Source organism: Periplaneta americana, chromosome 8 (genome assembly GCF_040183065.1).
Source record: "Periplaneta americana isolate PAMFEO1 chromosome 8, P.americana_PAMFEO1_priV1, whole genome shotgun sequence".
NCBI classification, from domain to species: domain Eukaryota; kingdom Metazoa; phylum Arthropoda; class Insecta; order Blattodea; family Blattidae; genus Periplaneta; species Periplaneta americana.
Window position 1 is genome coordinate 90845792 of NC_091124.1, and position 144179 is coordinate 90989970.

The following is a 144179-nucleotide window of genomic DNA, read 5'->3' on the forward strand; positions in this document are numbered from 1 at the left end:
ACACGGTTATATACGTGAAGAAGAAAACAAAATTGTTACCTTATTTTACAGTTAAAACGGACGCTATCACAAAAAATAGGGGCTGTACGAACAAGAATGTTATATACTGTATAGGACGTTTCGCTGCACAGTAAGACGGGCGAGAGAGACAATCATATGCTACTCTCCCCTCCACTAACTCGCACTCTCCTCAATCGCGCTGAACCGGTATCAGGTCTAAAATACAGGCTAGTACAGATACGGAATTAAAATTTGGAGCAAGTCTTAATGGGAGTCCACCTGTATGTAGTCAACAATTTTACACGACTGTCCACAAGTAGCATAGGCTATATACAGGGAAATTTTATTTCTGTATCTGTACATTATTTAATGGCATGTTCAGGCCATGCTCTTCCTAATGTGGCTAATTATACTGAATACTGTGTCAAGTTTTATCAGAACAGACTGTAGCTAGCATCGTCTCACGATGGAATATTGAGTACTTGGAGGAAGAGACAGATGCACATAGAGGACTATAAAGTTCTGAATGCAGCACTTCCGACGGCCGTCCAGACCAGAGCGTTGTGAAATGTCATCCACGTCTCACGACTAAATTGTCGTTCAGAGTTGCACAACACTCAATTTAGTAGATTCCCTTCACATGCAAACACGAAACTGAATAATATAAACAACAATTTCATTAACAAGTTTAGCTCACTTTCTGCAGGGGAATGAAAATACCAAATACGTTCCGCGCACCGTACTCTCTGGAGTCGCTACATATATTATGAAGCGCCTCTTACAGGCTAGTCTCTAGTTTTGAATTGAATTAAATTCATTGGAGAGAGCCACTACGACCCATCGCTGCGCATTTCCAAACCCACACCGGCTGACTACACTAAGGTTCGCTGCGAACCCAAGTTTCGAGCAGGCAACCGGCAACCCCAGTCGTCCCTAGGCCAGTCCCCTCCGTGTGTCGTTATTGTTGATTAGAGCTAAAGAGAATAAAGCTACAAAACCTTATTGATCATTCCATGTAATAGTCGTGTTTGTGCATTAAATTATTTTAAAATGGTTTATATCCTTCAAGAAGAACATAAATCATCCTTATTGATCACATTTAGGAAATTACACAAAATAAGCTATGTTTTCATCCTACAATAAACTGATAAAAAATGGTTGCCAGGCGACAAAACTAAAACTAAAGATGAGAAAACAAATGAACGAGGTGTATAAACAATTGAATGCTCTTTTATATTTAAGCATAAAAATATAGGGGTGCCGCTTGAAATTTCAAAGTGGAGGAGGCTAGGGTGAAATCTAAAATGCAATTAAGCCTGTTTCAGACTTCTCCATCAATATCTAAATTAACGTATTTTTTGTTTAAAACGAATTCAATTTAAATAATTAATTATTTAGACTGGGAAGTCTTGAAATGAAAGCCCTGTATACAGGGTGATTCAAACCACCCGTAACAGTAATTTATTTCGGCAATTAGTGCATTAAAATTTTCGAGACAAAAATATTTATACTAAAGCACATGTGAACTTTCAATTGAGCTTGATTTCATCAATCAGCCTTAACAGGAAGTAGGGTCAGTGACGTATTACTTTAAAATTTCAAATGGGGTCGTGGTCAAATATGGTACCATTTGATAGAGCTCTTCAAAACAAACAACTTCCATAGGAAACGTTTTTTATTAATTCCTACTCTTTCAATGAGAAAATGTACGAAAATACAATGGGCGATACAGACCACCCGTAAGTCATTTCGGAAACTAGTGCATTAAAATTTTCCAGCCAAAAATATTTGTAACTAAAACACATGTGAAATTTCACTTGAGCTTGATTTCATTAATCAGCCTTAATAAGAAATAGGGTCAGTGACGTATTACTTTAAAATTTCAAGTGGGAGTCGGAGTCAAATAGAGTACCATTTGATAGAGCTCTTCAAAACAAACAACTTTCATAGGAAACGTTTTTATCAATTCCTACCCTTTCAATGAAAAAACGTACGAAAAGATAATGTCATTAATAGCCTACTTAGAAATGTTACAGCTCTCCCAGTGATCACATCAATTTCTACTAATCAATACTATAAATCCAAGGCATTTTCAAGTTCCTATAGTGGCTGGGACATACGTAATATTTACCTGTTATATAAATATATATATATATATATATATATATATATATATATATATATAATATTGTAATTAAATTGCTCGGTGAACAGTAGCTGTGTATTTAAATCATTGTTATTGACTACTCGTGCTATTGTTCAGCTATTCGCTCGTTCTCTGGCTGTTTTGTCCCTTTTTTGGTTGCTTCATTGACTGCGTTGCTTTTGCTCATTCATTTGTTCGTCCACCGACTGTTTCGTCCCTTCTTGGTTGCTTCATTGAATACTCGTGCTATTGTTCAGCTATTCGCTCGTTCACTGGCTGTTTTGTCTCTTTTTTATTGCTTTATTGACTGCGTTGCTTTTACTCATTTATTCGTTCGTCCCTTCTTTCGTTGCTTCACTGATTGCTCGTGCTCTTGTTCATCTATTCGCTCGCCCACTCACTAGTTAGTCCCTTCTTTGGTTGCTTCATTCACTGCTGATTCTCTTGTTCGTCTATCCATTCGTCCACTCAATCTTTCCCCCCTTTTAGGTTGGTTCAGTGCCTCTTATTTGCTGATCCATTCGCTCATTGTTTGCCGTATAGTCCAGATTTCTCATCCGCGCATAGACTATGGTATAGTCCAAAGTTCATTTAATACCCAGGCGGTGTCAAAGAGGGTACTTGCTTGTTTATTGATTAGGCCTTCTCAGATGCCGCTCCAGTCACAAGAAGCGTTAACATATATCTACCAATGATGCTCTAGCAATTGTAATTTACGTTTTCATATCTGACTTGCTCCACGTGGATAAAAACTAATATTGTCGTATCTGAAATTGATTGATAACAAAAAAAAAAAAAAGATTACCAATTTTCATTTCAATTTTAATTATAAGTACGCTTATAGCTTAAAATTTATTTACTGTGGATGGTGGTCGTATAAATTAATGTATAGAAATAACTGTCACCAGGAATAATCGTTGCAAAAAAATATGACAACACCGCTCGGCATTACAAATACAGTAGAACTTGGTTATAGCGACCTCGTTTTGTGCGACACCTCACCTATAACGTCAAATATTCTGTGGTCCCAACTAATTCCCCATAAGACATATGCTTTTCTACCTTGCTTAATACGACAAACGTATATGCGTCTACCTCGCATATAAGATCATTTTCAACCTCAGTTTGGAATACAATTTTCTAAGAACCAAAGTATTTTGCTGAAACCTGGCAAATCCTTTACTGTTCCCTTCTATAATAGACATCTGGAATACAGGCAGATTCCCTGCCCGAATTCATGCGGTATTAATGGTACCTGCATGCGGTCAGTTTCGATAGGAAGTTTTCACTAAGTGCACGCATTTTAACGCAGTATGGCCACTAAAAGAAGTGACACTTTAGAAGCCATTAGAATTGTGAACATTTCTATGAAGCTAGAGGAGGGAGTATGAAACTAGGAGAAGGAGCAGTGAAATTGAAACTGAAATAATGAACATAGAATTTAATTTAGAAAGTGTACATTGGGCAAGTAGGAGATAACAGAGTAAAATGACTGATTATTTCACTCCTCAGTAAATAAGTTTGGTGAGTAATGAACAAACTGTTTTAATACAGAATACTGTATTTATAATTGTACATGTATTTTATTGTGTTCATGGTATGCTTAAAAGTTAATACATAAATCTAAAATAAGCCTAATTATGTTTATTATTTTTCATTTTGTACCTCACTAGATTGATAATATGAATCTCGGTTAGTACGACACTCGTTTATAACAACATAATTTTCAAGGTCCCTAGGATGTCGTTATAACCAAGTTCTACTGTATTGATGTGTGAAAAAGAAGATATCCAACACAAAGCCTTTCGCCTGGGCATTTTTAAATAGGTTATTTTACGACTCTTTATCAATTGCTAAGTTTATGTCGTGTCTGAATGAGGTAATGTCGGTGAAATGAGTCCAGGATCCAGCGTCGAAAGTTACCCAGCATTTGGTCTTAACGGGGTGAGGGGGAAAACCCCGGAATAAACCTCAACCAGGTAAATTGTGCCAACACTAGGATTTTAATAAGGGCCCGCTCGCTTCACGGTCAGGCATGATAACAGTTACTCCACAGCGTTGGATGCCTGTGTATTAATTGGACGCTCGGACTATATAGTTTGTGCCATGTTTAAAAAGCCTTCGCCTATAATCAACAACTCTAGATACTAATTACATAGGATGTGTTTAACATAACGAAACCATTACAACCTCCAATTTCATCTTTTGAAAGTGTAAGAAAGGCATATAGGCCTACTGTAATTGACTGTGAGTTTATTATGTCATCTAAATAAAACGAGGTTGCCACTTATGAATGGCTGTCGCGTCAACAGTGTACTGGTTTGCAAATGATAAGACAAGACAGAAGGAAGTGGCAATTTCGTGAGAGCAAGATCACTGTACGTGTCCACCCTACTCCCGTTGTCAAGCATACACCGATGTATATTATAGTGAAGATAAAGTTGTTTATTGTATGCGAGAATTTTTTGAACATGACACACGCCACCGGCATAGCTCAGTCGGCTGAGGCGCTTGTTTGGGGATCCGGAATTACGATCGGGCGTGAATTCGATTCCCGCCTGCGCTGATTACCTAGTTGGGGTTTTCAGAGGTTTTTCCCAACCGTAAGGCAAATGTCAGGTAATCTATAGCGAATCCTCGGTCTCATCTCGCCAAATACCATCTCGCTATCACCAATCCAACCGACGCTAAATAACAAGTAAAATTGACACAATTACACTATTTTTTTTACTGATCGACCCTTTTGATCTCAAACATTGTAGTTCCTTGCTTTATATCTTGAAATTGTTATACTGGCACTTGCTTGGGACTGGATTATTTTTACTTAAATTTACATATTTGCAATTTAACTATATAATATTTAATCCTAAATAATTACAGCTTTTAACATGCTAAATGAAACATTAGGCTTCAATACAATATATTTACCCCAAAAGTTCGTATCCTTCGCCATTATGAAATATATTTCACAACTAAATCTTAATAATGTGCACTGTGAGGATCTGTAATTAATATTTTGTTTACGTTAATACAGTATATTAATAATTGATCATTGTAAAATAGCTCTCAATCAGTCTCAGTTTCTTTGTTTAGCCCGATTGAAAATCCACTGTTCTCAATTCGGAAGTTAAAAACTTTTACAGGAACAAACATTTCTGATGTAAAAACTTAGCACTTAGGGTTGAAATAGTAAACTGAAAGATAAATGAAGACGGCAATAAAAACACTTCAAGTATGAGGAAGCGAAAAGCAAGAAATACAAGGCAAATAAAAGCAACGACAAAACAGGACGCTGCAAAGCGACTTCCTGCAGTGATCGTGCAACCAGATCGTCGAGGTGGAACCGACGTCGATAACGACCGCGTTATTTAATTGCGACCTATTTCCAAATCTCAACGATTACAATGAAGTACTGTGGTGAGAGGATCACGTCTTACACAAGGAGTGTGCACGCCTCCTAAAAAATCGACCTCATTTTTATCAACAGTAATCTCACTAGAGGTTTTGATTTACCTAGAGAAAATCAAAACTCTAGTGGAATTTAATTGACTATTACACGATTAGAAGAAAGTATATAAAGATTAGAAGTAACGAAGTAAGTACTCTAATACAATAAAATATTCATTGACTTACGAAAATACTGAACTGTCTTCAAATGTATTATTGTACCATATCAACATTACAAATATTCCGCTAGATGGTAGTAGCGTGCTATGATTAGGTGTTTTCTTGTTATCAGTTGTACCAACTATAGAATCTTCATTGAACTCTATGGACGGTTACCAGTCAAGAAGGCTTTGTTGATTCAGTTTCATTTTTATTAAAACAGTTGCATTCCACTTCAATTATCCGGATCCCAGTAATCAACATCACTTGACAGATGATTTTCAATAAATCTTAGTATTAAACATTCTCTGATACATGACTATCCATAATATCGTACAGCAGAAGCTATAACATAATCTAAATAATAGTGTTAGAAAATTTTAATTAGGGATGATGAAATAAGCAAGAAAAGTTTTAATTAAGGACGATGAAATAAAAAATAAACATTAATAATTTTAAAAGGAACAATTATTGGAAGTACATTTTCAAATTTGAATATTTTAGTGGTTGGTGGTTCAGTTGATGTTATATTGGACGTGTGCGTAAAAGAAGTGGAACTCGTTGATGTACATGGTGTATTACGACTCCAGAAAGGTTAAACGCAACTGCACGCAATGTCTGTGTGACTACTCCTAAGAGTAAAAAATCAGAGAGTAAAAGAAAACGTAGCGGATTGCGTTTCAGAAAGCGTAACTTTGACAAAACAGCTCTGCTGTCAACATGTTCGTCTGAATCACATCCATGCGGCCCGGTGCATTATTTTTCGTGGCTGAATTCAATGCATTTCCAAAAAGTACGTGCACATGCAGTAACAAAATGCCGCTCTAACCTTACATAATAACACTAAACAAACTTTAGTAATGTGGCGTGAGGTCGAAAATATCACAACATTACACAGGATTCCAAGCCGTGACAGTGGCTTCCTCACAATGCTTAGCCGTCAAGTGCATCATAATGATTATGTCTCGGAAGGAAGTTCATACATTTGCCTACATGCTTATACATTATCTTTACGATTTTTTTAGTTTAAACATGATTTTATGTTGCATATAAGTGTATATTTTCGCCATTTTAATAAATATATAATATTTTTAGTAGACTTTTTAAGATCTATACGGCATATTTATGAGATTTACAATATATTTTCCTTGTGAACGCAACAAGCATGGAGCTGCAAGGTAGATAAAATGTGTAAATCACTGTGATGAAACACGAGCACTCAAACATCACGCGCTAGGCCGCTGACTTGCATGCCTCTATGAAAAAAATTTATGTTAAATGTCCATCGAAGAGTTCAGTTATTTAGACCAATAGCACCTATATAGAACATATTCCATTTCCACGTGCGTCATTGTTAACCCGATGGGGAACGTGGCTCAATGTGGCCTTGTATTTTGCTCAGCACCTCTGCAAGTAGTAAAAAAAAAGGTTGTTAATTCGTTCAACTCGAAAAACGTTGCATCTATTGAGACATCTAAAATATACTGGAATACACTAAGTTGGAATGGAATCTTGTCCTTATATCTGCTCATTTTTCCGGTTTACCAAAAGTTATCACATCACTGGAAACTGTTGGCATTCCCTTAAATGTGTCACTAGCCAGTTTTCAAGAAACGAAATCTAATCTGAATTCTGTTCTTGTCAGGAAAAGGCAAAAACTAGAGAAAAAAAAGAGATCACATTATTTTAAAAAGTCCTGGATATCAGCAGTTGTGCGATATTCCAGACAGTATCGAAGGAAAATCCTCCATCGCACCAAAAGATTAATCTGTCTGAGAAAGAATTTACATAATGTACATACGCCGTAATAACCTCGTGTGACATGGAAACAAGTATTCACGACACAGAAGCATCTTCAGGGACAACATACTCGGTTTCTCAATTGAAAACCTCAGCAACGCGATGGTTGTGAACTCTTCGCGGATTTTAGACAACGGAACCGCCTCTGCTTCAACCTCTAAGGAATAATGTAAATTCACATTTATCATTATTAGCACTGTTACTGTTGATGGATTCCATGCATTACGAACCGACATTCTGAATACTTTTGTCTATCAAAAATCTTGTTTAAAATATATTACATATTTAATGAATTAAATTTGACCACATGATTTTAAAAAAGGAACTATTGGAGGATATGTTAATTTAGAAAATGGATTTCTGAAACAAAATTTGTATCCTACATTGAATGTAGTATTTTTCGTTAAGAACTGACTAAATGTTTTACAGTTGACCATGTTCTTTTCTCAATTTCTCTAAAAGTTCAGCCCGAAGATGATTTTCAAACAATCCAGCTGCAGAAGAAGGTTTTAGCTTTCATGTACAAAAATAATTCACTTATACTTAGAAGAGAAGGTGGAAATATGGACTACCATTTTGTTTTCCTCATAATAATGGAAAATGATGTGGCAAATTGCTTGGAAATCTTTATTGACATACAGAGTAATTATTCATATACAATTTTTCCAGTCTTACAGGTTGCAATAGATATTTGCATATAATTACTTTTTGAAAGAAAGATGAGCTGGTCCTCTATACGTAGTAGGGTCTAAATATGGGCTACCACAAATATTTGAAAATAAAATTGAAAAAAAAACATAAGTAGAAACCTGTGTCACATGAATGGCAGTATTCTGTAACAAATAACGCAAATCACGGTAGTTAAAATACGGGACATGTTAACGTGCTGGTAATATGGGCTGCCTATCCCATATTTGACACATAGCGGTAGCAGCATCGACTCATGAAGTTTTCTAAGATTATGTATGACAATTGTTGTCCTAAATAAATATTACTCTTATGCCATGTGATAGAGCTATTCTTAATCAGTGCAACATATCAAGCGTGATTTCTAAACACGAAATATATTTCTTTCAATAAAATTGAAACTACATACTGATTAGAAACACAAAGAATCCACCACATTCACACCACAAAGGCAACTGGTTTGTCTCTTTGTGCACGCAGACTGATGGGCACGAGATGTACTTTTAGAGCTTCTTCGCTAGGTAAGAGCATCATATACAGAGTGGAACATAAGGTATTACATTAATTGTAGGATGTGATTCCTTAAAATATAACGAACAAAAAAGTTTAATATCATTTTGCTCGTTTTTGCGAGGTTTTTGAAGAAATAATACTTTTATGCCGACATTTCGATCGCGAATTTTAAGAATACTGTTTAAAATACGCTGTACGTCCAACTGCACACTAATGCAATGTAAACATCATAACAGCTCATCAGTTGCGAGTACTACGCAATCGTCTGCCGTCTCGACAGCGATGCCAGATTTTTAGACCTTCTGTGCGTGACTCGACAATAAAAGTTTCCAATGTTTCTTCAATCGATTAATTCGTTATCTGTGAATTTTCTAATTAAAATACTGCTGCAATATGAACATAAACGTTCTCTTCGTTGTTATACAAGAAATTAAACCGTATTTTAAACAGTATTCGTAAAATTCGCGATCGAAATGCCGGCATAAAAGTATTATTTCTTCAGAAACCTCGCAAAAACGAGCAAAATGGTATTAGACTTTTTTGTTCGTTATATTTTAAGGAATCACATCCTACAATTAATGTACTACCTTATGTTCTACCCAGTATAGTAAAAAATGATGTAGCCCATATTTCCACTTTCAAAGGTATAGTAGTAGTACTTAGTAGTTTTTACAGCATGAACTTCCGGGCCCTAATAGTGATAATTCAGCGACAAAGAACTGCAAGTAGCATAGATTATAGGTAAACAAACAATCGCTTCTGTGGTTCGGCGCTAGCAGTTCGCTCTTCCAACCAGTCCGCTGGGTTCGGTCCTAATTATTATGGAATTTATGGACTAGGCAGAGGATCATTCCACCTCACTTTTATTTTATCTATCATCTGTAGGTACTCGTCTGGCTCTGTTAGGGCTCAGGCAGGATGGTCTACCTATCGGCATCGGATTCATGAATGCCACCTATCAAAATGGAACGACCATCGTACGCACAATGGGCGAATGTAGGCCTAAGCAGGGATCCGGAAGTCAGCCATTGACAACTAATCAGTAGGCTCTTTACATAAATGGGGTTATGGAAATTGTCCAAGACATAGATCGTACATGCAGACGCCATCAGATTACCGAGTTACGGCTGCGGCCTTGCACTGCACATGACTCAGTGCACAGGGAGCAGATGGACTGTGACCGAACTGCATATGAGGCGTCTTTCCGCCTTATTTATTCGTCTAGGTCAGAGAGAGAAAGAGGAGGAGTTTGTAACCTTTCTCAGAATCTTTTCAATAAGAAGTGGGGAATTCCTAACAAGTATTTTGTATTGCTTTATTCAATAACTAGAATACCAAGAGAGATTTTATCTTTACGAATATAAAAAGGTAGGTCTAAACCATTTCGAGAAATTTTAAATTGAGTGGATAGGAAATAGAAATGTTTGTTACTGGAAAGGGAAGAAAAATTTTCAGTATCTTGACCGTAATGGAAGTAACTGTTTAAATGCAGCGCAGATGCTGACAAATGAAGGTCAGGATCTGTAAGCGCGATGTTTTAATGTATTCTATAGTGATGATCACGTAAGTGTAGTTCCTAAAAGTTTAATTTGACCGTGTCTTCAATGTTGCCAACTAATACCAGATATCACCAAAGAGGGAAAAATCACAATGATACGTACTTAACTAATAATAATAATAATAATAATAATAACAGTAATTACATGTCTTACTACGTATTTACCACATCTCATCTTTATGTTGCGAGGTGTTTTCTACATGATTCAATAATTTATGAAATAGTATATTTTCCTTCTGAAATTCTCGCATATTTTGTTGGTAATTAGGATTAGTATGATCTAATATTAAAGTTTATTTTGTCTGGCAACATGATATTCATTGCTTTAATTAAACCTAAAAATGTAGTTTGAACAGGTGAAATGATTAGTACGAATTCCGAATACAGAATACCACTTTAAAATGTATAGCTTACTTATATAAAATACTTTCAAGCACTTTCTTTCTTGGACATGCTATTCTCTCTCTCGGACATTTTAATAAAAATCTAAACACGAAATTTCATTAAAATGTCATTATATTTACATGCATGTTTCATACGAAGCAGGTCTGTAAGTTATTTCTTATTTAATTAGACTTACCTGAATATAGTGTTGAATTGGGATCACAACGAAACGGAACTGAATTGTATATTGATATTAATATTAATACCAGTATTACTAATTGATTAATAATTCACAAGCCTAGGTATTAGCATTTTCATCAGTTTACTTTACTGCAAACCGAAGTTATTGATGCCAACATAACAGTTAGAAAATAACTGCCAGTTGTAGTATTTGTCAGTACCCGAAATTCGAAATGAGGTTGATAAAAGAAAATTCAACCTGAGAGCTAGAAAATCACTATAATCCACTAGCATATGTAGTAATATGGAAAAAATGGTTAGGTTTCATCCTTAGGGTATTAAGTAAGCTGACCCGGACTATATAGTGACTCACAGCAATTGACATGATAGTGCAGCGCTAGTCAAATGGACTTATAAGCCAGTGTTCAAATCCCGATCGATCCACTCTGAATTTATAACTTTGAGGGGGCGATCCCGTAGTCCAGGCAACACATGGGTTTCTCCGAGTACTGTACGAAACATTAGAAGGAACATTTTATGTTGCAGTACGGAACAGAATATCTTCAAAATCGATCCAGATAATTGGCGATCCGGATATTTGATGTTCGGATAACTGCAGTTCTTTTCTTAAATTTATATTAAAAACTCACATAAGTTTAAATACATTTATCACTTAAGCCAAATTATGAATCTCTCATTTTGGTATTTCTAATTAATTTTATAATAAATCGGTGACAATCTACTGAAAAGAAACTGTGGCACCACCTGGAAGGTCCAGTTTTCCTGTTCACTGCCGAACATATTAAGTGCTTGTATCTTAATCGTCAATCATAAGCCGTTTTATTTAATAAAAACCGAACAAATACCAGTTAATTCTTTTCCTACATAAAATGCGCATACCATATTTTTTTTTTTATTATAGCACTTCCTATAATGCTGTAGTTTCCTTCAACCAAACAAATTAAAATACAAAAAATTATCATGCTGTTCATTTAATTTTTTCCCTCCATTGTTTCCTATCTAATGTAGTTTTGTAATCCTCTCCCAAGCAAACATTCCAATTGGTGCTGATAAAAAAGTTATTTATTTTTCTTTCACCATGTCAATAATGACAAAAGAAGTGCTTATACAAATATTGACCATTCGACCGCAATTACGAGGGCCGTAAAAAATTAGTTCATCAGAGGCCGTTAACAGTAAGAAAACACAATTTCATCGGAAAAATTTATTGGAACAGACACAGCAATTGTTGAGCTATTTTTCAACATATTCCCCACCTGAATTGAGACATTTTTTGTATCATGGGATCGACAGAGAGATACAGACGTCTGTCAAACGCTGGTTCCGATCCCAGGCGGCTGACTTCTACGACACAAGGATACAAAAATTGATCCCATGATACGATAAATGTCTCAGTTCCAGTGGAGGATATGTTGACAAACAGCGTAATAATTGCTGTATGTTTCAATAAATCTTTCCATGTAATTGTGTTTCTTTCTGTAAACGGCCGCAGGGAAAATCACTTTCTGGATGGCGTCGTAATTGCGGTCGAGTGGTCAAAATTCAAAATTTGTGAAGCACTTCTTTTGGCATTATTAACAAGGTGGAAGGAAAAAAATTATCTGCTCCCATCAGAATATTTGCTTGTCAGTTTCATATTTCTCCTCGCTCCGTTTATCACATTTTCATAAGATCTTACTTCCCTGTTCCTTCCTTCTGGTTCCCATCGCATGATACTACAAAAAAGGCATTTTATATTCCCCTAGAAAATTTATCTTACACGTACACAGGAAATTAGTTTAAACAAAAGTGAAATTTGAAAAATGATGACGTCATACTAACCACACGTCACGGGTTCCCTTATTTTTCCTTCTTTTTATCCACACTAGACTATTCTTGTGTGTGTGTCAGAATTAAAGAACCTCCATTATACATTATTACAATACATAGCTTTCAATTGCGGTATTTCTTTTTAAGACAAAGTCTAGTATCATTCTCTTCACGGGGTGTAAGGAAAGCACATACTGATGTTTTTTTTATTAATGTCGTCACTTCTGTTACTGCTGTCCTTAACGCTCTTTAATTTGTACTTCTTTCTTTCATTAAATAAAAATTCTGCCACATAAAAAGTGTGACAACACAGTTAGTGTAAAACTTGATACGCGGCTACATTATTCTTGTTGACATTAATAACTAAACACTTATGTCTTTATAACAGATGTAGATTTGTTGATTGTAAGCAGGTTTATTTACTTCTGGCACAGAAAATACTGTTAGTTGGGCACTTATAGTCGTAATACTGTATTTTACAATCTAGTTTTATCTTGGTTTTGTGGGTAGTTATTTCAAAAGCACTACTTTGAATTTCATAAAAAAACAACTTTAAACATTTCCTTTTGTTTTTACTTGCCCAATGTGTTCCATTTCATTCCTCGTATTGTACTACATATGCGATGCATGACTTGCCAGTGTTTTTACTTGATATTTTGATTTTCGTAACAGAGGCCTTGCATGGCTGAACCGCACGAGCCTCTATGTTCACTACATAGGTACTGTATATTTACTATGTGGCACGCATGTGCTACTACTCACCAACCTCACGTCTCATTTCCTCGGGTCAGAACACAGCAGACACTTACCTGTAACAAAACAAAACCAAAGATAACATTTTCGTGCACTCATATGTTCTACGTATGAAAATTTCGTATCTTTCCTCCTACAGTATATTTCCATGACTTCATTTATCCAAAGCAATTTTTCTTCAAATTCATATTATATCTTGTTACGAAGGTTGTGAATACTTGTACATAACTGAAAAAATTGCGGAAGATATACACACTGGTGCGTTAGGTCTTGAAGACCTGCACGGAAAAGAGACCGTCATAACAATGCCAAAATATTTCAATATTGCGATGAAACTCCTAAAGAATTGCAAAAAGAATCATAAAAAAAAGCTTACCATAACTTTTGCTCCAGCCCTACTATAACGCGAAAATATACAAAGTACAAATATGTAAAGTGCAATGTCAATTGGAACATTTTACGCGCTTAGACATCTGCTGGAGCAAAATGAAGCTTGATAGAAACCTAGAGCAGCTGTGGCGAAAATGTGATCGTGCGCCGAGCCACTGTGTAACCTGCAACGTGCATAGCACCTATGGAGTGAGGCGGACACCCGAAGGGGAAGTGAAGCAACTGTCTGACTTATTAACGGATTTTCATTTTCCTTACGTCAAGCACTTAAATATAATTTTATACAGTATAATGTTACAAACTAATGTTTAGTATGTGTAACGAAGAAAAAAATGAATAAGAAAACATAGGACACATTATCACATCCTAAAGTTAACTGTCTTCAGAATGTCCCTGCGACAGAGTTTCAAAATCAGGAATTATGTCACTTACTGCCAGTCGTAGTTGAAGACTAAGGTATTTGTCTATCAGTCGTAATCTAAATTTGGTTTTTACTATTTTCATTGTTGAAAATAATTTTTTAGAAACGTAAGTTGTAGCGAACATGACTTCAATAGAGCAAGGGAAAGAACGAAGCTTCGGATATTTATTTTTTGGTAAAACTTTGAAAAGTTCAACATTTGTCAAGTCTTTACATCTAGCTTTCATTTAACATCACATTGTAAATCTGTGAGTTTAAATTGAAGATCTAACCGCATTATTCGTACATCTGCTGAAAAAGGATCGACGTACAGAGATGATGATGATGATGATGATGATGATGATGATGATGATGATGATGATGATGATGATGATAACACAACCTTTTAATGTTTCATGAGTAACATGTAGTATAATGCCGTTTTATGTTATACAACTGTTTTCCTCGTAATATTTGTGAACAAATCATACATTTAATATTCTCATCATATTGGCAGCAAAAAATGCGTCCTTCCATTCTACTTGGAACTTTAGTTTTTGTATAGGTACATGGTTTCGAGAGAGACATTGCGACGATACGCCACTCGCAGGTCAGAGACAAATGCGAATGGAAAGGAGTGTGACTCCAGTGAGTGACAGGGTGGGAGTTGTGGGAGGTAGGAAGCAATAGAAGTGCATAGCTATCATTATGAGCCACAATGTGCTCGTGAGTCACATTTTCGCCACGGCTGGCCTATAGTATCAGCTATAGTCAATGACATAGCACGGTCAGGGGTCCTGCTAGTTTTACTTTCCTTCCATAAAAAAAACTGTTTCCTTTTTTTAAAAACCCACTCCTTTCGGCGATTTTGAGTTCGCGTTACTTGGGTCCAGAGACGAACATGACAAGCACTAGAACACAATTGCTATGTCCTATCTAAACTCGATTGCTAACTCTTCTTCCTGATATGGATTATGCTTCATGAACTGCTTCGATCTCGTTCCATCTCTGTTTTCGACATCCTCTTCTGCTCTTAGGTTTGTATGACATCACAATCTTACGAATTCCGGTTTGGTGCATCATTTCTAAATGATCTCTAGAGTCTTATGTTATCATTTATTGAAAATATGTTTAATTTGTTTATTTCTTGATTTTATATTTTACTTATTTTTTTTTTATATCCTAACAGAGATCTGAATAATTTCATTTCTGTAACTTGTAGGCTATATGGATGTAGGTTTTTTTTTTTTTTCGTAGTCCTGAATTCACTGCCACATCAGTAGAACCCGTGTCGCCCTAGTTTTATACAATTTTAATTTCGTAAATGTAAGTGTCGTCATTATTTGTCGGATGATTTCGCAAATCATTTTCTATTATCTGTATCCCAATTATAAGAAATATTACAACTCGGACAATTTGAAATTTTGAACTAGTTCTAAACATTTATTCTCTAAAATTATTATTCCTCTTACTAGGTATGTATTTTCCCTGGAATGCCATGATTAGTTTTTCATGAAGAAATTTTCAAATTATATTCTTTCGCAATCTGAACAAGTATATGAATTGCCTTCTTAAGTTTATCTTCTGCACTTTGTACAATAAACAGGACGTTTGCGTAAGCTAAAATGTTTATATCTATCCCTCCAATTCTATTCCCAGATGGTGCTTCTATCCATTTGTGCAGGATTTCATCATGTAAACGATAACAGAGTAGGCGATAATACACATCCTTATCTTATACCCTGACATTATTATTATTATTATTATTATTATTATTATTATTATTATTATTATTATTATTATTATTATTATTATTTACTAGTGTGATTAGTTAAGTTGAAACATCTGCCATTGTTTTTATTTTTATCATTATTTTTATCAAATACTTTCCCTAAACAGGGATTGCTTAGAAGACAAAGTATACCATTTACAAAAACAAAATCTTGAATAGTACATATTACTTGGATGATTTGTTATGAATATAAAAACCAATGCAAGAAAGAGAAAAAAAAATAAATTACAGTGCAATGTCTTATCTGAGATGATTTCTTAGCAATGCAATCGAACCTTTCAACGCAAGTAACCAAACATTGGTAATTACAGATGATGGTAAATGAAAAGCGTTGCAGAAATCAACAAACTACTTCGGGATGGATCCTCTTCCTCCGACCATCAAGCCTATTACTTCTATCTGTTGTAGTTGGTATTTCTCTTGATAATATGGGATTGTTGGTTCATAGAAGAATTGTTTCTCCTTATGGACATCTTGCGGTTGGCTCTTGCAAGTCTCGAAACGAACTGTAGGATCAATATTACAAAACCTCTACGATGGTCCTGGAAAGGATCATATCTATCCTACGAGTGCCGCCGGTGGTTGATAGACCATGAACCTCTTCGAAAACGGTAAACCCCGTATTACGTAGTAAACGTCTTATATATTGTATTAAACAAGTCGGATAGTCATGTTTTTCCACTATTTTCCATAATTTTTTCAATTTATTATATCAAAGGCATTCTCAAAATCACTGTTTCTCAACCGCCCGGCCATGACATCAATTATACCGGGCAACGAGATATTCTCCTGGAATTTGTCATTTTACTTTTGTAAGCATTTTCCACGAATTTATAGTAGAAAATAAATATTCTTAAAAGAATAATTTTTCGTGGTTGTGTCAAAAAGCGCAGATCCAGATCGTTTTATAAACTCTAAATTTTAAAATCTAACTAAATAACTTCTGTATAGCATAATAGTGATTAAGCCACATATTTTTTAATGATCAGGGTTTCTTCAGATATCTTACAACGTTCGGGGAAGGGAATACCACTGTTCAAGACCGGCCATTAACCCTTAAATTCGCAAAGTATCCTATACGATTAAACAGGTTAATAGGCTATATGCTATAATTTTAACAGAATAGAAAAAAAATTGGTAGAAAAATTAAAATTTCACAATACTGTACGTATAACATATAAAATATGGACATTGCGACAGTTGTTTTCTTTACAGTCCGACACGGTTTAATAAACTAGTGTGAGAAATGAAGTTTCGCCAATTTAAGAGTTAAAATCATTTATAGAAACAGTATATAGAAGATACAGTAGAGACAACTCTTGTCGGCACCTTTGATGTTGTTGGTACTAAAATCAAGCTCAGGGAGGTCTAGTTCTCAATGAATCCAACCATGTCGCTAGTATCGGCAGAGCTAACAGTTGATTTTAGAGATCAACTGTTCAGACATGCTAAACTTTCAGAATGAAACTTTGTATTAATTGTTGTAATTACTCCTTTGTTCTGTAGTAATATGTCTGTATTTATGTCTTATTATGTAGGTCTAATGAAAATTCACTTTTTCTTTTCCAAATACATATAAAAATGCAGCGTTCATGATTGAAGTAAAACATAATATTAGCGAAGTGCTTACCGTTTTATTCTGTTTCTTCATATCCATTGCATTTCATCTTGGATCACAATTTGTTGTAAAAAAACATACATCAGGGGAACATTTAATAAATAAACAAAAATTCGAGGTAACCTGTTATAATTAAAAATGTGTTCAGTATATATCCGATGTAGGCTACTAATTGTGGGCCTAACTACCAGGTGTAAAAAGAGGGCCTAATAATTATATATTGCAACTTTTATCACATAACTACGTAATTCATTATGGAGTGCTGCAGTTGGAGGACAATGCTTAACTGGCAACAGTTAAATCCCGGTAACTTCTTTCACTTTTCCTTTGCTGTAATAGGCTACGTTTGAATTACAATATTATTACCTTCCATTTTCGTAAAAGATTATATTGCAGTAACACATTTGAATTAACAAATTCTTACCTTCTTCCAATCTCGTAAAGGATTTTTTGTAGTCAGTAATACAAATTCTTAACTCCATAGCTAGACACAAGAGCCTACACCAAACCCTAATTACGTCTTATAATTTTGTAAGAGTCGAACTCAGAAAATAATTCCCTTACAAAGTTGGCTTATTACTATGGGCAAAAATCATTAGGCTATGTATGTAAATTTTGACATTTTTTAACTTCTTCATACGCATACTAATTACTTATCTCTATACAAGCCTCGAACCCAGGAAATAATGCACTCACGGAGTTCAAACTACGGCATGTTACTACACGGGCAAGAGTCATTGCTCAATCACTCTTTTATAGCTAGAGCCAAGAGCTAGCTATACACCAATGTAATCGGGTAATTATTATGTAGCCGAGGTTATGTTTTCTTTCACTTACAGTAGCCTCTTTAGAGACATTCTATTCAACCGATACAGTTAGAAATTTTAATATGTATGTTAATTCCAATTTGGAAACCACAATCAATACCAATATACAAAATATTACTGTCAATAATAGGAATAATCATGTAGGCCTAAGTATAACGTTACTGGTATGAAATTATATCCATCACTAATATAATGTTATTAGCTAGTCAACAAAATTTTGTTATATCCATTGTTGACGTCGTAACTTCATCGAAACGAATGTCGTGATCTATGTAGCTAATGGTTCAATATTACGTTACCAACATAAGCATCTACCAGTGACTTTAAAATTAGCGTCAATTAGTGAATATTTTCATGATGTTTACATACGGATGTAATTATTATTATTATTATTATTATTATTATTATTATTATTATTATTATTATTATTATTATTATTATTATTATGTTGCCATTCCTTTGCCTCATGTCTTTCAAATTGTTAAAATATGAGTAATAAATATTTTCAATTAATGTTAAATTATGCCAGTCTTGTCGTAGATGGAGAACCATTGGTGGAGGTTTCAGATAATACACCCGGTTTCGTGACATGCGCACTCAGAATTTGTTCCCACGAAATGGCCTAGTTGTCTTTAGTGTATCTTCTTTATACTGTGTTCTAGCTAAACGATTCCAACAAGGGGCGACGAATTCTCTGTTCTTAAAACCGAACATAATAGCTGTGCTGCAGATGTCAGTGACATATTACCTGGAAAGTATAAACTTTTTTTTTTTTTTACTTAAATTGAAGATTAAGGCAGTCTGTATCCAGTTCTCGATACTCGACAGTTACACTGAAAACTGTCTCTTCGCAAGTTCGCGTTGCAGTGTGTAAGTGCTTGTTTCAAAGCCCGAGTATCGTAATTGAAAAGGTATTTACGAGTTGTTGTTCGTATTATAGAAAAAGAATTTACCGGGCCGTGGTCTCTCACAGGTTGAGAACCACTGCTCTCAATCTATAAATTTTCTAATAATAAATATTCTATTACTCTTTTCTTTCCTCAATAAATTGTCTAATAATAAATAATATTAAATGTACATGATCTTCCGGGTATAAATCCACTTTGTTGTCAATCCTTAATGTCTGTCGTACCGTATAGATTTTAATTGATTATTTGCAATTCCTGCATAAAGCTTCTATGTTGAATTTAACACGCTTATTCACCAGTAATTACGAAGTTTGTTTCCTTCTCATTTTTAAGTTAGATGTACTTATTATTAACCAATATTAAATTATTAATTTCTAGAATTTGTGCAGGCTGCTCTAATTTTCGAAGCATTTGTAGGAGGTACGTATTGATCTAAGTTCTATGCACCACAATAAATAAGTCCAAGGAATTAGACTTGGCGTCTAGAAAATCATTTCAGCTCCACGGAACCACCAGCGATAGTAATCAGATAAGAGGGTGTGGTTACGAAGATAAACCACCCCCGTCCATGGCGGGGGTCGATGTGGCGAACGCCCAGCTAAGTTTCGAACTCTCGAATCCGGAGTATCTAGTCCCTGGCAAGGGTACAATCCAGCATCTCACGCGATAACCGGAAGGCCCTCGGGCGGGGAGACATACGAGAGGCGCATCCACGAACAGGCATTCGAAGTCTACACATTATTTCATTTCTACTCTAATTCCAAGATGTTGTTTTACTATTTGTTTCCCGTAAGCTTAAATCAGATGTTATCTCTACAAAGTTATAAACAAGGAAATTAATCGTTCTAGTGCCTGTAACTTTAATACCAACAAACTTACGGGACCAACTTCATCACAAGTTTTGTCATTTTCACTGCTGCAAATATATTTGTTAAGTGAAAGTAATGCTGTATAGTTTGCTTACACGTAGCTTTAGTTTGAAAACTACGGCCGGTGTCCGCAGCCAGTCAGCGGCATAAGTCTTCGTCAGTTGTCAATACGCATATAATGCCTTCGTTGTCTTCTCAAGTGAAAATTAATATTGGAGGAGAAAAATTCGCTCCGGTGCCGGGGATCGAACCCGGGTCCTTGGTTCTACGTACCAAGCGCTCTCACCATTGAGCGACGCCGAAGTTCAATTCACAGTACCAGATCGAACTCCACTCCTCCAGTGTTTTTCCCTTTGTGGCCTGACTCCAAGTTGGGCAAGTACGCATTAATAGCCAATATACATGATCATGAAATTAGAAATAGTGAACAAATTAATATTCCATACTGTAGATTACATAAAACTAGTACAAATTTTTCTGTCATGGGGATGAAATTATATAATAAGCTACCCAGTCAATATTATAAGTTACCAACCAATAGTTTCAAAGCTAGATTTTATAACTGGCTTTTAATTAATCCTTTCTACTCTGTAGATGAGTTTCTTCACATAAATTCACACGAAATTGTTTTTTTTTTAATAAATAAAGTTATTTAGATTAGTTACAATTATTTCTCTGTTGCTGAGTTTTTCAACACAAATTTGTATGAAATTGTATTTTAATAAATAAGTTTAATTGCAATTTAGTTAGTTTTCTTCAATTTAAAAGTTTGAAATTAGTTCATGTTTTCATTGTATTACTTAAATTTTACTGTTTCTATTATTAGTGTTTTTAAAAATGTATTTATATGTTTTTTCAATGTATTCTGACGAAGCCTAAAATTGTATGTCTAATGGCCAAATAAATTGAACTGAATTGAATTGAGTTGACATTTTATTAAGTCAACTGCCATTATACAAGGAGCGCACTCGGTTGAGTGACTTGATGGCCGAGATTCCACAGTAATTAGGTAGTGAAATTTACTTTGAAATTGTGATTAAAATATAATCTGCAAATCAAGATTTCAGATATAACTCCCTGTAAAGTTGATTTGAATAATTTCGAGGGAAAAATTGTTCCGGGGCCGGGCATCGAACCCGGGGCCTTTGGTTTAACGTACCAACGCTCTACCAATTGAGCTACCCGGGAACTCTACCCGACACCGATCCAATTTTTCCCTCTATATCCACAGATCTACCCGACACCGATCCAATTTTTCCCTCTATATCCCTCTATATTCCCTCGAAATTATTCAAATCAACTTTACAGAGAGTTATACCTGAAATCTTGATTTGCATAATACACGTTACTGTTCGTTAACAGAAAACCACAATTTAAGTCACACGGAGTTAGTGTGCACTTGAAGTTGATTGCTTGACGGTTGTCAGCCCACTTTGAGGTCTGTGGATATAGAGGGAAAAATTGGATCGGTGTCGGGTAGAGTTCCCGGGTAGAGCGTTGGTACGTTAAACCAAAGGCCCCGGGTTCGATGCCCGGCCCCGGAATAATTTTTCCCTTGAAATTATTCAAAATATAATCTTCTGTTTTGTATTGATATTTATGTACAAAATTTGAAATTTTAATATTTAAGCCCTAAATTAATTACAGGATTTCTAATATTCAAACCGTATTTCGAGTAACTTTATTTTTAAATATAAAATAAAATGTTTATATTATTCACCAACAATATGGGAGACTGCTACACAAATTTCTCTACGCAATAGGTAAGTGCCGATATAAAACTGTTATTTTTTTACAATGTACAAAGATCCTTAATCAAATCCCTTGATTATACAGATATCTAGTCAGTGTAGTTATATTAGTAATATATGTTGCACGAGTGTCAAAAGTTATATTTTTTAAATATTAAATAACATTGAATTGTTATTTTTTTGTGCGAAATGACACGGAATTCAACCAAAATTTTATAACGAAATTTAAGATTTTTATTCACCATAAAATAGGACACCTAAATATAGATGTCCCATGTGAAAACCGTAACTTTGTGTTATTATGAATTTCTGTAACATGTGTATAATTGCAACTTCTCAAAACGGTAGGCTTTTTATGTATGCGTATGTATGTAGGTATTTATTCACACTGCAAATGGGTAAATATCCGGTGGCAGTGGTAATTAATTACACTCAATAATGACAATTAATAATAAACACAATTAATAATAATAATTAATACTAATAAATAATAATAATAATAATAATAATAATAATAATAATAATAATAATAATAATAATAATAATAATCCCAAATTAAATGAAGCACGATCACTTAAAATAACATTTAAAGTAAATCTAATTTGTATCTTAACTCTGAGTTCGAACTAAAACCCACGAGTATGATGTGTTCATACATGCACACGTACCTTCAGCATTACACTCATTTCAATTCACTGCACTGGAACTGCGACACATTTCACTGATACTATCCTGATTTCACTAACACTTCAAAAACATTCTTTGCACTACCACCATAAACTATGAAACTTCACTGACACAAACCTACTTCACTTACACACCACACTTCACTTACACAACACACTTCACACTTCACTGACACAACACACTTCTTCACTGATACAACACTTCAAATAACAAAACATCAATTACACCCTTTAAATAGTGTGTATAATATATTACCGTCTATTATTAAAGTCCTTAAGCCTATTTTAAATACATTTTGGTTATTGGTAAAGTCTTTAGTAAGTTTGTAGGTAAAGCATTCCAGTCCCTGATGTATGATTGACAAAAGAAAACTTTCCAGTGTCCGTCCTCTGTCTCCTTTCCCTCAATTTTGGCCAATTCTATAACGTAGTTACGTAACTGTTTTAGATACACTAAAATACACTAGTTATGGTAGTGTCTCAAAGGTTATGGGACAGAGTATTATATATATATACATATACATACATACATAAATATTGATAATGTATGTATCAATTTCGTGATATCAGATTAATTTTTCTCGTGTTACATGATATGATTACCTTCGAAGCCCTACTGTGTAAGTCCTAGTAGAGTTTGAAAGCACATATACCGCTTCTACTAGTTCCTGAACGTACTTTCTCTTTGGAATCCAAGACATAAGTTTTACGATATATTATTAAATTCCTTGTCTGTGTTAAACAGTGACGTGAGAACGCAATGTCATATCTCCCGCTATGTTCCACCTCCATACTATCAATCTTTAACTTACTACAGTAGGTACCATCAAAGAAAGAATTCTTCTCTTTCTCATTTTTGCTACGCATATAGTGTGAATAAAGTGTTCGATGATCTTTATTTGCATGTCGAATATTGTTTGAACTTCTGCAGAAGCGATCGCTTACTCGTGCTCCCCATCGCTGCAGCAACAGTGATAGAATTTATGTTACATATACATATACAGTTACTGGCATATAAGATGAGATTTACGTATCTGTCTATTAGGGCAGAAACTTCAAACTGATGTAGATCCTAAATTAAATTTAAAAAAAACTTTGAATAAAAGAAGTAAACATTCCCGGTAACTCACAGTCCACTGATCAGAACTAACTGATGCTAATACGTATTTTCCCCACAGAAAAATGTATGTCAAATTTCTAGTAAAAAAAAAATAAATTACCTAATTTCATTTACATTCCTGTCGTTGAAATATTTTATGTAATATAATTCACTCGTAACTGTATTTTTTCCGAGAATATTTCGCTCAACTGACAAATGAAGTGTAAGAAGGATGTATCAAATTTCTAACAAAAAATAGAATATATTTCTTTTATTTCAACCAATCATAACCGTCTATCATTACAATATCATTGATTTCATTTTGCAAATTTTATCTTGTGGCTGATGATTCACAATTGAACCGACTTTTGCAAAAAGGACATATGTTACATTTTTGTAAAAATCTGTTTTTTTCATGGAAACTGTAACTTAATGGATGGCCAATGGAATAATAATATGAGTAAATTATAACATATATCAGTAGCATTTGTAGCTAACTTCATGTAACAAGAATATCAAGTTCTAATTTTAAGTTTCCTACCTGCTATTATGTTTTTCTTGAATTTAAGTTTCCTACCTGCTATTATGTTTTTCCTGACTATCTCAAAACATTAAATTTGTAACATGTGTCCTTTTTGCAAAACTCGATTCAATTGTTTCTAGAATCATTGAGGAACACTATAACCCTAATCTAAATATCAATAAACCCAAAACTAATCTATCTACATAAATTCTTTCAGAATCAAGCGAACACTCAATAACTTTCCTTCTATGGAATACCAATTTTTTTTTATAAGAATTGATATTTATTATAGTTCACAGGAAAACGTACATACATATAATCATTAGAACCTTACATTACGGTCTATGGAATACCATTTCTGTAATTGTACATTTAATTAAAGTTTCATCTTTTAAAATTGTACTATGCTTACAATAAACATAGTCAGAGTAGCTAACACTAGGTGGCTCTTGTATTTGTAAATAAATACGTTTATCACTTTTTTTGCGAATTCGAATGAAATACGATAGATGAAAGTAAATAACATTTATTTTTATCTTAATTCAATTATATTTTATCTGTCTGTCTGTCTGTCTGTCTGTCTGTCTGTCTGTCTGTCTGTCTGTCTGTCTGTCTGTCTGTCTGTCTGTCTGTCTATCTATCTATTCCATTCGCAAAATAGTCTTATTGAAAATCATGCGAAATTCCAATTTCCTTCGGATAAATTTACGAACGCCATAACTACAAACTATAGGGCGTAGCCGCAGAAGCATACGTTAACACTACAGGGCCTAGTACTTGTTTTCATTATTCAATCTGCAATTTATTCAGACTTATTTTCTCTCAATTAGCTACTAAAGAATCTCAGCATGAAGGAATAACTGAGAAATTAAAAAGCGTCTTTTGGAGTAGCAATATTGCGGAAAATGGCTCGCTGTGCAAATGAGTTTGAAAAGCCTGTTGTGAGTCTTCTTTTATCGCAAGTCTCGTTGCTCGTGAGTGAACTTGCTTTATAATCCTTACATAAAAGAGACAAAATTAATTATATTTTTTACAAAGTTACAGAAAATTTTATGGCTTCTTTCAATGCCATTACCACTGATACTTGTTCAACAAAAAATTGTTGGTTTTTCTATGTAACTATACAGCAGCTACAAGTTAGTAGATACGGTAACTTAACTCTTTGAGCATGTAAAGAAGAGAAAAGAGTCTTGTTGGGAGTGAAACTTTCGTTGATATTGTGTTGGAACGTATCAAATCAGAGAACTTTTGCAATTAAAATGTTGTGACTTTTGAAAATGAAAGGATATAAAAGAATGTGACCACAAATAATTTCAAAACCTGTAATAACCTCTTGGACCACCCAAGGAGTGAATACACGCCCATAAATTCAACACTGCAAATATACGAGAAATAACAGAAAAATCTACATTTAATTGGTAATGAACACTTATTAGGCATGGAGCTGCAGCGATTTTCACTTCGACTCTATAGCTATATACCAACAGGATGGCCGAATGTGGGTAGAGCCCAACCGCAAACTCGTGGCACCAACATGCGCGAACTTCTTTCTGAGGCTTCGGAATGGGGGGAGGGGGGGTCTGTGTGTGTGCGGGAGACTGCTTACTCTTAAGCTACGGTTTGTCTACGGCGATCTTCACCGACGATCATCGCTAGCGATCTTTGCTGGGATTCTATCCCGTTGATTTGAATGTGCATGGCTTCTTTACGGCGATGAATGTCAACGAACGTCGCTGGGCTCGACGAATATCGTCAGCGTTTTCCTTGGAGGCAAAAACCTAGCGATCATCGCCGGGAAACCAATTGTAAAATGACAGTAGGTGATTAATTAAATCATTTAATAACATGTGATTTATACATCATACATACCATAATGGCGGTAAAACAGAAATCTTTCTGCAATTTCTTCACTAATGAAGACGAGATATTAATTGATTAAACACAAATCCCTGTTCGACATGAGCCAAAAAGAAGAACCAACGTAAACAATAACAAATCTATATTTTGAAACAACCAGAACTGTTAATACAATTGAGTGAAGTGATTCATAATTGAAGGACACACACGATGCGGCAGATTTAGCTACTGAAGCAAAAGTTTCAGTGTGAAATAGTAAGCGAAGTGGAGTTCCGAGCAAAGGAGAGAAGTGCAACAACCTTCTTCTCACATTATTTTTTTATTTGTAACATTATTTCCTAAATAAATGCTCCTAAATGAAAAAAAAAAAATAACATTGTAAAAAGTACAAATAAAGTGTTTATATAACTGGTTTTTACTTTAAAGTTATGCTTATCATTCGGCTGGACTTATTGGTTTGTGAATAAATTTTGTGGGTAATTTGACAATATCATTTTCAACTGAACTTAAAACAAAATGAAATTGTTCGGGAGAAAGTCTGAAATACTCCTTAAAATTGGTGGGTTCATTTTCAAGATGTCTTAATATCAATGAATTAAAAGACTCCTCTGTATATCTATTTCTAAACATGACATTAACTGCTTTAAAGATCCGTACTTGTTTTTCAAGACAAAACTTATATTATAACGTTATCATATTATCATCCACTTATCAGCTGATCAGATATGGTCAACTATATAAAACAATTTACTATCCACCTAGGAAGTTCACCGGTAAAGAAACCACTCTCTGACGATGACCGCTGGCGATTTCAATCGTCAGCGATGTTCGTTCGGCGAAGATCGTCGTAGCCAAAGCGTAGCTATAGAGCGTACTGTTCAAACACCAGCAAGACTCTTGGGCGAGTCCATTCAAATGGATGCCAATTCGTCTTTCGCGCAGGTGCCACGAGTTTGCGATCGCGCTCTAACTGTAAGGTAAGAGTGTAGGGATAAACTGAAAAGTATTTGAATTTTGTAAAGACATGCCATTAGGCGTAACAGCAGAATTTATGATTATTATTGTAGTTATGGTGATTACTAATGTATTATGAGACAGTGTGTGTCAATTATATTTGAGTGCCTATAAAAAGTGAATTCCTTGCGCGACAGCCCATGGAGGGCTGAAGCCTACCAGCCGACTGCTAGTCTCACGTCCACATTCCTTAACTAGTACGAGGGTAACATGTGGTTAGCACAATGATCCCCCAGCCATTATAGCAGGCTTGCGAAACCGAATTTCGCTACTCACTATTTCATTTGTGTGTATAGATCGATTATTTAGTCCTGACATCTCAGCGACACGAAAAATAGGAAGTAACAGGAGTAGTGGGGAGAGTTTTGGAGTAGAGAAAGGAGCGAGACATCAGTAAAGAAATACAGTACAGCTTAAGAAATAACGCTTTACCGCATGCGTGACATCCGATCGCTTTGAATACAAGCGACTAAATTAAACACCCCTTGGCGTAATTTAATGGACTCGCCTGACCCAGACGCACAATGTCGGCGACTGTTAGGACTAAATAATCGTACTGTACTACTAGTTGGACAAGTTTGTCTGATCAAGAACTTAGAAGTGATTCTCATATCAGCAATGACATTCACTAAAGAAGTCGACAATAGACAGTAATATCAAGCAGGAACTAACAACAAATGTAGAAAATGTTCAAATTCGCTTCAGATGGCCATGAATGCGATTGTACATATATAAACTTGTGAACATGACATCAAAGAGGATATATTAGGCGTATAATGCTGCTAGAAGTTTCTATATAGCTAAAATTGTTGCATGTTTTCGAAAAGACCCTGTAGTTCGATTAACATTTCAATTTCTCATATACGTTTTTTTTATTTTGATCATAAAATTGCAACGGAATTCAAACGGGAAATCACACAAAATAGTAACTGAACCCAATTAGTCAATTCCAAACATATTTGCAGATAGTAACTAGGGCACAGTCCAATCGAGTGAATTTGATTGAAACCTCTCTGGTAATTAAACACAATTACTGATGTTATCTCTGTGACTTGCTATAAAGTGCTTGGTCCGAATGTTGTTCGACGTAAGGGATTTTGTTAAGGTAGATAAGGAGGGGAAAATATTTAAAATGAATAATTACCTACTCTTTTTTTACACACTGGGAATTCGTAAATCCGAACGTGGTAACTGCAGTGGTTAAAGCTGACAGCTTTGATCCTGCGGAAAAGCTATAGTCATGGGTTTGAATACCCCTTCGGGTAGCCTATAGATACTTGTCCGTTATTAATGTGATGTCCCAAATTGTCTTAGGCAGGGGCCCAGCGTCGTACTCACCTCACTTAATGGGAGTCACGACGTGTGTATATTTCTAATGTTAGATTAAAATAAAACATAATTAACTTCTGCATCTCGTGGTAGAATAAAGTTCGGAAAGAAAGAATGAAATCTTTAGATATAACTTTGCAAAAACGCTTCTAGTGGTAAACCATCTCATTTCATTAAAACATGATTGTAATATAAAATCCAAACTTTGCCTTGCCATATATGTCATATTATAGTAACTTAGAAAGATATACAGACTAGGGGTAATATTCTCAATTGATATTTATAACGGATAAAAACTGCAGGTATGGTTGGAGTACTCCAGTTTTCCTTAACATCATTCCATCAATTCAATACACAGTCGCCAGCTATGACGAAAATCAAAATGTTCGGCTTCTGCTTCGGATCTACGCAAAGATTAATTTTTGGTCTTACAGAATACGTCTATTACGGGTTCGATCCCCGGAGCCGGAGCGAATTTTTCTTTTTCTAATATTAACTGTTACTGTAACAGACGTATTCTACAGTACCAAAAAAATTAATCTTTAAGTAGATTCTTCGAGCAACAGTGCATATTACTGTGGAATCCCGGCTACCAAGTCACTCAACTGAGTGCGATCCTTGTATAATGGCAGTTGACTTAATATAAAAAAGTCAACATACATGTCGAACTTGGAGTCGGGCCACAAAGGGAAAAACACTGGAGGAGAGGAGTTCGATCCGGTATTGTGGATTGAACTTCGGCGTAGCTCAATGGTTAGAGCGCTTGATAAGTAGAACCAAGGACCCGGGTTCGATCCCCGGCGCCAGAGCGAATTTTTCTCTTCTAATATTAATTCTGCTTCGAAAGTAAGATTGCATATATTTTATTTGCTGTTACTCTTGTTTAGTCAACTGTCCGAAGACAGGTCTGAATCTCACAAGTGATACCAACAAGGCACTACTTATGGGGCAATTAGACCAGGAGATAATGGGGTAGGATGACCAGTTCCTTTCACCCTTCCATTGATACATCGCCGACTAGTTTTTATATGTGAAAACGAATTTTGACTATGCCAGGTAAACATCTGAGCATTTTTAATAATATCCTATAAGTTTTCGTTCTCTTCACCATATGACGTAACTGTACCAATGAATAAAAATAGAGAATGCCAATGACGATATTTTTTATGCAATGACAGGGCCCGTAACTTGTTGTTACTCACCCCGACCCTACCAGCATGGCTCATAGATATCGCTAATACAGAGGAGCGTAGACTACTTAGTTCGACAGAGACTATCCTGAGTGCACCACATACGTAATGAATAATGATAATGGTGGTAAGACAGTTGGAATGTCACAGGGAAACCGTAGTACTCCAAGAAAACTCTTACGTTGCCTGGACCACGAGATTCCCCAACACAAGTCATAAATTCAAAGTAGATCGCCGGGATTTGAATCCAGGATCTCTGCTTATAAATCCAGCGCACTAGCAATCAGCCACCGTGGCGGTTGGCGACTGACTTGGATTGACACAATTTTAACGACCCCAAGACAAAGGTAAACCTAATCTTCGGAATTTGAGACTCTTACATTCATCACCAGTAATGAAAGAGTCCAAGCCACACATCCTCCTAACCAAACAGCATTTCCACGATGTAAAATGTGGTCAGATTCTGACGTGAGGCGGATACTAGTCAAAGGGATCTCTGCAATTTATGCGATGTTGTGTATTTCTGTGCTAAGCTCTCAGTTAAGTGCATTTCCAACGCACACCAGCAGATTAAGCTGAGGTTCGCTGTGAATTTAGGTTTCGAAGAAGGCAATCCCGCTCGTCTCTAGAACAGCCCCAGACTGCGATCGAGGAATGTTATGGAATGGAGCTCCAACAAAATGACTTGATGTCTAGAATAGGGAAATGGTATAACTCCGAAAAAAGCCACAACTGCCTTTCCGAAAAAAAACCACAACTGCCAGTTTGCCCGCCACAATTGTCATTTATGAATTCAATGAGAACATCAAGATCTAGGACTTGAATGGGGACCGCATGGTCACAAACTGACGATCTAGACCACACAGTCACAACACGTGGCCAGATAGTTGACTCTTTGAGTTGAAGTAGCTTACCAAAGGAGAAAATTCTAGCTCTGTCTGCAAATACCTTAAACCTTTGTTCTTTATGGATTTTTGGGTTTTATATATGTATGTATGTATTTTTTATTTTATTTTTAGTAGATTATTTTACGACGCTTTATCAATATTTTAGGATATTTAGCGTCTGAATAAGCTGAAGTGATAATGCTGGTGAAATGAGTCCGGGGTCCAGCACCGAAAGTTAGCCAGCATTTGCTCATATTGGGTTGAGGGAAAACCCCGGAAAAAACCTCAGGTAAGTTGTTCCGACCGGGAATCGAACCCGGGCCACTTGGTTTCCCGGTCAGACGCGCTAACCGTTACTCCACAGGTGTGGATTGTATGTATGTATGTATGTACAAGAAGCAATCAATATATTTAAGAACTGCACTTGCATTTATTGTACCGTTGAACATACACGCGCGTCACTGAAGATTATTACTTCCATGGCCATTGAGTCAGTCTACCATACATCGTCAGATTGTCTTTAAGAACTGAACTTTTACGGGTGACTTTATACAAACATGTCAAAGCTATATTACGATTTTTCCTGGAATCCCTCCATGTACACCTTATGACTAGCCTTTTTCTCTGCCATTTAAGTGATATATTTCGTATAGATTCCAGGCGTTTCCCTGGGTCTACATAACTCCTCCGTTTCCAATGTCCTGTGTGTTGCCTACATTCAGGACAGTCCGAAACTGTGTGTTTCTGTGTGTGTATTTATTTATTTAACAAATAGTATAGTCCAACGAAGTTGTGGTCTGAAACAATGTGACACACTGATTTTTCGTTATACGGACTACCAGGTGATTCGTAAATAATATCATTAATTTTCGTGGACGATTTCTTCAATAAATAGCAACAAAATTAGTACCATTTTGCTGCATTTCGGATAGTTTTCCACATAAATGTGAAAGGAGTTACGTAACTAACTAGTGGGATAAGCATTATTATCGGTTTTGTGTAATTAAAGAACTCGGCTCACGCCTCGTTCAAAAATACACTCGGACGATAATAATGCACTTATGCCACTAGTTACATAAATATTGTGACTATTAACAGTCTCTGATAAGTCATTCTTCGCAGTAACTGCAATTACGTGTCGCATTTCTCACAAATTCATTTTTTTCACTGTTATTCAATAAGTACTGTAACTATTCGTATACAAAACAAGGCGTAATTCACCTTCGTCAGTGATTTTTAAAGGTAACAACGGCTGAACTTTCCATCTAAACTAGAGGTTAATTTTTTGGACCTTTAGAATATATGTTATGGTAACAATAGTTATTAGAGGAGAAGAATTCGCTCCGGCGCCGGGGATTGAACCCGAGTCCTTGGTTCTACGTACCAAGCTACATCGAAGTTCAATCCACAGCACCGGATCGAATCCCTCTTCTCTGTTACCATAACAGATATATTCTGTAGGACCAAAAAAAAAAAAATCTTTAGTTAGATTCTTTGCCCAACAGTGCATAATACTGTGGAATCCCGGCCATCAAGTCACTCAATTGAGTGCACTTCTTGTACAATAGCAGTTGATTTAATAGGCTATATGTCAACATATATGTCGAACATGGAGTAAGGCCATAAAGAGAAAAACTCTAGAGGAGAGAGATTCGATCCGGTGCTGTGGACTGAACTTCGGCGTAGTTCAGTAGGTTAGAGGGCTTGGTACATAGAACCAAGGACCCGGGTTCGATCCCAAGCGCCGGAGCGAGTTTTTCTCCTCTAATAACCACTGTTTCACCGATGAAATTGCCGGTGGAGTTCATTACTACGTAGTCAACTATCCATGAAACATCCGTTACATACGCAACTCCTGTAAGTTCTATCTCTGTATATACCTTACAATAAATTACTGTATGCTAGAACAGCGCGTCTGTAGTTAAAAGCAGTATCCATCATACGGCGTAAATGATTTAACAAGCATAAATACCGACGCAATTCCTGGACGAACTAATTACGTTTCGCAGCGTAGAGTTACTCTGCTTGTAATGCTTGTTCTTCAACGGCCAATAAACACCGCTAGCGGAACATTTTCTAGCGAAATCGTTTGTTTACATCTCCTCTCTCACAGTTGAGAGGACGCAAATGATCCCAGCAACCTAATATTATAAAGAGGAAATCCTCAGATTTATGGTTACATAACGCGTGAGATTAAATCACAATTGTAAGAAAATGAGTATGAATAAATATATCAGGTAAGGAAACAAGACTAGTAGTGTAGTTCAGTGCGCCAGCATTTACTTTCAAATTCCATTAATTAGGAACGGAAAGAAAGAATGAAGGAGAAGAACGGATGAAAAAAACAGAAATGAAAAACAACGAAAATGGAAAGGGGGAGTTCTGATATGACGTCTTAAGATTTTCACGGTGGTTGGCATATGACAAATAACTTGGATTTTTTTTAACAGTGTTTAGTTATTGGGATTGACACTACCAAGATACGACTCTGGCTATGAAGTCGTGGACAAAAGAAACGTAGAAGAGATTAAATCTGAACACAAGTTGGACGTACTGAATTATTTTTCAAAAGAAAAAAATGTAGACCTAGTTGATCAATTCTATGCTTTACTGATTTTCCTAAGAAATTTACTCAGAGATAAGCCTACTGGATATGGTCATTTCGAGTTTATTTTTTGCACTCATTTGCAAAATTTCGAAATATTGGAATTAAAATGGCAGTAGAAATTGAAATACTTGAAGAAAACTTGCCACGCAACAGCTTTGTCTTCCGAAACCTTCACAGATAGGTCCGGAATCGTACTGTCATCTTTGGGTTTGAAGTCGCCAACTGACGTTAGTTACGGCTGTATCAGCACAAGCACCTTCATTAACAACATTAAGAAGGACAAGGTGTGCTTCTGAAGTTACCCGTCTCAGTGACACTGTTCCAAATGGAATTTAAGGATATAAAACACCATACAGTAATGTATAACAACGCCGAAATATACAGGGTGTTTCAAAAATACGGGGCATGATTTCAGATATTTCCCACATGTAGACAATCAAAATAATTCATTACAACATGTGTCCGGAAATGCTTTATTTCCGAGTTATGGCATTCACAACATTGAAATTCACCGGAACCATACCTCATGTTTTAGAAGACACTCCACTGATCAATCGTCAACATATTCACTTCTTGCATGATGGCGCTCCTGCACACTTCAGTCGTACGGCTCGCCGGTACTTGGATCGAAGGTTTCCTGATCGATGGATAGGTAGAGGTGGCCCAGTTGCTTGGCCTCCACGCTCACTTGATCTGAACCCTCTCGATTTCTACTTGTGGGACAATTTAAAATCATTGGTTTATTCGTCTCCGGTGCCTGATTTGGAATCCCTTCGGAATCGATTTGTGGCATGTTCTGAGGACATACGCAATACTCCTGGAGTTTGGGATCGTGTTCGCAGGTCAATGAGACATCGATGTGAGGTCTGTATTCAAGCAGGAGGTGGAAATTTTGAACATTTTCTGTAATGACAACGACCTGCGGAAAGAAAAACGTTCCGGTGAATTTCAATGTTGTGAAGGCCATAACTCGGAAATGAAGCATTTCCGGACACATGTAATGAACTATTTTGATTGTCTACATGTGGGAAATACATACCTGAAATTATGCCCCGTATTTTTAAACACCCTGTATAGCCCTCAAAGGTTGTCGAAGTATTGGCAGTGAAAATGTTGATCTGACGCCTTCAAAGATAGACTGCACTTTCATTACTTCTTACTTAGAGCTTGATTCAGGGATTTTGGCCCCTGCAAAAAGTAAATAGGCTAGGAGCGACTCATCACTACTGGCAGGCTGGGTCACACAGGTCAGGTCGCGCAGTCATCACACCTAACACGTCCTTCTTATCACGTCGCGATACACTCCGTCTTAAAACACAATATTCTTCCACACGTCCCGTTACTCACCACTACGTCTGTTGACTAAACAATGTCATGATGACTTATATTTTCTTGACATGAGTGTCCCTCAGCTTCGAGCATAGATATTATTTTCATTCTTCCTCTTTCCTCTTCCCCTCCTATGCACATTTGTGATTAATTTTCTTTCTTATGACGCAACACACAGCTCGCTCACTAGTCAAACAACCAAGGACAGGGGCCATTAACGCTGAATCGAGCTGTACGTCAGGTTATAGCGGCAGCTTAACGTATAAGCATAAAACTGATAGAGAAGAGAAGAGAAGAGAAGAGAAGAGAAGAGAAGAGAAGAGAAGAGAAGAGAAGAGAAGAGAAGAGAAGAGAAGAGAAGAGAAGAGAAGAGAAGAGAAGAGAAGAGAAGAGAAGAGAAGAGAAGAGAAGAGAAGAGGTGTGGTGAGAAGAGAAGAGGTGTGGTGAGAAGAGAAGAGGTGTGGTGAGAAGAGAAGAGGTGTGGTGAGAAGAGAAGAGAAGAGAAGAGAAGAGAAGAGAAGAGAAGAGAAGAGAAGAGAAGAGAAGAGAAGAGAAGAGAAGAGAAGAAACCGGTGGGGAGATAAAGAGAATAGGAGAAAAGTGGATAGACGAGGAAAAATGAGAAGATTAGAAGAAAAGAGGAAACGAATCGAAAGATATGAGAGAAAAGCAAATGGAAATCAACTCAAAAAAGAAGGAAAAAAGAGGAATAGATGGAAAGCAAAAAGGAAGGGAAGGAAGGGAAGGAAAATAGGATAAATTTCGAAGAGAAAGGAAAGTGAAAAAGAGAAGATATAAAAAGGAAGATGACAATGAAAAAAAGAAATTGACGAAAAGAAATGAATAGAAAGCTGAAAAAGAGAAATGGAAGATGCAGACGGAGGAAGAAGAGTGAATAAAGAGAATTAAAAATTACGTAACAAACAACATACAACACAATGAATCTGATACCGTCGTCAAGATAAGGATGACACTATGGTCTACACCTAATGGCTGCTGTGCAACTGCAGGGACATCCTGATATTTGCACACTAAGCTGCATTCTCTAAATCTTTCAGTCCGAGCGTTTGTACATTATGTTACATTGTTGCCACTCATGTTAATTTGTACGTGGAAACGCTGATGCTGTGTTCACCTTAAATCAGTGGCTATAGTTAGCGCGGGTACACAGGAAGTGAGATAGGCCGTCCTTGCACCTATAATGTATCATTTAATACATGTGCCGCTTTCACCCTCAGAATGTTTACCTTTCCCTTCCTTCCTCCCCGTCCTCATACCAACGAATCTTGTACCTCGGTATGAGGACTATATTTAGGTACCCCCTCCCCCGATTTCTCTAGTCGTGTAAGTTATAAACGCTTCATTAAAGAATCCTATCATTTTTCCACCTGACGGATAGAAAGGGCATTTAAAGCAATATTCAAACACGTTTATACTGTAACAATGACAACAGTGCTTAGCGTGAGGGGGAGTGGACAGGAGTAGTTGTCCTGAGCGCAAAAAAAAAGAAAAAAAAAAAAAGAAAAGAAACCAGTACTAAATAAAAAAAAAATAGTTTACTTCACTGATGTGATAATTGTTTTGCTGACGAGTTATATTAATTTCTCATTCTTTGTCATGCTTTGCTGATAAGTTCTTCTGTTTCAACTATACAGAGTGGAAGTGAAATAGCCCTGCAGATTTCCAGAGCGAATAGCTCATGTTGTATGTAACAAAAAAACTATAATATCATATTATTTTTTCTCCAAATGTTTAACAATCTCCTATTCGGTAACTAATGGGAGTAGGATCGTGATTTTTGTCCATATCGATAGGAAATCTAAGTAAGAATATTTTATCCCTCAGGCGTATTTCAATAGCGTGCACGGTTTTCGTGTAAATTTAATTTTAAAAACCTCTAAATTCAAACCACTGCACGAAGCAAACGCGTGGCTACGTCTTGGCAGCTTACGTACGGTGACTCGCCGAGTTCGAACAGAGGAAGAATCATATCGAAATAATGGGACAACAAATCAATATTTTTGTTCAGTTAGAACAATTCTAGTAGTTTTAGTTAGTCCACAGTTATACAATTGTAGTTAGCATGTCTAACTACGAAAATAGCGGGCCCGAATTCAAATCCTGGTTGGGATTCGATTCGCCTTCATTAGTTTCAACTTAATTTATCTCCATTTAATATTTTAAAGAAAATGATTCAGCAGGACGTAGTACCGTGGACTTGTACGCAAATGACATCGTTCTAAGTTTCAGACTTTCGGGAAGGAGATTGGAGCGGCAAACGCGGACTCCGTGAATCTGAGTGTTGTGTTAGTTGAAGCGATAGGCTGCACCAAACAGTGAATCACGATACTGGAATGCGATCCTACGGACTTCAACAATCATCCATATGATGAAAGCGATAATTGCAATAAACCTCGGACTGCACTTCGACTCCTTTCCCGTGAACAAATGTAATAATAATAATAATAATAATAATAATAATAATAATAATAATAATAATAATAATAATAATAATAATAAAAATTATCTCGTGATTGTTATTATTCTGAGCATGCTTAGGATTGTAAAGATGCGGGACCTGAAACAAAACAGTGATATTTATTTTCATTTGTCTTTATACTCCTCGCAATTAAATTTAACAGCAAGGTGGAGACTTCTTGTTAAATACTTCATAATTATTTTCTCACTCAAGAGACCTCGTCTCCAGACAACAATGCAATTCATAGTCAAAACGATTCTCACATCAATATGACGCTAATGAGTTGTTTGAAATTATTGTACACTATAATTACAGGGAATTAATTCGCTTGGAAATTAATACCACAGTTAAGTACTCTATCAGACTACTTTAAATTAACTATTTCTGTCTTTATACTACCTACATTTATTAATTACCCCATTTGTGAACGAATAATACCGTAATTTTTTATTAAAGAAAAATGAAGTTGGACGTATTTCGTTAAGATTTTACTTTCATAATTATCAACATTACTTTATGGGCCGGTCGGCCCGTTGCGCTCACCATAGGACTTTGTGATAACTTATGTGATCCTAGTCTTGATTTAGCCATCGAAATCTCGGTCTTCCTACATTCTTCATCATATCGGTTTATAGTTTAACACTATTTTTGGAATCCTATCACAGCTTTTAAATTTACTGTAGGTTATATATTCCCACCCTGTACAGAGAATTGAGTATCAGGTCTTTCCCGAGGGTAAAAGGAGGTGGAGCGTTTTGCCGACCACACCACCTCATTCTATTAGTACCGAGGTCAAGAAAACATGGGGCTATACTCCATGTCCCCAAGTGTCTTCATGGCAAGTGAAGTACAGCTCATGCATTTTGCCGAGATACTCCCGATGTGCAGTACGGGAACAACGTTTCCGTGGAGGGGGTAGGAGTAGAAGGGAAGGTCGAACTTGTGTCTACCGAGTTCAAGGCAAAGACTAACCCATTCCCCTATAATTCGTAAGTAGACTCATCCGATCTCATGCGCAGCTCTGTAGGAAGAGTGAGGGAGTGTCTGGACATAATGCATGAGCTGTATCCTTTACCTGAGCGGAAAAGCGAAGCTTTTATCGTCTGCTTGACGCGTGGATAACGTCACCATATTAACAGACTGGGTGACCAGACTTTCCTAATGTCAAGAACATAAACGTTTCACGCTAAACATGATTTTAGTTACTGTGTTGGTAGTGGTAATGGTAGGAACGGTTTTGATGACAGGGGTTGATCGTAATAGTGACGATAGTTGTGTCTGTTTATGTGGCTGGGTTGGGTTATTTTACGACGCTGTATCAACATCTAGGTTATTTAGCGTCTGAATGAAATGAAGGTGATAATGCCGGTGAAATGAGTCCGGGGTCCAGCACCCAAAGTTACCCAGCATTTGCTCGTATTGGGTTGAGGGAAAACCCCGGAAAAAACCTCAACCAGGTAACTTGCCCCGACCGGGATTTGAACCCGGGCCACCTGGTTTCGCGGCCAGACGTGCTGACCGTTACTCCACAGGTGTGGACGCTGGGTTGGTGATGATTATTGCGTTACGATGGTTATGGAAGTGATTTTTATGATTGTCATGATAAATGATATTGTTGATTGAAGGTGGCATGAAGATGACATTTTCCTGACACCAATGCACTGGTATTTTTTGTGGACACAGTACCAAGATCTGCAAGTCTCAATCTAACCTATATCTGAGCGTGAGTGTACTTAGTCAGTTTAAACCGGCCTCAATGCGACGATCGCGGATTTTATTAGCAGGGTCAAGAATTCCAGAGCATTAAGAGAACATGTGGTAGCCATACTCTCTCTCGTCTCGCGTCAGTTCATCCCACTCGATTCCAAAATACCAACACGACTGAGGCAGGAGGTGCTGAATGATGGCTTTCAACACATTTCATTTCCGAAACATGCATGTAGCATGTTCACAGAGAGAAACACTCCGCGATACGTGTAATTGTATTTTAAGACATCGTTTCTTTTCTAAATGCAGAGTAGGTAATATTTTTGAAGATGTGTCCTGACCTGTACAAACATAGGTACAAAACACCTGACGTTTCATTTTATACTGAAATGTGGTAATTAAAACCATTAAAGGATTTGTGCTATTGTTTCAATATGATTCGTCTTCTATGGTCAGGTGGTTACCGTTAGATACAACTTAATGGGTTCAAACTTTGGATGACGATTACACACCCCTCAAAGTGGCAAAGTGGTCGGACCTTTGAGTCCCGGTCTGGTCTGAGATTTTTCATTTGAAAACAAATCCATAACATCACTTGTGGCGGACGACATCGCAGTTGAGGTTTATTTCGGGGTTTTCTCATATAATTCCGTCCCATCTCCATTTTGTCATCATTCCATAACGTTCCCCGAACGTCGGCTCGCGACATAAGGAGGGGGCTGGTTTAGGGACAACCTGGATACGCAGTGAACCTTAGTGTAGTCAGCTGATTGGGTTGGGAATGAGCCTAGCTCGAGGGTTAGCGCAACATCTTCTAGGTCTTAGTCCCCCTCCTCCTGAAATTCAATTCAATTTAACACTAACTGCATTAGTAGTCTGGCAGTTTTAGCAAGTAATCAATTTTCCTTTCGGTAAATCAATATGTTTGGCGAGTGAGAAGTATAGATTGTGCCAAATAAACCGCCGTGACTGCTGTGTAATTTTGCAGATGACAAATTAATACTTTCAACTAAACATTCTTGGAAATACACGGTTAGGCCTACAATTTCGAGTAATAATAGTCTAAAAAATATTTAAAAAAAAAAACCATCACTACAATTTATGCTGAATCTCCATTGTGCAATTTTGATGGAAAGGTTAATATAATCTCATACAGTTCTTGATTAATAGTTCTCTATAGTTCTCAATATAGTTCATGGATATTTCTCGAATAAATTGTGCCATAATGTGAAGTGAGAACAACATAGAGCATTTCCTTAGAAGAAAGACTGTCACGGAGGAAAGGCATTTCAGAAAAAAAAAATCACTTTCCCGATATATGATGCAAAAACTGTGTATTTCGCTAAGAATCCCGAAATAGATTTCTGGAGCATAACAGTAGCCCTATCTTCTTCATATGGCTAGAAAGTAATAAGTAAACATAAAATACAGTAAGTAAAGATTAATATTTGGTCCTACAGAATTTATCTGTTATGGCAGGGGTTCCCAACCGGTGTGTCGCGAAATACTGATGTGCCGCGCAGCTCCATGGAGTGTGTCGCAAAATTTTGGAATTGAAAAATAAATTTTATTGCATCCAGAAAGTCCCTTTACAACGCATTTTTTTATTTGCAACGAAGTCTTTGATATGGTACATTTTATTTTGAGGCAGGCTTTATCACTGAAACGTGAACACCTGCAACAATGCTCAGATCAGGTTTTCAACCATAAGGCCACGTGTAGACAAACAGTATGCAGACTTCACATTAATAACTTAAATAGGCGAGTTTTGAAAAACGATAATAAAAATCTTTTATCGGACATCCAACCTAGATAGGTTGGGATTTTTGACATATACTTTTGTTTTTTTCTAATGCCACTCAAGTTAGTGATTGTTCTTTTAGAATTTTCGATTGTATGTTAACGTCAACCTAGCTAAATACAACAAGGGATGTCCGACACTACATAGGAGTTGTTATCAGTGCTCTTTTTCTGGCAGAACGCGCTGGAACGACACCTTTTCGTTGCATTTTTCATCATGGAACCGAAATATGTATGAATAACTATGGTTTTTTAATATAATTCTTCTTTGAATTCCTCTTAGATCTTGGAAATCTTAGTTGGACGAAAAGGAAGTTAAATACGACAAAATTCCCGTGCAGTGAACAGTAATCCCCTTTGATCCTAAAATCAGAGCGGAAGTTTAATATTTTTCACACAGTTCAGGATTAATTTTGAAAATTTTGACAACCCATCTCCCCGTCCGCTATAAAATATTCTACATAGAGTTTGACCACCTTTTTCCCCATACGAAAAGAAGTGGTTATTATTATATTATTATAAATAAAATCAAATAAGTGTGTCGCGATATCGTGGGCGTTCAGTTAAGTGTGTCGTCAGTCAAAAAAGGTTGGGAACCACTGTGTTATGGAAGTCACTCGATGGAGTGCGCTCCTTGTATAATGGCAGTTGACTTAATGTATGCCAACATACGAGCCGTTCAGAGCAGAAGTGATGTAAGTCAAAATTGGATAATGAGGTTTAAAGTAAAAATTCTGTAAAATACAGTGCAAAGTAGCAATTAATATGTCCTTCGTCTATTCACTGACTACTAATAGTTTAAATAAACTGCATATTAATTGCTACTTTGCGCTGTATTTTACAGAATTTTTACTTTAAACTTCATTACCCATTTTTGACTGACACCACTTCTGCTCTGAACGGTTCATATATAATGTCGAACATGAAGTCAGGCCACAAAGGGAAAAACATTAGAGGAAGGGAATTCGATCAGGTGCTGTGGATTGAAATTCGGCGTAGTTCAGTTATTAGAGCGCTTGGTACGTAAAACCAAGGACCTGGGTTCGATCCACGGCGCCGGAGCGATTTTTTCTCCTCATAACCACAAAATATGAACCTAATGAAAACGTAAAGTAAGACTACCAAAGTGTGCCCTGGCTAGCAGAAGGCAATTGTTGAAGAACACACAATTAGATAACACTTAGTATATCTTCCATTGTTTTCCACATCCCTTTATCCTATCCGCCTCTCCTCCTTTCTTATTTTCCTCTTGCTTAGGATCTCTCGTTGGAAAACGGTCAACATTCGCATATAAACACGCAGATTTCGCAGCGTTGCAAAACAAGGCTTCGACAGACTTATGTCTGTTACACTCTTGTTCGCAACCCTCTTATTTACATTCTGGACACTGAATTAGTTCTAATAGGATCCTTGATCCCGAAAAGACACATTCCCCTTCATTACCGCACACACACTCTCCCTCACAATTCAGCAATCATGACGACACGCAGTAAAGGTCTCTCTCACTGAAAAATTATGCTCCGTCTATTTCAAGCGAAGGATTCAACACAACTTTCTGAGGAGTCAGTGCCCTATTTCATGGGTAAATGAAGTGCTCATAGCCTAACTCTTTCTCCTATTACAAAACTAGATACGTCTCTCCAGCGACACGGTGAAGACAAAATTGGAACTAGTTATCAAATGGAAGTCACCCAGTTTAATCATACTCAATTTCTGTTTCCAGAATCATGCATGAATTTTTTTCTCGCTAATTAACCAATTTAATCACTACATGCTAAATCACTCTTCCATTCATTTGCTAACTCACTCATTTACTCCCCCATTCATTTACTTGCTTATTAATTCATTCACTAAATCATGCATTTATTTACACATTCATTCATTTGCTAACTCATTTACTCGCTCATTCATTCATTTACTAACTCACTTATTTACTCCCTCATTCATTTGGTAACTCATTCACTTACTCGCTCATTCATTTACTTGCTTATTAATTCATTCACTAAATCATCCATTTACTCGCTCATTCATTTGCTAACTAACTCATTTACTCATTCATTTGCTAACTCATTTACTCGCTCATTCATTTATTCGCTCTTTCATTTACTCGTTCATTCATTTGCTAACTCATTCACTTGCTAATTCATTTGCTAACTCATTCATATGCTATCTCATTTACTCGCTCATTCATTTGCTAACTTACTCATTTATTCGCTCATTCATTTGATAACTCACTCATTTACTCGCTATTCATTTGCTAACTCACTCATTTTTCTCGTTCATTCATTTGCTAACTCATTCATTTATTCGCTCATTCATTTACTCCCCCATTCATTTACTAGTTCATTCATTTGCTAACTCACTCATTTACTCGCTCATTCATTTGCTAACTCATTCATATGCTATCTCATTTATTCGCTCATTCATTTGCCAACTCACTCATTTATTCGCTCATTCATTTGCTAACTCACTCATTTACTCGCTATTCATTTGCTAACTCACTCATTTACTCGTTCATTCATTTGCTAACTCATTCATATGCTAAGACATTTACTCGCTCATTCATTTGTTAACTCACTCATTTACTCGCTCATTCATTTGCTAACTCCTTCATATACTCGCTCATTCATTTACTTGCTTATTAACTCATTCACTAAATCATTCATTTACTCCCTCATTCATTCATTTTCTAACTCATTCAGTTACTTTTCAATTAATTCCTTCGTTAAATCATTCATCTACTCGTTCATTCATTTACTTGCTCAGTCATTTGTTAACTCATCCATTAACTCGCAAATTTGCTAATCAATTCATTCACTCCCTAATTCATTTGCTAACCCATTTATTCATTCGCTCATTTAATTGCTAACACATTCATTCACTCACTAATTCACTTGCTAACTCATTCATTTACTTGCTTATTAATTCATTCACTAAATCATCCATTTACTCGCTCATTCATTCATTTGCTTGTCAATTAATTCCTTCGTTAAATCATTCATTTACTCGTTCATTCATTAATTTGCTCATTCACTTACTTCCTCAATCATTTATTAACTCATTCATTAACTCGCAAATTTGCTACCTATTCATTCATTCGCTCATTTATTTGCTAACACATTCATTCACTCCCTCATTTATTTACTCATTCATTTACTCGCCTATTAATTAATTTGCTAAATCGTTTATTTACTCGTTCGTTTATAAATTTTCTAACGCATTCATTTATTCGCTCATTCATTTGCTAACTTATTTATTTACTCGCTTATTAATTCATTTCCTACATCATTAATTTATTCATTCATTAATTTGCTGACTCATTCATCTACTACTTCCTACCTCATTCATTCACTAACTCATTAATATACTCTCCCATTCATTCACTAATTCACTTCTATATTAACTTATTCATCACGTCGTTCAGTTCAGTAATCACGCTTTAATTAATTTACTCATTCATTTACTCAAGTATTCGTTTATTAATTCAAGTAGAATTGTATTCTGTATGTACCTATGACAATCTACGAATTAACGAGCGCCTATAAAGAATCAAAATAAAGTAGTACGAGCTCAGTCATCTGGCATTTTTAGTGTCATAATTTATTATTAGTCTACAGTCCGCCGACAGCGTATGCGCTTTCCATCCAAGCGGTCTGTCATTCGATTTCAGAAAAAGGAAGAAATTTACCTTCCGTCCTCGGGACTGGGTATTTTTGTCTCATCCTGTGTTGTCTCAGCAGTGACGTTGTGCTGATCACACGAACAGGGAGCCTCCCAATTTTTGCACGTTTAAAGTTTGTAAAAGTACACTGCACTGCATCGGTACGAAAAAGCGAAATAAAACATGACAAAAAAGAAATGTTAAACTACAAACGATATTTGTAGCTTTGGAACATTTGAATATCTGTGCGGCGAACAACCTTCTTCCATTTTGTTCTAGCTAAACTATTTTTACAGAAATAATTCGAAAAAGGAATGCATATATGATACTCTCCTCTTCTTCGTCGTCGTCGTCGTCGTCGTCCTCCTCATCATCATCATCATCATCATCATCATCATCATCATCATCATCATCATCATCATCATCATCATCATCATCATCATCACCACATCATCATCATCATCATCAATTAGAATTATTTTAATATACTAATTACGCAGAAATTATTATAGTTTCATAGTTGTGTATCTCCATGGTCACATTTCTTTTTGGTGAAATAGTTCTTGGAATATAACTAAGACTGAACTTTAAACGGATGTTACTTTAAATTACCTCCATACATTAAACGACATTTCATACAAGGTGAGAGGATGCGAAGGCATTTCTTTCCCATTCTACTTGCCCTGAGTCAATCAGCGACAGAGATGGTAGCTGTTATCTCTTATACCTGCACCTCCCAAGCTGTACACACGAGAAAATAAAATATTAAATAAAATGCATAAGTAAATATAAAATACAGCCATACAGATGTTTGATAATTACATGTTTGGGTATATTTTAGTGTCATTCTTACAATATTTTCAACTCATAATTAATTAAATTAAGGAATGGTTGTTTTATGAACTCAGGGGGGGAACGACACAGTGCAGATTGTCCCATTCTGTATGCCGTAGAGTAGTAATAGCGGTGGAGAAAACATTATCTTCTGCTGTCTGTAGCTTTTTAATATGTCAGTATATTTGAACAGCAATAAAACGTTTATTGTAGACTTCCGAAATATACGTAGATTACTGGAACTAATTTTAAGTAATGAAATTTGTCACTGTGTTGAAAGTCAATTAGTCGAACGTTTGTGAAATGGTCAGTAGCTTCTTCTCCTTCACTGATGGTAGAAAGTGTGAGTAGAGGGGAAAGACCTATCAACCAAATTGAAATGGGGATTAGTTCAACGATTCGTTAAGACCATATTAATATTAGATAAAAGTTTGCTCCTTACTTCAGAAGATTGCTACTTAAAATACGAGTACTTATGGGCATTACAATATCTCCCTCTTCTCCAAGATTCTTAATGATGTGTTCAATTGGGTTTCATAATATTGTCCTCAACATTAGTATTATGAAGATTCTGGCTTCAAAAAACTAGCCCACAGTTCTCTTCTCCCTAAAAATGATTGTTACGAAAATCACACATACTTTCTGACTACCTTAGTTTCGTTATTGTTTCGAATTCACTACTTCTTTCCTTCCTCTACTCTTACTGCTGCTGCTAACGCTACTGGCGCTGCTATAGATTGGTGCTGTTCCCTACTTCATTTCTTCGAAACCTCTCGGTCCTGCCAATTATCCTCTTGTAGAATTCTTTCCATAGCTGAGTAGACAACATCCCTCAATTGCTTTTGCGTTTTCCTTTCTATCTCTTGCATGGAGGAGTCCAATTCAAAATCCTTGGCTATCGACCTCTTTATTTTTTTAGCTGGTTATTTAACCTCGCTCTATCAACTACTACGCTATTTAGCGTCGACGGAATTGGTGATAGTGAGGTGGTATTTGGAAAGATGTGACCAAGGAATCTCCATAGAATACATGTTTTCTTCCAAAATAAATCTAGCGACATACATGAACAAATACAAAAATAATACGAGTAGAAAATTTGCGTTTCATGAATTCTGACTGTGCTTATATTTTGATACGTAATTACTATTTCCATGGTACTGTATCTAATGGCACAACCTCGCTTTTTAAACTCAACATTCAACTCAATTAAACTGCACATTTATTAGATTATAACTGTCTTCTCTTTCCATTTTCATATACAGGGTGTTCCCGAGATGGTGTTACAAACTTTCAGGGATGATGGAGAAGGGCACATGTATCAATTTGAGATAAGGAACCCTGGTCCGGAAATGACTGAGTCGAAGGTTACAAGCAAAAATAGTTGTGTGGAAATGGAATTGTTATTTCGCACCACGTGCCCTCCTTCCCTTAACCTTTGAAACAGTCGTGGAAAGATGGTATGAACCGGATGTCTCCTACGTGGGTACCTGTACCCGATACAATCTGTGAGCTTGTCTATTGTTCCCATTGACTCATCCGTATTCGAAAATCATGTCTGCATATTTCCCTCTCATGTACTCCTCCATTTCACTAGGACTGATCGACTGGACACCACAACTTGTACACATACACTGCTGTCTACAGGACCGACCATGTCCGTTACACATTATTCTATCTGCATTGCTTTAGTGTAGTTTCCTGTCCCCATCCCTCAGACAGCGCACTGAATGGAATACTGTAGACAACGTAATCAACGTCAGATGAATACAATATGTGTAAGATGTACAGATAAATACACATAAATAAGGTGTACAGAGGAATAAAATTACTTCATTTCCACACAACTATTTTTGCTTGTAACTTTCGACTCGGTCATTTTCGGACCAGGGTTCCTATCTCAAATTGATACATGTGCCCTTCCCCATCATCCCTGAAAGTTTGTAACACTAGCCCGGAAACACCCTGTACATTACATACATACATGCATGCATGCATGCATACATACATACATACATACATACATACATACATACATACATACATACATACATACATACATACATACATACATACATACATAATATAAACAACACTCCAGAAGAAGAAGAAAGGGTTGTAAGTAAATCACGTAACTCAAAAAGAAATGGGAAACACATTTAATATGGCTTCAGAAAGGTAAGACAAAGAAGTTCCACATAATTTTTCACATTACCTATATCTAGAACCTTTCTCCGAGCTCATTTGTCGCAGGCAATTCAAAACGATGGGGCTAATATGCATAAGTACAAAAAAAATTATATTGGTTCTATGATGACAAACAGTTTGATTTCCCTGGGGCACCTTCGTTAGTGTTATTACGACTAAGCAGGGGAGCACAATTTTACTTTGAAGACTGAAGACGAACACAAAGCCGTGCGAGAATAAAGGCTTACACAAGAGCCTGAAAAACTGCAAGACGAAAGGCACCCCACACGACTCAGAATACGGTATTGAGAATTCGCAGGTTTTTTTCTGCCTCGTATTATATATGCCCCCAGGGAACAAAGCCCGTTAATGAGTAGGTTCATTCAATGAGAGACGCGAACACAGAATGTTGTGAATAAGATAAAAGGGTTCTTCTTCTTTTTTTACATGTTACTATAGACATCTGTTAGGTTATGAAACCACCCTCTGACGCGAACAATGCGAACCTCGTAGCATATCGGGGAATTAAAACGGCTTGAGAGCGTTTACGATCAGGTAGACAGTGGAATAATGTCTATGACGAAGAGAGAATACAGCCAAAGACATTATACCGGTATAATATCACACAGTTAGGATTCTAGCCTCTCATTAAAATCCAACACTCAACACTTATACTTGTATTTACAAACTCCATAAAAACTTCCCACAATAATATGAAATATGTTGCATTCGACACTTAGGTAATAAGTTGGTAGTTATTATCATTAGGCCTATTTTAGTTGGTTATTTAACGACGCTGCATCATCTACTAGCTTATTTAGCGTCGATGGCATTGGTGATGAGGCCGAGGATTCGCCATAGATATAACCTGACATTCGCCTTACGGTAATCAACCCAAGCGGAAATCGAATCCACGCCTGAGCGCATCAGAAGGCCATCGTCTTCAATTACTTAGTCTTGACTGATAATATCATTATTTAATAATATAATAGTTTCACAGTAGGCTACTGTATACGGTAATACAATACTCATAAAGTGGATATGACAAGGATGATGTTAATGACATTTAAATGATTTAGTTTTGTAAAACAATATTATCCCAAATTTTTGTAATTGGTTATTTATTCTGGACAATTTTTATACCGCCCTACATCACACACGGGACTCACGTCTGATTTAAGTTTCTTTATGCGTTAGGTGGTTAAATGAGGAGATAGCTAAGTGACATTATGCCGAGTATGTGACAAGGTTAGTGGATTAGTTGAGGAGAATATTTAAGTGATATGAGGACGAGGAATTGTCTAGTATGGAGAGATACCGAAGTTTCACCTATATTCTATAGCCTATATTTTTATTCCAATTTGTTGAAGAGAAATCTCGGTACACCCAATGCTGGCTTTTTTTTATAGCACGCGGCTCTGAAACTTCCAACTTGGGTTAAGTTAGGTCAGCTTCGCTCATAAATGTTTAAGTCTGCAAAGCTTAGGTTTTATTTGGTGGTATCGTGATTTCAAATATCAATTACAATAATATCAATACATCATTCCCTTCCCTTAATCAGACTAATACATGAACAATATGAATCTAATCTAAGCTAAATCGTTAGATAATAAGTACAGTAGTGGCAAAAAACCGGACCGACCCATGTAGCTGATTTCAGAGCCTTGTTCACTTCAGAGCAAGATAAACTGGTAACTAAGACTTTCGTGGTTCGAATCCTGCCTGGGAAGGAAACTTTTTTTTGTTCCTTATTCAAATTTATTCCCAATACTTTTTGATATTTTACTACTTAATTAACTTATTATTCCCAGAATATGAATTTTACCAGCAATCGAAAAGTATTGGGAACAAATTTGAATAAGGAAAAAAAAAAAAAAGTTTTCTTCCCAGGCAGGATTCGAACCACGAAAGTATTAGTTACCAGTCTATCGTGCTCTGGCGTGAACAAGGCTCTGAAATTAGCTACAAGGATCGGTCCGGTTTTTTTGCCACTACTGTACATATTAAATTAATTATAATTCATTGAATTAAATTAGCTCATAAATTAAGTTACTACTTTACCTTATAGATTTACCTAAATTTAAATAAATGTGTAGTGAAGATTATTGCTGGAGAACCTTTTAAGTGTAGTGAAAATATTTGTAATTTAAATTTATGTATTGTATTGATTAAGGCTGGTTGAGTGGAAGAGAAGGCCTTATGGCCTTAACTCTGCCAGCGAAAATAAAACATTATTATTATTATTATTATTATTATTATTATTATTATTATTATTATTATTACATTCCACACATGCATATTTAGCTGTGAAAAATCAGTTTATGTTCAGTCATACGCAGCACATGTATGAATATTGAATGAGTTGATTTATGAATAAAAACGACGATGTAACACCATAATCTACTGCCCATGCGCTAAGCGGGAGCTAATGTTTTGGTAGCATCATGATGGCGACTGTCCGCAAGCGCGGCTTCATCTTCAAGCTGTTTTTGTCTGCTCTATATTTTTTGTGCTCGTTGACTTTATCATAGGAGTTTGACGTCACAGCAGAATTTATGTCATATATGCGGCATTGTTTTATGGCATATATGACTTTATTGAAATTTGTAAAGAAACAGGTAAATCTATTGCGAGTATTAGGTATTTTACAAAATATTACAAAATATATTACTTCATTGAGTCCGCTAAAAAAATACAACTTGTTATTTTATACACGAATACTATTTCTTTGTTCACCTACTTATACACACAGGTACACGAATAAACACATGTAAACACACAGTAGGCCTACTGGAGCGTGCAGAGGGACTGCTGAACTGCAGCGTGAACCGACTCGCAACTGACTCTTCCTACCACGCGATGTATACTGGCATCTAAATATCGTGACATAATGGCCATGTGTTATAAAACAGCCCGGAATTTTAGGTGCTAAAAGTTAAGAATGAAACTGAGTGTAGATGAATGGATGTGGTGCGCATGAGGAGAGTTTTAAGCCTAGTTCACAGGAGTCCGATATGTAATAATAGACAACAGAGTCACAACCACTGGGTAATGAAGCTTGTAAACCGTGCGCTAATTTGTAAGTGGTAGTTAAGAGGATTAGAGACCTTTAACGATACCAAAAGGAAAATACTGAATGTCAAGAATGACGTGTCAAAGAAGTGGGGCATGGCTTCTATTTTATAAACTATACCGAGGAACAATATTAACTTTTAGCACCTAAAATTCCGGGCTCTAGATGTAATTTTTAGTGTGACGTATTGTACCTATAATAATAATAATAATAATAATAATAATAATAATAATAATAATAATAATAATAATAATGATAATCATAATAATAATTGTTTATTTAACCTGGCAGATTTAAGGCCATACTCAACCAGAATATTAATATTATATTAATATTATTATTCAATTCAATATTAATATTGTGGCAAAATGTCCACGTGACATTTTAATACACGGTGACGAGAAGTTCGCGGTACATTCTGGTTGTGACAAAAAGTCCGGACACGGATCATGATGAATGCATTAAACGATTTTGTAATATCCCAATAGTAAGCTGAGCTATGGCGTCATGAAATTGACAATGAAAGCGTGCTGCTTCGTCTCGCTGTCTCATTTATTTTCACGATCAACGTATTAAGATATATCATTATTTAGGATTGTCCCGCGCCGTGGCGTCGTGGTGTAAGACATCCTGCCTAGAACTCGCGTTACGGAATGCGCGCTGGTTCGAGTCCTCGTGAGGGAAGAAATTTCTCATTAAATTTTGGCCAGTGTATGGGACCGGTGCCCAACCAGCATCGTGATGCACTTGGGGAGCTACGATAGGTAGCGAAAACCCGGTTTCGCAAACCAGCTATAACGGCTAACCACACGATAACCTCCATTATGTTTGGATGACCGTCCACCTCTGCTTCGGCATGTGGACTTGAGGCCAGCAGCCGGCTGGTCGGTCTTGGCCCTTCATGGGCTGTAGCGCCACGGATTTACTTTTTTTATTATTTAGGATTGCATTTTTTAATTATTGAGGAAACATGTGCCATTTTACACATTTTATTAAATTTATAACACGTGCAAGTTGCGTTACTATGATCTGACACCTGTTAGAATTTCGCATTCAACACTTCTCGAGAAATGTCTGGCATGTTACACTGCTCTTGATACTATATAACGAGTAACGTCTTCTCACGGTACTGAATTACAGACATGGGTAGAACATCAGAAATTAAACCAAAGTGGCATGTGGTATAATCCTAATAAAAGCAGCTTCAGAAGCTTGGGAATCCACATCTTAGTATATGTAGAGCACCGTACTCTATGCCAACACATGTTCCGCACATGTTGCCGACGAGCAAATCTGTCGAAAGCTGTGTTATCAACGTACAGACAGATTGAACTTTCTTCCGATATGAGATTAATTCGCGTATCTTAATGAAGATGAAACACCTCAATGCGAAACCTGTTTCACTATAATTTTTGAACATATATTTAATGTATCTGAAATTACTTTTCATGCTATTCTTGACACCAACAATTCTAATGATAACTCGGATTTTACAGTATGTTATATGAAAATGAGAAATATGCACATAAATATGTAGCTAAAAATGGCAAAATTACGTAATAAATAAAAAATATGTAGCATAACTTAAATTATTTGCTTTTTTAGATTATTTTGCACACTGATAAAAAACAAAACAGAACTGAACAAAATTAAGGTACACATGTCATTCAACCTCGTTTAATTATTGTTTGGAGGTGCAATTAATAATTAAATATTTTTCCATATTTTCTGCTGTCTGTTAGAATGTTCTTATAAATGGAAAACGACCTCTCAACTTCACACGAAGTAACTGGCGTGTATTTCAGATGAGGAATGATACTCTGAACAATGTTATCAAGGAGCTGCACACACGTCTTCAAGTATTTTGCATATAGTGGAAAAAGTTGTGTATCCTGGGTTCTTTTTCAATACATTATTAAATCCTACTGAAACACACTCATCGATTACTCCCTCGTTGGTAAACAACACTGCTACAAATCAGGGTTGCCAGAATATTCCAGACAAATGTCGCCAACTATACACTACAAGGCGCCAGAAAGTAGCCAATTATCTCTAAAGTTGATAGTGAAAGGTAATAAACTTAAAAAAACCTACAGTGTAATTATGAACATAACCATTCATATTCATTAATAAATTTGTAATAATTTTATTGTTAATATTATTTAACACAAAGATTCAGGATAATTAAGTGGCATTATTCAGCTATGATACTTGCATTTTGCTGTTTGTTTACAGGTATTACATACTATACAAATTGCTTCATCCGATATTTTTCTAAAAATCTATAGCTTCTTGAAGCCAGCCTGAAAATATTAATTTTCTGCATTACGTGTGTCTATAGTCTAATGATACATTTTTTAAAATGGCAGTGATTTTGAATTATGAATAAATACCGGTACCGAATTTTGAGGCTTGAATATATAATTTTAATTAAACTACAATTATCTTCAGCCCAGGGCCGCTTCTCCCACTCCTTGCTGTACTTTCTGCACTTCTCATATTTCGGCATCTTCTACATAAACGTTATCACAGTTAAAAAAAGCAACCAAGTGAAAGAATCAGCTAATAGACCCGGTAAATCGCTGATTTTCCGCTATTATTAATTAACAGCTTATTGCTCAACATCGTTTCTATTAATTATCGAAGTTTAGAAATAAAGCATAGAAATAGATTACATGTATTTTAAGCTAAAAGTTTAAATGTAATATAATCCACTTATTTAATCCATTAATGTAATATATTTATGAGCATTAATTCCACTTAATTATTTTATTAAACCCATCGTTGTAAATCACAGATCCACGTGCCACTGCCTGGGAAGCTTTATATGCAATCTTGAACGTTAATCTGCCATCTTTTGAAAATTAACGGGAATACAATAACTGACGAATATTTACGTTCTGAAGAATATTACGTACAAGGAACCACAGTCAGTCTTGTGAAAAAAATGTTTTAATTAAATTATTTTTTATAATTTTAACATTAAAGACGCCAGAAAAGCAGGCAGGTCGCGAAGTGGAAATTTTCGTCGCCACAAGGAACATAAAAGGCTCCAGAATGGCGACAAGTAGCCACATCTGGCAACTCTGCTACAAATTCTGATGCGTTTTGAGAACAAGGAAAACGTTTGAAACGAGTCATTGTTGGCGGCATCGAACTCATGCAATTTAGCTCTGAAGAGGCCTTAACGACAATATATGAGTAGCTCAATAGCGTTCAAATTATTTTTACTTTTCTTGCTACGGTATTGGATAATTCAATATAAAAGCAAAATAAACCGAGAAAATTATTATTATTATTATTTAACGACGCTGTATCAACTACAACGTTTAACGTCGATGGCATTGGCGATAGAGAGTTGATATTTGACGAGATGAAGCCGAGGATTCTCCATATATTACCTGACACTTACCTAATCGTTGGGGAAAACCTAGGAAAAAATCCAACCAGGTAATCAGTCCAAGCAGGAATCGAACCCGCGCCAGAGCACAAATCCGGAACGGGGGGGCAAACGCCTTACCCGACTGAGCTACGCCGGTGGCTTATTATTATTTATTATAGATTCTGCAATAATGTTAAAATATGTAAAATTATGTAGTATGGTGTGAAATATGTAATATTGCACCATATAAGTAGAAAAAAATGTAAAACAAAATTTATGAACAACATTCTTACTTGTGTATCTCGTCAACATTTGCCTTTTATTCGTGCATAAGAATGTAATAAAATGTCTTCGGAAAATGGATGAAGCTCTACATCACACCGATAAATGGTATAATGATAGCTGTGACTTAAAAGCATCATAACAGTCATTCCTACTCATGTTGTCTGTAACTTAAAAAGAGAGAGAGAGATATCCCATAACAAACAAAAGGTGACACGCTCACATAGATATCTGAAATATCTTTAACGATGAATAACGTTTAGAAAAAGAGACTGCGCTAGACACAAAATGTAAATCACGCCAGCGTGTAACATCGCTAAAATGTCAGTAACTCAGCACTTGTAAACGACAAACGATACAAACATAAATTAAAGTGTAAATAAAGAACTTTGTCTATGTAATTCATTTTACTCCATACAGATAATGAATATTTTACACTTTTTAACATAAGTAATTACTGAAAACACGCAACAATTTTCGGCCACTCCCTATTGTCTGCAGCGTTCAAAATACAAGAATTGGGATTTTGCATATTGCAAGTAAAATACGAATTAAACACGATCTTTTTAATTCATTATTTAGATTTTAGCTAGCTTTTATAATTTAACAGTTTTGATACAATTTTCTAATAAAGTTTTGTTATAATACTGAAGATGACGTTACCTAGTCCGATGTAACGCATCTGCAGATATGTCGGCGTGAAGCAAGCGCGCCGAGTACACTTGGTCAGAATGAAAGTGGCCGGCGTCTGAGAGACTAAGTTCGAATCGGGTATTTCCGTGAGGCTCGGGACAGCCAGTCTTTGTTCAAAAGATTGCGTATAGGCCTATCCTTCTAGTAGTTATAATGGGGAACACAACTATTAATCACTAAAACCTTCCGAGAAAATAATTCATATACGAGATTTAAAACAGACAATCGTTCAGCGTGTTTAAACAGTGAATATTGCAACACAAACACTATATACTGTATAAAAGGTTCTCAAGTGGAGTAAGACCATTGTTTGTTACAATACCATTCTTGCTGCAGTATAACTCTTAGCGTAGTTGGTAGAGCGTAAGCTAAGAGTTCAAATCTTCGTGGAATTACTAAACTTTTTTTTGTTGTCTTTTAAATGCATCAGTGAAAACATAACAGGTTTGTCATTTTTTTTATCCTTAGAATACTTTTCGCTTTATTATTTTTTTCGTGTTAATATAAACTTTTGACGCTAGATGGAAGTAACACTGATGATGACAATTAGGGGCTTCCATATTAAAATGCTGTATTAGGCTAATTATTTTATCGATCCCAGTTGGTTTGCATTCTATTGCCTAAGGAACAGTCAGTAAATTGGCAATAATTAATTTGTAAGTTGTGCTACAGGGAATATGATTGTTATACTAATCTAAATCCGTGATCATCAGGGCCTAAACATAGTAATTGTAAAGAAGAAAAAAATCATAATTCTGATGACAAAATATACACGATTTCCTGGAATTATAACCACAAATTTTCACCAATTTTGTAATTATCTGTAAGTAACGTTAATTAACATAAGCAAAATTATTTGATTATAATACACTAAAACGAGTTGTAAAAATAAAAGAAAGGACAAAACAAAGGACATTCTCTACGGGGATTCGAAGCATGCCGTGGAAGTAGCCCAAATCAGCGCCTTGTATTATGGAGTTAGGTAACTAAAACGGTGCACGGAGGTTTACGATAGTGAACTGCGCGCTCACCCGAAGGGACTTAGAAAATTTTCACTGCTCAAGAGACCGGCCACTTTCATTTTGACCAAGTGTACAGCACATACACACGCAAATAGTGTATATTGTAATATTTAATAAAATTCAAAATATACATATAGAAATAGCTACCTTGCATAACGTTACCATACTCAACGGTTAACTTATGAGCCGAAGTCACCCAGTTTTTATTTATAGTTATAATGCTTTTAATTGATTTATTTTACGACGCTTTATCAACTTCTATGGTTATCTAGCGTCTGAGTCAAATGGAGCGAATGAGTCCAGAGAACAGCGCCGAAAGTTATCCAGCATTTCTCTTAATGGGTTGAGGAAAAACTCTTTAAAAAATTCAACTAGATAGTTTGTCTCAACCAGGTTTCGAACCAGGGGCCCGTTCGTTTCACGGTCAGACATGCTAACCGTTACTTCACAGCGGTGGAATTTGTTATCAAAATGTCTCAAAAGGATAAACGAAATCGGAAACTATTCTCAGTAGTACAGTATTCCTCTAGGTCGGCATTATATGTGTGCGAATGAATAGTCAACAGTCTGCATTGATTTCTTAAGGGAACTGAATTGCTGAACACAGTGTAATGCAAGTATACACAGTAACTGTATCTATGTTAAACTAATTGTGCAATATAATCACACTATATTATTTACAGAACACAAAAGAAGCTGTAGTCATAATAATTATATTGTGATGTGCTGTACAATTTCAGAGTATAAACAAAACAAAATCAATCCAATATAATTTTCAAATATCAAAACAAAATATGTAACTTAGGTACTAGATAAAATAATATATTCACATATGTATAACAAAGAGACATAGAACTTCAATAGCGAGATTATGAAAATAATATGTCAATGAAATAGTCCATCCATGAGATCCAGTTAACATTTCAATTTATTTCCCATATCTACACACAAATTTAACCTTCAATATTGGTATTTAATTTGCACCTAATGACATTAAAAAACGAACGTGTAACATTCATTAAGCACCAATTTCTTCCTAATGGACTGATGTACCGAGATGGAAAATGTCAAAACAGTAGTTCTTGTTAACACTTTCGGAGAGGCAGTGTACTTTAACTCACAAAAATGTTATCAGAAAAAGTATTCTCAAAAAAACAACTCAAAATACAATGTCTTTAAAAAACGTCCACTTGAGAACCGAAAAGTATCTTAAAATGGCAGAATGTGCGCACATTATACTTTAATTGATTCAAATATAAATTCTCCTTATAACTGCATCTAATATAAATAAATAACTTAAATTACTTTCGAAAGAAGTACTCCAGTAATGTCAACAAACATTTACATTTAGCCTACAGCAGGCTATAACACCAAGAGAAAGAATAGCATAAATCCCTATAGAAACAAGTTGCCTGAGGTAAATTATTACCATTTTAATAAAAAGTCTCTAGTGAAAGAAGATAAAACTCAGACTTGCACACTACGATACAAAATACATTTAACATGATCTGTGGCTAGAAAAGTTCTCACTCGGAAAATTAATGAACTCTCTTTGAACTTGTTTTCTTGTCACAGTCTAAATGTAATAATGAAGTGCGTATTATGATCAAAGCCTCTACGACTGCTCAAAGAAAATAAATAAATTAATTAATTAATAAAATAAATTAATAAATAAAATAAAGAAATACTTAAATAAGTAAGTATATGAGTAAATAAATAAATGCAAAAATAAATAAATACATAATAAAATAGATAAATAAATTGCTGGCAAGTGCAAAACCTGTTTAAGTCTTTTCCAGCGAAAGACAATTTATGATAAATGATGCGGTATAAGAAAATTTACAATTCAAACTCATGAGACACAGCAATGCAACTTTTTTACCCATAATCGCACAAACGTAACTATTTTTTTATTCATACTACATATACTCTATTCATCTTTCATAAAGCCAGAGTACAAATATACTGGAACACTGTACAAGACGTACTTCGTATAATATGATAGAGAATGCGATTTTTGCATATGACCACATTCTGCCACAAAAGGAAATAAATTATACAATGCTTAATTTAATTTACAATATATAGTAAAGATCTGGATTTGGAGAAGAATGGAACGTGTGAAGTGGCAGACAGAATAAGAAAAGAAAGAATGGGTGAAGAAAGAATGATGCTGAAACTGATCAAGAAGAGGAAAAGGAATTGGTTGGGTCACTGGCTGAGAAGAAACTGCCTACTGAACGAGCACTGGAAGGAATGATGAACGGGAGAAGAGTTCGGGGCAGAAGAAGATATCAGATGATAGACGACATTAAGATATATGGATCATATGAGGCGACAAAGAGGAAGGCAGAAAATTGAAAAAAAAAAAAAAAAGTAGGAGAAAGCTGGGTTTGCAGTGAAAGACCTGCCCTTGGGCAGAACACTAGTAAATGAAATGAACATAGTAAAGACATTAAAAATAGACTGCTGTTAGTCAAACAAAAGTTACGATATTTCGTGAACAAAGCACATCGGATGTGGAATTTTCGTTTTTAATTCAGTTCTTCAGCAAGTGAATATTTCAATTATTTAGCAGCGAAAGCAAAAATAAGTATATGTAAATGAAAATATTACAGTTTATAAGAATTTTAAAAACAAAATTATGTTCACTAGTCGCCTGGAATCCGAAAGCATAGCGGCCGTTAGCTTCATCTGTAAAACAGAGAGTGCGCATGCGCGAGCATATACTACAGTACGTCTTCTACCCACCGCGTGACGTCACTCACGCTTGCAGATCACAGGCGGGAAGTGTATTTAAATAGTATTTAATACGAAGATAGAGGAGACCAGATATGATATAGTGTCAGAAGATGTACAGATGCCGATATGATATATATTCCTAAAAAAATTCTAAATAAAATATTCTGCAGTAATATCAGCAGACCCAGAAACAAAATCCTACTCCACTTCCACGAAGGCTTTGGCCACGTGATCCCTGAGCAAAGCGGATGTATTACAGCAAACAGGAGAGGATGAAGGCGAGTGTCCACTGCCTCAAAACTGGACTCTTTCGGCTAAAGGAGCACACCTCAACAGAAAAGCATGCCAGAGGAACAAAAATGGCAACTTCGCCACTGACTTACCTCGCTCTGTGCTCGTAAACCACTCGGGGGAAATTTTTCAGTATTGGTAAGCATAATTAATTACAGACGGATGAATCTTCAAATGACGATTCATATGTGCAGCGTGAAATACTGAAGGGATATGACAGAAAGGAAAATAATTAGACCCATATACGTATTACAAAGTATTACAAAAATAGCAATAATAGTTGAAATAAAAAAGTAGCTGAAACAAAAAACTATAGGCTACAGTAAATTTTATAAAGATATTAATATGAACACGAAGGGTAAATCAGGAGAGAGAACTTTGGTTCACAGATCTATAGGAAACAGAACTGTCGACTATAAGTCATAGAAGTGAGAATTAAAGTAGCAATATCCACAAAGAGAAGGAAAAGAAGAATTAAGTAAACTGTAAACTGTCCTACGAAATGTTGCAACAAGTAAAAAATAAAATTACAAAAATGATTATATAATGCTATTAGGCGATTTAAATGCTGAAACTTGCTAAAAAACAAAAAAAAAAGAACAAAACAAGAAACAAAACAAAAAATTAGGTATATAGACTATAATGAATAATAGTATCTAAACCGAACTAGATAACTGTACAATCAATAATTTCAATGTAACGAACACATTTTTCGAACATAAAACACAAATTCACAAGTCAGGTGAAAGTATTCAGTTGATTACGACTACTGCATAGCCAAGGAAGAAATAAAATCAATTCAAGATGCCACAGCATACAGCGGAACTTCGTTCATTACTGATTATACTCTGCTCCGCGCAAAAGTGAAATGCAGAGTTTTTAAAGACGTTGTTGTTTAGTCAAGTGTCCGAAGACAGGTCTGAACCCCACAAGTGATACCAAGAAGGCACCACTTATAAGGCAACTAGGCCAGGAGATAATGGGGTAGGTGGCTAGTTCCTTTCCCCCTCCATTGCATACATCGCCCACTTCGTAAAGTTAGACGGCATGTTACATCAAGTACAACCAGTTTATTCAAAGTTTCAAACTAAATTTAAAACAACATTTATGAATTGAATAATTTCAAGGGAAAAATTGTTCACGGGCTTTAACTGAGCGCGTCAACACTCTGCCGACTGAGCTACCCAGGAACTGTACCAGATCCCGACTCAATTATTCCCCTTTTATCCACATACTTCAAGTGAGTTGACAGAACGTCAAAGCCCAGCACAGCGCACACTTTCTGTGTGACTTAAATTTGTGGTTTTCTGTTAACGAACAGAAAATCACAATTGAATGTCTCAGAGAAAGTGCACACTCAATGCTGAGCTCTGAAGTTCTTCAACCCAACTGTGGTATGTGAATAAAAGAGAAATAATTGAGACGAGGTCTGGTACAGTTCCAGGGTAGCTTAGCCGGTAGAGCGTTGGCACGCTCAGTCAAAGGTCCGGGCTTTAATACCCGGCCCTGGAACAATTTTTTCCTTGAAATTATTCAAATCAGTTTTACAGAAAGCTACACCTGAAAGCCAGCTTTGTATAACATTTATGAATGTTCGAGAACGAAGTAATGAAGAAACAACTTCTGAAATGGAAGTTAAGAACGACAAAAGAAACGTTAGAATGAGACCTAAGAGATGAAAGGGTAGTAACTTAATGATGAATACAAGAAAATTCAAATAAAAACTCTTGGACCTACCAGTAGTACAAAATTATTTGAGATGCTGTACACATGGAAATATGTATACTGAATGTATGAATTCTTTTAAAATTTGATCACAATCGAAAACACACATTAAATGTGTATTGCGCCGCTGGTAACCTGAATAATTTTCACAATGTACTGTGCCACTAGAGTGCAATTCTCTCCGTATTTAATATTTACCACCACAAACTTTGCTACTGTCCATATTTTCTAGGCTCCTTATTGTCCCCATGTTACTCGATCAAATATTAACACTGCGGCCAAGGGTCAGCATCATGTGACTCCCCAAGGTGCGGGAATATTCTCCAGTTCTTTTACTACTTCGGGCCTCCATATTTGTGAATACTTTATTTGCGGTTTCATTACTGCTGGTTCGTCGCTCAATTATGTACCACGAAACTAGGCTGTAGCTTCAAGAGAACACTCTCAGTTTACCAAAATATTATGTGAACATCTTCTCAGGAAGTGACTTGCAAGAGTAGTAAATATATGGAGATACAAAAATATACATACAGGGTGTACGAAAAATTCCGTTTCAGGACAACAGGAAGCCATAAAGGACAACCTACTGATGAGATTAAAGATAAGAAGTAGTATTATGCGATCAGTAGTTATGGAGATATTTTGGGGAATACATTCAGGTCACATGGGGTAAATCATAACTTCATAACAAACGTGTCGATGTGGTTCAAACATGATGATCTACGTATGAATATTCTTTTACATTGGGATAACTAATTAAAATTTATTAATAACATAGTATCAAACAATGATTCCATTTCTTAGTGGAGTTGTCATTGTGCTTAGTGAACTACGGAAATTGTGCATTTCCAAATAATAATAATAATAATAATAATAATAATAATAATAATAATAATAATAATAATAATAATAATAATCATCATCATCATCATCCTCATCATCATCATCCTCATCATCATCATCATCATCATCATCATCATCAATAACTTCAAGGTTTAGGCCGATGGCCTGTTCCGCCTCCCGAATTTTATCCGTCAAACTGGTCTCTCCAACGTCTCTTTGGTCTTCCCACTCGTCTTCTTCGTGTGGGTCTGTAACACCATGTTCTAAAAGGTATTCTATCGTTGGGCATTCTTGTTATATGGTCGTACCAATTATTTCTATATTTTTCAATTATAGTTGTTATACTCTCGATATTCAGTTCTTGACGTATATCTTCATTTCTCTTATGGACCCGCAGTCTAAATCCTGCTAGTGGCCTTAAGAGTCTCATCTCAGCGGCCTCAATTCTTCTCTCTTGGGCTCTAGTCAGAATCCACGTTTCTGAACCATATAACAATGTAGAAATTGCCAGTGTCTTGTAAAATTTGAGCACGGTTTGTCTGTCGACTTTATTTATGAGTGTACGTTTATTTGTACCAATAAGTTTTAAAAACTTTTAGGCATAATAATAATAATAATAATAATAATAATAATAATAATAATAAAATACTGTATGACTTGAGGGTTTCCCGGCGTTTGATGTACAATAACTCTTCTCGGGTTCTCAACCAGGTGAGTTGGAGATTTGCTTCCAAGCTAACCAGAATTCGCCTGGCGGTCGGGACTAGGAACTAGCTCCTGATTGGTCCGCAGCGGAAAGCCCTACTATTACATATATATCGGCTAGACATGGTCCCACATCACTTCATTCCCTGAAGAAGATGGCAGAGCTAGCCATCGAAAGCTTGGAAGCAAATCTCCAACTCATCTCCCTGAGAACCCGAGAAGAGTTATTCTATAATAATACACTGTCTGAACTTTTTCAGTAAAACACCAGTAGAGTCAGTAATACCAATTGAATAATACCCGAGACAAGACTTTCTCCTAAACAATCTCACGCGTTCTCTAATACTCGATTTGTTTAGTTGGTTATTTAACGGCACTGTATCAGCTACGAGGTTATTTAGTGTCGATGGCATTGGTGATGGGCGAGATGGTATTTGGAGATATGAGGTCGAGAATTCGACACAGATTACCTCACATTCGCTTTACGGTTGGAGAAAACCTCGGAAAAAGCCAACCAAGTAATCAGCCCAAGCGGGAATCGAACCCGCTCCCAAGTGCTACTCTGGATCGGCAGGCAAGCACCTTAGCCGAATGAGCTACGCCGGTGGCCTACTCAATTGTTAAGTTCACACCTGTGGAATAACGGTTCTGGCCGCGAAAGCAGGTGGTCCGGGTTCGATTCTCGGTCGGGTCAAGTTACCTGGTTGAGGTTTTTTCGGGGTCTTCCCCTCAATCCAATATGAGCAAATGCTGGGTAATTTTCGGTGCTGGACTCCGGACTCATTTCACCGGCATTATCACGTTCATCTCATTCAGACGCTAAATAACATAAGATGTTGATAAAGCATCGTAAAATAGCCTACTAAAAAATCAATTGTTAATCTTTTATTGTTGTTATATATAATTCTTTACCGTTTGTCTGGCCAAACTGGATTTTATTACTTTCCTAATGAGTTTGGGGTTACGTGAATACTTAACAACAAATTCTTGGTTTTTAATATGTGGTGCGCGACTTAATGATAACGCATTCTTCCTTGAAAGTTATAATTTATCAGTGCTACGAGACGAAAGTGTTTCAGGAAAGATAAATGAGGTTAACAAGGATTGTTAAGTATGCTAATTAGATGGAAGTGCTTACATAAAACACTTTAGAGGTTAGATTCCTAGCCTTATTTTATTTTGATGTGCTTTAACATGTCGTGTGATTCTGCGGCGGTATTTTGCGTGCGTGCGTGCGTGCGTGCGTATGTATGTATGTATGTATAAATTGTAAATATCACATGTTTTCCATGGTAGTTTACATGTTTGAAATGTAAGTTCTAACTGGTTGTAAATTAACAAAAATGCACAATTTTAATAACTTTTATGATTCCACGATACTTCTGCCGCGAAGAATTAGGCTTCGTCAACCATGTAATAGACTTGGAATGTTGCATATCAGAAGTAGGCTGGGCCAAACCCATGTGCATTTAGGTCATTTCTGCGGCTAAATTCTTCACGTAGAGGTAGTGGTAGTGATATAAAGGTGTTCATCGGACGGGAAATGGAGCTCCCTTAAGCGGAATAGGCGTTTTGTGCAACCGTGATGGAATAAGTCGCGTGACGACTGTAGTGCCCGGATTCATCATCCGCCACTGTACACATTCCTCTCCAGGTATCAAATCCGTTATGTCGCCATGTCTCCGTCAGACAAGCAAGAACCAAGTGTTTCGGTGCCTCCTATGCAGATATAAAATCCACCGCTGCCATCTACTAATCTTTATCTAAACCTCTAGGAACATCCTCCATGGCGGGCGATCGATTCGGCGTCACATAAACACAAGTGGTGCCCTGTTATTCGAGACGGAGATGATAATTAAAAAGAAATTGTGAAAGTGTTAGTTTAGTTACGAGTGAAAAAACGAGATTTTCCCGAGAAAATCCTCACAGCATTAGCTTTGTCCACAAAAAAATATAACTCCGGTAACGCCGGGATTTGAACATGGGTCTACTATTATCGTAAGCCAGCGCTCAAGTCAACTGAGCTACTAAATTTTTAACATTCCCAAGATAATTTTCTTATCACAAAATTAAAAAAAAATCATATTTTCAATATGACACTTCGACAAGCCTTTGCATTGTCCTTTCCAGATGTATGTGCGGTGAACATCACGGGCACATGGAAAATTATTCGTTGTTAAATTCGTTCATTTGGAAGTTTCGTAAGTTATATTATTATCTAAATTAGAAACAGGGTTAGGTTCATTCTGAAGGAGGGAAAGCAATAAGCGGAATCATAAAGATAAAGCGATGCAAAATTTCGGTACAGCTGTACTGCATAGCGGCCATGAAGTCGTTTCCAAGTTGGCTATTTTTTCTTTCCACAAGTGTAAGTACAATGTAAATAATAATCAATACAATAAAAAACTGTGAATAAACACGCACCCATACAATAAAAGGTAGGGCCTATAATGTAAATAATAAGCAATACAATCCAAAAGGATGCTGTGAATAATGAAGAACTAATAAAATCAGAAGATACATGTAATAATAAGCAAAACACCCCAAAACAAAGCTGTTGGAAAAGAATCAATACAATGCAAAACGTACCAATTAATTAGTAAGTGATACAGTGCAAAATGAAGCTGTGAATAAGGAAGAACCAATTCAATACAAAAGATGCAAATCAAATAACAAACAATAAAATCCAAAGGAATCTGTGAATAAGGAAGAACAATACAATCTTAAAGGTTCTATGTCAATAATAAGCAATACAATTGAAAAGGAAACCGTAAATAATGAGGTAAGAATACAATCCAAAGAGATACGAATTAAATAATAAGCAATATATTCCAAAATTAAGCTGTGAATAAGGAACCAATACAATCCGAAAGGAACAAATTAAGTAATAAATCATACAGTTCAAATTAAAGCTGTCAATAAAGAAGAACCAATTCAATTCAAAAGGTACAAATCAAATAATAGGCAATACAATCCAAAGATAGCTGTGAATAAAGAAGAATGAATACAGTTCAAAAGGCACAAATTAAATAATAGTTGTGAGTAAGGAAACAATAAAGTCCAAAACAAATTTTATAAATTACCAGTAAATAGTAATCAATGCAATTCAAAGGAAGCTATGGTTAAACAAAAACCTATCCAATCCAAAAGGTACAAATTACAACACAAAATAAGGATTACAATCCGAAAGGAACACGCAAGAAGTTAGGAAAAGCAATGGAATCCAAAAAAAAAAAACAAACAAACAAACAAAAATCAACGTGGAGTAAGGAAAAAAAAATACAACTTAAACTAGTGTAAACAAAGAATAGAATCAAATATAAAGATGTCAAAGGAAAAGAATCAATATAATAAGGAAGGTAGACGTTAAATAAGAATAAATAAATTAAAAAAAAAAGAAGACGAAGGACAACCAGAATGTCAGTGTCAATGAGAAATGGAAGAAGAAACATTTAAAAGGTACGCAAATACGCGTCCTTGCAAGGAAATATAGGTCTGAGTTATATGAGCCCCTAGTCTGATGACTACTTCTTTCACACCAAGTTTTACGGTTTCACTTAAAGAATTTAACACCAAGAACACTCCAAAAACATCAACAATTCAAAAGGAAGACTGATGTAAGAAGAACCTTTATAATTATAGAGAGAGAAAAAAGAGCTCTACAATACTAATATTAGAAAGTAGTGAAAAAAAAACTAGCAGTCAAAACGAAAAGACTGTAGGATTATGCGCCTGTACTTCTTTACCGAAAGACGCCAATCGGCGCTAGATGCTGCTGCTGGATGATGATGATGATGATGATGATGATGATGATGATGATGATGATGATGATGGCGACAACAATAGGGACAAAGGAGTCTGTGTGATTCTGCAAGAATGATACTCAATTCCAGTTACGATTCTGGAAGTTTCTGATGCCTTTGATCACAATCAGATCCAGCACAACTATCAGTCTACCACTTACCAGCAACTGTAAAACCCGATAAGTCACGGGGTGCTTCCTGGCAGGTGCCCCTGCGGGGAATTAGTTTATGCTGCCCGTTTTGGAATCATCTGTCCATGCAACGATGAAGGCGTAAACTACATTCACAGCGGGGGGAGGAAAAGCAGGACATAAAACTTTCAAACAATAAAGGCAATCGCAGGCAATAAAAAATTGGGAGTGTTGACGAACTGCATAAATGTGTGATGGAGCTTTTAGTACTGAATCTAATGTCATCATGAAAAATAAATTAAAATCAGCTTACGACGGAACAAAGCTGAGTGGAAGGGAAGGGGTAATAAAAATTAAATTTAGCTCCGCTGAAAAAAATAAACAAACCATAGCAGGAGACACTCACAACAACGGAATAAAAATTATGGCCAAGTGAATTGATCCGCTGGGATTTTAAGTAACGAGTTTGGCAGGATACCGGTAGAGGTTTAACTAACACAGTTGTTTCTTCTCAGTTCCTACATCAATTCTATAGTGTCCCTATTCCATTTATTTTAATCACCATTGGTTTAGTTAAGTCACGTGTAGCGCATGCTCTACAGGGCTTCAATACTTTGCCCTAGCCCAGATATCGTTCCATACTCGTATCCTTACAAGTGTGCAAGTTCTGCAACGAGACATCTCAAAATATGGCGCAGTGGCTTATTTTCGTTACTAGAGACCGACATAATACAAAGAAAGTTTTACCAAAAATATGAAAAATATTTTGGCAAAATATGAAATAAATATTTAAATATTTACTACAATATCTTCGTACCCGGTACCCTAGATCATATATAACCCAGATAGGTCGGCCTTATAGGCTTTGACGTTAACTTTTGTCAGGTTTACTACGCTGCCATCTAGTTGTTACATAAGGAGTCACGTCATAATTCCCATTTGAATTGCATTAGCGACTGTACTGCCATCTCGTGTTCGTTTACGGCGGACGGGTGGCGATCCTGGCGGTTGTTCTCTTCCAAGTGCCTATCTGTTACATATATGATCTAGGCCGGTACCTAAACCGTTTGTAGCAGGTTTGCATCATTGTTTAGAAAGTAAGCCGTTAATGTTTAATAGTTTTGTTTATATTTAATGTTATCCAATAAAATACAATAAATCTGCATAATTTAAGAGTAAGTCAACATCATCAAAACCTTATCTGAATGCAAGAACTAGGTAACTCAATTTTTTACACTGAAAAGAACAAAGAAAAAAATTCTTACATTGGCTGGACTCAACACTGGTTACAATACAACACAAGTAACTTTTCTATATTTTCTGACAAAAAATTACACCTGTCAGTTAGTAGTGTTTTGTACCATAAGAAAACCGTGAAGTTGAAAAAAAAGACAGTAAAATTGTGGTTCAAACCCGTTTAAAAAATTAATTTACGCATATGAAAGAAGGGATGGCAACAATGAAAAGAGTTTCACTGGACTTGAAAGAATGAGCAAAGGTGAAATAGGAACAGCTTATTTTGTTTTGGCCTCTCGAATTCATTGGCGTTACGAGTTCAATAACTCTAAAGGGGAATTTGGAGATTTCACTTGTCCTTCGAAATTTCGGAATATTGGCAGAATGGATGACTTGGGTTTTTGAAGTGTTTCGTGGAAATCATCTCTATTGTCTCCTTATTTAAGTGTGAAAAGTCCACTTATACTCCACTTCATTATTACTATTATTATTAATTTGATTTTAAATTTATTACAGAAAATTAGAATCATAACACAATACAATGCTAAATAGATCACCGACATGATCAACGCACACACGTCCAGTCACATTTTACATTTTTTAATGTAACATCCAATCACAAAATTGAACAAATGTTATAGTATACGGAACATATTAATTTTTGAGATCACCAACATTGAAATAATACACGAACTTAACGTCTATGAATAAGCCGTACAGTTGAATATCTACATGCTGTTGATAACATCAAAATAGTATAACAAATATAACATGAAATAGCAACAAGTACGGCATAAATAATTACAAAACCATAAACGCATTTGATAGACATACAATATTTGAGGGGTTCACAACCAGAGTGGACCAAGTCCTTCTGGAATAATTTTGAGAAATTGAGTCAAAGTTTCTGGCTCATGCTTAGCAACCTTCACCTTCCATAGGAAATGCTGCCCTCTGTGGAGTAACAAATGAGTTATGTACTTGGTTTGCTATGGCAATGAATAAATCTAAGTTTTCTTCATCCGAGATTGTATTAATCCACGAACTGATCACTGGTGGACTTGGTCCACTCTCGTTGTGAGCCCCTCATTTATCACTCACATAAGTGATTGAAGAATAGAAATGATATATGTAGAAGCCTCCATTTGATATATATTTACAATACTGTTACTCATATGCAATAAGTACGTAACATGAACTTTACACATGTCTTTTAACTTCTTTTACTTTTACCAAATTTCAGCAATTACAGAAGATTTTACATCAATAATCATTTTATGTAATTTAATACTAACCATTACATAATTTGACTTATATGATAAAAGTGCACACATGCATAAAACTCATGCTTCTATATAATTTTACAATTTGATATGTAAATTTATATGTATATTTAATATTTAGTCGTATATATTTTATATTATTCATTAATAAAACACACACATTTACAATCTATAGGCCTACTTACCGTCAGACATGATAATCAATTAATATTATGGATATTACTGTAATTCAACACATATAAAGATGCCAATATTAGGCGAAATCGTTCATATTAATAAAATTAAATACAGTATGTGTAATATGTTAATAAATGCACTATTGATTTATTATTAATATATTTAATATCTTACGATAAGTTTTTGACTAAGTAATAAATAATATTGTATATAATAATAACAACAATAATAATAATAATAATAATAATAATAATAATAATAATAATAATAATAACAATAATAATAATAATAATAATAATAATAATAATAATAATAGCTTTATTTAACTGGCAGAGTTAAGGCCGTAAGGTCTTCTCTTACACTCAACCAGGATTAAAAACTTGCTTACATACAAGTAAATCTTAATTAAGAAATTACATACAGATACAATTTACATATTGAGATGAAAAGAGATAGTTACATGAAAATTTATCTAACAAAATAAAAATAAACACAGTGGAATACATATTAATGTTTTTAGAATCAAATACGAATCACATAAGCCGATAATTCAATAAAACGTAAACAATAAAAAACACACACTAGAATAATAATAAAAAATAATAAAAAACAACATGGTGGAATACATATTGGTGTTAGGTTAAGTGATAAATAAACACGATTTACATGATAAAGCCCTAAGCAGACATTTGAATAAAGAGTACACAAAAATGAACACTGCGGTAAACATATAAACATTAAATTAGAAGAAAATACTATTTACTTAATAACTTTTTAAAGACAATTGAATTAAGTATCACAATAAAAATAAGAAACAAAAAATAAATAAACACAGTGGAATACATTGCATTAAATATTTACAACGCGTTAGGTCTGGCAGCTCATCATAAGACATTCTTCTAATTTATATTTAAAAGAAATCAAAATTCGGCAGCCCGACTTCAGGCGGCAGAGAATTCCAGTGACGAGAAGTAGCAACAGTGAAAGATGAAGAATACAGGGATGATGTGTGGAGTGGAATTTCTAGTGTGTTATCGTGTTGTGACCAGTATATAAGTTATGGTAGCGAGAAAGATTGTGGATTCGGACAAATAAGTAAGAGGGAGGAGAGGTGTGCAAAATTCGGTATAAGAAAGAAAAAGAATGCAACTTTCTCCTCTTATAACCTGAGCCACAATATTTAATCGAAAGAAGGCGAAATGTGATCGTAGTAGCGGGCATTACAAATGAAACGAACACACGCATTATCAACATGTTGCAGTTTATGGGATAAATCCACCCTGAGATCACTAAATAAGGCGTACAATAATCGAAATGTGCCATAATAAGAGTCTGTACAAGCGCCTGCTTTAATTTAGTTGGATAGTGGTACAGTCTTTTTAATGAGTGAAGGATGGAAAATACTTCCTTGCATGTGTGTTGATATGCAAATCTTGAAAGGAGCATCTCCTGCGGACCTTCGGAAAAAGAATTATAAGGCCCGGTTGCAGAAACGCAAATCAAATCAGTCCCTGATCGCCAGTCAGTTGATGACTGATTTATTTGATTGTTCGTTGCGTTGCACAATCGTGAATCTCCAATCAACTTGTCTCAATTTACTAATTGCTGATTTGGGAAAGAAATACATTTGACAACAGCGCTATTTAGCAACCACAGCCAATTTGATGCTCTTTAAAAGTCGCGAAACGAATGCATCAAGTGGGCGGTGACTAGGAAAACAAGTGAATGTTTTGCTGGTTTGTTGCTTTTTGTAGAAAGGAAACAGGCGGATTCTATTTGTATATAGACTACAATATAGTGAAACAAAAATGAAGCAAAAAGAAAAAAAAAACGTGAGGGGGCTTCTGTTGTGGGATTTGCTAGGGGAGTCGACAAGAAATTGGAATATGCATAGCCTCCATAACCTAAAATAATTCCATTTCCCATCTCTCTGTTTACAAATTGAGCTCGTAACCTACTCATTAAAAATATTGTGTTGTCATGTGTAGAACCCTGCCAAAGGGCTACAACATTCCAGAATTTCAATGATGGTGTAGACTACATATTGCCTGTATATTCACAGAAAAGAAACCTTTTCTATTTCGATAAAGTTCGGCATCATTTCAACCAGGTGATTGGACGGGGATGTGAGCAGTCTATACAACCAATATTAGGCTACTCTTGGAAATCCTGACATGGCTGAAAATTCTCTCTGGATTTCAAATCGTTCCCTGTTTGAAGTTTGGGGATTTATGAGACCCTGCCATAACAAAGCAATTTCATACGTAACATTCCTAACTACTCGGCAAATAGTTGATTTGTGGACCCTAACAAGATAACCCAAGACCATCTGAAAAATTCCAACAGCATAAAATCTCAGCATTATTAGAACTTGGTTCATAGGAGAAAGTGAAAGGTTTCGATTTGTCTGTCTGCATATAGGCCTATTTGTTTCAATTTTTGAAAGTAACAAAACACACGAATCCTTACTTAACCTAAATCTTTGCTCAAATTCTCTGTCATTATACATAAAGACAATTCATGTCCATCACGGAAACGCCTTCTTCTTAATAATATTTTTTTTCATTCTAAAATTTCTTCATCAGAAGAATCCATTATGTCGAAAACAATATTGTTACGCTATAACTATTTACTATATAATTACAGTAACTGCATTACAAACAGAACAACATAAATAGCCTACTTGATCGATGATCAGTGACTTGACCAGCAAAAATCTGTTGATCAAATCTGATGGAAGACTGATCTCCGATCAAACACTGATTGTTCTTTCTGCAACAGAAATAGAACTGATGGCCAATCAAACCCTCCTTGATTGCCAATCATATTTTGATCGGTGTTTCTGCAACCGGGCCTAAGACTAGTGAATTGTTTTGTGTGGAGTGTGGCATTGTATTGGGCAGAAACATGGACATTATGACGAAGTGAAGAGAAGCGAATAGATGCATTTGAAAATGGAAAAGAATGGAGCGTGTGAAATGGACAGACAGAATAAGAAATGAAGCTGTGTTGGAAAGAGTAAGTGAAGAAAGAATGATGCTGAAACTGATCGAGAAGAGAAAAAGGAATTGGATAACTCACTGAGAAGAAACTGCCTGCTGAATTATGTACTGGAAGTAATGGTGAACGGGGGAAAAGTTCGGGGCAGAAGACACTAGGTGATAGACGACATTAATATATATATGGATCATATGCTAAGACTAAGAGAAAGGCAGAAAATAGGAAAGATTGGAGAATGTTGAGTTTGCAGTGAAAGACCTGCCCTTGGGCAGAAAACTATGAATGAATGAATTCACCTTTCCTTCTGCATTACATTACAATTTTCACGTGTGTCGATACAATAGCAACCAGTGTTGCCACGCTTCCATTTTACGCTTAACGTATATGAAGACAATAAATTTAGGAAGAAAGAATTAAAAATATGTATAATGAATGATAATAAACATTCCTATATTGCTACAATGTAGAGTTACAAAGAAATACATCTTATAACAATTACAATATTTTCAAGACTGGTATACAGAATCGTGTCAAGAGTAGACGTGGCAATATGAGTTTTTAAATAAAACATACATGTAAATTAAAAAAATCCCTGGAATGTGTCATACGTGACGCCGTAGTAAGATTTTTAATTGAAAGCGTAATCCGAGCGTAAGCATGTTTGCGGCAGGACGGCTAACCAGGAGGACCAGGAGGATTAAATCACAGCCAGTTGGCGTTGGATTTGGAGGACCCGATTGTGGTATATCGAAAAACAACTTTTACTTAAACAAAGATTCCAAACTTGATCATTGGCTTAAATATTGTTTTGGACTATGTTTCTTTCCATCTTCAGAAGTAGGTGATGCTTTCGCAAAACTTATGTCAATCGCCCACACTAATGACATGGAGTTTGCAGACTATATGCTGAACATTTATGTAGATGGAGACGCCCTTTTTCCGCCTCCTTTCTGGGCGGCGAAATCATCTGATGGTTCACGAACAACAAATGGGCCTGAATCCTTTCATTCATTCAACAATTCTCAATTTTATTCGCCACATCCCAACATTTACAAGACCATCGATGTTCTACTGGAAATGCAAACACTTGCCCGCACCAAGATAAACTCTGTAAATTCCGGACAATATAACACGAGGAAAAAAGTACGACCGACAAAATTAATTTCATCGGGTCTCTATGGGAGTAATATCAGAATGGAGATTTTGGACTCTTGCAGTACATTAGTGTGTTTAGGGATGAAATTCCATGCAACAAAGTTGTAGATTTTTATGAACATCAAACGAGGTGGCATTGTCACTGAAGTATAACCACATTTTTAACCAAGCCGTGGACAGTCCTAAACTTGTGAAAATTGGGAAGGAAAATGTGGCTGTGTTATAACAAGAATTTACACACCCCTAAGTCAGTCACCACGTGTTACTAAGTCTTATCGCAAACATGCCCTTGAAACTAGCAGAACCATGCTGCAAAAGTGTTGTCTTTTTTTACACAAAAATATTAAGTTTCTACAAAATTACCGCAAACGTGCTTCCCCGAGCCAAGTGATTATAAAATGTCGATACGAAGGACGCGAAAATAATAAGCCAAGTCGTTCTTCTGATGTAACGGAGAATATTCATCCATGGAGTTTACAGTTCTCGAAATTCTGACTTTCGTCCATAACTAACAGTAAGCGTGCTGTTGCGAGCCTTGGCTATTGCGTTCGATTGAGCACTCTAGTCTGAAAGCTCAGATACACGGAATGTCATACATTGGACCAGGTTCATTTCTTTCGAATGAGCGGAACATTAAGCAATGTTTCGGACAGCAGGTAGAGGTTACTGTGCACTTCTCTGCCAATACAATTGAATGGTCTGAGTTTTCTGTTCGGGTCCGTAGTCAAAGAAGGCAGATAATTACTGATATTAGCTGTGTCGTTATTGGTTTTTAAGAACCCTAGGTAGGAAAGGGAGAAGAGACACCGTGTCCTTTTGCCTGTCAGAACTTGTCTGCGGCTCTGCGGCTTTGTAGCCTGGCTTTAGAACAGGTTAATGAAACAACTCAGAGTCGTTTCAGCAGCGTCGCTGTTGTAGGTTGTAGGGTACCGTACATTACTTCATGTGAAAATTAGTAGAATTTAATTTTATTATTTGTCACTATCGTCTATAATAATAAAATTGGTCTCAATGGGGCTTGCCAACCTTCGGAATGGCCCAGTGTCTCCCGGAATCAGATGCAATCTCCCGTTTCCCGAAGAAACCAGGTTAACTCCGCTTTTCCCCCCCCCACCACCACCACCACCACCACCACCGCCGCCGCCACCACCCCCACCACCACCACCACCACCAGCATTTATTTTGTCTTAAACGAAAAGTAAGAATACTTCAGTAATTTTGCCAGCTTTACCGAGTTATCATTTGCACGCCGTAGTATTATAAGCTGATATTATTATTATGCATGCTTCAGTCATCTGTTTTTCATATCTTATCATTTCTTTCTTTCTTTTTGTTAATCAAGTTCAAATTCCTCTGTTTGAGGTGCTGAAGTTAAAAAGACTACATTTACGAGTATATACAGTGTTTTTCCCCAATGACAAGGCCATTATTACGCAACAGTAAATCAGGAGAGAAACTGACAACCGTTATGCATCTGATGCAGTGCATAATCCACTGAACTGATCAGAGAAGAGAAAAATAAATAACTTAGATGTTTTCTTCTTCGACTTCATCTTCTATAATGACTGATTGGCCCTCTTCATTAGAATCCATAACCTCCAAAAAAGTTATGAATTCTTCGCTCTTGTCTTTCATAATCGTCCATCTTCGAGATGTTATACAGAAATCTAACAAATGTTATAAACTCTTATAAAAATTATCGCCTATAGGTTTATTTTCACGCCAAACAATGCACAAATAAGCCACTGAGAACACGTTTACAGGCTTACAGCTGGGTCAACACTGACGTGTTGTTGTGAAATATAAGGATTCAGGTATGCAGGGTTGTGGATGAAAAAAATGACAGAATATATAGATAATCCATTCCTGATTTTATATATATATATATATATATATATATATATATATATATATATATATGCCTATTTATATATAGCTCATAAAATTTAAAAAATTCAGTTGGGACATAAATGCTCAATTACTGTCTGCGAAACGTTACAATAAAATAAAACGAAATGTACTGTATCTAACAAACTGTAAAATTAAAAAATTTCGATAGATCTCGAAATTACGCCAACGAAATGGCAACTTTATTTACTCGTGCGCGGAATTCGTCTTCGTAAAGTGTACTCTTGAAATAAAATGTCCAATGCTCCCTAACTGTAGGGGACAGAATGAAAATTTGTATTGTAGCGTAAAAGTGAACGATAAAAAAGCAGCTAGATATGAGATATAAAAGCTACGGTTGAAGATAACGGAAAGAGTTTAATGCGGAACAGAACTCCGCGCGACTAAAGCAGGATTGAAGTTGGACTACGAAGATTATAATTTAAGGAACTAAAAACATCGGATAGGTACGCAAGACTTGTAAGACAACAGTCAAACGAACTCATTCCTGTTAAATTGAGTCAAAATAATCTATTATTTTCGGGATCGAACTCAGGACCTTCAGTTCCACGTACTGTGTGCTTTATCACTGAGCTATGCCGGGGTTCTATCCACAGCACCGGATCGAACTCCTCTCAGTTTTTCCCAGTGCCGGAGCAATTTTTCTTCGTTAATAAATAATCATAACAGAGAATTCGGCACGTTAAAAAAAAATAAATAATATCATCATACAGATCTGTGCCAAAAGTCTGAGACAAAGAAACAATCCAGCAAGCGGATAGAAATCAGACAACGTGATAAAGTTAAGCTTAGTTAAAGCACCGTTTGAAAACACACCTTGGTTCTTTCAAATCAATCGTGCGGGGGAGGATCGCGGATCACAGGTTGAAAACCGCTATACTGCAGTATTGAAGAAATGAAGGGTTCAGAGCCAAAGTGGGCCAAGCGCCATTTATTAAAAACGGAGAAAGCAAGGGCTAAAGTTAAGTGAATACCATAGTTTAACGAAGATTGGCATATCATTTAGTTTTAATGTGTATACTTTATATTACTTGCTATATGTTTCCATTGAATTATGGTAATAACTTAATTTTAACCCTTGTTTTCTACGGTTTTAGTAAATGGCGCTTGGCCCACTATGGTTCTGAACCCTTCAAATATAGTACATGAATAAAATTGTTTAGATCTACGTGAAATACTTCATTGCGTTTTTAAGTTCAGTCGCCAGACGCAACAAACCCAACAGAACAGGCGATCTACATATCTACTCATTGGCCTACCTATAGGCCCACCAGCTTCTGAGATGAGGTCGCTGCTATCGCTACCAATGACGTTATCGCTACAAACAGGAACATACAACGAGCTCAGTAGTTCGGACTCCTGCCGTCGGTAATCGGAACTTGGTAGGTCTATAACTGCTCTTATGATGGAACCTGCATGTCGTAGTTTGAAAACGTTGGAAATGTCAAGTTCCAGGACACGGTGGAATATGCAAATGCCTGAAACCTTTCATTGAGGACAGCGCAAGTTCCGAAGTCTGCGCAATATAACCCAGAAGTAGTGATGGATGACTATCTAATTTTTGCTACGTGTTTAAGGGTCTGGATGGATGAGGAAAAGTATAGTATGTACTTGTTTGAGCTCGACTTTTCTCAGGGTCTACTTTCCTCGTACAGTCGCTATTTCACAAATGCTGATAACTGCTCCAGCCGTTCGGTTAAGGATAATATATTGCAGAAAATCTTTTAGTAGGTGACAGAGTGTGTTAGCAGCATGGAACTTGATCGTATCTGTTGAGTGACAGTGGCAAGGCAAGGCGTAGGACGATTTAATGCAGAGTTGAACGACACAGATGCAACTAATGCAGTAGCTAGTGAAGCCACTCTCATCCAGTGTTTTTAACACTGCAGCATTGTTGCTCGCCCTGAACCTGCACACAGCGATGGTATGCAGTCCTGAAGGTCACCCGCGCAAGAGGTCAGTGCTGCCCGCTCTCTCTGCTTTTATATATATTATTTGATACATAGTTGGCGACGCCAATGTGTGGGTGAGGAGAAAAACTGCTTGTTACTTTTAAGCGCATCGTTAACAGAATGCCTGACGTAGCAACTACCCCAGTCCCTAAAATTAGTAGTTTTGCTACAATAAGTATTTTTCTTGAAAGATTACATATACGATGTTGTTTAATCAGTAATAATAATAATAATAATAATAATAATAATAATAATAATAATAATAATAATAATAATAATGTGTGTGACTTTGCCTTTCGAATTCTGCCACGCTCATCTTCATGTTACGCGTTTCTTCCTTCCAGGATGTTTCTTTTTATTTTAATAGGTTATTTTATGACGCTTTATCAACATCTGAGGTTATTTAGCGTCTGAATGAGATGGTGATAATGCTGGTGAAATGAGTCCGGGGTCCAGCACCGAAAATCACCCAGCATTTGCTCATATTTTGAGTTGAGGGAAAACCCCGGAAAAAAACTTCAACCAGGTAACTTGCCCCAACAGGGAATCGAACCCGGGCCACCTGGTTTCGCGGCCAGACGCGCTAACCGTTACTCCACAGGTGTGGACTCCAGGATGTTTCAATCAAACAGTTTCTTGGAAGCTTTGTAGAGGGCGTCCTGTGAAAATGACCATACTAAATTAGCTATTCTGTCATAACTTCCACTGTTGTTTAGTTTACTCCTGTTTATTCATTTTTTTTTTGTTATTATTTCTAACTCTATTCTTGATGTTCTGTTTGCCCATCTCCAGAAATTCCATTTCAGTTGCCAATAGCTTTCTTTTTCTTGTATGTGCGTTTCCTTTTCTATTTGTCAAACTAAAGATCCGTACTCTATAATTGTTTTTAACAATTCCACTGTATTTAATCAATTTTATAATCTTCCACTATACAAAGAATGATAGATATACTAGTACAACGTAACAATATTTGTAATTTGGGTGAAAATGCAAAAAACATTTCTGCAATAGAGGAAGAAAGAGCAAAAACAAAATTTCAAAGAAATAACATTGTTATACAAAGAGTGGCGAAAAACAAAGTACTATTTATGATTATATCTCATGACCAGAACACAGTACGAACTGGAAATATAAAAATTCCAAATTTGTCTTTTGAAAAGGTGGGAAAATTCAAATACTTTGGAGCAACACCAACAGATATAAATGACACTCGGGAGGAAATTCAACGCAAAATAAATATGGGAAATGCCTATTATTATTCGGTTAGACCCATTGAACAGATCCGTTTAAATAGGTTACATATAACCTGTTGAAAGATGTTTACGACTTTAGCTATTTATTGGATACTGCACCAAGGATGATGATGATGATTATTATTATTATTATTATTATTATTATTATCATCATCATCATGTCAAATTGACGTTCTTATTTTCAAATCTACTTACTGCAGCGTTATCATACGAGCACGTAACAAAGTGTCAGTGAATGGGCATGCTGGCGTCAGACGATTAAGACTTTGTGCATGGAAAGACAGCTAAATTCCTTTACGCTTCCAGAAAGACGGCACAATTCCTAGTACTGTATTATGGTTAATTTAGTTGAAACGCTTTCAATGCTTGCCACACGCAATGTTATAATTGATTATTGATAGGTCTGCCCTTACAAGAACTTGTTAATTACCCAACTTCTCACACCAGCTGATTTTAGTTTTTCTTTGGGGGTAGCATTTGGTAGCATTTGGAGATAGAAGAAGTGAAACACCGCCGGGTGTGACCGACCAAGTCCTCACAAAATTGCTGCGAACGCAGCTTGCTCTCTCTGCATCACGTACGCTACTCGACGATTTTATTTCTGCCCTCGACGATCCTTTAATTTTACCTCCTGCAGTAGCCACAGCAGACTTCAATTGAGTCGATTTTCTACCAACGCGAAATCAAAGCGATGGTTGTTACCACGTCCTCTCTTCGTGTCCAAGTCACATGGACTCTAGAAACAGAACTCACCAACTTGATATAGGTATAAATATAGGCTTACTGTAAATACATACATCCTATCAGGTTAATTAGTGAAAGATTCATTGTATCCTTTCTCAAAAGTAGCAACTGTTGTTTATAATGATGATGATGATGATGATGATGATGATAAGAAGAAGAAGAAGAAGAAATAAGAGGACTTGATCTTTGTTCCAACCCGTCTTCACTTATACGAGGATTATAAACCAACGTAAGACATTCATGGCGCAAAATATCCGCTTAAGGGACAAAAGGATGAGATAACTACCATCTTTTTTGTCGAGAATCGAACCTATGTCCGCTAGATTTGAAGTTTGTACTATGTCGTCAAGCAGTTAGCAGCAGGGCCATTCCATGACAAAGTGAGCCTGACCCCAGAATTTTCAACATCTTATATCACATCCTAAAAACATTCGAGATTTATATAAGGGTATAAAGGAATTTAAGAACGGATATCAGCCAAGGGTAAACGTGATCAAGGATGAGAATGGTGACTTGCTTGCAGACTCTCCATCAATCCTAAACAGATGGAAAAACTATTTTGCGTAACTACTAAATGTACATAGGCCAAATAGAAATGATCGGGACGAAATTGAAATACAAACTGCTGAGCCATTTATACCCGAACCCACGCTTTCAGAAGTCGAAATTGCGATAGAAAATCTGAAAAAGTACAAGTCTCCAGGTATCGATCAAATTCCAGCAGAATTAATACAAGAGGGCGGAAGCGCATTATATAGCGAAATTTATAAACTTGTACTTGCTATTTGGGAAAAGGAAATTGTACCAGAACAATGGAAGGAGTCCATAATTGTACCTATTTTTAAAAAGGGGGACAAAACCAACTGAGGTAACTTTCGAGGAATATCACTTTTGTTGACGTCGTACAAAATGTTGTCCAATATTCTTTTGAGAAGATTAACTCCGTACGTAGATGAAATTATTGGGGATCATCAGTGCGGTTTTCGGCGTAATAGATCGACTATTGATCAGATTTTTTGTATTCGACAGATAATGGAGAAAAAATGGGAGTATAAGGGTACAGTACATCAGTTATTCATAGATTTCAAAAAGGCATATGACTCGGTTAAGAGGGAAGTATTATATGATATTCTTATTGAATTTGGTATTCCCAAGAAACTAGTTCGATTAATTAAAATGTGTCTCAGTGAAACATACAGCAGAGTCCGTATAGGTCAGTTTCTATCTGATGCTTTTCCAATTCACTGCGGGCTAAAGCAGGGAGATGCACTATCACCTTTACTTTTTAACTTCGCGCTAGAATATGCCATTAGGAAAGTTCAGGATAACAGGCAGGGTTTGGAATTGAACGGGTTACATCAGCTTCTTGTCTATGCGGATGACGTGAATATATTAGGAGAAAATACACAAACGATTAGGGAAAACACGGAAATTTTATTTGAAGCAAGTAGAGCGATCGGTTTGGAAGTAAATCCCGAAAAGACAAAGTATATGATTATGTCTCGTGACCAGAATATTGTACGAAATGGAAATATAAAAATTGGAGATTTATCCTTCGAAGAGGTGGAAAAATTCAAATATCTTGGAGCAACAGTAACAAATATAAATGACACTCGGGAGGAAATTAAACGCAGAATAAATATGGGAAATGCGTGTTATTATTCGGTTGAGAAGCTCTTATCATCCAGTCTGCTGTCCAAAAATCTGAAAGTTAGAATTTATAAAACAGTTATATTACCGGTTCTTCTGTATGGTTGTGAAACTTGGACTCTCACTCTGAGAGAGGAACATAGGTTCAGGGTGTTTGAGAATAAGGTGCTTAGGAAAATATTTGGGGCTAAGCGGGATGAAGTTACAGGAGAATGGAGAAAGTTACACAACACAGAACTGCACGCATTGTATTCTTCACCTGACATAATTAGGAACATTAAATCCAGACGCTTGAGATGGGCAGGGCATGTAGCACGTATGGGCGAATCCAGAAATGCATATAGAGTGTTAGTTGGGAGACCGGAGGGAAAAAGACCTTTAGGGAGGCCGAGACGTAGATGGGAGGATAATATTAAAATGGATTTGAGGGAGGTGGGGTATGATGATAGAGACTGGATTAATCTTGCTCAGGATAGGGACCGCTGGCGGGCTTATGTGAGGGCGGCAATGAACCTTCGGGTTCCTTAAAAGCCATTTGTAAGTAAGTAAGTATATCACATCCAATTTTGAAGATCATCCAAGAGAACACACTGAAGTTATCTGTGAAAGACGAAAATATGGATAGCAGTTCACCATTTAACAAGAAATTACTGTTTAAAGAGAGTAGTGGTAATTTGCAGACCTGGAGCGATGGTAATTTGCACTGGAATTCAAACTTCCTGTATGTAAACTGCACTGATTGTGCATTTGGTAAATTGCACTGAATTGCACTTCTCATTTTATTAAGTTTTGCCCAATATTTTTGCCCGGTCTGTACACTCCCGACAATCGATACATCGTCTTGCATGAATTTGACAGGGTTTGTTTTCATGAACTGACTCCTTCATGACGTAGGCTTTTACTGCGTATTGAAACTGATGTTTGTTTTTGAACAGACTCCGGTCACTTTAGTTATGTGTACTCTAACGGTCGGATTCTCTGTTGGCTTTATTTACAGCCGGATGAAGTATGAGATGTGTTTGTGCAGGATCTGATTTCCATACAACCTGGAACTGAGTTTGTAGTACAATTTTCTTCTTCTTTAGTTGACAATTATATTGATGATGATGCGCCATTTGCACCGAATATGTTGGCAGCACAGTCTGCGGTCACAGGTCGGACAACGAATGGGTGCGAATCTTTCCATTAGCATTTCAACTCTTTTATTTTCTCATCCTTCTATACATATTTTTGTGGACAGTTAATCGGTCTTCAGATCGAAATTTAAGTTAACGTAACGATCAATAGCATCAATACACCACATAGAGGAAAAAATTCACACACTAAGAAGAAACAAATTTACGTTGAAAGACAAATTTCTGATTGCCAGGAAGGAAAAATTGATCGATTCTGATTAATAAAAAATACATGTTAAAGTTTTGCCAAAGTACAGTACAGTATTAATGTTGAACAAATGTTTCATAATCGACACGCATAAAGTACAGTATTGGTGTTGAAAAAGTGTTTGATAAATAATCTACACACCCAAAGTGCAGTACTAGTGCTGAACAAGTGTTTCATAAAGTACAGTATTAGCGTTGAAAAAGTGTTTGATAATCGACACGCATAAAGTACAATATTAGTGTTGAATAAGTGTTTCATAATCGGCACGCATAATAAACTGAAGTGTTAGTACTGTCTATGCAACAAATATCAGCTCACAGCTTCAGTGCAGTTTGTATCTTCTACTCCTCGGTCATCCAATGCAGTTTACATGGGAAGTGATTAGCCGACCGGTTTCTTTTCAATGCAGTTTACTATTTTCCAGTGCAATTTACAATCGCCCGCAGGCCTGAAATTGATTTTATACATTAAGTTAGTATTACTGTATAAAGCTCCCCATCCCATTTCTTTGTCATTTTATTATGAAAGAAGATAGCCCACTGCTCCAGCCGCAGTAATATTTTGTTCTGAAAGATAGGCATATTTCCTCAAATTAGTGCATATTGTAGTGCTTGTTTCAATGTTCCGCCTGTAGCAAAATAACTTAAAAAGTTTGTTTCTACAAAAAACAAAGCTGGAGGTGAAAGTTGAAGTTATGTGTAAGTAAACTTGTCCTCATTAACATTATGAATCTAGTGTTTCAGATTGCTACACAAAGAGGTTTTTGAGATTAATCGTAATTAATTATTGTGTGTCCCACCTGTGACATTTTATGGAGACATCTCTTTTCACACATGGGCGAAACGACATCAGCTGACAGGATGCATAATTTGCTCAAGGAAGATAAAAGGAAATATGAAAGTCATAAAAAAGGGAACGAGAGATGGACAAAAGACGGCAGGAAAATATGAGAAGAAAAGTAAGAGAATCGAATAGTGCATTAAAAGGAAATAGATGTAAAGTAGGTAGTAGGCCGTAAAACAGTACAATGAGAGGAGTTCGACCGGCACCGTGGATCGTGTCCCGGCATAGCTCAGTTGGAAAGAGCCCTCAGCGCGCAGAGCTGAGAGGTTCCAGGTTCGATTTCCGGTGCCGGAACGAATTTTTCTCGATTTAATGGTGATAATACACATTGACTACTTCATAGTAGTTGTGGTAATATTCAATGAGGATGGCGAGTCCTCATATAATGAATATGTGATGTATTAAATGTTTACAGTTATCACAAACTGTTGTTGAATATGGCCATAAAAGTCATTTAAATATGCGCTCCTGCATATTGACTTACATAGGTTTAAATGCAGGTAGTAGGCCGTAAAACAATACAATGAGAAGAGTTCGACCGGCACCGTGGATCGTGTCCCGGCATAGCTCAGTTGGAAAGAGCCCTCAGCGCGCAGAGCTGAGAGGTCCCGGGTTCGATTCCCGGTGCCGCCGGAACGAATTTTTCTCGATTTAATTATGATAATACACATTGACTACTTCATAGTAGTCGTGTTAATATTCAATGAGGATGGCGAGTCCTCATATAATGAATATGAGATGTAAAGGAGTTAAAAAGAAAATATTGGCGAAAGATGAAGGATAATACTGAAATCAAACAAAAAGAAAGTACGTTGTTGTTCCAAATTATAGGATTTCCAAAGCACTTGTAAAGTAGAGTTAAGAAAGTTCTTTCTCACATTCTGAGGGAAAAATTTGCTGCTGCAAAGAAGCTTATAATGTGTTGAAAACAGAACACCATCAGCCAAAATAAATTTATCTAAATTCTATGAACTTCGATCAAAAGATATCCTTATGTCACGCGAAATGACACACATTGTGTTACGTTTCGCACAAATTTTAGCTTCTCTGTGTGTGTGTGTGTGTTTTTTTTTTCTTTTTCAGATAAGTCTTAAAGAGATCTTTAGTTAAATAAATATATTGTTTATTTTTCAGCCAATGACTCATCGCAAAATATTTAAGGATTTATTCCTTTATATTACATTCAAAATTTTTTATGAACGTTTTCATCGCCCAGCGACATCATCAGATAAAACATTATGAACAGACTATATTTTAACCTCAAATTTGTCAATACATGTACATCAAGCATCAACTGTCACTAAATAAAATATCTAAAACAATAAAATAAGAATAATGAGTTGAATTAAAATCTAGATGAAATATGTGAGAGTACAAATATATTACGGGTTTTCACTTACATTTTGTGAGTGTGCGTAAATTGGTTAATGCAAGTGAAAAATCGCTTACAATGTGGGTATTTAAAATGGGTGTATATGATTATGTCTCGAGACCAGAATATTCTACGAAATGGAAATATAAAAATTGGAGATTTATCTTTCGAAGAGGTGGAAAAATTTAAATATCTTGGAGCAACAGTAACAAATATAAATGACACTCGGGAGGAAATTAAACGCAAAATAAATATGGGAAATGCTTGTTATTATTCGGTTGAGAAGCTTTTGTCATCCAGTCTGCTGTCAAAAAATTTGAAAGTTAGAATTTATAAAACAGTTATATTACCGGTTGTTCTGTATGTTTGTGAAACTTGGACTCTCACTTTGAAAGAGGAACAGAGATTAAGGGTGTTTCTGAATAAGGTTCTTAGAAAATATTTGGGGCTAAACGGGATGAAGTTACAGGAGAATGCAGAGAGTTACACAACACAGAACTGCATGCATTGTATTCTTCACCTGACATAATTAGGAACATTAAAACCAGACGTTTGAGATGGGCAGGGCATGTAGCACGTATGGACGAATCCAGAAATGCATATAGAGTGTTAGTTGGGAGGCCGAAGAGAAAAAGACCTTTGGAGAGGCAGAGACGTAGATGGGAGGATAATATTAATATGGATTTGAGGGAGGCGAGATATAATGATAGAGATTGCAGTAATCTGGCACAGAATAGGACAGATGGCGGGCTTATGTGAGGGCGGCAATGAACCTGCGGGTTCCTTAAAAGCCATTTGTAAGTAAATAAGTTTGTATTTGTTGTTTATCCTAAGTAAAATTGTGGCATATTATCCTAAATAGAAGAAGTTAATTGATCTACATTTACACTGAATTGGACATACAACTTCAGTTTAGAATTTATGTTTAGTTAGGGTTATTATGTTCGATATCCCTACAATACTAAAACCAGAACATATATAATATATTATAAATTTGCCATTTATTTTGTAATAACCCTAACAGTTAAAATAAAATATAAGCGAGAAAGATCGTCATTTCCTTTCCAGTAATCAATCGCACAAGACTAGCTACATACTGTAGCTACATACGCTGTCAATCGGACCACGGCGTATGAGAAGGGGAAAGCATATTATTAAATATTTTAATTAATCTGAGACTAATATATAGTATGTGAGGAGTGTGCACTAGTCGATCGATAGACGAGGTGGGTCAAACTTATCAGCATCACGTTCTGACATTTTACCCCCTCCCCCGAGGACGATACTGCAATAAAAGTACCGTAAATCCTCGACCACTAGCTGAGCAGCTCAGGTGGACGACCAGTTCCTGCAACGATCAAGATAAGAAGGGAGCCTCCAACTGCCGACCACTGCATTCCTCGGCTTAGAAATTTATGCAGTCGCTAACTGCAAGTAATGTTTCAAACTTCCGAACTCGTTTCTCTCATATTCCCTCAGAAGTTCATAACCGCTCTGAAATATACGGTGCATACAAGTTTCATAGTCTCAATATATAGCATATTTCTCAACATGCGCCTGCTCTTAATTTCTTATTACGAGAGATAAGTTTTCATCATCATCATCATCATCATCATCATCATCATCATCATCAAATTTAGGTCACCAATTGGCCTATTTGGACCTTCAAATTAATGAAATCCAGCAATCTTTGAAGGACGTCCGATTCTACAATACATCATCTTGTTGATCGATATTCATGTAATTGTTTGGTTAATATTTGTTCTGGTATTGTCAAAACATGGTGAAGCCACGTCATTTCTTATATAATCCAAAAGCATATCGCGGGCTCAGAATGACAAGGTTCTATCCGACATTTTTAGAAAAATTGAGATTTTTGTTGCATTGAATTTGCTACTTCACAGCTATCTACCATATAAATCATATGTTGATATCTCAATTATTTTGCGTGATAAAGTTAGTTTGAAAAGGTTATCCGCATTGATTTTATTAACAACCAAACTTTCAAAATGTTCTCTGTAAAATTTACTAAACACTAGATAGAACCACAGTTTAGTATATACAGCTGCGAAGCTCAATACTTGCTAAATATGCAAACATAGACAGTTGAAATATGCATCCATAGATAGTTGCTAGGCACCAGCATCGCTACTATCGCCTCATCACAGACTCTTTCCCTAGCAGACGATAAAATGTATTGTACTTTTGATATCGTGTTCTTTTGAAAAATTAACACCTTCCTTCCACTATTGAAATACGAAATACTTAAGGTTTATATGTTATTTTCAAAAAGTATATAATATATTATATTTTATAAACTCACCTTCCTGGATCTTTCGGAAGGATAACTCTGACCTCTTTTTCTTAGAATTTATACGCAACAAACGTCTCCTTGTCCCATATTATTACTCAAATTATTGTAATTTAGCCATTTACAGTTATTACAACCGATAACGAACATTTCACAGTTTACACATTTTTTAACAACAAAGCGAAATACGGAACAGTCTATGCTTTTTCAATCTAAACTAGGCCGTAATGTATGTTCGGGTTTTCTATTTCAGTGTATGGAGCTCAGTGAAATATTATATCACAGTCTACTATATACAGTCACGAAGCTTGAGTTTTGAGGGTGCTAGAAACAATAGACTGTGATGGTACTATTTTGCATTGCCTGTAATGAGGCGATATTAGCGATCCTAGTGGTGAGCAACTATCTAATGTTTGCATATTTACTACATATTGAGCTTCACGACTGTATATACTAGACTGTGATTATATTATAACTTTATTGCGTATCATAGCTAAGTTTTATTTAGTGTAATGTGTCCATAAGTTCCCTTTACTTCTTGTTGCATAATATGTTGCAGAAATAATTACAAAACTGTGTTATTTTAATGCGAAGAGAATTTTACATGTTAACATAATCTTTTCGCATCAACATTTTAAGTTTAGAATGGAAGCTATTTTAAGGTTTAATAAAAAATAATTTATATTGAGATTTTAATATAGCACATCTACCTTCCTTGATAAAGACAGAAAATTTATCATACCACTCTTATGAAATTAGTGTACGTACGATTGTTACTTCGTCTCTTAGGTAGTAGATAAATACAATAATTCAATACCGGTACTCAATTGTAGTATTAAAATACAGACAAACAATGTGCGGAGTATCATACATGACATTATGCTTAATTATAATGTATAATTGCGAATTTAGGAATATAAGATATAGCAAACATAACCTATAATATTTCCATATGAATGGCAGGGCACTGGAGACCACTAAAATTAGACAGAAAGGGGCAACTGGGACAGTAAACATAATCTATAATTTCAACATATCTAAATATCCGTGCGGTGCAACTGAAAATTATTGAATCGTGCATGAATGAATGTACAATAATTTCGCAATATTTAATCGAAATAAAGGGAGGTAGGTCTATTACACATACGATCAACGCAATTTTCACACCAAAAATAATATAACACCTTCACTCGCAAGGAATTATGTCTGAAGTGTCTCCTAATCATTGTTTTAAATTTTATTAATGCAATTACACTACATTTTTAGAGAAATATATGTTACTTTTTATACATTCCAATTAATTTATATGGTTAAAACTCCGTCCTTCGTGATCGGGTTAAGCGAGTCACATGGTCAGCCTTACGGCCTGTATTAGATCACGATGGCAGTGACACAGTCTATTGTTCCTAGTACACACAGCGCTCCAAGCGGCTAGCAACTATCGCGAGAAATGCAAAAAATCACCCCAAGCTTCGCGACTGTATATACTAGACTGTGATAGAACCTTGTCATTCTGAACTCTCGATATCATTATGTTAACTTCGATTCCAGAATTCAAAATTAAAGATGATTGCAGATTGAGGAAAAAGTTTACAACTTCTGTATTTTATTGATAAAATACGGTAGTAATATGCTTGTTCTGATATTCTGTACTATTTCGCTGCTGTTTCATATTTTACAAATAGATTATTTCTTTCCTTGATATTAAAACTGCTACGTACAACTGTAATTACTGACAATAGCAATCCTACTTGTAAGAATATTTTTACTCCAAACGAGCTCAATAATGAGCAATGTTAGTACCACTTTGTAGATCATTATTATAAATCATTCACAGTCCACAAAAAAATCAATTATGAGTTATGAAATATACACAAGAATACTGCCGATTTGTATTTATATTTAACAGTGGCGTAGCCAGGAATTTAACATGGGAGGGGGACATGTTTTGAAAACACTAATTGACAAATTTGCCTGTACCTTACATGCAATACATTTAAAAGATGATAACTGTTTAATACTGTACTATGAAATTTAAAATCAATTGAGGGGCTTAGAACAATAAGCAGGTAAGTGACATTATTAAAAAAAATGAGTTAAGTGCGTGTTGTGATAGCCCAGGGACCGTCAAGTGACTACACTCTCGTGCGTACGTACAAACCCTCAAGCTCTGACGTACGGCTGCGGGCAAGGGTAGCTGCTTCCACAGTGGCGGAGCTAAGAACTTGTATGTGAACCAAATTTGTGATAAGAATGTAAATTAATTTCAGCTTTTAATTGAAGCACGCTTTCACTGTTAATTGCACTATACTGAAAAACAGTACTTTATACAATTTTGTACAGTTAACTATATACGAAACAAATTTTTGCATGTTTCCACAATAATGAAACAAAACAAAATATACACTTTTATACAGATTAATATACTGTTTGTCTTCTTCTCATTGCTATACAATTCAATTAACAAAATAAAACAACAGTACAAACGTTGTCATTCAAATACAATTCTCTAATAATAGTACTTTTTCTTAAACATCAGAGATCCGCTGCGATTTTTGCAGTTTTCTGTTAGTAAGCAGCTATTTAATTCTCGGAGCTATTGTTTTAGTACCAGCCAATCGCAAACATGCTTTCAATTGTTCATCACTTAGTTGTTTCTGTGATGTGACTTTGTAAACTTCATTAAACAAAACAGTGTTTCGCATACGTAGGTTGTCCCGAACATTTACAACGTTCTTGCAGCAAGATTGTACTGTTTAGGAAACCTTTCTCGTGGAAAACAAGTATAGAAATGGTTAATACTTTTTGTTTTGATACTTATCCTTTAGCTCAATATCGCTTTGTAAATCAAGTATTTCTAATTGTAGTTCAGCAGGAATATCCAGGACACTCACTGAAAAAGATATTGCAAATATCTTAAATTGTTGTTCAAGATCTCTAATATCCTCAAATCTACGTTCGAAACTTCTCACAATTGTTGCATTATTCTTATATATTCTTTCATGTCCAAGGCTTCTAACAGGTTTCTCATGTACATCCATAAATAAGGCAGTTTCATTTCTAAGTGCGAGAAAACGTTCCAGAATTTTTCGACTTCACCACCTTACCTCGGTATGGTAGAGTAAATCCCCATACTGTTAATACCATCAAGCAGTGCCCTGAAGTCCCTGTGATTGAGTCCTTTAGACCTTATGAAATTAATTGTTCGCATAACAACATCCATTACATTGCTAAGGTTCATGTTTTAGCACATAAATATTCCTGGTGCAAAATGCAGTGCACCGGTGCCCCAAAGCGACCTCGATAGGTTCCACCACTGATAGACTGCAGTGTACAAGTGTACTGCCCGCAGTGGAAGCCGTAAGCAGGCCTGTACGCCCTCTCGCGATCTTGACTCGACTTGGCGGAGCCTGTGATAGCCCAAAAGGATGTTTCTTTGGTATAAAATCAGTTAAGTGATCACACTGTGCAGTGCTGCTATATGGGCATCATTTCACCAAACTAATGTATAATATTTCATTGCATGTAGAACTTTAACTGTAATTTCCTCAAAACTAGGTTTCCGTCACTTACCTGCTTTTTGTTCTAAGCCCCTCAATTTAGACTCCCCAAAAGTAGTTATAGAACAAAATCCATTCCCTGTCGTTGCAGAGTGAATGAATAGATGCCGACCCTAAATAAATCTAGTTATTGTGTTGAGAACGGTAGCTTCATAGTTTCTTTGAAAATATCAGTCAAACTACTTGTCTGCAGTAAGTTAATATAAAACATTTGTTATTCTAAACATTGCTCATTGTCGGTAGAAATAGTAAGAACAATAGTTTTCTTTCAGTGTCGTACTCGCAATACCAATCACAATTTAAATCTAATGACTTTTTAAAATATTTCTTGAAAATGGGAAGGGGGGAGCTTCAGCCCAGTGAGCTCCCATCCTGCCTATGCCACCGATATGAACCTACTTTCGCCAAGAAATGTCAGGCCCGGGATGGTTCTTTTCATTGCGACACTTGTGAAGAACGAGGTCGCAATGAGGGGTTTTCTCGGGGTTCTCCCGTTTCCAAATATTAGGCATCTACATCATTCTGTCAACATTTCTACATTTCGTCATCATACCATAGCACTCCCGTAATGGCGGCAGACGACGCACGGAGGGGACTGGCCTAGGAACGAGTGAGGCAGCTTGTTCGAAACTTGGGTACACAGCGAACCTTAGTGTAGTCAGCCGGTGTGACTTTGGGAATGCGCCTGCCTATCTTGAGATCATATAAAGTAGTAGTGCAGAATCATAGTGCCCCCTCCTCCATGAATATAAGTAATTACAATAGATATCTGGGATAATGATGCAGAATTATCTCTCTCTCTCTCTCTCTCTCTCTCTCTCTCTTGTACGGAGGAGGGACCCGAAGGCTTACACTGCAGCCTGACGCTTATTGTGCTTACTAGAGATGGACAACGATCGAGAAAGCACGGCTAACAGCGCCCGCAAAGCCGAAAATCCGCACGACAATGTTGTATTACGTCGCATCATTGACGTAAAGACTGCTTGTGAGTGTTTCGAGACGTCGAGATTGATCATTCCCTAAGTCCCGAAAGTCAAGCAGCCTTGAATCGCAACAGTTCTTCATACCTGACTGAACTTTTACCTACTTTGGCAACTGTTATATATGTATAAACAAATCATCTCTATCTTCCAATGTATAAATAATCTGTTCCCCAATCTTTATTTAATTACTAGACCCTTATTGAAAGGCTAGGAATTTTCTTTTCATATGTTTGAGATCAAGTGTGCAATCTCAAGTAAAAAGATATTAACGTTATTATGTTTCTCAGAAATGCAAATTTATTTGAGAATTTTTTTTCTATTTATGTAACCATAGGTAATATACTGTATAATAGAACCAGGACATTTTGATAACTAAGATACTGTTATGTTTTGTCTTTCTGTCTCATTTAAACATTTATAATGTTATTTATTTCAATGATCTATGTTATTCAAAGCTACGAAATCTTTTCAAATGCTATTTCGAGAATGATGACCGAGACTCGAAAGACAAATGTAACGAACACAGCGAGCAAGAGCGGCATTTTTGTTCATCTCTAGTGCTTACCACTCTTATTCTTGTGAATGTTTGGGTAGCCAAACGGCCGCGTTCTTGTACATCACCCCGCACCGTAAACTTAACCCGGGCTGCTGTACGGATGATGATAATGTGAATTAATGATGGCGAAGTGAGTCCGGGGTCCAACGCCAAAATTACCCAGCAATTCTGCTTCAATTGGTTGAAGGAAAACACCGGAAAAATACCAATCAGGTAATTTTTCCCCAACCAGGATTTGAACCGGGGCCCGTTCATTTCATAGCCAGACGTGCTGACCATTACTCCACAACGGTGGACGTGATACAGTTACGTCGACATAATGTTATGAATGTCGGAGGTAATATGAAGGAGGAAAAGAAAAAAAAAATTCAGTTTAAGATCCTGGTAGAAAAATGTAAGAAATTCATACAATTGCTTATTTAGTTTATTTATTTAGCCTACATATTTACTTATTTATGGAATGTTCAAATCTCTAAGCACTGGAATTTTTGGTGAACAAAAACAGTGACAGAGCAGGTTTCTTCAGTCTTCACTAATTGTAGGTTCCTGCGTCATAATTTATCAATTCCTCATCGCGTTATCAGTGTCACTGTCTCGGCCGGTCATGCTAGCTTGCACTATGCTCGTAAGAAGGATTTCATATTTGGCTACCCACTGTACTCGCATCACAAGAAATTGGATTCTCTGCATATTTGGCTGACGCCGTGTCTCGTGTTTGTAACTCTAATTTCCGAAGCACGATCGCGAAACCTCTTATTACTGATAAAACAATTATCTTGTGATCATTCAAAATTAATTAACATGTGAAAGATAAGATGTTATTTTTCTTAGACTATTTCGTTTATATGACGTCATTCCATTTTCGGCCAATGAAGTGTAATGAAATTTTGAATTCCAACCAATCACAATTATACATCGCGATAATTCCTGCAGCTCGATTTACTATCAAATTATAGCATGGTCGTTCTTTTGTTTAATCAGTGTCGCCAACTGTTTCCACGTAAATCGATGAACATGAATCCATGTCCATTGTATCTAAAGAAAATGACACTCCTTCATAACAGTTTTTCATTTAATTAATGTATTAATCAGATCATTTGTAATTATACTATAGAATGTTTAAATTAAATCATGATTTCAGCAGATAATGAAAAGGTATTTCTGGTATAATAACAAGAGAAAAGAGCAGTACATGTAATTAACATTTTTTGAACCTGTATTTCGCTTTTCTCAATTGGCATTACGAATAACATTCAATTTCTTTATTGCGGTAATCGTTATTCATCTATTTCGACTTCACAATGTCTGAATAGGGGTTAAGTATTCATAAATATACAATTATTAACATTTTGTGAGCGAATTTTATGGATATATTATTTACATTTTTATTTTATTCACGAAATAGTCCTAATAAATGTCACTCGCTCTGCTCGTGGATTTATCGGCAAATCTCAGACCTCTTGTGACATTACTATAGATAAATGAATATTTTCGGATACCTATATACGCACTCTACGCAGTCATAAATGCACAATTAACGAACAGGTGCTTAGTGGCGAGTGCAGACTATGGAGATCTGGGCATCCTGCGACTTCACTAAAACAGAAAAGATTCCAGAAAAAAATCTGAATACAGTGATAATTAAAAAGCCTCGCGACTTGTAAATTGAATCTCGGATTCGACAAGTGTTCAGTGAATGCAAAAGACGTGCGACGAGGCGGGGGCGGAGGGAAGACGGGGAAGGGAGGACACAGATAGGAGTTGGCGCATCCTGTATGTTAAATAAAAATGTTGGAAGAGCAACCTTGAGACGGAGGTCGCCGGCTACAGACGGTAGCACAACTATAGGTATAGTCTTGGCAGTACCCAAACCACGTGCTACGAAACCTCCGGCCGTGCCCTTCTCAGTACAGTCGGGACAGCACGCTGTCACCTGACGCGGCGTGACGAGGAGATGACACACGCCGATAATACCCAACACTGTTATGAAAAGAGAAGTACTGATTCCATAATAAACTCGAACACATTCTTTGCAGATAGTGTGGCAGTGGTAGTAGAAGATCCTCCGGTAGCTCAGTGCTAGAATGGGGGTTTATGTCGCGAACTCCGAGATCGAACCCCGATCCTGACGAGTAACAAAGTCTCTCTGTTGTGGACAATATCGGAAGAAGAAGATGATGATGATGATGATGATGATGATGATGATGATGATGATGATGCTAATAATGATAATAATAATAATAACTTATTTTAACTGGCAGAGCTAAGGCCGTAAGGCCTTCTCTTCCACTCAACCAGCAAGAAGTTTACATACATGTATGACCTTACAAGCTACAAAAAATTCAACAATTTGATTTAGATAAGAGTTATATGTATACAAGAATTATTTATGAATTAAACAGCAAAATACTATGAACTACTAACTAAACAATGAAATATAAATTGTGTAACAGAATTAAGCTAAAATAGGCTACATAGAATTTTAATATTTCAAATAATATTCGATAATACAAATAGATGAGACAATTTTGAAAAAACAGCGCTATCAGGATGATGTCTAAAGGAAGAAGTAACAATGCAGTCAGTGAGGGTGCTATTCATAGAAATTTCGCAGCACGCGCTATGAGCGTACTAAGCTAGCCCCGGCTATCCACTGGTTACTTGTACAGAATTCAAATCATATCCTATCGCTAACACTGGTTTATGAATACGAAAAACGCTGATCATCCACCGAAAGCCCGCGCTAAGAATGTCTATGAATACGGCCCTGATAGTTTAAATCAGTATGATTGGAGTGAATTGCTAAGAAGGTTATCCTTTAAGCCAGCGTTTCTCAAACTATGGTCCGCGGACCACCTGTGGTCCTCGAGTTCTGTCCTTGTGGTCCTTCAAAAAATACACAAGAAAAAATGAAATTCGAACGAATTGCGTATCACATTATAGCTGAAAATCTCAGACTTTGGAAATTACACATAGCAATCGCTTTTCACCTTTTCTCCCAGTATTAATATTTTATGAAATTGCTTACCCTACCCGTCTACCCACTTCCCACTCTACTCTCAACAACAAAAGAGGGATTTAAAGCACTATGAACGTGGCGTTTCTCGCTATATTTTCCCTGCATATATGGTGCCGAGCCTGAAACTCAGCCAGGGATCACCCGAATTCATAACAAAGGACCGAAGTACCGAACCTTTTCATGTATTGATGACTTTCTTAATAGTTTTGCCGATAGCCAGTCTGCAAATTGAAATGGGCACATACTGTACGTCGTGCCAAATTGCCTTGCATATAGTAAGTGAAGTATTCGATTTCTTTATTTCACGTATTAAATAATCACTTTTAGGTTACCTACACCGATCAATTCTTTCCAACCTTTAGCTATTTTCTAATATGTTCTCAAGTCAACTAACGTCCTATATGAATTCTTCACATTCCAAACTACTTTCCCTCTGACAATTACACCATTTTCCCACTTTTTTCGTCAAATGTTCAGTGTCGCGCGCTAAAGAGGTACGGTAACACACCTTACGAAGTTGGTCTTGACATTTCCCGGCACTATAGCTTTGTCTGAAAGGAGTATGAGCACACTCAAAAGGATAAAAAGTTATCTTCTTCTGAAGGTAAGAATAATTAACAATTTTGCAACCAAGAAGAATCGAATTCTGCACTTGCTGTATAAAAATTATAAGGTAAGCAATTTTTTTCAGCCTACTCGTATTTACACTTTAGCTTCGCCACTGAAACGTAGTGGTGGTGGTGGTGGTGGTGGTGGTGGTGGTGGTGGTGGTGGTAGTAGCAGTAGGAGCAGAAGTAGTAGTAAATGATAAATTAAACTAAAAAAAAACAATACTGTTAAACAAGTTTAAAATTTGAATAGTGAAGGATATGATAATAATATTGTGTATGAAGTGATTTCGCCATAAAACCCAAAGAAATAAATTCTCAAACGTACTTCATGGGTAGGTACTGATTAAAGTACAATCGTGAGCTTCCTCTGAAATGTGTTTCAACTGAAATGTATCAAGCTCCAATTTAATAACAATGATTATGAAAACAAATAAACAGATGTGTTCGCAGAAATATTACATTATTTGCAAACATACTGAAATAAAAAGTAAACATACAAATTATATTAACAAGCCAACCGCAGTGCCATCAAGTGAAAATGAACAAACCGTAGCTTGGAATCAAACAATAAATACAATACTGTCATGTGTCCGTCCAACACGTCTGGCACACTAATACGTAAAGAAACACAATTTGAATAATGTAGCTAGTAATAAACCTTGCAATTTCATAAAACAGAAAAAAATTATACGAATATAAATTGAGAATATTCTCTATTATAAAAAAATTGGATAATTTATATGTACAGTTCTCGCCAAGCTTAGAAGTCCTCACCCACACCACTCTGCTGACTCGTGCCATATCCAGAACATAACAAAATCATACGGTGCATGCCTGTTAATTATGCAGCGTTGTCACATTATGACTATCATGTTTTTTTTTTTTTTTTTTTTTTTTTTTTTTTTTTTTTTTTTTTACAGAGAAGTTAGTAGTTATCTCTTGCGGCAAGATAATTTCACCTCTCTACTCCGGTCGGGTATGCTGCCTGAAAATGTATTTCATGCTTTCAGATTTAGTTTCTTAAATTGTTTTAAAATTTGACTTTAGCTTTGAGATATTGTTCCCAAATTTTGGGGAATTAATTAGTCACGCTTGGCTAGTCCAAGTGCAAGTCTGGAAATTGGTTCTTTATAAGCCTAAATGTGCAGCCACAGATCACACACAGCTGTGCACAGCTGATCTCAAATAGTCCTTATAATTTGACATCTAAAGTAAAGGTATCCCCTACATATGTCATTAAGGCACTTGAAGGACACAGAGGTAAAGCTTCATGTTTCTTAACCTCGGCACTAGGATCAGGTGATGTGGTCGGTACCATGTTTCGATCGCCTTTTAACCCCAGAAATACCTAGTACTCAATTTAGTAGGAGACTGAGTGACCTCCGGGACCGTTCTGGAAGTTTGGCAACGAGAAAATCCTGTGATCACCCGGGATTGAACCCCTGATCTTCCACTCAGTAGCAAGTTGCTCTACCAATTTAGCTACCAGGCCGCCTAATCTAATATAATGTTGAGAAAACACGGAATCCTATGTATATAATGCTTATTATTTATTGTATCTGCTTGTATCCCTAAAATATGGAAGCAAGCTTTCGTTCTTCCTGTTCCAAAAGTCGAAGTTCCCACTGACCTGAACGACTAGGCCTATAGACCAATACCTATCCTGTCAGCCATGTCAAAAGCACTGGAAAGAAGCGAACACAAACAACTTACTAACTACGTGAACGAACACAAACTATTCGATAAGTATCAGTCAGGTTTCGGAGCTGGACACAACACAAGCACTGCTCTACTTAAAGTGACCGAAGACATTCGTGAAGCAATTGACTCCAATAAAGTGGCAATACTAACTCTTCTTGACCTTAGCAAAGTTTTCAACTCTGTAAATGTTGACCTGCTCCTCCATAAATTGACAAATCTGTATTTCTCCGAGACTTCTGTGAGTTGGTTCCAAAAACCTACTTACGGGAAAGACAACAATGTGTTGTATTCGGGAACCCAAGTTACTTCTGGCTTAACATAACATCAGGTATACCACAGGGATTGGTACTCGGACCATTGTTGTTCATAATATATGTCAATGATATTATATCACTTGTAAGGCATTGTAATTATCAGTTGTATGCTGACGACCTTCAATGCTACATCTCTTCCCGCTTAGACCGAGTAGACGACGCTATAGACAAACTGAAGGAAGACATTGACTCGATTCTGACATGGACAAAGAAACTTCATCTTAAAATCAATCCTGGAAAAACACAAGCAATTATATTAGAACACAAACGGCAAACTGACGCTGTAAAACAATCGACATTTCCCTCGTTAATGTAAGTACAGTGCATATTCCTTTCAGTTCTTTAGTAAAAAATCTTGGCATTCACATGGATAATAATCTCAACTGGGTCATGCAAATCACAGAAACCTGCAGAAAAGTGTATTCTATTATCCATGTGCTAAGAAAAGGATAAATGTTCATCTTCCCTCTTGTTTAAAAAAGTGTGCGGACGCTTGTATTTCCCTATGTTGACTATGTCGACATTTTACTGACTGACTTTCCAGCGACAACAAAACGAAACTTCAAAGTGTTCATAATTTGTGTGTACGTTTTGTAAGCATTGTTCGCAAATATGATCATATTACCCCATCCCTGGAAGTAACAGGTTGGTTTAAACTAGATCTTTACATTCATTTCTCTTCTTCGAAATCTTGAACTCTTCTATTCCTTGGTACCTTTCGTCTCGCTTCACTTACCTTTTTTTCCCCACCATACTCTGAACACACGGTCTCGCCATGAAACAACACTAACAATGCCATCCCATCGCACTTCCTCATACTCATCCTCTTTCACAATAGCCCTGCCAAGACTCTGGAATTCGCTACCTGCTAGCATCAGGGACTGTTGAAGTATAACTGAATTCAAACGCAAACATACTAGGCACTTGGTCAGTAATTGAGACAAGTTCAGACATGGCTTCTTGTAAATACTTCTCTACATTTCAATATCCGGTAATTTCGTAACTATATAATTTTATTATTACTTAACTTCTGCAATAAATTGTCTAGCCTTTATTACTCAGGTAATGTTTTCGTACTTTGATTTTAATTGTAATTATAATTGTAATTGTATTCTTCATATGTAATTGAGGAGTACACGGAAAAAACGATCAAAGTCACAAATCTCTTATGGGTGATGTCATCATCTAATTCATAATATTGCTGCAGAATTTATTACTGTTCCTTAAAAAGAAGGAAAATGTCACAGTATCCGTTGTGATAATTCTCCTACCAGTTTTGATAAGAAAAACACTGAAGTTTGCAGTATACTAAATTTGGTCATGACATGATCGTTTTTCTCGTGTACTCTTCGTTGTAATTCCCTGGTAGAGAGGAAGAGAAGGCCTGATGGTCTTATTTCTACCAGGTTAAATAAATATATACTATACTATAAATGTTTCGTCAGTTTTATTGAATCAACTATTGTTTTACAAGACTTTGAATATTCGGCGTTTCTCCAACCATTAAAATAAACAAAACAAAAAAAAAAAGACTTTATACATCAATTTTCTACTGTACACAATAATTAATTTAATAGGCCTATGATTAAAAACAGGCTTTTACATTCATATATCTGACTCCACTCTTTGACTCCTGAATCTAATCAAACGAAACACGCGTATTATTTAAATGGTTGCTTTCAAAGTGATGCTCGTTTGCGAACAACGGGAATTCTGTTTTATTTAATTAGTTTTATCCTAGCTATAGCACAACTTTTTTATATAAAACCTCGTAAACCCAACATACAGAGTCAGCAGGCATGAATTTATGCCTGATTGATTCATTATGGCATCAGAATTGAAGATTTAGAATCATGTGCAGGTTGTGTACCAAGTTAACGTTTGATTACAAACAAACAAAAATGCTACACAGGACACACAGAACGCCAATGCAGATGAACTCGTCAAGCTGTAATGATTCTGATATGAAATCCCCATCCTTTCACTGTCATTAGCCCGTCGGAAAAAATATTTTTCGTTATGTGTAAATTAAAACAAAAAGTCCCAGATAGAATCTATCTAATGTGACGTCAGTATCACCTAAAGGGTCAAACTACACTTACAAAAGAGTATTTTTTAATATACGTAATTACTACAATCTCTCACAAAATTGCAGATTGTTCATCACGTGAAAAAAACTATTAAAAAGGGAATTAGAGTGTTGCTGGCGCATTGACAGTTCATGTCAGCAGTGCATTAAATCCTCGTTGAGCAGTGCCGCCGAGCGAGTGGCCACTGCTGCAATTATGCGGGCAGAACTGGCGCGGATCACGCACGTGTGTTTCTTTGTGTAATTGCCCTTATCGACCTCAGCCCACAGGGCGCTGTGTGCAATGACACGGCCCCTCCTCGCTGCATTACACTGAATTATTTCCTCCTGCCCCGACAAGGCTCTTGTTTCTTGATACCGCTATCGGGTCTTTACTCGACGTGTAACGCATTGTTCGTCAAGAACGCCAATGCAACTTCAGTTGGAATTTGCAACGAAAAAGATCTTAGGTGCTTGCTTTTCTCATCATAATTACTAGGGCCCGGAAGTTCATGACCTAAAAAACTACTAAATATGCCTGCAAATGTCCTTAAAAATTACAAAATATGCCAATAAAATGCAATAATAAATGAACATTATTACGTTTTCTGCAACACTACGAATGTTTATGAATATGAAAAGATTATTCGGAATATGCATTATATGTCTTTCTCATGTTAAATTCTATCGTACAGTCCGACCATCGGATCTGTGCCCCCGTAAGATATGCGAACTGAACCTTAATTCCTTTTCAGCCTCGGCAATTCATTTCTCTCCCTGTATTCCTATTTCTCTCTTTTCTATGCCTCTCTCTTTCTCTCCCCCACTACTCACAATTTTGAGCCTTCTTGCGAGACAGTTTATTTGCACTTGCAGTCCAGTGTTGTCAACTCAACATGAATACTGTAGCACGGAGTGGTGAAAGAAATATTATTAAGCAAGTAATGCCATTTTGCATAAGTCAATCAACGTCTTTAGACCTACTTAAATTAAATTATGAATAAGTAATAATTAACCTTACAGTATTATAAGCAATATTCAAGAGACATGACGCTGTTTGACGGAAGTTTGGCAACATACCTATTCGGCAAGGTTCGTGGCCTGCTGTTTGACATAGTGGGAGAGAAACGGGTGGAATGGAGTGAGTAGAGGCGTTAACTTTTCCAAGAACGACGACAGCGCTGAAGGGGCATAGATCCGATGGTCTGACAATACCTGGTTATTGACCTTCTTCAGAACTGGCTGTTGCTGGTCTTGGCGCCTTTTGTTTTATTTCCTGTGGGGGTGTGTTTGTGTAGTGTAACGTGGAGTCAAAGAGTGTGTGTGTTCTGAAATTGAGTTGTGTGTTGAGAATTTCATTTGGATGTGTTTTTGTGTGTCTGTGCATTTCGTATTGTTCTAGTGTGTTTAATTTCTGGCTTGTTGGTTGGATGTGTAGAATTTCCATGTCTGTGTTGATGTCTCTGTAGGTGTGGTAACAGACCGAAATATGTTAACCAGGTACGATAGAATTTAACACGAGAAAGACATATAATACATACTCCGAAGAGATATAGTGTTAAAAGTTGTATAATCAAGACGTAAAAGATTATTTCCTAGAGAATGAAGCAGAGAGGTGAATTCGTTGTCTAAAATAGTTGTGTTCACGACCAACTGGTGGCTGAGGTTTTCAATTTGAGAAACTGGGTCTGTTGTCCCTGAAGATGCTTTTGTATCGTGAAAACTTCTTTCCACGTACACAAGGTTACTCAGGCATATTTAAACCATGTCAATTGTTCGGCGGATGCAGAAATAAATCTTTTGGTGAAATAGAAGATTTTCATTTGCGAAGTCTCGAATATCACATAGCTGTTGGTAATCAGCATTTTTAAAATAAAAATTTAAATTATGTTTATTTAACGACGCTTTTTAAAATAATTTTACTCACTTTTTCCTATACTTTTTTCCCTACATTGCTAGAAGCAGAACATAGATTCTATTCCTTTCTTAAAAAGATGCTACAGATACATCCAAGGGAATGGCAACAGTTTACAATGACGTGATTGCTTTTGGTAAACGGAAAAATTAGCAGATATAACTACAAGATTCGCTTCCAACTTATTGTCTGTCAGTATATTTTGAACTGCTACAATAGGTGGCCAGTTAGAAATGACTGTTCCAGACCTTACAAAAGCTTGCTTTTTAATTGCCTACATTTGTTTCAAATAGTTTTCACTAGTTTAAACTAGTTTTGACGGACGTGTGGTTTTAACATAGGCTACACATTTCGACAGCAATACACAGTCTAAAAAGTTAAAATTTGATACTTGTTCCAATATTATATTTTTTAAAACAATGTTTGAACGAAGTCGGTATGTTCTTTCGATTTTCTGCAGGTATTTTATATTTTTGCAACTATAGGTAATAAATAATAATCCGTTGCACTACAGCCCGTGAAGGGACTAGACAGACCAGCCGGCTGCTGACCTCACGCCCACATGCCGAAGCAGAGGTGGACGATCATCCAACCAGAATGGAGGTATCGTGTGGTTAGCACGATGATCCCCCCAGCCGTTATAGCTGGCTTTCGCAACCGCATTTCACTACCTATTGTAGCTCCCCAAGTGCACCACAATGCTAGGTGGGCACCGGTCCCATACAATGGCCGAAATTTCATGAGAAAATTTCTTCCCCCATGAGCACTCGAACCAGCGCGCATTCCGTAACGCGAGTCCTAGGCAGGATGCCTTACACCACTACGCCACGTCGCGGGACTACTATACTATAGGTAAACTTCCGAATTCTAAATGAGGCAGTAGAGCAAGTGAACAGTTTCAAATACTTGGGATGTACTATAAGCAGTAACATGAGCTGCTGCCAGGAAGTCAAAAGGAAGATAGCAATAGTAAATGAAGCTTTTAATAGAAAAAGAAGCATATTCTGCGGACCTTTGAAAAAAGGAACTAAGAAAGAGACTAGTGAAGTGCTTTTTGTGGAGTGTGGCATCATATGGGCCGGAAACATGGACATTATGACGAAATGAAGCATTCTAAATGTGGATATGGAAAAGAATGGAACGTGTGAAGTGGACAGACAGAATAAGAAATGAAGTTGTGTTGGAAAGAATGGGTGAAGAAAGAATGATACTGAAACTGATCAGAAAGAGAAAAAGGAATTGGTTTGGTCACTACCTGTGAAGAAACTGCCTACTGAAAGATGCACTGGAAGGAATGGTGAACGGGAGGAGAGTTCGGGGCAGAAAAAAATATCAGATGATAGACGACATGATATGTGGATCATAAGCGGAGACTAAGAAGAAGGCAGAAAATAGGAAAATTGGAGAATCCTGGGCTTGCAGTGAAAGACATGCTCATGGGCAGAACACGTATGTATGTATGTATGTATGTATGTATGTATGTATGTATGTATGTATGTATGTATGTATGTATGTATGTATGTATGTATGTATGTGTGTACGTATGTACGTTTGTACGTATGTATGTAGCCTATGTACGTATTCAAATAATGTAGTATTTTCTAATTGATCTTCCGTCTCGACGAGCGATATGTCTGCAAACGCCATTGTATATTTTACTATTATTTCACCTACGGTAGTTTAATACCCCATCAATTGAAAGAAACGTAAGAAAAACACAGCAATACGGAGTTGCAAGTGACAGTCCTTATAACTGGGCACATGTTAAAAATATGTTCAAGTAAAATACCTATAATCTTATTATTTCTCTAGGATTATCCGTAAATATACTACTTTTCTAAATAAGTATTAAGGTGTATAACTAGGAACGTTGCGATGAAGATAGTCATGAAAATGATATTTAAAGTTGGTACAGGGTATGTGTGTAATTAAATAAAGTAAAAATGTTTTATTTAACAAATTAATTTTGCATTATATTGTGTGACTAGAGAATGTAGAAAATTTTAAAATTAGAAACGACACTGAAAATTTAGTGCATGATTTTTCTACAGTAAAATTAACGATCGTAATTAAATTGTTGGTTCTGCACAAACGCCTCCCTACGCTGTACGCTTGGTAGGCTACAGCAAGAACAACAATATTAAACAGCAGGACAATTTTTAGGCTATAAATTAACCGAATGCACTGTTTGTTCGCGGGACCTCAAACTGTGACAGTTGCAGGAAGTTGGGCGAACTGAGTAAGGAAATAGAGCCAGAGTCGTAAATCACTCGGGATTTGGAGTTGGTGTCACTTGAAATTGATATCAGTCCGTATAATGAACGCATTTGAATCTGCAGCTCTGCTCTACCACAGCGAAATTGATTGGAACAAGCAAGTCACTCCTGACAGGTACAAGACGTCATTGATGAAGCATATTATTTCCACTTAACGTGTCACACATGAGGGAATATTACATTCAACAATAAAATGATACGCTCTTCCTACATCAAGGATCCACAATTACTGCAAATATATTTTTCATCCACAGTCTATTCAAAACCAGAGAACATGTGACAATACAGCAATGGTGAAATGAGAATAATCTTCTTCTGCTTCCTCTCTCTTATTTGTTTCATCCGTTTTAAGTCTTATGACATTGCGCAAATCTGGCTTTCAGGTAGAAGCTCCCTGTGAAGCAGGCTTGAATAAGAATTGTGACGGTGTCGTGTATAGTCCCTGGGGTAGTTCAGTCGGTAGAGCATTCGTGCGCTAAGCAAAGGGTTCCGGGATCGATACCCGGCCCCGGAAAATTTTTCCCTTGAAATTATTCAAGCCTGCTTCACAGGAAGCTTCTACCTGAAAGCCAGATTTGCATAATATATTTGTTACTGTAGGTACGTTAACAGAAAGCCACAATTTAAGTCACACAGAATTATGTGCACTCAAAGTTGAGTTCTGGCGTCTTGTCATCCCATTTGAGTTGTGTGGATATAAAGGGAAGAATTGTGACGGTATAGTGTATAGTTCCTGGGATAGCTCAGTCGGTAGAGCATTCATGCGCTAAGCGAAGGGTCCCGGGATCGATACCCGGCTCGGAACAATTTTTCCCTTGAAATTATTCTTATGATATTGTACCATCTAGAACGTCCAGAAAATCTCCTCTTAGGCATGCCGTCTTTCTGTCTGCCTGAACACTGGTTTCTCCGAAAGTATTGGAAGGATGTTCAGTATCCCTCAGTTGACTTATCCGAGAATAATACACATGGAATATAATAATTAGTAAAATATTAATAGGACCATAATTGAAATCAAAAACATAAACATGAACTTGAAATCTGTTCTCTTTTCCTTTAAGTTTTGTTTCTGGTATAATATGATACAAATGAAACGAGGTCCCTACATGTCTGAAGTCCCTATGTTACGGACAAATTAATTATTATATTAGAATCATTTCTACTTTTGTTTGCGATTATTCCATGCCCACAAGCCCTCAGGCTAAGCAAATTTAGCCATTAAGCTATGTGAAGTGGGCCTCATTATACAGGAAGAGTCAATACTATGTTACCACTCAAATTGTATAAATATTATTAGTACATTTATTACATTTATTCAATAAACATGTATTATATCGAACTTTTGTCATCGATTAGCTATTGTTTATTTCCCAAGTCGCTTAACAGTTCGCCGCATTTACCAAAAATGTGTGGATACTGGATCGGTAGCGAACAACTATCGAGGAAAGGCAGGACTCCCAAGATCAGGAAGATGTGAATTGAACATTGCTTATGCAACAAGCCCTATTGCAGAGTCCTTCAAGTCAACCAGAGGTGCAGTTATGAAACAGAGATTCCCCAGAAAACAGTGTGGCGTATCTTGAACCAAGACCATCTTGGGATGCGACCATACCACATCCAAGTCGTTCAAGCTTTGACAATGGTGCAAAAACGTGTTAGAGTGAAACGCTGTCAGATTTTTTCTGAAATGAAGAATATCCATGAAGATATTTCGAATCTATTGGCATTCAGGGATGAAGACACTTTTCACACAAGTCAACCGACGTTACACAATTTTCTGGGGCACTGAAAAGCTTCGAATATTCGGGAGCATGAACGTGACTCCCCAAAGGTGAATGTTTGGTATGTTGTAATCGCCGCTGGAGTAACTGGGCTGTACTTTTTTGATACAGTAACAGTGACTTCAAACGTGTACTTAGCGATGTTGCAGCAGTACACCATTCATGAACTACCGCTATAAATCGAAAGTGCAGAGTATTTTCAACAAGATGATGCACCACCGCATTGTGTCCTTACTGTTCGTGCCTAACTCGACCACACATTTCCTGATCGATGGATTGGTCGTGTTGGATCACTGCGCTGGCCTCCACAATCTCCAGACTTGACATCCTGTCATTTCTGGTTATGGAGTATGGTAAAGGAGCATGTGTATGGCAGGAGAGTTAACGATATTACTGAACTAAAGAATCGGATACGGAATGTGATATCCATTCTCCGCGAAATGTGTACGGGCTTTAAATGCTGCTGTTAATCGTTGGTTTTTATGTGTTGAACATGATGGCGAACAAGTTGAGACTATCATGTAAATTATTTATCACATTTTATGAAAGGTAAATTTCTATCATTTGAGTGGTAACATACTATTGACTCTCACTGTACTATACCTCAGGTAGTACACGGATTAGGACCCATTTTAATAAATTAATTTGTTACACGTGAGTGAAGAGAAGCAAATTGTATAGAACATACAGATTGCATGGTGAATCGTAAATCATGTCATTAATTTCAGGAGGTTAATATTTGAGATACCACAAACACAACAGTTAAATACAATTTTGCTCGTTTTTCCTGTTTTGAGAAAAAAAAATGTTTTCAATTAAACATTTATTGGCATATTTTAGGAAAACTATTGGACTACTCAGATAATTTAAGAGAGCAGAGAATTTTCATATTAGATGAATGAATGAATTTTAGTTTTGTTCCTTAAGTTTGCATAAATTTGATTCTAACAATTTTAAATTTTCGTTTCTCAGAGCAATTTTAAATTGTACGGAATCGCGACAATAGAGTTAACAGATACGTACGTACAGTTTCCCTGGAAAAAGATGAGACGATTGAATATTCCTAAGTCTCAGATGTAAGACACTGCGCATGATCGGAGACCAGAGCACCGATACACAAGATAAAGAATATTCAGTTACTTAGATTCAAGCTATTTGGTTTGTTACTAGCATCGTTCTGAAATTCACTTCAAAAACTGCAAAAAATATGATAATATTACGTAAATAAAAGATAAATATATACATAAATCGTGTAGTTAAATCGACAATGGACCTTCATGACTAGATCGACACTCCGCACAGAAAGGAACGCTTTCATGTCGTTTCAATAGCTCAGACGGTAAGACTTCTGCGTGTTGTGTAGAAGAGTGCGAGTTCGATTCTTAGTCTACACAACGATTTTTTTTGTCTAAATAACGTTGAAATAGCTAAGTAACGTTGAAATAGAGATTTACAAAGTCCTGAAATTAAGTGTTAATGATCACAGACAATACAAAATTACAAGTTATAATATTATAAACGTTAATCTAATGAATGCATTTATACACACATATACAATGTAAATGCATATATATTAAAAACTAACAATTAAAATGAAATTAAAAAATATATGTAATAATAGACAAACTTTTACAAAGGTTTAGAGTCCTTAGGCTAAGTCATTTGTTGAGTAATTATTACAATATTTTATTAATAGCTTTCCCATATGTGTAAGAAATGCACTCGCACAAAACAATTTTTGTTAAAAGTATGGCTTTGGATTATTTCATTCTCACCCCTTCAGTTAAATTTAACTATTTTATCTACGTGTTTGCAATAGTATTTAATTTAATGTGCATTCAATTTTATTCATATTATGATTGAATGAAAAAGCACTGTTGCAGTTATTGACTAATTACATATATTAATACTAATTATTAAATATATTTGTTAAGTAACCAATTGCAGTATCTTTTGCAAAATCTTGAATGTTTAAGTTGTCAATAATATTTCTGTACCATATACTATAATACGTTACAAGAATTTGCGATAGATTTGGGATCCTCTACTTTATAATCATTGGTTTTAATGAAAAAATATTTTCTTTCTTAGGATATATACAAGTTTAAATTTAATAACATTCCGAATAGGTTTAATTGTATTATCTGAATTTTGTACTTTTCTATTCAAATATATTCTATTTCCCTCTTTCATAATTTTTGATAAATTACACTGTACTTCTTGCAGTATTTAAGAACATGAGGATCATTACATTGCAACATAATACATATAGATTCTTCTTTTTAATTCATGAGATTTTGAAGTCCCTGCGTTATCTACATGTTTTTACTTCTGAATTTTTTCACAACATTGAGTGGAGAACATCCACTGAAGTGATTGTGAAATTAAGTGAAAAATTCAAAACATTTACTCTTAATATCAGTAGTACCAGTATCATATATGTTTTTCCAAGATTCATTTTGTAGACATAAATGTGAATAATCACTAGATACAGCATTTACGACCCTTTCTTAGTTTTTAAATTAATATTTTGAAATTGTTCAGTAACATTGGAAACACTTAGGATTTGTTTATCATATTCAGACAAACCATTGATTATAGGTTCTGTCGAATAGGAATTCAGTCTATTTCTGTGTACAAAACATTTATCAATGGCTGTGCTACTTCAGCTTGTATGCTGTGTGAAAATGAGTCTACGACTAAGGTTTCCAGTTTCAAGGAGTGAATTTAATTTACTTTTACGGAAAAGTTCCGAGAGATAATCTATGTTTATGTCACTACAGACTACAAATTTATTTTATTTTAGTTGGTTATTTAACGACGCTGTATCAACTACTAGGTTATTTAGCGTCGATGAGATTGGTGATAGCGAGATGATATTTGGCGAGATGAGGCCGAGGATTCGCCATAGATTACCTTGCATTTACATTACGGTTGGGGAAAACCTCGGAAAAAACCCAACCAGGTAATTAGCCCAAGCGGGAATCGAACCCGCGCCCGAACGAAACTTCAGACCGGCAGGCAAGCGCCTTAACCGACTGAGCCACGCCGGTGGCTCAGACTACAAATTCCATATGAAATTTCTAAAGTCTTTTCTTTACAAATTCAATGTTGGCTATAAATATTAATAAATAATCTAAGAAATATGAATGATTGTACTTAGAAGTCTGATTTACATTATAAAAAGCAAGAAGTTACATTCCTCCGCAAGATTCGAACTTTCGATGATGGTTTTGTCGTCCAACGCACAACCACGGACCTTTTCAATGCTTATGTTAATAACCTACAATTTAACTGTAGCAATGTGGTGTCATAACTTGGGGTTTGTTTACTTAATGTAATTAGATTTAATTTGATTATTTTCGCAACAATTGGACTTCCTGTTATATCCTGTTATTTAGTTATTTAATTTAGGGTTGATTTATTAACTCTTACTATGCAAGATGCCTCTTATTTCAATAATTCTATATCACGTTAAATAGTCATCGTCATCCCTCATTTCTCATCGTAATGGCGAACCGACGTGACATGAGACAGCGAGTTATAGCTCTAGTTGAGGCTGGATATGGGGCTAGATCTGCTGGCCGTTTGGTCGGTGTTCCTGGAAGTACAGCCGCGAGGTGGGTTCATCGTTACCAAAATTTAGGGGAGGTCGAAAATTGCCCTATTCCTGGGCGTTCGCGGATTTCTTCATTGGAAAAGGATGCTCTCTTATTCGAGACAGTTCGACAGGACCCCTTTCTGACTGCTAACGAAATAAGAGCAGCATCTAACTTTCTCGGCTCTTCACAGACTGTGATCAGCAGGTTGAGGAACCGCGATATTAGGAGCCGGAGGGCTGCGCAAATGGAAATATTGGGGGAAGCACAAGCTGTCGACCATCTTGCCTTCGCTACCAATCGAGTGGATTTCGATTGGAGAAATATAATTTTCTCCGACGAAACAACCATCTCGAGTGATTACGAAGGTCCTGTCCGTGTCTATCGTGAGGATGGTCTCCGACATGATCAGCGCTATGTGCACCGACGTGAAAGATCGGGGCACTTTAGCATATCGTGTTAGGGGTGGATGTCTTACGATGGACCTGGCGTTATAGAACGCATCGATGGCCGGTTTAATGCGGGAACTTACGAGCACATTCTGGAAAATATATTTCTTCCCTCCGCCCGAAAACGTTTTCCCGAAGGAACATTGCTGTTCCAGCAGGATAACCATCCCGTGCACTATGCTGCAAGCATTCAAAGATGGTTTCAAAGGAGACCCGAGATCGAAATCATTAATTGGTCTCCAAAGTCACCTGATTTAAATGTCATCGAAAATTTATGGGCGGAATTGCAAAAGAGAAGGATAGCCACCTATGTCCACCGACGCCCTCGAAATCGAGACGAATTGTGGGATCAAGTTGTTGACACCTGGGAAGATCTCGCCGGGGATCAGAACTTATTCCACAATCTCGTGATATCCATGCCGTATCGACTTAGAGCTGTAATAGAAGCTGATGGCATGTGGACAAGATTTTAAGTTAACAGGTCTCTTTTTGTTTCTTATGATTTTTGTTTGAGGAAGAATACTTTTAACTTCCAAGTAAGATTTATTTTTTTTGACGAGGTTCAGCCCACTTGTAAGACCCAGAAATTGGGCATAAATTATTCCATATATTTCGACAAATTAGACAGTCGAGGAACTCTGAACAAATTAATTACACCTCAATAAAAAAAAGTTTTACCCGGAATCGAACACGAGACGTTTCGGTTATATAGTGGAACCTACACGCTACTATATGAGCTAACGAGACAAGACAGTGACAGCAGTAGTCCAGAATATAGATCCCTTAGCAGGCATTTGCCATTCGGTACAGTGAAGCAATGATATTTTGTGACTCGAACTATGTTGTGAAATCCTGGCCTTAAATGGCAGTCTTCTTCGTGATCCTTATTCTGGTCCTTGTCCTTGTTGTGGTCCTTGTAACAATTATTGTACTATTTGTCATGTTATGTATCGTTACGTCGATATCGAGTGAACCGCGCTGTAGAACTTTAACTTCCGACGACCAAGTATCGTCTCATTCTTTTTCAGGGTAACTGTACATCTCGCGTACATGTTTGTCAGAGCAAAGGAGGAGAGAATAAGAAGTGTAAACAATAAATATATACATAAACAATTGCGTTTAAAGATAGCTCTCGAAATTTACTTTTTATTATGTAAATTTACCGGTTAACTAGTGTAAATATTGATGTGGGAGGAAAATATTTCTAATTCGTTGAAGCAAAATACTGCTTGCAGCCTCCCTCTAAACTATTGAAAACCGAAAAATTAAATAGACAATATCTGTATTTTTCTTACGTTATTAGAAACAATCTACATGACAACAACCTCCCACTCCCACATTCAAAAAACGTCCGGTGAAGGGGTTGTTCATCGGAACACAACAGACTACTGTGCATTCGGTCACCGATTACAACGTTGCACGATGACACAATTAACGTGTTTGAAGTTGAACGTTTTTCTGGAAAACTATCCAAATCACACACTTGACTTTTTTGTTACTATTTACTAAAGAATTCTTCCATCAAAATTAATGACATAACACGGTTCATGATGTCATTTTTAAATATAATTTTTATGCGTAAAAAAATGTAAGAAATTATTACAATATTCATATTACTTAATGTAAATTGACGAAAAATTACTACATGCACGTACGTGCTTGAAACAATTTTTGGTATTCCCTTTACAAGCCATGAAGGGAACAGAGATGATCTCGATAATTGCTAGAATGTGTTAATGTGGTCGAGACCAGGCTTAACCGCCTTCTACACTTGGAAAGTCCGAGTTCTGGAGTTTTGGCAACGAAAAAAAAATCCCTTTCACACCCAGGGTCGAAACCAATACCTTCTAGTCCGTAGGCAGTTGCAAGTTAAACAATTTATAGTCTAAATGGAGTCAAATGTCTTCGCTTTTTTTGCATTTGTTGTATCTTTGTCCTTCATTTCTTCATTCCTCTATTTCCCCCCTGTTTCTGTTCTTCAATGAATGGCTGTTTCATGTGAATTTGAGAATCTACGAGTATGCTTGCGTTCGTATGTATCAGCGCTGTCGATCGAGGTGAAGGAGATCAAAAGTGAAGTACGATATGAAGAATATTGTAATTTAACGTAAATATAAATGCAACTGATAACACGAGAAAACTACATTATCTTTCATGTAGAAAATGTAAAGAAGGTAAATATGCGTTAACTTGATGGCAATGTTTACTGAGTCCAGGCAAAAGACGGGAATCAAATTCTGTAAATTGGTATCACTAAAATATCTCCTACATACAGTACATTGAGTGAATTTAGCAAGAGAACTATAGACATGTTTCGAGGCATGAACTTATGTCAATTCATTTTTGATTACGAAGGCAGCGAAACTGTCACAAATAAGCAGACTGACTAATGACTACCTTCTGAACTTGTTATAAAATAAATATCAGCAAGGTTATTAAAAACCGATTCCAGTGACCTCATTTCTTCGTGTGCGTGTCGAGAGTAATCTCGTTAACTGCTATTACCTAAATAATATCAATATTTCACAGAAAAATTGTTGGCTTTTGAATTTGTTGTGTTTGTATCTGGTATCGGCTTTCTAGCTGTAAATATTTTACTTGTACAAAAAGATGTAAAATATAACTACTATCTCGAAATAACCGGTGTTTATTATTTCAGGGCATATTTCTAAATATTGGCTAAGCAAAACAAAACGCAGTGCGGCCCATGTCGCCGACAGTCACAGTTGGCCTTCGTACATGCAGGACTTTGCCACTCCTTCTTTACACCTTTTATGAATAGTCATAAAAACAATAACTGTTGGCCGTCTGAAAGCTTTCACAAGTGATAGTCTATCTATCCGAAATATGCAATTACAATTGGCACAAATGCAGTTTTAATATTAGCATTTGCTCAACTCAAAGGAAAATTTTTTTATAATTTTTCAGTTTTCCAGCGACGTATAGTAAAATCAGTCCATTGGATTAGAAATTACTTTATCTGTAAATGTACGATCAGAATAAACAACTTGCTCTGGAACAATCTATTATTATTATTATTATTATTATTATTATTATTATTATTATTATTATTATTATTATTAGTATTATTATTATTATATTTCACTATTAAACTATGCTTTATTCTTGAACAAAATTGTGAAGATGTTCATACAGAACTAAACATCACATTATTTATCAGATCCTCCTGGTCAGAATGTTAGCTTAACGCAAAATTCAAAAGACAGCAACAACACAAAATCAGTGTTACTATTCCTACCATTTGATCCAAATTCACCAGCTCAAATCCGGTCCAAAGGGCGAATTTCTAAGACCGACAGTTTTCTTCGGACGGGAAGTAAATGTGGGAGGGTCGTATCTTTGATTTACATCACGTAAAAGAATCCTGTCAACTAATTAGCTCCAACCAAAATGTTCTAGTAATTCACCGCTAACGTCAAAATTATGTTCTACTATACATTCGAAGCAGGGTTACCAGATGATTGCAGACCAGTGTCGCCAACTACACACCTACAAGGCGCCAGAAAGTAGCCAATTATCTCTAAAGTTGATAGTGAAAAGAGTAATAAACTTAAAAAAAACCTACAGTGTAATTATCAACATAACCATTCATATTCATTAATAAGTTTGTAATAATTTTATTCTTAATATTATTTAATACAAAGATTCAGGATCATTAAGTGACATAATTCAGCTATGATACTTGCATTTTGCTGTTTACAGGTATTACATACTTCACAAATTTCTTCATTCGAATTTTTCTTAAAATCTAAAGCTTCTTGAAGCTTAATATTAATTTTCTACTTTAGGTGTTTCTATAGTCTAACAGTGTATTTTTCAAAATGTTAGTAATTTTGAATTACGACTAAATACGGGTACCGAATTTTGAGGCTTGAATATATAGCTAATTTTAATTAAATTACAATTATCTTTAGCCCAGGGCCGCTTCTCCCATTCCTTGTTGTACTTTCTGCACCTCTCATATTTCGGCATCTTCTACATAAACGTTATCACAGTTAAAGATAGCAATCAAGTGAAAGAATCAGCTAATAGGTCCGCTAAATTGCTGATTTCCCGTTATTATTAATTAACGGCTTACTGCTCAACATCTATCAAGGTTTAGAAATAAAGCAAAGAAATGGATTACATGTATTTTAAACTAAATGTTTAATTTATAATAAAATCCACTTATTTAATCAATTAATGTAATATATTTATAAGCATTAATTCCACTTAATTATGTTATTAAAGACATGGTTCTAAATCACATATCCCCGTGTTATGCCTGGGGAAGTTTTCTATGCAACCTTGAACGTTAGTCTGCTATCATTTGAAAATTAAGGGGAATACAATAACTGACGAATATATACGTTCTGAAGAATATTACGTATAAGCGATCACAGTCAGTCTTGTGAAAAAAAGTTTTAATTAAATTAATAATTTTAACATTAAAGACGCCAGAAAAGTAGCCAGGTCGGCAAGTGGAAATTTTCGTCGCCAGAAGGAACATAAAAGGCGCCAGAATGGCGACAAGTAGCCACATCTGGCAACTCTGATTCGAAGAGTCCACGAAAACGATATCCATTATTTTGACAACTGAACAATCTGATGCTGTTATCACCACGTTCGCCCGATCTTATCAGATTTTTTCTTGTGGGACTATGTCAAAGATAGGGTTTTTCACGACGACCCAAACCCTGGAACAGCTGGAGACAACATCTATAGGGAAATCAGGAGCATTGATGGTTTGATGTTGGCATGCGTAAAAGAAAGCATGAAGCACTGCATCGATATGTCCGGAAAACGGCGAACACTTCCAGCATCTGATGTGACGTGCACGTTTTTCGCATGAACCAAGGCAAGTCTCCTGTGAATTTGAACATTTTGCCTTCATTTATTTCTGAATTGTGGGCAAGACAATGGGTCCGGTTCTATATCACTCTGTGTATAGGTACTGCATATCAGTGGAGACTCGTGATATTTTTTGTATCTAAGATATGAGATTGACGACTGATGACCAAGACAGAAACCAATATTAATAATAATGTATTAGTAATAATAGTTGGCCTAATAATAATAATAATAATAATAATAATAATAATAATAATAATAATAATAATAATAAAAGAGCATGCAAAATCAATACAAGTAGGCTTACGTTAGTCTTTGTATCACCTGGAACTGGCAATTTATTTGTAGCGAAGTTCGATTCTCCTCCCCTTTTTAGTTGCGAAGATGGTTCCTAAGCCATTGTACTGCCCGATATTTACCGATGCTCCGTCGTACGTTTGTGCAATTAATTTCTTGCTACAGTTAAATTCTTCTAAATGATCAAATACAGCTTCGATATTCTTTCGGCTGTCCTATCATCTGAAATTCCTGTTAATTCTTGTATTTATTATAGCTTATTTTGTTTATCTTTATGTAATTTTGTCTTTATTCATTTTATTTTTCTATATTACATCATTTTAAATTATTTATTATTTCATTTATTCTATTCTTTTAAAGTGACCAATGAACTGCATTTAAGAAGGCTACAAGGGTACTTGAAAATTGATACTGTAGTCTCTGAGAGGATCTCCATCACTCAGAAAGAACGGTCGTAGTATTACGATACGCAGTCATATCCTCAAACGCGGATAAACTCAAGCCATACCCCGCCCTCCGCACCCTCCCCTGTCCACTAACTTCACTGTTAGAAATACCGTTTGCTGTAAGATATTTGGATGGTTCCTCGGAAATTATTTCTGAGCTGTACAGTTGGCGGCAACTCACGACAGAATGTGGAGGCTTAAAGGGGCGCATTGAAAATCAAAATCTGTAATTAAAATGTTTTCTATCCTCAGAGGCACGAAATAAAATTGTAGGATCATCCTCATATCCTTCATGGAGAAATCGCCACTGCTGCATATACATACATATAATGAATTTTCGAATACTTCTGAAACTCGGATAATAAAAATGATGAAAGTGAGAAAATGAACCCGTATAAAGTTCTACGGCAATTAAATGCTGTCCATCAACGGTACACTGACAACACAACGAAAAATTCAAGCAAACAAAAAAAAAAAAAAACCGTAAATAGTAGCAGTAGCACAGCAGTGACAAGGGCATTAATTATTCAATTACATCGATGCAGACATTACGTTTAATGCTAAATGTTGCACCCTGTAATGGAAATTTATATTGCAGTTTACGTTGATAGATTTATGTGAATTTTTAATCGTTCCAACATATGTGTGTTACCCATAGCCATCCACAAATATGCAGAGCGAAGGAACGTCACACATCCCACGAATTTGGTTTAGACAAAGTTCGGCATTTACGCAAACAGGGTGACGCGTCTGTGTTTAAATTTATAATGCAATCAATGCACGTGAATAATTTTGCTCCGCTGGCTTCAAATTAGATCAATGCAATATTCATTCCTACCAGTAGCCTATCGGTATATTATTTTCTTCGGAATTCTACCAGAAGCAAGTGAAGATGAAAGTGAAAAACATAAAAGGAGTTCTGACAAAGCTGTACAGTCCTCCTGTAAAATACGTACACCAATCAATTACCTACTTAACTATACACTGTACACCCATCCATCCTCAAGAGATTGCGAGGCAGAGGAATATTTTGAGTTGTTATCTCACTAAAAGGAAGCATGTGGGTTAGGTTCATTTATTACTGTGCGTTCAGAAAGCATTTGTCACATAATTAATCATTAACATCCTTTTCTCAACGCTAAATATAGCCTAAGCTAGCCCGCCGTTGTGGCTATGTACAGTACGATTATTTAGTCCTGACAGTCGCTGACAATGTGCGCCTGGGTCAGGCGAGTCCATTAAGTTACGCCAAGGGGTGTTCGGGTTAGTCTGTCGCTGGCATTCAGACGATCGGATGTTATGCGTGCGGTATTAGCATTAAGTATGTTTCCAGTACAGTTAAGCTGTACTCCATTTCTTTACTGACCGCTCGCTCTTATCTCTACTCCGGAGCTCTCCCCACTACTACTATTACTTCCCCTCTTTCGTGTCGCCGAGCTGTCAGGACTAAATAATCGGTCTGTAGATAGCATGTGCGCTTTCCAAACGGTCCGAGATTCGATTCTCGGCGTGAGCAATGAAAGAAATTTATCTTCCGTCTATAGGACTGGGTGATTGTCCATTTTCTTGTGATTTCTCTGCAGTGATCTTGCGTCATGCCGATTCCATGACCAGGGAGGTCTGCATCTGTAAGACGTCTAGACGTCAATGAATTTCTCTCGCCTGCTAGCAATGCTTTGTAGACAGGATAAAAGAGTATATATTATTTTAATGTACCGAAGTACATATGATATTTCCATGCAAATATTCTGCGTCATCATACGATGAAAGAATAATGGAACGGAGAAAAATTCTCTCCGGCGCCGGGATTTGAACCCGAGTTTTCAGCTCTACGTGCTGACGCTTTATCCACTAAGCCACACCGGATTCCACCCCGGCGTCGGAAGAATCGTCTCAGTTTTAAGTTCCAACTCTTGGGTTCCCTCTAGTGGTCGCCCTCTGCACTACGTCATAGATATCTATGAACCTAGGACCGAAGTCCACACATGTCTGAGGTGGTCAGACTTTCAGACTGTCACACAGGCGGTCCGTGTTCGAGTCCTGATGAAGCCTGGGATTTTTCAAGATACCTGTGACAGAAAAGGTCGTAGGTGGGATTTTTCTCGAAGTTACCCTGTTTCCTCACATCAGGCATCTATATCATTCGGTCATATCTCTTCATTGCATCATTCTATAGCATTCCCCGAATGTCGTCTGACGACGCACGGAGGGGTCTGGCCTGCTCGAAACTCGGGTACGCAGCGAACCTTAGTGTAGCCAGCAGGTGTGGGTTTGGGAATGCGCCTAGCTTGAGGGTTAGTGCCCTGAAAGGTTCAGTGTTGGAGCGTAGTGCCCTCCCCCTCCTTAAATTCAATTCAATACCTACTTCTATGTATCTCTCTGTCTACCTATTGTACTTTCATCCACTACATTGATATGACCGTTATATCACCACCACCACCACCACCGGTACAAGTATTCCATTCTAAATTCCGCTGCCATTGCAATAATTGTTGAAGTCATCGCTTCCGTAGTCGTTTAATATTTCTATTCCCTGTTGTCCTTTAAGGTTCTTCAGAAGTCGCTTTACATCCATTTTGTATACATTGTCTAGCGAAGTGTGGGTCGCGACACCCTGGGGGGTTGCGTAAAAGCTGAGGTGGTCGACAAATGATTTAAAAACAAAACAAAACATGCCTTAGTAATATATATTTATGTTGGATTAAGAAGGATAAACGAATATGGAACACAAAAATAAAATAATGTTTCAGTAGTTATAAAACAACAAATAATTCGATAAATGTACCTATTTTCCAGAAAGCAGCCTCTCAAATCTGGATTCTGTATTCGATACACACATAGCGATATCATTTTTAGGTTCAAGGAGATTTCTCGCTTTTGTTTTGATGATAATTTTATTACAGACTAGGAGCTTATTTTGCATAAATACGAGGCTGTAAATTCTATAAAAATGTAAGAGCTTCTTTTGTAAGCTCTAGGTATTCTTGCATTCTTTTGATCCAAAACTAGTCTACTCTCTGGGAAAGAAATGGCTATAGTTTAAATATTCCATCAGTAGGTACCTACGTATTTCATTAAGCACATTTTTTGCACAGGATAGGGACCGATGGCGGGCTTATGTGAGGGCGGCAATGAATCTGCGGGTTCTTTAAAAGCCATTTGTAAGTAAGTACATTTTTCCTTATATTTTTTTTTGTCAATTTCCGGCAGTTGAATGCAACTGTTTAAAAATGGATTCAGTATTCATCTATGACTGTCGTAGTGTGTTTTCAATTTATTCCGGAAAATACTCAAAAAGCCGTTGTTTAAAATTAGTGCAAATTTAACTGCACGTCCGCAAAAATATATATATATTATCGTAACGTACGGTACTACACAAATTTTTCGTACGTTCTTCAATATAATGATTTTTATCACGTTTCCTTATAAATCCGTCGATTTTATTTCTGGTTGTTATTACGTTAACAACTTGGCCTTGCAAGCTACTATTCGAAGTGTTAAGTATTCGAAAAATATATCAGCAAGAAAGACCAGTCTTAGAAGACGAAAAGAATTGGAACATATATTTATCGTATTATAGGAAACGGTACATTACAAGTTGGATGGTACCCATTGGTTTTGAGTAAAATTAACGTTGCTTTTAAATTTTACAGGGGTTTGCATTTCTCGAATAGGGTTAAGTACCAGTGCGGTATTTGGGGGGGGGGTCGTAAACAAAAATCTCGCCCAGAAGTGGGTCGTGCCTTCAAAATGTTTGGGAACCGCTGGTCTGGCAAATGATTTCGATAATCGTCCATCTCCTTTAAACTAAATTCGAATCCAATGTGCGAGTGTGAAACATTGTGTGTGATTTGTATACCCAATTCCGAAAGCTTCAGAGCGCTGCACAAGCCAATCTTTTCTATTTAACTGTTGGTCGCTGACGTAGCATCGAATGCAATGTGCGTGTGTAAAACATTTGTGTGATTTTGTATACCCAATTTCTAACGCTTCAGAGCACTGCACAAGCCAATCTTCTCTACTTAACTCAGGGCTGGGCAGCAAGAGCGGATTCTACTCTCTCACGGGGAGCCATATGATTTCTCTTCATCCCCTTTCTTTCCCGCCGAACACCGCGCAGCGTTGATTCAGTGACGGATGAATATTAAGCGTCTCCGTTTAGAGACTGGTTCCGCTCCCGACGCTCAGCCCTGACTTAACTGCTCGATGCTGACGTAGCTGCATCGAATGCAATGTGCGTGTGTAAAACATTTGTGTGATTTGTATACCCAATTCCGAACGCTTCACAGCACTGCACAAGCCAATCTTTTCTATTTAACTGCTCGACGCTGACGTAGCTGCATCGAATGCAATATGCATGTGTAAAACATTTATGTGATTTGTATACCCAATTCCTAACGCTTCAGAGCACTACACAAGCCAATCTTTTCTACTTAACTGCTCGATGCTGACGTAGCTGCATCGAATGCAATATGCATGTGTAAAAGATTTGTGTGATTTGTATACCCAATTCCGAACGCTTCAGAGCACTGCACAAGCCAATCTTTTCTACTTAACTGCTCGACGCTGCCGTAGCTGCATCGAATGCAATATGCATGTGTAAAACATTTGTGTGATTTGTATACCCAATTCCGAACGCTTCAGAGCACTGCACAAGCCAACCTTTTCTACTTAACTGCTCGACGCTGACGCATATTGCATCGAATGCAATATGCATGTGTAAAACATTTGTGTGATTTGTATACCCAATTCCGAACGCTTCAGAGCACTGCACAAGCCAATCTTTTCTACTTAACTGCTCGACGCTGACGTAGCTGCATCGAATGCAATATGCATGTGTAAAACATTTGTGTGATTTATATACCCAATTCCGAACGGTTCACAGCACTGCACAAGCCAATCTTTTCTACTTAACTGCTCGACGCTGACGTAGCTGCATCGAATGCAATGTGCATGTGTAAAACATGTGTGATTTGTATACCCAATTCCGAACGCTTCACAGCACTGCACAAGCCAATCTTTTCTACTTAACTGCTCGACGCAGACGCATATTGCATCGAATGCAATATGCATGTGTAAAACACTTGTGTGATTTGTATACCCAATTCCTAACGCTTCAGAGCACTGCACAAGCCAATCTTTTCTACTTAACTGCTCGACGCTGACGTAGCTGCATCGAATGCAATATGCGTGTGTAAAACATTTGTGTGATTTGTATACCCAATTCCGAACGCTTCACAGCACTGCACAAGCCAATCTTTTCTACTTAACTGCTCGACACTGACGTAGCTGCATCGAATGCAATGTGCATGTGTAAAACATGTGTGATTTGTATACCCAATTCCGAACGCTTCACAGCACTGCACAAGCCAATCTTTTCTACTTAACTGCTCGACGCTAACGTAGCTGCATCGAATGCAATATGCATGTGTAAAACATTTGTGTGATTTTTATACCCAATTCCGAACGCTTCACAGCACTGCACAAGCCAATCTTTTCTACTTAATTGCTCGACGCTGACGTAGCTGCATCGAATGCAATGTGCATGTGTAAAAGATTTGTGTGATTTGTATACCCAATTCCGAACGCTTCAGAGCACTGCACAAGCCAATCTTTTCTACTTAACCGCTCGACGCTGACGTAGCTGCATCGAATGCAATGTGCATGTGTAAAAGATTTGTGTGATTTGTATACCTTATTCCGAACGCTTCAGAGCACTGCACAAGCCAATCTTTTCTACTTAACTGCTCGACGCTGACGTAGCTGCATCGAATGCAATGTGCGTGTGTAAAACATTTGTGTGATTTATATACCCAATTCCGAACGCTTGAGCACTACACAAGCCAGTCTTTTCTACTGAATTGCTCGACGATGACGTAGCGGCATCGAATGCAGTGTGCGTGTGTAAAACATTGTGTGTGATTTGTATACTTTGTGTGAAATAATTAGGTTCAGAAAATAATTTGATGACAGTGATATTTATTTGTTTTGCACAAAACGCGACACTGAGTTACGTGTGGTCGAACTAGAAAATTGGTAATAACAGAAGTGTATCGTGCACCAACAGGAAATTTTAAAATCTTCCTCACCGGCTTAGAAAGTGCTTCATTTCTTAAACCATGCATGTTATATAATTTATGGGAACATAAATATACATTAGTTAACAGAAAGTATACGCTGTAGTGAATTGTAATAATTTTTATATGACACATAAGAGAACTTTGCTATAAGGATAGACGGAGAATCTTCAGCAGCAATCTACAATAAGTACTTTTATAAATAAAGAAGATTATACTTCTTTTTTGCTGTGAAAGACTTACAAAAAAACGACAATAGTGCATATTTTTTTCCAGGCTCTTGTGAAGTGATGCGTTACAGCCTAAAATTCTGCTAAGTCAACAAATTTAATCATTTTTGGGAAACTTTTCAAATATAGGTACTTTTAGAAATATTTCACCCAAAATTACTAAAAATACATATTTGTAAAAATGAGTGGATTACTCAAGGGTTAAGAGTTTTATGCCAACAAGAAAGTAAACTTAATTTTGAAGAAGTGAACAAAAACAAAGTAAACGATCAGATGGTCTTACAAGAAGAACCGACACTTAGTACTGTCAACAGATTGGTAAAGTACACTGAAACCGGTGGTTTACTCATTATTCTGAATTGTTCAATGATACCATGTAAATAAGCAATAAATGCAATTGAGTCATTTGTCTTTCCTTCTTGTCATTTGTAACGCTTATGCTGTATCTCCACATCCATTGAAAATTGGACACATGTTTATATGAATTTTTTTAATCAGAAGAATCCACACTACCACCCCTTAAAATATATACTATTCCCCCTGAATTATCCTACAGGCCTATATACTACCTGTTACTCCCCTTCTTCTTGAACTGGTTTTAAACCACCAGTGAGCGTTACTACAATACGTAATTGGAACCCTTTGGTTATAATATAAGGTGTTTGCTTACTGATCGAGACAAGACAGAACAATCACAAACACATATGTACTCATTGGAAGAAAGATAAATTCTCCACTCTCTTACGATAAATCGAACTCAGTCCTACTGAATTGTAGGTAGAGCTATAGCGTGAAAATTCCCTGTTTTTAAGAGAAGGAAACACACACAAAAAGGAAAAAGTGGACATCTCGTAATACAACAAATTAAAATATTATATTTCACTACGAATTCACGGTCTGGTTGCTAAGCCACAGGGCAAAACCGGCAGAAAACAAAAGTCTGCCACTGTATCATCACAATTTATGGAGTCGGGGGAGAAAGGGAATAACAATCTGCACAACTATGGGGATGGTGATTATCGGACCGGGGAGGCACTAACTCTGATATGTGATACCGCAATATTTCTGTCGTGGGGCTTATTTTTTAGGACTGGGAGGGAAATGCATGAACTACTACCGCCACCACAGGCAAATTTGTACTATGCTGAGGGGGTATCGTGTAGATTGTGATGAAACCCGCTGCTGCAGCGCCGCATACAGAGACGCTTAAAAATTTCATCAGCGCGCTTTATTGTAACAAACTGCGACCAGGAAATCTTGGCGTTAGAGAACTAACAAACCAGTGAAGATAACGAGCAGCGCCCCTATGAACAAGGAATGCGTGCTTTTAATCTTGTCCGAAGAAGCTTCCATAAATGAACAGCCATGTGAAAGGCAAAGACGCGGCGTTAGCGTTGCATTGTTGCAGGTTTTCGACGCTGGATATTCAAGTTCAAAACTCGGCGAGTTCAGGTGGAAATTGGCGGGTGGGTGGGAAAAGTGCGCAAACCCAATTTTTCACAAAATCCTCTTACATTTAAACTAATTCAGATTCTTCAATTAAAATCAACTTTAAGATATTTTTAAGAAATGTAAACAATACTCTATAGCAAACGCTAAAAGAGGATTACGAAGTAAAAATACACAAATGAGGATTTTAGGCAACTATTTAAATTTCAAAAACTAATTTTTCTCAAAAATTTTGGAGTTAACGCATTTTCCCCACCCATCGCCAATTCTGATAGGCTGAAGTGGTATTTGGTGCAGGTTTTCTGGGGGTAAGGAAAGTGGAAAAAATCATGTAGTGGATAATGTCCCACACCTTACAGTTCAGTTATAACTTTGATCCTTGTACAGATTTCATATTTTATCTCTGTCTCTGTGCAACGTCACATTTGCAGTGAGGGGGAAAGGAGATGTCAAAATATTGTAATGCGTTTTAATATCCTGACGACCACGACTAAGATAAGTGACTTGAAATTTTACAGCCATTGACTGGCAGAGATAAAATAAAACATCTTCTACTCATGAAGAAGAAGAAGAAAAGTTGTGCGTGTGTGTGCGGGGAGGAGGGAGAGGTAAACCTTATAGGGAGACATGCTGCTGTAAATGCAAGAAATATTTTCTCTTACCACATTCGTTTTCTGCATAGTATAATCTTTACTGTAAAACACATATAGAATACATCACTAATTAATTTAGCTCTGTCTCATATGCATTAAGACCCATATATTCTATTGGCGACAAAAATACACTTAAAATACTACCTTTTGCATAATTCTATTTCCAATATTCTTGGATTATCTCATCTGAAGCAACACACAATTTTGTTCACAAAAGCCCTAATAATAATAATAATAATAATAATAATAATAATAATAATAATAATAATAATAATATGTGCATAAAAGAACATCCTGTTGAAAGAAATCTTCACCTTAACTTAAGACCTTTTTCCTTGATGTTTTATGTTAAACGTCAAGACACAATTTAGTCGTAATCACAGCGTAGTAATCATTATTATACAAGACACAAATCATACATCTCCAACTACTGTCTCTTAACCTCAGTTACAGGCTAGTTACTTTATGGTGACAGCTCGTCGACGCGAGAGAGGAGAAGGTTCGACTGTGGGAGGAAGACCTATCCGAGAGGGAGCGAATGGAGGGAGGGAAATACAGTCATATTAGAAATGAAGTCTCACGTTGCAGCGTCTGCATAATTTTGAGCTCCTGTGACTGTGTTCACTTCATACTCCGGAACAATAGTCACTAATAAACACTAAAGAAGTAAACTAACATGGAAATACAATGAGCAGCAGTTCGGAACAATAATAAACACTAAAGAAGTAAACTAACATGGAAAAACAATGAGCAGCAGTTCGGAACAATAATAAACACTAAAGAAGTAAACTAACATGGAAATACAATGAGCAGCAGTTCGGAACAATAATAAACACTAAAGAAGTAAACTAACATGGAAATACAATGAGCAGCAGTTCGGAACAATAATAAACACTAAAGAAGTAAACTAACATGGAAATACAATGAGCAACAGTTCGAACAATAGTCACTAATAAACACTAAAGTAGTAAACTAATGGAAATACAATGAGCAGGAGTTCGGAACAATAATGAACACTAAAGAAGTAAACTAATGTGGAAATACAATGAGCAGCAGTTCGAACAATAGTCACTAATAAACACTAAAGTAGTAAACTAATGGAAATACAATGCGCAGGAGTTCGGAACAATAATAAACACTAAAGAAGTAAACTAATGTGGAAATACAATGCGCAGGAGTTCGGAACAATAATAAACACTAAAGAAGTAAACTAATGTGGAAATACAATGCGCAGGAGTTCGGAACAATAATAAACACTAAAGAAGTAAACTAATGTGGAAATACAATGAGCAGCAGTTCGGAACAATGATCACTAATAAACACTAATGTGGAAATACACTGAGCAGCAATCGAATCACTATATTTAACAGTTAATCATTAATTAACAATTAAATAGGCTTATACTCATGCGGAAATATCGGTAATGTTCATCAGTGCTTCACTGTTACCTTTCTCACCACCACCACCATCACCATCACCATCATCATCATCACCATCATCATCATCATCATCATCATCATCATCCATGTAAAAGATGGAGCGGCCTTCTTCTCTGTACTTTTTTATTTTCCTCAAATACTGCAAACTTTTGGCCCTAGTGCTGTGATGCTCGACCAGAATTTGGCGATTATTTTGTTTCTTTTTTTTTTTTCAATGAAATCCTAATTTCAAAATAACTTTCCTCAAAGACGAGATACCTCCCTGAAAGTCGACAGTCTTTCAATTTCAATTATATATATATATATATATATATATATATATATATATATATATTTTAAGTGTGGGCCGCTATTTCTGTGAAATATAGAACTCGTGCTTTGGTTCGTCGTATGACAGCTTCATTAAAGTTGTCCACAGTTGATTTTGGCGCCGATTATCAATGTCTTTAGTCTCCCTTATTATTTGGCTAACACAGCTCTCAGACACAGCGGTAAACTCTGCTACAAGTTTTCCAACATTTGTTACGTTTTTTCTTCCGACGCTATCTTCATAAAGCTCTACACGTTGCTCACGACTTCTCGCGACTGCGAATGCAATACCCGACCTTTCAGTTTGCTTCTAACAGGCAGCATTTTCACAAACAGAAAATAGCAGTGAATCTAGACAATAAATACTCCATACTAAACAATACAAAACAGAAACACTACAACTATTTTAGTAACTAAATGAAATGTACGTAACAAACACACTAAATTGCAATATACAAGACAGTGGTGGTTAGTACGTCCTTAGCGCGACTGTACGCCAACACTAACGCTCCTGAGATATGACCGCTAGCGCAGCCAGGGGAAGACTAAAATGAACACCCCTTCGAACAAACAGTGAACTCGCCCAAACCACTGCGTCGCCAGGCCAGAGCTGTCACTATAAAGTAACTGGCCTGTACAAAAAGAAGAGAGTTCACTATCACGTACAGTATTACAGTCTTTAATGGATTGTTCTTATTGTCTTAAACATTTCAAGGATCATGAGAAAAGGTTTAGAACAGAATTAACCAAGTTTCTCCATATCATACGTTCTATTTAACTGAGGAATTATTGTTTATGGTTGTAAATTAAATTGCTCTGCTTACCATGTATTGTATATTTATGCACAATATTTTACTTGTTCCACATTTCAAAGCTACAATATCGATGTAAGATCTGTGGAATAAAATAAATGAAATGAAAGTAATCATCACCGAAAGTAAGAATTAAAATATAATAAAAAAAATGAAATCCTTTACACGGAGTATTTTACTGGTACAAAAAAATATAGGGTCTATTGAAAAGTTAACCAAAGTTACATTTTAAGCAATATTAAAAAGTTGCACGTTAACAGATTCCGGCCACGCAGCTGAACTGTGTAAGGTTCAAATTTCCTGAAACGGCGAAAAGGACAAACCCTGACGAAGGTAGAATGCCCAACAGAGAAAACAAGAGTCCCTCGCCACTAAACAAATTAAGAAATGAAGATGTTAGAAAAGATCTAAAAACTTTTCACTTTCTGCGAGAAAATATTAAGTTACAAAGAGAACTGGGTGGAGAACTTGTAAAGAATGAGGGATGTCAGAATTCTTTAGAAGGTGTGAAGATATGAAGGAATTCGAAAGAGTAGACTTTTGTAGGTAGATCAATATCAAGGAAAGGAGGAACGTGTGAATGAAACTAAAAACAGAAACGAGAAATGAAGACATACAGTAATCAAGCTTTAAGAGTTGCTTTAAACGGGCATTAACCGCCTCTCTGAAATTTCTTACAGCGAAGTAATATTTTTCCGATACGGGACCTATAATTTTTCATGGGATTATGTGGTATTCACATTACAGTTGGGAAAAATCTCGAAGAAAAAAAAAAGAGAGAACAAATCTGGTCCTCAGTCTAAACGGGATTCGAAACCACGCCTGAATACAACTTCTGAACAACAAGAATTTTGCTCCGACTTAAAACAATGTGTCCCTTACGGTTTGATGTGAGCTGAATCCGAAAATGCGTCTCTTTTCTTCGTATCACGTAAGATTTTTAAGATATACTATGATTTCGCTTTTCGATAAGCGCGACCCACACGAAACGTCTGGCGCGGGTTGGGGGTTGTAAACCAAAACAAAACTAACGCATCTTATAAGTTTATGACCTATTTCCGGTTTCTTATGGTTGTTGGCTTGTTCTTTTGTACCTAATAAATAAAAAGATATTGGTCACTTCTATTCAGTAAATTTCATAAGTGAGGTCTACGCAATGAACAAACAAGGGTATAGTTTTCAGTATTTAAAAGAAAAGGTTACGAGTTTGAGTGAAGGCATATTAAAAGAGGACATTTTTCAACTCTTCACAAATTCGCAAAATTATGGCTGATTCTTTGTTTGAGGAAAATCTTTCCGTTACAGAAAAAAAGGCATGGCGCGCTTTCAAAGATGTTTGCTCAAATTTCCTTGAAATTTTAAGGCACACAATTATATCGAACTTGGGGAAACCATGTTAAGTGCATATGAGTAAATGGGGCGTAATATGTGTCTCAAAATACACCTTTTACTTTCTCATTTAGATTTCTTTCCTCCTAAGCTTGGAGCGGTAAGATTTCATCAAGAAATATCTGAAATGGAAAGGCGATTTAAAGGAAAATCATCATCCAGTATGCTTACAGACTATTGTTGGTTCCTTGTAAAAGACATTCCAGGGTTTAGTTATAAACGGAAGTCATTCAGAAAATCCTTTTAAATGGTAAGTTCAAATTCCGAGATTTTTCTCATTATACACATGAAATATTTTTATTGTTGTTGTGTTTTTTGTGTTTTAAATTACGTAACATCATTTTTGTTCCAGTACAGATTTTTCAAGTATTGTGAGGCATTTTAAAGCCCTAGTCTGTTGTAGTGAAAAATAAAGAAAAGGGAAACTTTTTCATTAAAAATTCAATTCACTTTCCCCGGAAAATGGTACGTGATGGGGCAATTTGGATTTTAATTTCAGATTTAAGGTATACATATTAGTAATATTCACCTATTTTTATTTCGGAGCAAGACAAAAAGTAAAAATTTGTTGTTCAGTGTTCTATCCTGAGACTACGCCTATGATTTCAGTTGCAACACACTAAATCGTTTAAGAAATAGTGATTTCAGAAAATACATAAACGTCGGAGTCGATTTTATTCTGAATCGTGGAATATGTAACTAAATAAATGAAGAAAGGAATGCACGAACGAATGGACAAATTAACGCATTAATGAACGAGCAAAAGACTTAAACCTATACCCACGGTTCGGTCGTCCAGATTTTCGTACAAATTATTGTAAATTGTGGATCTGTCTTTATATATTACTCGGCCAAGGCCAGTGGAGTCTAGCCCGGAGCCGTGGCGCTACTGCTCCTGCGTTCATAATACCGCATCGCGATAGTTCACATTACGCCCGCGGCTCCACTCGCGTTGGTCGAGTAATAAAGAGTTCGTTAGCACACACAACGACAAATACTTTGACGTGCAACGTCTATTTTTTTCTATTTGTTATTTAACGATGTTATATCAACTACTGGGTTTAGTGTCGATGGACTTTGTGATTGAGAGATGGTAACTGGCGAGATGAGGCAGAGGATGCGCCATATATTACCTGACATTCTTCTTATGGTTGGAGAAAACCAAAGTTATCAATCCAAGCGAGAATCCAACCCACGCCCGTGCGCAACCCCGAATCATCAGGGAAACGCACTACCGCCTAAGTTACGCCGATGGCCTCTGTAACGTCTATATTCGACCTATACTAATATAACCTAACTAGGTACATGTAAAAAACGTAAACTCCATAGAGGTCAGGATTTTTTGAATTCAAGACACAACTCACAATGTTAAACTACAACTAAGAGAAAGAGTCGAGAGACCGACACTCTGTTTACACTACAACAGAAGTAACAATAAAACAAATGAAAGGATCTTGTGGAACGGAAATTGGACTTCGGTTACCATGGAAATGCTTTCCACATATCCGATAAACTGCACAATGTGAACCACTCTATTCCTTTACACAGACTAGGAGACTCCGCATATACACATAATCTACTTGGAAGGATTTATTACAATCCATAAGGGGGTTGCTAATAGCAACTTGCTATATACATGTTTTTAAAAACAATATTATTTAGTTGTGCTTTTACATGAACGCGAAACAGGCGCATGCACAATACATGAGTAACTACAGAAAGTTAATATGAAACTGGTATTACCCACACAAAGATGTACAAATAATAATACAAGATTCTTTACTTGGTTATTTAGCAACGCTCTATCAACTACTATATTATTTAGCGTCGGTGGGACTTGGGATAACGAAATGATATTCGCCATAGATTACCTGACATTCGCATTACGGTTGGGAAAAACCTCGGAAAAACCCAATCAAGTAATCACCTCAAGCGGGAATCGAACCCGCGCCCGAGCGCAACTCTGGATCGGCAGACCTGAGGCAACGAGAAATGTAAACGCAACACACACACAATTGCTTTTAAGGGAAATTTAATTTCTTGTACGGTAGGCCTATGTTAAGTTTACCGGTTACTACTTTACAAATTAAAGTGGGAAACTATCTCTAATTGACTGAAGAAAATGCTTGTACATAGTGCGACAGACGGAGATTTTTTAAAATCACTAATTACATATGTATAAGGCAAAATAAGCTTTTATCATTGTCTGTGTTCACCGAATATTTAATTAAAATTAAAGCGAAGAGTTTGAAAATAATATTTTTTTAATTTAGGTGTCCTTTAACGGAAAATAAGCACATCGTATATCTATTTTTTTCTTTTGAGTTTTAAATGCTATAAAAATGTATTTTTATAACGTGATATAAGCATCATTATTGTTTACGTTCTACAGAATAATCAATTGAAAGAGGAGTATAGAAATATTTCAATCTTTTAAATTTAGTTTGAAATAAGCGTATCTTATTGTCTGCGTTTTCTGAACATTTAATTAAAATTAGGCTCTAGAGTTTATTTCAAATTTTCCAAGATTTTATTTAACATGAAATGAACAGTGTTCATTCTCTGCTTTCTACACAGATTAAACACATAAATTAAACGGTATAAGTTATCAGCTATATTTTTACGCGCTTAAAAACACTGTACGTGGCTACGACCTTCAACTTCCTCGTTCATAACAAGCCAGGTGAAGGGACTGAAGAGCAACACAACCTTATGTGCACTCTCTGCAGAATACACAGCGTTGCGCGATCTCGTAATTCATGCATTTTAAAATGCAAATTTTTCTGGAAAACTATTCAAAATACAGCAAAATGGTATTCGACTTTTTTGTTGCCCTTCACTGAAAGAATCTTCCACCAGAATTAATGACATTACTTACGGTTCATCGTGTGTCAGGTATCCTTAAGATTTTATTTTATAATAATGACGTCTTAGGCCAACACTGTATTCCATGCAGTGTGTAATTTGTTTTCTTTCTAAAGACACAAGAATAAAGAAAGAGAAATAGCAGAAATTAAATATTTCATAACGATAGAGCAACTAGTAATACCTATATTAAAATTATCACGTCTATTCTACACACTAAACGCCAATATTATGTAAACAATTCCCATATAAACGTACCCATCAGATACTATCATACTTGAAAATCTAACCTTACAGTCCACGTCGACAGATCAGGACATAGAAGAGCACTCACCTGCAACAAAAGAAAACAGCAGTTATTAATCTTGAATGAACCGCTGATGCGACGAGATGACTATCATGATAATCATTTCTATTATTATTGCTACTATAGAGTGTTACATACGCTATTAAATCTTTTGATTGCCGACTTTTTAAGTACCAACTTCCGAGATTGTCCGTGTTGATAAATTGGTTCTCAGTCACAAATTTGGAGAATATTTAAAAATCACTTTCTGAATTGTTACATCAAGCAAGAGGAGGAAGCAACCTAGAAACCAGGTAGGTATATTTTAATTAAATCCTTGCCAAGCTTGAAGATTATATCCCAGTTTGTATAAGGAGGCTGCCAGACATTAAAAGTAACTTTTTAAAATTGCCCCGCCATATGGCTTCTCCATCCTTTCCTTGGATATTCAGATTCCCTTCTCCCTTTTGACCGGAAAAATGAGACTGGTTTTTTCAATCTGACATTTTTCATTCTGTGTGTACATGCTACCCAATTCTCTTTACGTTGATATTATTTTTTTGCGTTAATCGAACATATTTATGTTCAATTTATTACAAATATTCCAATTTATCTTTTTTAGTTGGCTATTTTATGATACTTTATCAACTGCTGTGGTTACCTAGCGTCTGAATGAAATGAAGGTGTCAATGCCAGCGAAATGAGTCTGGGGTTCAACGCCAAAAGTTACCCAGCATTTGCTCTTAATGGATTGTGGGGAAAACCCCGGAAAAATCCTCAACCAGATAACTTGTCCCAACCAGGATTTGAACCCGGGCCCGTTCGTTTCACGGTCAGGCAGGCTAACAGTTAGTCCACAGCTATGGATTATACTTCGTATTATGAGAAAGTAAAAAAACAATAAGAAGAAGAAAAAGAAATCATGTGGCAAAAGCAAACAAGATTTCTGGGTGAAAACGATGTTAATTGGAATGAGAGATACACAAACAAAGAAGAATATCTCCCAAACAAACACACACACAATGCATTTTCATGCTGCAGAACCAAGGAGTGACACATCAAGAACGAAAGATATAATGGAAATACCGAGATTAAATTACTCGTAGTTTGTTCGAAGTCTGTCTCTTCAAGGTCGTCACATTTTCACTTGACTTTCAAACTAGAAGAACAAATGGGGTGGCTCCAGTGACGTGAGATCAACAAGATGACCAGCCTCAAGTTTGAAGCACACTTGCGGCTTCTACCTGCGTATGTAGCATTGAAGTTTACACATTTAAAACATATAGGCCTAATGTAAGATTTGAGTGCCAAATATAGTCAATAACTGATTAGGTTTAGATATTAGACATAGGGAATAGAGTAATGAGTATTTATTGAGAAAACAAAACAGCAAAATCGTCAGAGATGAATGATCAATGGACAGTGGATGCGGGATGACTTAAGGAAAAGTGAAGTTGTTTCGTATCGGAGTATATGGCACGTACCGCGTCGTCCGTTTTTTTTGTACCTGGCGACTATAGCTGCGTACAGAACGAAGGAACCTCGGTCCACATTGCAACGCAATGTGTGCAGTTGTGTTATCCTGCTCAAGTATTTAGTACGAGTTGAATAGTGTAGTGATGATCCATTCGTAATGTCGAAGTCAAAACGTTAAATTCGCTTAGAGATACGAAATGCAATTAAGAAGTATGGGAGTGACATTTTGTGTGTTAACGAAGACAATATCGTGTGTAATGTATGTAAAATTGAAATGAAAACCAGAACAACTCAGCCTATAGAGAAACATTGCAACAGTACATCGCACAGGAAATGCGTTGAAATGAAATCTGAGAAATCATCATCATCATCATCATCATCATCATCATCATTGTTTAGTTGTGTGGGTCTAACGACACGTGCAACATGATGCTCAGTACAAATATTCCTCTAAAGAAATTGAGTGATCCCCATTTTAGAGGTTTTCTTAAGAAATTCTCTCGATACAAAAACTGTTTAAGCGATAGGCGAAGACGATTCAGCTTCGACAACTTACGAGAATATATCGTCGTTTACTGCAACGCTGATAATTGCATCAATGATGTCGAGGACTGAACCTTGCAAGGTATGTACTACAGTACGTTATTTTTCTTTTCCTTCTGACTGTATGGAGATACAGTAGCATGTTGACGTCGTCTGTTTACGTTTAAAACCTGTTCAGCCAATGTTCTGAATGAAAAAAAAAAGTAACATATAGTAAATGTGCACTTACATTCAACGATAAGTCATCCCGCATCCACTGTCTAATGATCAAGGTAAATTAAAAGTTGGAAGACCAAAAAGACAATAGAGAAATTTCCTTTAACTGCATCGTAATGAAGAATACGAGCAAAATCACCTTCTGTATTACTGTCTGTAACAAATCAGCAAATCAGACAGCCGCGACTGTACTGTTGTATTTAGCACAAGAATAAAATTCCGCTTCGTGACATTATAAGAGTTGTGAAGGATGTACTAGTTGCTTTTAATCAGCACGATAAAAGCAGAGTGGAATACGTATGTGCATGATTTAGATGCTGTAGCGTATAATAACGCAACAAATTTCAAAACAGAAAGTGCTAAATTACCCCTTGATATTCAGGTCCGTGCAATTCGCCGTGCAGTAGCTTGTCACATAAAGTTCCACATGTGAATTGGCGCGCCAGCTACGTATTATCTCTGCATACATATTTATACATACACATTATTTTCTCTCTTTCTCTACTTCTCTCTCCACCCAAAACGGTTTAAAAATCCATTAACTTCATAGCCAACAGATGTAATATTGCAAATATTGGCTTCACGCTACAAGCAACGCTCGGAGACTGATTTTCTTTCAATAGTTCTTAACGATATAACGATTTTCAATTAGTCTAGTTCACCATAATGAATGAGAATACGCCATGCTTTTAACGATCTTGGGCAACATTATTAAAGAAAACGATTAATAGAAAACTGTGTAATTTAAACTATGTAAAACAACCTTGTCCCTGCACAAGAAGACGCCATACAAGATTTATTAGATGTTCTCCCTATCGCCAATATTAAAAAATGAGTGACATGAAGAGCAGATCCTTTCTCATAATGTATACATTTGACATGTTTCATAAAACTAAACTTCGTCATATTACAAATGGTATTATTCTTTATGTATTAAAATTTAATACATCGTTGTTGTTCCTGCAATAACTCCTATGTGCAAAATATAAAATTTTTCATTAGGAAGAAAAAACACATTTATTCATTCTATGGCAGCCGTACATAGGGGACTGTGAATTCTTACTTTTTCGAAATGAAGAAATATGATTACATATAGGAGATTTTATTATTTGCTCTATCACTATTTAAGTTATTTAATAGAGCAAAAATCTGAAAATCGATAAATACAGTATGTCACATAGAAGTTATTGCAGGAACAACGACAACATATGTACCCTTAATGAGAAGACAAAATTTTCGCCTTCTTTATTGCACATAAAAAACATTTTTATAATCCTACAAAATGTGCGATATTTTATTTCATTATTTTATAATCCGTAGCGCGGCAGTCCCTGGGCGGCCAAGGTCAAATAGCCGATTGGTGACCTCACGTCCACATGCATCAGCAGAGATGAACGATCATCCAACCAATACGGGATATTGTATGGTCACCACAATGATCCCCCCAGTCGTTACAGAGAGTTTACGAAATGGATTTCGCCACTACCGTAGCTCTCCAAATTCATAACCATACCCATACAAAATTTTACGGGAAAATTCCTTTCCGATGAGGACTCGAACCAGCATCCACTCTATAACGCGAGTCCAGGCATTATGCCTCTGACCAGTGTCATGGATACCTTTTGAGTGTCATGGATACCTTGAAGCTCAAATTTCATTTTGGCGGACCCCCGAAATGTTTTCTATAATTTAGGCCAGTAATCGTTTTCGACTCATTAAACGTTTGCATAGTGCGGTAAATTAAACATTCTTAATAAATTGTTAATCACTTCTTCCTTTACTTTTGGCCTGCACTTCCAGGAACAGAACTCATATTTCGTTTCTTAAGAGCGGGTAGAGACACATGTAAGGGATTGGCAACAGTTTCCAGTGACGTGATTGCTTTTGGTAAACAGGGAAAATGAGCAGATATAAATACAAGACTCCCTTCCAACTCATTATTTGTCAGTATGTTTTAAGCTGTCTTAATAGACGCAGGACTATTCGACTCCAACAAATTAACTGCCTCTTTAAGTGCTTGTAGATGATAAGCACAATATAAGACAGCATCGAGCAATGTTCCCCGTGGGTTAACATTGATGTAGGTGAAGTGGCATATTAGGTGCTATTGATTTAAATAACCGAACTCTTCGATGGGCATTTAACAAAAATTTTCTTTATGGAGGCAGGCAATTCAGCGGCCTAGCATGTTCGTATTTCATCTCGGACATTTACACATTTTCTCGACTACGCAGCTGCCAGTTTTCGGGTTCTCGAGAAAAAAATTGTTCAATTCTTATAAATATACCGTATCGGTCTCAAAGTATTGAAACTATTATGCATTTATGACAATGACGAAAACATGCAGTTATATGGAACATATAAGTGTGATTAATAAACTCAAAAATTAAGAATTCTTATAGATAATAATAAATATGCAGTTATATCCTCCACGAAAAAAATCTATATTCAAATGCCTTAACTTCCGGGCCCTACTGAATGAATGAATGAATGAATGAATGAATGAATGAATGAATGAATGAATGAACGAAGAAAAACACCTAAAAGAATACGCGAGTGCATGTCTTTGGAAGGAGATTTTGAGCTCTGAGAAGCAAACAATGTGAGCTCCTAGCCGGTCGGCCATTTGTCTCAGTGTATTTTCGCCGTCCATTTGAACAAACCTAAAAAAAGTTTGTTGTCGTCTAATATAGAGACCCAGTGTCACGCTGGTTGTTTCAGATGAAGAGTCTGTTTGCTTGGCAGTGTCGAATCACATCTTAGGAGGAATTCTGCTCCGGATGATGATGATAATGATGATAAGTGTAAATTGAAACTTTACTTCATTTTAAATGTAATGCTAACTTTAAAATTTAAATTAAATAGGAAACACCTTCCCTAAGATGAAAACACAATCTTCCCGTCTTCATCCACCGCTTATGATCTATCTGGTGAACTTTTGGTTGCATTCTCTCATTCTCAGATAAAATAAATTTACGTACTGTAAATATTTTACATCGGTCTTTACTTATATCCTAAAGCAAACTATACAAGCACTTCAGGTCTTAAAAATCCATCGCTCTCGTTCGGGTTTGAACATGTGAGCTATTCGACTATCGAAGACTAAAAATTGTAACCATGGCTTAATTAACTTTGCAGCTGAATGCTGATTGATGTTTGTATAATTAATGTGCTAGTAATACTTCCTGTACTTTATTAGCAACACATAAATTCAATAAACTCATTATACTAATTACATTTTAATTATTAACCTGGCCTTATTTTCCCCATGCACTGCTAAATACGAATCGTTCCAACTTCACCTTATCACTGAGAAAACATTCAAAACAACTACAAAAAATATTTGTATCACAATTACAGTAGTGCTATAGCTAGAGCGTTTCCTGAGTAGTAGATAGCAGATGCCGCACAGCAGCATGACAATGAGGTGATGACGATAACGATCGTGGAGATATAATTTTGAAATAATTTGGCTTCAGGAAGGGAAAAGGTACGAGAGATGCAAATGCACTGCTGCGAACAATCGGCGAAAGAGAATAATAAACAAGTGTATTGTTCTCGCCAAGCTTAGACGACCTCACTCACACCTCTCTACTGACTAGTGCCCTACCCAGAACATAACAAATCATACGGTGCAAGCCTGTTAGTTATACAGCGTTGTCACATATGACTCTGAATTATTCCAGCCGCTGGGCTGAGGCAAGTAGAATGTTTTTTTTTTTTTTTTTTTTTTTTTTTTAACAGACGTTAGTAGTTGTCTCTTGCGACAAGATAAGCTAACATCTCTACTCGGGCTGAGGCCGTTTATGTTTGGCAACGCTGTTATGAATCAAGTCAGTTATCGGACGCGGCCAACTGCATAACATAAACATCGAGACTTCATCGACTTCTTTCCTCTGAGCTGGGGTCGTCTAAGTTTGGCGAGTACAATATACAGTATTTATGGACTTAGAAAAGGCGTTTGACAGAGTGGATTGGAATAAACTGATGAGGATCCTGAAAAAAAGTTGGTGTGCATTGTAAAGAGAGAAGGCTGTTCAGTAATCTTTATATGAAACAACGAGTCAAAGTCAGAATAGGAGAAAAAATGTTTGAAGAGAGTGAAATAGGGAGAGTAGTTCGACAAAGATGCCCTTTATCACCTCCTCTGTTCAACATCTACTAGGAGGATTTAGTGAAAAACTGTTTTCAGAACATGGGTGGGGCGATAGTAGGAGGAAGAAGAATGAAGTGCATAAAAATTGCTGATGATATGACGTTGTTAGCAAAAGAGGAGACGATACTAAGGGATATGCAGCTTGAACTAAATGACAGATGTAAGCAGTATGGGATAAAGATAAAATATGCAAACAAGACGAAGATCATGGTTATCAGGAGGAAAATAAAGGAGGTAAACGTGCGAATTCTAAATGAGGCAGTAGAACAGGTGGACAGCTTCAAATACTTGGGAAGTACTATAAGCATGAGTTGCTGCCAAGAAGTCAAAAGGAGGATAGCAATGGCAAAGGAAGATTTTTTATAGAAAAAGGAGCATATTCTGCTGACCGCTGGAAAAAGAACTACTATAAGGAAAGACTAGAAGTGCTTTGTCTGGAGTGTTGCATTTTATGTGACCGAAGCATGAACATTACGACGAAGTGAAGAGAAGCAACTTTAAACATTTGAAATGTGTATATGGAGAAGAATGGAGCGTATGAAATGGACAGACAGAATAAGAAATAAAGCTGTGTTGGAAAGAGTGGGTGAAGAAAGAATGATGCTGAAACTGATCAGGAAAAGGAAAAGGAATTAGTTGGGTCATTGGCTGAGAAGAAACTGTCTACTGAAGGATTCACTGGAAGGAATTGTGAGCGGGAGAAAAGTTCGGGGCAGAAGAAGATAGCAGATGACTAGAAAGTGTGGCTTGCTTGAACTTGGATGTTACAAACTCGCAATTGAGAAGCTCATTTTCAAAATATCTCTTGTCCACCTGATAACGAAAATAAGTTTCCTGTGTTCATGCATTCTTCAACCATAACTCTACATAAAACTGTTATGATTTGGCCTCAGAGCGCCATCTAAATCACTAAAATCTTGCTTCAAAAGTGACTATTGGAATCAAATTGACTCTTACCCATAGCAAAATTGCGACAAAATATTAGTTTCAGCTTTGGAATCAAAGAGTCTCATCCTCCCATTTGATTCTAAATGTGCCCAACCTCTTTTGTTTCATAATGTCTCTTGCCTAGCTGATACGTTTTGTGTGATTTATCACAAAGTTTGGGAATGGACAAGGGTCGTTTTGAAAATAAGCTCCTCAATTTGTACACTAAACTTTTGTCCAGTAACATCATGTGATAATGAACTATCTTTTTCAGCATTAAAAATATCCTTGTAGATAATAAAGTGTGAATACAACAAATAACCTTTAAAATTTGTTGTTTTTGTAATCAGAAAAAGGTTTAAAAAAAGTAAATAGTATACACACTGAACATTAGTCAAACAAAAAGAAACATTATATACCTACTTAACATATGTTTCACAATTTATTTCTTTACAAAGATAGTAAAACCTACAAAAATTGGATTTTGCATACTTCTTGTTTTATTAAACATATTTCAGACTTTGTGAACATAAGTTCTGGGTCTAATTACGACTATTCTATCCTGCTATAGTACACCTACCATGCGAAGAAATAAGGCAGTAATACTTTCAAGCCACTAGGCGCAAAAATAGCAGAGAACAAAATTTAATCTTTTAATTTTTTTTAAGTCTATTGTCCGAAGACAGGTCTGAACCCCACAAGTGTTACCACAAAGCAACATTTATGAGGCAACTAGGCAAGGAGATAATGGGGTAGAGTGGCCAGTTCCTTTCCCCCTCCATTGCATGTATCACCGACTAGCTACATGTTACACTAATCAAACTGCAGATGCATACAAACAATTGTTCTTCCTCTGACACATACTGTATCGTCAAGAGAGATGTATTGCCTCATAATAGAGGTACATATCAGCCAGAACCTCAATCAAAGGATCTTTTAAATTATATGCTTTCAAAATGTTATCAAAAAGAAATAATACAAATACGTTTAAATAGCTTACATGTGGATGACAGCAGTAATTACGGCGAAGATTAATATGATTTGCTATGGAATTTCTTTAGAGTACATAATTCAACTGCAGTATCAAATGGCTGTCATCTTCGAGTGTATCAAAGTACGCATCTCTAATTTTATCACTTTCGTGGTTAGAACTAATGGATCAGAGTTCAAATGATAACCGTAAAACATTTTTGATTTAGGCAACTAAGCTACACTGTGTGAAAAGCTAAATATAATATGATTTGCGCAACCATTTTTAGGAAAGCAGTTTGATGCGTCAATCACGAGTATTGGTGATGGATGTGTACTTTTATAGGATATACATTCTAAGCGTGGTTCACAGTGATGATAAAAATCATGTAACGCATTTCAAAAGACTGTTCCAGAATAATGAGAAACGTTCATCAATGTAAATAAATTCTTCATTTTTCTATATACACTTTTAACACATATTTTAGGATGTGCTATTATGCATCAAAATAAAAACAAATGTCTAATGAACATGGGTCCTACAACACACACTTCATGAGATCGGAACACTTCTTCATAGGAGGTGCTCATGTGACGTTCATTCATGGCGATGCATTCCTCTGTCCTTCGGCATAAGGAATCACGCACTCTTTGAAATTGACCTGGTTGTTCTTGATAACCTAAAGTCTAGAGGATTTAGATTTGGGGAACGAGTAGGCCAAGGTGTGGGGCCTCTCCAATCAATCCAGTGGTCCTGAAATATCAGCGTCCATTGCGGAAAAAATGTGCTGGTGTGCCATCATGCATGAACCACATCTGTAGTCTTTGCTGACATGGCACATACTCCAGCAAGGTAGGCAATACATTAATTAGAAAGTCCTGATAACAAGCCCCAGTTAATCTCTGTTGTAACACATATGGCCCTTAATCTATCGCCAAGAACGCCTGCCTATACGTTGATTCAGAATCGGTGCTGATGCCTTGTTTCTTCAACTCACACATGCTGATTACGAAAATTCACAACACCATCTCTGCTGAACCCCGCTCATATCCGTAACCAGACTTTTGTTTTCAGTGTTCCTTGCGACGTAAAAGTATTCCATGCTAGGGGTGTCAACTACGGTATGATTATCTGGTAGCCTGCCGTATTGTAGGGCAGAAAAATGCATTGCCATAAATGGACGTCACATTGAGCACCTCCTATGAACAAGTGTTCAGATCTCAGAAAGTATGTGTTGTAGGACCCATGTTTATTAGACTTTTTTTCTTGTTTTGGTGCATTCTATTACCTCCTAAATATTGGATACTTTTTTTAACACCCTGTATATCACGGATTGAATTTGCAACTTCTTGACTGTGTTAATATTTAGGATATACCTGGCGACTAGTTTCGAAGTCTTGATCTTCATTGTCCAAAGTCTAGTGGAGATCGCGTGCTATCTTCTGATTTCCTGTTGTGATGGGGTGTGTTCATGATTGTGTTGAAAAGGGTGTGTATTTTGAAATTGAGTCGAGTGTTCAGGATGTAAACCCACATCACAACCTGAATACTCAACTCAATTTCAAAACATATACCCTTTTCGACACAATCATGAACATACCCCACAACAACATGAAATCAGAAAATAGCGTGGGATCTCCACTAGGCTTTGGACAATGAAGAACAAGACTTGGAAACCAGTGGCCAGGTAAATCCTAAATATTAACACAGTACAGAAGTTTGAAATTTAATCAGTGATAAATAAATTATTGTTACGAAGGTAACATAAGTATCCTTATTACATATATTTTGAATATTCCGAAACAATTCAGTTCCTCATGTTAGGTCTATTAGTTACATTGTTGTCTACGTTACATGTCCACATTCTTACACTATACTTACATTAATTGGTCTGTCATTATTAACAGATTACATTATTTAATTTGTCTTTAATGAACACAATTATGTACATATTCAACTTTCAACCAGTTTGTATTTCTTCCTGAAGCCTGACTCGGCACCTCGAAGGGTGAGTTGGGATTGTGGAGTTTTGGTGGAATGGTAATGACGATGAAGAAAAAGATGAAAACAAACGGGAAACTTCGGGAAAATTCTCTTACTACCCGGTTTGTCCATCACAAATTCCATTATGACCGAGACGGAAATCGAATCCTAGTTGGCACGGTGAAGGCAGAGATGCTAACCATTGGGACATGGGCGATTTATATTCGATATGTTACCTCGTTCGACAGGCACACACAAGCTACACACTTCCGAATACGCGCACAAACTCGAAAATTCACGTGAAACACTATTTATAGGAGAACAGAATGAGGAAAGAAAGAAATTATTAAAGAGAATTAAAGGAAGAGGCAATACTTAATATAACAAACATAGAAGAAAATTAACTTCATGTGTACAGAATGAACAGTAAAGCCTTGGTTTTTCTGAACCAACCCATGAGAGATGCGAGGCCCACCTCGCACAAATCCGGACTACACGAGAAATAGTGAGTAGTTTCTATAACTGCGAGATGGGAGATCTGCGTACCTCGCAGTAATAGAAACCACTCACTATCTCTCGTGTAGGCGGGCCTCGCACCTCGCACGTCGCATGCGTCGGTTCAGAAAAATCAAGGCTTAAAGGAGTTTATTCTTTAAGATATTTCAAAGTAAATTAATTTTATGCAAATCTGGCTGTCAGGCATAACATCCTCGTGAAGCAGACTTTAATAATTTCAAAGGAAAAATTGTTCCGGGGCCGGAAATCGATCCGGGTCTTTCGGCTGAGCGCGCCAACGCTCTACCGACTGAGCTACCCAGAAACTGCACCCAACACTCCGGCACGATTTTTCCCTTGAAATTATTCAAGTCTACTTCACAAGGAATTATACCTGAAAACCAGATGTGCACACAGAAAGCCATAATTATTCGTCACACAAGAGTTTGTTTGCACTCAGAGTTGGGTTTCTGGTGTCTTGTCAGCCCACTTGAAGTGTAGATATAAACGGGAAAATTGGAACGGTGTCGGGTGCAGTTCCTGGGTAACTCAGTCGGTAGAGCGATGGCGCGCTCAGTCAAAGGTCCCGGGATCGATACCCGGACCTGGAACAATTTTCCCCTTGAAATTATTTAAATCAATTTTGCTCGTTTTTGCTTCATTTTGGAGATAAAAATTATTTTATATGAAACATTTCACAGCATGTTTTGGTGAAGCCATTGATTTAATTCCCAATATACTCAGTCAATTTAAAAGAGCAATGTATTATGATATATGATTTTAAGAATTTTAGTTTTGTCCTTTAAACGTGCAGAAATTTGAGCCGAACAAAATGTACCATTGTAAAATTCCTTTGCAGAACGAAAAGCTATATTTCTTCGGATAAAATTTCTGCACATTTGAAGGACAAAACTAAAATTCTTTCAATCATTAATTATCGTGATACACTGCTCTCTTGAATTGACTAAGTATATTGGGAATTAAATCAGTGGCTTTCCCAAAACACGCTATGAATTGTTTCATATAAACCAATTTTTATCTCCAAAAGAAAGCAAAAACGAGTAAAATTGTATTAAACATTTTTGTTTGAATATCTCAAAGAATAACCCTCTGAAATTACTTACGGTTGGTTCAACCTGTATAGTCTATTGTTTAAGAAACTTAGTATAAAACAGCCCTATGTATATCGTAACCTTTTCTAACAATATTTTTGTTACAAAATAATAAGCATTTAAATGTGGTCTAAATGTTAAACAATTCAGATTACGCTTTGGTTAACTCTTGCGTAGTAAAGCGGTTTTTTTTTTTACTTCCTAACATTACCATTTGCAGTATCATCCATCCACCTTTTTTTCGTCATGTTTCGCCTGACCTGTTTGTCTTTTTTCCATCTCGTCTTTCAGGCAATTTTAACCTTAGGAAGTACTTCAGTTACATGGGATCAGTATGAGCCCAAGCTTGCACGCAAACTTTTATTTCTAGTTAAACATTTTTATCCTGATTCCAGTACCAAGAGAATACATATTAAGCAAAAGAAATTGGAAAATTTGCATCTCAAAGGTAACAAGAACTTCTTCATCAACGGAGGAACAAAAAAAGTACATTCGTAGTTAATTGTTGGAAAGAGGAGAGGAAAAACGTCTACCTTTTAGAAGCACTTACATTAATTGCGTCGTGCTTTTTTGAGTGTATGTTCCTGTTTCTGTCACTAAGTCCTTCCTCGTGTTATGCATCTAATTTACTCTGACGGAAGTCTCCTCCACAGCCCACATTATACAATGAGAAACACGGATACTAAAAGCTGAGCTCTCAAAGTTACATGCTTTTTGCTTACTTGATAGACTGCATATAAATTTCCAAGCAGCTGTTATATTATTTTCCGCTATAATTTGGAGATTATATTGCTATGAGAAGGAATTAAGACAAAATTATTTCACGATACATTCCGAAACTAACGATCAATTATGAACTGTGAAAAAGAGAAATACGAAAGCCGCAGGAAAAGACAATGAAGGCCCTATTCCTGATTAATAATTTTATAACGAAGATAAGAGTAATTATGATTATTATAAACAGGCTTAGAATCTGAAACAACTTACGAATGAAGTAAAGTTACAGTGCAACGGAGTACAGATGGAGTGAAGTGGCGCGTTGAGTTTTGTTTACCTGTGCGTTAGTGTACAATCCAGTTCGTGATCAGATGTACAGTATTCTTCGTGTCTACCTACGAAACGAACTCAGGCCATCACAGTGCATTTTCAATTCACAGTGAACAGTTTTTTCGAACTAGTTGCAAGTATGTACACGGTTGTTCATTGTAACGCTAACGCCTTCAATGTCACCAAGGGACATGAAAACTTGTGAGATATGTATCATACTTCATTTTCCATAGTCACTAGATTGTACTACAGTAGAGCGTCTCGTTTAGGCACAGTGAAAACGTAAACAAAATGCAAGTAATGTATGGGGGAGGACGAGCCATACGATAAACACGAGGGTTGCACAGGGTTTTAGTTGCAACATTTATGACGGAGCATTAATTGAAATTATATTTTCCAAAAACACACAAAACAAAAGAACACAAATTGCATAAGGTTATCATATACATATTTCAACAAATAAGCAATTGTAAAGTTGAAATAATTCAATTTAACAAATCAAATTTTGCTACTGATATGATGTTGCTTTCAAGTAGCATTTTTTACGGTCATAAATTTCATTCTCTGTATGACTAACATAATATCACCGTCTTCTGTGGCCGAATTAACAAAAGTACAGTACTGTAATTATGTTTAGGAAATAGTGTTGTCACTTCAGACCAATATTTTTGTTTTTGGTATTGCAGGACCTCGTTTTGCAGTACGTTAGTAGTCCATTATTAGTTTGGGGATATTCCTGGTGGCATTCTTTGAACATGTTGAAACCAATTTACCTTACCTTCTTTCATTGTTTTATTTTTATTTTAATAGGTTATTTTACGACGCTTTATAACATCTTATGTTATTTACCGTCTGAATGAGTTGAAGTTGATAATGTCGGTGAAATGAGTCCGGAGATCATCACAGAAAGTTACTTAGTACTTGCTCATATTGGGTTGAGGGAAAATCCCGGAAAAAATCACAACCAGGTAACTTGGCCCGACCGCTATCATTGTTCACACTACCTCTTCATGCAGATGATCAAACTGTATGTAGCAACTCTGCGTATGGACTTCACGTGGCTCCATCTTCAGAAAGTAGGAAATGAATATAATTTCACAATATCAGATACAACGTTTAAAAAAATGGCTTTCTAGGGTAAAAACCACAAAAGGTGTTACT